Source organism: Peromyscus californicus, unplaced genomic scaffold (assembly GCF_007827085.1).
Source record: "Peromyscus californicus insignis strain IS unplaced genomic scaffold, ASM782708v3 Scaffold_6__1_contigs__length_162567912, whole genome shotgun sequence".
Lineage (NCBI taxonomy): Eukaryota > Metazoa > Chordata > Mammalia > Rodentia > Cricetidae > Peromyscus > Peromyscus californicus.
In genome coordinates this window covers 96650179-96794357 of record NW_026294584.1, presented here as the reverse complement: position 1 = coordinate 96794357, position 144179 = coordinate 96650179, and the positions used below count along the sequence as shown (strand labels likewise).

Sequence of the window (144179 nt, the reverse complement as noted above, 5' to 3'; positions counted from 1 at the left end):
TATGGAAAGATAATGAATACTGGCAGAGAGCCTGCAGTAACTTTTTGGGAGAGATTAGCAACCACTATCCCAAAAGCAAGAGAATAGAATTCATAAAGAAGACCGAATGGGTCCTTCCTCACATTGTACAACAAAAGCCAATTTCTGGAGTCCTCACATTCTATACTGATGCAAATAAATTAGGGAAAGCAGGATATAAATCAGGAGACTTAAGTAAAGTGGTACAAAGTCCATACAGCTCTGTACAAAAGGCAGAACGGTATGCCATTCTTATGGTACTGATGGACTTCACAGAACCCCTCAATATAGTCACTGACTCTCAATATGCAGAGAGAGTTGTTTTACATATTGAAACTGCTGAATTTATTCCTGATAATACAGAATTAACTTCATTATTCATACAATTGCAGGAAATCATCAGAAAAAGGGAACATCCTATATATATAACACATATCAGATCCCATACAGGTCTGCCAGGACCTCTAGCACAAGGTAATGATGAGATTGATCAGTTACTAATAGGTAATGTGCTAGAAGCTTCAGAATTTCATAAGAAATACCATGTAAATAGCAAAGGTTTGAAGAAGGATTTCTCCATCACTTGGCAACAGGCTAAGGATATTGTGAAAAAATGTCCTACTTGTTCCATCTATAACCAACTTCCATTACCTGCAGGGAGCAATCCAAAAGGTATACAAAGAAATGAAATTTGGCAGATGGATGTGTTTCATTTTGCAAAATTTGGAAGATTAAAGTATGTACATCATACCATTGACACCTATTCAGGATTTCAATGGGCAACTCCTATGAGTTCTGAAAAGGCTGATTCTGTGATTACACACCTATTAGAAGTTATGGCTATCATGGGAATACCTGTACAAGTTAAGACAGACAATGCCCCAGCATATGTCTCCAATAAAATGAGACAATTCTTTGCTTATTACAATATAAAGCATGTTACAGGTATACCACACAATCCCACAGGCCAAGCAGTCATAGAAAGATCCAATTGAACTTTAAAGGATATGCTAAATAAACAGCAACAAGTAACAATGACTCCTAGAAATAGATTGCATAGTGCTTTATTAACCTTGAATTTTCTCAATGCTGATGAGAAAGGAACAACAGCTGCAGAGAGACATTGGACGACAGACAAAACTCCTGAGCTAAACCAACCGGTTTATTTCAAGGATGTGCTGACCTCAGAATGGAAACCTGGATATGTTCTACGTTGGGGAAGGGGTTTTGCCTTTGTTTCTGCAGGAGAAGAAAAGCTATGGATACCAACAAAATTAATAAAAATTCGATTCGAACAGGAAAAAACCCTTGATGAGGTGAAGTAAAAGATCATCCACCAATGTGACATCTCTACAAGTTGTAAGAAAAATTTAACAATCAAAGGTTGGGGTAGGGTTCTGTTTTTGTCTTTCCAGGATAATGGAAATACCCATCTTCCAAAAATCATAAGGCCTTGGATATCCGGATGTTTACAGCAGAAAGAATCTATTGGTACCAATCTACACACGGTAAAATCTCACTGTCTAACATCTATCTCTCTATCAATCTAGAAAAGTTGTGGTTCCAATTCAATTATAAGCCAAGCTGGCTTTGGAGATGGAATTGGCTCACTCCTTCTCTAAACCCAAGCACATTGCTAAAAGAAAAGTTTGAGAGATTCTTCAGTCCCATATCAGAAGAGCCCTCTGGTGCAGGACAGAAGGAAACCAATAAAAAGGGACCATTGTCTTCTAGATTCTAATTCTCTCCATGCTTACTCTTGATTTCTCAGAATCCTTTCTTACATGCTGTGTCCTCTTTAAATTCAAATCTTCCATTTTGGTAACAAATAAGTTTTTCTAATAGCAATCTCAGAAGTCTCCAGAAGGAAGATGGGGCCCCAACAACAACTCTACCCAATCCAGAATGATGCCATGGTAATCATCATCATACTACACTTCTTACCAGAATTTCAGACAATCTTACCCATTACTCTAAGACTTGCTGCAGAACCTACAGTTAGTCTAACTGAGATTTAACTATCTGAGATTTCTCACAGTACCCAACAGAGATAACATCACCCCCTAAACAGCAGGAAGCAATTCTAAGAAAACGATGCCCCTTCTCCCTTAGGTTTCATAATTCTCAGGGTTATGGATGATGGTTATAGGGTTGGGGGTGGAAGTAAATATTAAACTCAGTATTCTAAAAAAAAAAGAGAGAAAAAAGGGAAAAGAAGAAATGGAATGGATAGGTATAAGATATTATGGTAGATTATTGTGTATACTAGTAAACAAATTTAGTAAAATAGCAGCCTTAAATAATTTGCACTGTAATTTGCACTGTTATGGATTCTTATATGTTGATACAAATGTAAACTATTTTTATATTCCTGTTTAAGATAATTTGTATATTGATACAAATACAGAACTATATTTGTTATAATGTACATATATTTCTACTCTTATTTGAACTATTTGTATATTGATACAAATGTAAATTTATATCTGTCATACTTTATGTATGTTCTACTTCTGTTTAGGATATTTGGTATATTGATATATATTTAAGATTATTGTCATATTGCATATCACACTACATACTCCTACCTCTGTTATAAATATTGATATATATTTAAGATTATTGTCATATTGCATATCGCACTATATACTCCTACCTCTGTTATAACATCTTGTGTATTGTCACAATTTTGAAGTCATCATTCTTTACCATACATTTGCTTATAGACTTTACCTTGTTTACGTGAAGCCTTAGTCCTTAGGTTATTTCGGTAGATAAGACTTATAGATTTATAGTCACCTATGCTTGTCATCTCTATAGTTACGTTAGTTAGGTTATCCAGATTTACAGATACATAGATCAGATGGGCAGGTAATCTTCAAACACTTCATAGACCTAGAGAAAATGGCATTTAAATAACTTAGAATTCTGTTGACGTGAGACACAATTGCTCCTGGCTGCACCAATTTGATCCCGAGAGAATGTTGGGCTTCTAAGACATTTCTATTTGGAAGTTTGTCTTCTTGGCACAAAATGGCCTACTGGGCAAAGAACTGCCCTTGCCTCAATGGCTGACAGTACAAATGCAATGCTGTCCTTTCTGGACAAGCGGGACACAAGGAAAGTGACCACTGTACTCTGCCAAGACAGGGTAAGATGGTCTTTCAGAATTCTTGCTTCAGAAAATGGTCTGTCAGATACTTTAGGCCTGTAGCCAATTTGAATGCACCAACAATGCTGAGAAACATTATGTGACTGTCCAGGTTGCCAGCTGTCTCGGTCTACTCTTGCAAGATTCCCGAAAGTTGCTTGCATCCATCTACCATTTCTCAGGTACCATTATATTCCTTCTCAGGTCTTTGATGGGATCGAAGACTAGCAGTTATAGTTACAACTTAGTAGATAGAACATATTAAGTATTAGATTCAGGTTCTTTAGGATAGGACACCTTTTGGAATGATCTTTATAACATGCCATTTACATGCTCTATACTTCTCTGGATTTTAGTATATGTTTCTTGCTTGATATTGTTTGCATTGGTTGTAGTTCCATCTTATCTAGGTCATTATCCCTCATTATTCCTGGACAATATTTGATAACCATTCCTTTGTATATAGTCTTGTATTAGGTTAGAACCTTCTTATTTAGACAAAAATGGGGAGATGTAGTGTGTAGCCATTCCAGCTTTGATCTGGAAGTTCCAACCCCCATTGAGACTTCGGCAACTGTCATGCCTACAAGGTGGGGCCAAGGGAGGCACCTGGAGACCTGAGATCTGGATGGGCGGCACACTCACTGGGTTCAGGGACCTTGGACGGTGAAGGTGGGCTAAGCAGAGCTCCAGAGAACACCACTGGACTGTGATACAGGTTCCCCAGACCCCGTGACCTACCTATCCCATAACTTGTAAGTTACGCCATTAAATAAATCTCCTTTTAACTACGTGGAGTGGCCTTAATAATTTCACCAATAGAGCAGATTTGTAAGGGAGGGCTCACTGGAAAGATTATGCTTGAGCAAAGATTCTGGGAGAGCAAGCAAGCTCCTCCACAGGCGTCTGTGTAGAGGACACAATGCAGAGCCCACAGGTGTGAGGTCAGCAGATGTCTGGGATTTTCATGGAGCACAAAGGCGGCTGTTGTGCCTGCAGTGAGGCTGAATTTGAGCAGCAGGTTGAGAACAACTGAGATGAAGTCAAAAAGGTGAGTTAGCTTGTAGAAGGTCATGTTGCTCCATGAAGTGGCTTTATTTTTCATTCTGGATGATATGCACAGCCACTGAGGGATGGGCAGCCACTGAGGGTTGGTGCTTAATCCCCCACCCTACTTACAGATGGAGAGGTTTTATATTGCAGCAGCCATTGCTCTTTGAGATGCGTGTGTTGCTAACACACCAGGAGCTGCCCCAGTGATCTGAAACAAGTGAGCCTAGATGGGTGTGCTTCACAGAACCCTCAGGAGATGAGAGCTTGGCCACAATAATCCCTGCTCCATCCTGGTACATCATGTTCAGGGTCTTTAAAGTCCCTTTGAGACCCTTTGAGGCTTCTTTCTGCTCTGTGAGGATACAGACATCTGAGAGTACACGTGTTCTCTCCGTGCTACGGATGCAGTAATTCTTTTCTTACAAATCATCCTGAAGGCAGTAATCGAAGACGTGATCAAGAGCTCTTCATAAATATGTTTCCCTTTTACCTGAGCTAGTAACAGACTGAGGGAGAACCCAGTGTCCTCAAATTATAATTGAAATGATAGTGTACAATGTAATGTATTACATTTTATATTTTAAAACTTGTAAATAGTTAGTGACATGGAATATGGTTACAACACAATTATAAATGTAAAAAAAAAGCAGGATTGGCCATGACCATATATGCTATAATTTTATGTGTAAGAACTCAAGAAAAAAGAAAAAGTTCTCAGGAAAAGAGAACTAGGCTCAAGTAGATCAACACATTGTCACTTCTGTATTTTCAAAGATATCTAAAGGGCTATGCATTTTTTTCCAAATTAGGAAAATACGTTATGAGATTACAAAATAACTGTCTACTAATATTTATGACAAAAAGACAAATTTGCCATACAAAGTAATGTTGCTGGAGTTTTTCTGGTCCTGCCTGGCCCACGGTCAGGACAAATCTCTCTCACCCACCAGTCCTGCAGCCGCTCAGACCCAACCAAGTAAACACACAGAGACTTATATTGCTTACAAACTGTATGGCTACAGCAGGCTTCTTGTTATCTAGTTCTTATATCTTAAATTAACCCATTTCTATTAGTCTATAAGTTGCCACGTGGCTCGTGGCTTACCAGTAACTTGCTTGTCATGGCGGCGGCTGGCAGTGTCTCTCTGCCTCAGCCTTCCTGTTCCCAGGATTCTTTTCTCTGCTTGTCCTGCCTATACTTCCTGCCTGGCTACTGGCCAATCAACATTTTATTTATACAGAGCGATATTCACAGCAAAGTAACATCATCTAAAACTGAATACATGCATAAAATCCACTCGAAGTGAAAATATAATATCCAGTGTGAAGATCTACAGCTTCAGCAAGGCTGCTCTAACTCTATGGAAGTCCATTGATAGGTATCGACTTTGAGCCTGTTTAATTTCAGTGTACGAAGGTTTTAATTTGCAAGTTTTTATAATAAAGTTTTAAAAAAATTGAAGACCAAGCCGACATCTAAACACTTGCTGCTATGAAGAAGTTCTGCTGTGTTTAACTTTCTTTTCTAAACACTGATTACAGAGATAAGGGAAAGAATAGGAACTGTCAGGTTAGTTTTAAAACTTGGCTTGTAGGCTTATTAAAAAACATCTTTAAAAGAAAATAAGATCACACACAATCTTTTTATAGCAGGGTGACAAATGTGTCATTAGGTAAAGTGCGTGTTGGCATAAAAATGAATGTAATTTATATTTGAATTTTTGGCTAATCAAATGACATATGTTTTATTGTCTTGCAGTTATATTAATGAGCAATATTTAATTAAAAGCTAATTGAATATTCCAGAAGGCAATTATCTTGCAATAGAGATGCCAAATCTGACAGGGGGGAGGCAGGTGAGCAGAAAGCAGACTCGTGTAATTATTCCCCTTGGAGATGGAAAGGAAAGCCTACACCTATCACAGAGAGACTTGTGAAGATTCCAACCCAAACTGCTCTGTATCCTTCCTTGAACTTAATTCAAGCTTTCTCCAGCCAGCCCTGTGCAATGAGAGCCAAGGCAGGCGCTGTTTATTAGTTCACAGATAGGGCTCTCCAGATAGTCTAGGATCCTAACCCAGGAGAGTTAACCTCACTCTGCTTATTTCCACAGACCCTGGCACCAACTGTTTGCTTTACACTTCTCAAGTGTAAGTGTCCAAATGGGGAAGCAAAGGGATTGAGAAATGAAGTCTGTACAGAAATCAGAATTTTGGATATACCTCACCTTTTAGAATTGTTTCAGGACTTTCTTACAACATCAACACAATTACTGTGATTCAAGAGACAGAGGATGAGAGCCCTTTGCGAGGCTCTGGTTTTAGGAGGAGGGCAGTGGAAATACTGATTGGCTTGAACACGGTGTCCTCGAACTGTAGTTTTGCAGCCCTGAGCAGATGCTTGGTGAAGAGACATGGAACGAAAGACCAGCAAGACACAGAGCTGAGCACTCAGGGGCTGACCAATACCATACTAGCCGGTAGTCACAGAGGACAGCCTGCAGAATGGCAAGCTGATTTTGCTTTGATTTTATTTTAATCTGTCATGTAAAAAAAAAAAAAAAACCCATCAAATAAAGAAAACCAAACCTAAAAGGAGAATGCAAGCTCAGTGGGCTTGGGGGAAGAGTCAGTTAGTAAAGCGATTGTCGGGCAAGCATGCTGGGAGACAGAGACACGAAGATCATAGGGGCTTGCTGGGCAGACAGCTCAGCTAAATCAGCAAGCTCTGGGTTCAGTAAGAAGGCCCTGTTCCAAACAACAAGGTGGAGGATTGGTGACATGACTCAATGGACAAAAGACTTGTGACAAGCCTTGATACTTAGGACCCACATGGTGGAAGGAGAGAATGACTCCCACAAGACCATATACATGATGTAGCACATGTGAACATCACACACACACACACACACACACACACACACACACACACACACACACACATACATACACACACACACACACATACATACACACAGAGGCACACCTGCATACATGCACACACAGATGTAACAATAATAAAAACATGAGGTAGAGAGTGATTTGGAATGACACCCAACATTTACCTCTGGTGTGGCTCCATCCCGTCGCAATCTAAGCACACACACGAACATGTACACAGAGACAAAGAACGAGAGTGTGGTGATTTGGCTGCGAATGGCCCTCATAGGTTCATGTGTTTGAATGGTTGGTCCCCAGTTAGTAGAACTGTTTGGGAAGGATTAGGAGGTGTGGCCCTGTTAGAGTGGGAATGACCTTGTTGGAGGAGGTGTGTCACCAGGAGTAGGCTTTGAGGTTTCAAAAGCCCAGTCTCACTCTCTCTCTGCCTGCAGCTTTCGGGTCAGATGTGAGCTCTCAGCTCCTGCTCCAGCACCAAGCCTGCCTGCCTGCCTGCCACCATGCTCTCTACCATCACGATGCTGGACTAATTCTCTGAAACTACAAGCAATCCCCCAGTTAAATGCTGCTTCTGTAAGTTGCCTTGGTCGTGGTGTTTTCTCACGGCAATAGAATAGTAACTGTGACAGACAGCTTAGCTAGCAAGTGCTGTTAACTTCTCAAAGACCAGCAGGCAAGGTGTTAAACAAGTTGGCTTGTTCCTGTGACTATCTAACAAGGGGGAATGATACTAAGAACAGGACCTCAACAGTATCTTGAAAAATTCTTTTACCTTTCTTTCAGCCTATGATTAGAGTTAAGTTTGGAGCTCAGGCAGAGAGACATGGATCTGGATTTAGAGTTAGGAGAAGTAGGAAATGGAACTTGCTTTTAAATAATATGGGGGCACATACCAGGGTTTCATTTAGCAATTCTAATAAACCTATTTATTTACTTATTTTGAGATACAGTCTCAGTGTGTAACCCAGGCTGGCCTTGAAGTGATGGTTTTCATACCCCAGCCTCTTGAATTCTGGGGTTCTAAACTTAGGGTACCCTGCTTCACTGTAGGATCCTTCCTCCCCCTGTGTGTGTGTTTGCACGCACATGAGCATACAGGTGTGTGCACCCATGCCACATGCATGCAGAGGTCAGAGAAGGATGCTGGGTGTCTTCCTTTATTGTTTTCCACCTTAGTCTTAGAGACAGGGTATTTCACTGGACTGAAAGCTTGTCATTAAGACTAGGATGACTGGCCAGTCAGCTATAAGAGCCACCTGCCTCTCTGTCCCCAATGCTGGGATTACAGGTACGGGCAGTCGTACCCAGATTTTCACATGGGTGCTGGGGATTCAAATTAATTTCCTATGACTTGCTTAGCTTTTGCTCATCGAGATATCCTCCCAGTCCCCAGGGCATAACTTTTAATCATCCATTACACTACATTCTTAGGGTCTCTGTTTTCCTTCTTCCAGAGCTACGTGATTGATGTGTGGCAGTGGGGCCTGGATCTTACTTATTTAAAGTCTTGGTAATTTTCCATTTTTAGTTTCCTAAATTCAGTTCTCATTTCTCAGTCTTTATTTCTCATAAGAAACCATAACAACAGACTATTTTAAACCTTAGCATTCTTTCCCGTTTGCATATCATCTACAGAATGAGAAGTATGTGCTAAGCCTGTTTGGTACTGTGGGGACAGAGTGTCATCTGGGGTGGACGGTGACCATCATTGCTATCTTGCCAGCCTCTTCTGGAGTGGACTGTGACTGCAGCTGAGCATTCCCTAGACAACTTGGCCATCTTATTGGCATTGTTTCTGGTTTAGAGGCTTTAGTGATTTATTTCATTAAGTTTAACGTAACAAATTCCCAATCTTAGGGCAAAGGAGATGGCTCCGTCAGTAACGTGCCTGTTGTGCAAGCACGAGAATCTGAGTTTGTATCCCAGTGCTCGGGGAGTGTGTGTGGGGGTGTGCAGAGACAGACTTCCACAGCTCACTGGCTAGCCACTGTAGCCACTGGTAAGCTCTGAGTTCAGTGAGTGACCCTGTCTCAAACAAAACAAAAACTGAGAGCCAAAAAACAAACCAAAGGTAGAGAATGATAGAAATGTCCAACATTGACTTCTGGCCTTCACACACATGGCACGCACATGCACAAATGAAAAATGAAACATCAGCAGCAAAATTAATTTTCAGTCTTTTTGCTTCTTCTTATAATGTAGCTAAGCTATTCATCCATTTACTGCTTAATTTACCATTCCTGAGCCTTGGAAATATCTATGAACATTGGGGAGATTTTAATTAAAAAAATCCCCTATCTAGCACTGTAAACAATACCAGGTACTCATGGCCTTTAAAGTCTCCACTATGAAAAAACACTACCTGTATTTTGCAATACTGTTGGCCTGCCCAAAGAAATTAGACGCTAAAACAGCATTCAGTATTTAATCTTGGGATAAAGCTAAGAATTAGGTAGAAAAGCTTGCAGAGCAGATTAGATTTGCAATCTGAAAGCCCACACAGCCAGCTGGGCAGAGATATATTAATGGTGTACTGAAATGTGATTTCTGACATTTCTTTTAGTCACAGGGATGAGCAATGAAAACATGATCCTCTTTGAGCTCCAGAGGAGCTTATAGTAAACTCCAGATATGAAAAGGGACGCGGTTTTTATTACCACTCTATCATTATCTTGCATTAACAGCCATAATTAGCCTGGGCCAGACTATCATCCGCTATTGAAATATCCCAAACTAATTAGACATGAGCTATGTTACTGGGACAAGATCAGGAGACCAAAAATTTACACAAATGAGGCTTTCTGAGATGATGAACGCAGTCATAATAATATTCCTGGAATAAATCAAAAGCAAGACAAAAGAGAATGAAGTCAGTCAGGGGATAGGCGCTGGAGTCTTAGTACTTCAAAAAGTGCAATCACATCCTGTAAAATTCAGTGGTGGGAAGGACCACCATGGTGTCAACACTACTGCCAGGACACCTAGTGGCAGTACTACTTGCTATGATTTAATGTAAGCCACACACCAGCCACTGCGACAGAGTGCCTGAAATCACATAAAAAGAGAGCTTGCTTCTATTCACAGCTCTGGGATTTTGGTCTATGGCTGGTGGGTTCTGCCATTTTTGAGTCTGTAGTTAAGTGGTCCATCATGACAGAGAGTGGGATTGAGGGAAGCTGCTCACCTCATGGCAGCTGGGAAGGGAAAGAGAGAGAGGAAGGGCTGGGTCTCTTACGTTCCCTTTAAGGGCATCCCTTTGGTGGCTTACCTTCCTCCCCTTGGCTCTACTTTTTTCTTTTAAAGATTTATTATTATTATTATTTTGTGTGTCTGTGTCTGTGTGCACGCGCCTGTAGATGCAGAGGCCAGAGTTATCAGATCCCTTTGAGCTGGCGTTACATATGGCTATGAGTCACCCATTGGGTACCAAACTCAGGTCCTCCACAAGCAGTGCATGTACTCTTGACTGTGGAGCCTTCTCTTTAGCCCCTGGCTCCACCTCTTAAAGGTCCTAATACCTCTTAACAGGTGCACAGACAGTGACCAAGCCTTGAACACATGGACTGTTAGGGGACTATAACAGGAGGTATCCATTAGAGAAGGCTGTCATGGTCCACATTTGACTTTCAAGATTTTTTACAACAGTTCCCAGATAAGTTTAAAGAAATTTTTCATGGGCTGTTATGTTAATTTTGGTCTATAAACACGGTCTAAGCAACACTGAAGAAATGCTTATGTATTTGTGCTTCTGACATGTTACTCCTGCCTACCTTGGGTCTCTGCTCTTCGGGATTCAACTGCTGATCCACTATTGCACATCTTCCTGCCCTCTGACCTTCTATTCCTTCCTCCTTTCTCTTTCCTCACCCTCTTCTCCCTGCTCCTAACATGCCAGTAGTCAAACAAATGAACACACACTAGTCATAAAGTCAAACAAGCAAAAATTAATGTGTAGAGAAACATTTTAATAACAATTTTAAAGAAATACTAGTGATAAGTACTCAAGCATTTTATTAATAGAAGAAGCAGGTTCATCCAAAGTTTAGAACCAACTGCTTTATGGATTTTTACATTCATTGAAGTAATCCTTTGAAAAGTACAGTCAGCTCTCTGCATCTGTTGGGTGTCTATGGATAGTGTGGGATATGAGTCATTTATCGTATGTCAAGAAGTACTTAAACTTTGCATTTCTGACACCCACACTAGGGAAAAGATGCTGCAGGCAGGGAAGGAGACAGAGGGAGTACCTTCAATACTTCCTTCATTGCCACGACGAAATTCATGATAGAAGCAACTTAGAGAAGGCGGGGTTTGGTGTATCTCATAGTTGAAGGGTCCAGGACATCATGACAGGTAAGTCATGACAGCATAGATGTAAAGCAGCTGGCAGTACTGTATCCTGAAGCAGGAAGCAGAGAGACGAATGCTGGTTTTCAGCTTCTTTTCTCTTTTTTGTTGAGCCCTGAATCCAGCCCACAAGAATGGTCCACCATTAGGATGGGTCTTCCTAAATTAGTCAACCTGATTTAGAACCTCTTTCAAAGACACACCCAGACTTGTGATTCTAGGGCCTGTCAATCAATATTAACCATCACAAGGAAGGCTGAAAAGTCAGGAGACCATACATTCTGGAGGGATGGAGGGCTTTCAGAAGAGCAATCAATCAGATATTGCCAGCACCAGGACCCAGTGAGTGATGAAGTCCTGCTCCTTTCATTGTCTACTGAGGACCATAAATCAATAAGAACTTGGGCCACAGATGACCTGATGCTCATCAAAAAACTGATGGAACCTATGAGCCAGAGCTAGCTCTGTACTCCATCCTACCTTCCCTGTAGTCAACTCTCAGCTTTCCAGTGACATTGTACTTCTACAAACCTTCTTCAGGGATTTGTGGTTTTACCATAAGTGTGGAGATGGCACAAAAACCAAAATCAGACCAACCAACCAAACAAATAAAAAAACCCTCTCTCATCTCCCCAGTGTAGGAGTACACAAAGCTAGTTTCATGGTTTTCAGTAAACCAAGAAAAAGATGGATTTTCTCCATGGCGACCATGATTCTAAATTTCATGACTGTAACACGAGCCACCCACTCAGCTTTTATTTTAGTTCTGGGTTCTTCAGATTGCTTTTCAGGCAGGAGAAGCCAGGGAGTGGAAGTTCTCATTCTGTTCTCCTTCAGGCAAGGGGAAATACCAGAAGGACTCCAAGATGAGAGACAGAGTGAGTTAGGTAGGAAGGAGAATGTCTTTCTGTATAGTACTACAGCAAGAAAATAAATGTGTTATCAAAGGAGTGACAGACATGGCCACATAAATATTTTCTGTGTTTTTAAAGCATGAAGCTAAAAGAGAAAGGATGAAATGAGGGGTTGACCTGAAGTGTCCATGATGAACTGGGTGGGATGGTTTCAAAGGCAGAGCACACTCACAATGAAGAAACATTTGGACTAAAAAACGATAGAATACACAAGTTGGTGATTTATAAAACATGTTTCTCAACAAACATGCTATGGAAAATTGATCAAGTTCTGTAACAAAATATTTAGAGGGAAATTTTTGGTTTATAATTGGATCACGGTATCTTGAAGATTAAAAATAGAATTTCAACGGTCTGGAGAAATGGCTCAGTGGTTAGAGCACTGACTATTCTTGCTAAGGACCCAGGTTTGATTCCCAGCACCCAAATGGTGGATTACAACTGTCTGTGACTCCAATTCCAGGGGATCATCTGAGGCCATCTTTTGTCCTTTGTGGGTGTCAGGCACACTGGTGGTACACACTCACACATGCAGGCAAAACACCCCCACACATAAAATAGTAATAAAAGTAGAATGTCTACATTGGAAAGAATGTCATAAAATGGGTTCTGGAACACATAAGTTGATCTCCAGAATTTCTGGAGGAAGATTTAATATCTGGAAAAAGTAATGTATACAGCATCTGAAATCGATATTTGAAAATACTTATTGACGTGTTCAAAGCTGTTTGAGTAAGATGAGCCACATTACACTGTTGCTTGCAATAGCCAAATGTTGGAACCAACGTAAAGTCCTTAAGTGAGTGAAGGCAAGAAATAGTTACATTTGGTGTATTCGTGTGACAAAATACAAAACATTTTTTAAGACAAATACCTGTAATGTTTTGCAAAGTAAAATGAGTTTAAGCGTTTATATAAAATGTTCATTCACTCAAATTTGTATTTCTATACTGGAGAAGTACTAACTGATAACACTTAGAATTAAATTTTTAGGACTCGTTATCATTGAATAGGATCATAATATCTTTATATTTCATCTACTATAGCTATTCAAGGTTTACTTTTTGATTTGCTTTGGCCACACGTAGTGACACATACCTGTAATCCCAGCACTTGGGCGGTAGATACAGGAGAATCAGCAGTTTGAAGCCAGCCTGGGGTACTTGAGAAGCCCAAGAGTGAGGAAAAAAAAGGTTTTTTTTCCCTTTGAATATGTAGAATGGGATTATCATGATCCAGAAAAAAAAGCTGTTTGAAAAAAGACATAAGTGTAAAACACAAAACTATAAAAGAACCAAAGAGAAACACATAGTTTTTAAATATTATTTCTATTTAGCAAAAATATTTAACTGCTTAGAGAAGTTAAGTGTACTTTTAGAAAGATTCCAATATTTGCCATTATAAGAAATACACAGCAGCGGATGCGGGCTCACGCCTGTAATCCCTGCAGTTGGGAGCTGGCAGCAGAAGGGTCAGAAATCCAAGCAAGGCCTGTCTCAGCTACCAAGTGAGGTTGAGGCCAGTGTAGGCTACCTGAGACCCTGTCTTAAAATCCTAAATTAAATCATTATTTCAATTACAAGTAAAACGTGCGAGGCGATATTAACAAATTAAAGAACAAATTCCTAGAGGAGCACTTGGACATTTATGAATCGGCAGGCAGGGGCTGGGTTGTGCTGAAGTAACAACCCCGACTATCAAGGGATTCATGTGGAAGTTTATTTCTTGATCATCTAGTGTGGCCAAAGTGGAGAGATCCGGCAGTCAGAGATGCAGGCTGACAAGATGCATGATGAACAAAAACTGGAGTTCAAGGTGGGTAGACGAGGAGAAAAACCTCAGTTCTCCTATAACATTAGCTGACTGGGAGTTTGGGGGAGACTGAGAACTTCCTGTGAGGAGCATGGGCATGAAACAACCTAGATACACACAAGCGGCTGTGTACTAAACGACAGTGGCATATACCAATGGAAACGCTAACCACGTTGGAGGAGATTGTTTAGAAATGTAGAAATGTTATAGGGCTGGGTATAGCTCAGTGATAATGGGTGCGGTTAGCTTGCACGCAGGCTGGGTTCTAGCCCAACTCCTACCATTAAAATGTTTTTATAGTCTAGACGTATCGTTAAGAATCATAAACAGTTTGCCAAGTGATATCCATACTGAGAGGGTATGAGCCTCAGTTAGGTAAATGTAACCTGCATAGAAAACAATGAGAAAAAAATTACACAATGTATTTACACTCTGGAAAAAGCGAGTGAAACGGAGGCGGACTCCAGGCACAAAGCCTCGCATCCAGTCTCTGTAAGCCACTTCCTCGAGGGAAGTTTTACTTTGCAAAAGTTCTACCACAGCGCCACCAGCTGGTGACCAAGAGTTCAAACATGTGAACCAAGGGGGACAGTGCATATTCCAACCACAACACTGACCTTCATGGGAACAATTACTGTCTGCCTTCAGCTGGAGGCGCTCACCCCATATCCCGGGTGAGCAGGCCAGCTGAAAGAAAATAGCACACTGGCCACTTGCGTTAAGTTTCCTGGGATGGAAACCCGTGTACACAATTTACGAGCTGAATGACTTTGAAAATTCAAAGGACATTTTCAAGCCCCAGCTTATTCATTTGTAAATTAGAGATAATTATATCTTTCCCTCTTGCCGAAGTCGTGAGAAAGAAAAGCATATAGAGGCCAGTGCTGTGTCAGGCCCTGTGGAGGTGGAGCTGTTAATTATTTTAATGAAGTCAGTTTGCTAAAAGCTTAGCTAGCTAATTGCTTTCTTGCTTTCCCTGAGATAGGGTCTTCACAAACCCTCCATGTTTCTCTAAACCTTCTGAGCAGTTGAAACTCTGTAGGTTAAAGCGAAGGAAGACGCAGAAACAATCCCCATATTCCCTTGTGGGATTCTGAACGGTAAAGAAAAGGCAAGAGAAGCTGACGGCAGTATCGACCGAAGTTTGATTCCAGGAATGTCGGGTGATTCCAGAGAACTCTGGACCCAAGTTGAAATTTTTAGATGTAGATTTTGAATACCCATGGACTTGCAATCTATTTAGTCATTATTTTACAATTTCCCCTCTTTTTAGAATGTTCTGCAAAGTCTGGAACCTTCCTGAGCACCCAAAAAGTCTTTCAAACATAAATAGTTGAGCAAAGCTGGTAGCGTTTGGTGCCGTTGCTGCCAGAGAAAACCGCATTATTTTTTCTTAGTTCTGTGTCTTTACTTAATACTTGCTTGTCAAAGCTGATGGGAGTCTACGACCCCGACTCCTGTCTGCTGGCTTAAGAGTGACAGTTCCCATTTCTACAAATCCTTTGGAAGTAATAGAAATAAGAACTCTCTATGGTTTCCACTTAAATTGTTTTCCCCTGTCTTGGAGATGTGCATCTTTAAGTCGTTAAGGGAATAAGGTAAACTTAGTTCTCTTGTGTGCCAGGATGTAGACAGTGACATTGAATGTTGATTTTGCCAGCTTTGACACACATATAACATGAAAATGTGTATTTTTTTTGTTAGCTTTTGTTAATGGGTTTCACCTGAATGTTTTTCTTTTTCTCTTTAAAAATAATATTTAATTTTAATTACGTGTATGCCCGTGTGCTGTGTTGGGGCATATGCGTGTGAATGCAGGTGTCTGTGGAGGCCAGAAAGGATAACAGATCTCCCTGGTGCTGGAGTCACAGGAGTTGTGAGTCACTGGAGCCTAGAGACTGGGAACTGAACTCTGGTCCTCTGCAAGAGCAGGAAGTGCTCTTAACCTGTGAGCCATCTCTCCAGCATCTCATTGTGCATTTTTCATACTTGTGTATAAAATATTTTGGTCATATTCTCCCCTCATTATCCTCTCTTGTCTCCTCCCATTTCTGCTGACCTGTTTTCTCTTCCAACTAGTCTCCCTTCTATTTTGATGTCAGCTTGTTTTGGTGACCCATTGAGTTTTGTTGGGGTTCTTTAAGAGGTCATGGATAGGGGATCACTTGCAGGAACCTAGACTCCCATCCAGTGTCTCCACCACTGAACAAAATCTCTCTCCCTTCCCCACCAACTGTTAACTGCCAACATCTCATCTCCGAGGGGGAGAATAACTCCTTTTCTTTTCCCCCACATGATCCTTCAGTCCCACAGTGGCTGGAAGCCCTCACCGCATTCTGCGAGGCTGTCACGAAGTCCCAGGCATTCAGCAGTAATGACTCTGGAGTCACATTTCTTTTCAATGGATTCATCTCCTGAGATTCATCTTTCTAATTTCTGCTGCTCTGAATCTCAGCAGAGTTACGATGAGCTTAAGTGTTCATCAATGAATGTCAAAACTCAGTGTAACACCTTCAGAGCGGCCTTTGACAACCACTAGCATACAAAATGAAGCCACTAATGATCAGTTCCTGAGCAGAGAGTCTCTGGGATGTGTGATGATGAGACATTTAGGCTCAATTCATAAAATATGCATGGTCCTTAAAAAAGGAAGACTTAAAAAAATATCAAGCACAGAGTAAAATGAGAGTGTGAAGAGCAGTCACGTGACACAGGAGCCCGAAGTTCTATTCTTTGGATTTGGAGCTTTGCACTTCTTTCAGAGAAATAAAGTTAACTCAGGGACTTGGCGAGAAAATTTCAGAGCTCCTCACCCTGAAATTTCAGCTTTTTTTCAAGTTGTATTTTTTTATTTATAATAAAGTCACAAAAGAAAGTGTGTTATTTCTATTACTCGTATGTGCTTCAAAACAGTTGTATATTGATGATTTTTAATGTGATGAGCTATTTTCTTCTAGGGACAAAATAATATTACACATATGTTGCTGTGAACAGTCTCATGTGTTCAGGAATCATTGCATCTTCGTTTGCAGGCATCAGGGCCGTGCAAATGCTGGTTTGGGCTCATTCCACTGTTGAGAGACCTCCAGCACCCTTCTTGCAGAGGTGGCGCTCAGCCCAAGCAGAACTCCCCCTTAGTTCTATGTGTGTGTCTGTGTGTTTACACGGGTGTGAATAAATGTGTGCACATGCATTTGGAGCCCAAGCAGAACTCCCCCATAGTTCTATGTTTGTGTCTCTGTGTTTATATGGGTGTGAATAAATGTGTGCACATGCATTTGGAGGCCACCTTTGGTGTCATTCCTCACTCACCATCCACCTGGTTTTATTTTTAGATTGGCATATAATATTATTACATACCAATTAAACACAACAATGGATTTCATTATGACATTATCATACATGTATATGTAGTATTCCCTCTCACACCTCACCTTAGTTTTTAAAACAAATTCTCTCACTGGCCTGGAATTCCCCAAGCTGACTGGATTGGCCAGCCAGCCAGTCCGAGGTATCCTCCTGTCTCTACTTTCCCAGTGGTGGGAGTCCAAGCAAGCGTCACCACACCTGGCTTTTGTATTGGGTACTGCACGTCAAGATCAGGTGCTCACGTATGTGTGGCAAGCATTTGACTGGCTGATCTGTAGCCCCAGTGTGCTGTGCCAAGGCTAGACTTTGACGTCTGTCGCCACAGCCTATCGCGATCCCTTTTGTTACGATTGGGTTCAGCTCTTCCTTGCACACTCCCCATCAGTTTACACACAAAGTGCTCCCTATATGGAATGCACTGTGCTTTACTGTCCTCTTGAAAGCCTTCTTGTGTTGGACAAAACGACAAAACGGGGCTCTTTTCCCTCAGGGCTGAAGCGTTTGTTTCTCCCTTACATCCTGTTGAGGTTATTTCCATGCCTAACTCTTATTGCTTTATCCTCAGCACCCAGAAAACTAAGGCAGTGCAGAGCAAGTGCCCCGTCCTTGCTTGCTAATGAGTAAATGGGACAATGAACCGATAGATGCCTGGATGCCTGGACTGGCATCACGTGGTCCATGTCCTCCCCACACCCCACTTTATCCTCAGGCTCATCAACACAATTTGGGTTCTCAGCTGATAGGATTTCAGAGTTCTTCTTATTTTTGCCTTTGGATGAGAGTGTTTATTAAGCATATAGCAAGCAAAAGTAAAAGAGTAAATAGCAAGACAGACAGACAGACAGTAAAACATGGCATTGAGCACTTAGAACATCCAGCAGAAATTGGTTGGGGATGTCCCTTTAAGGCAGCCAGGCAGAGTTCCAGATTTTTGGGAAGAATCACTGTCTTATGTCAGAAAGAGGGCTTAGGGCTTCATAGTCTACTCCATGTCTCCACATACTATACTAGTAAACTGTATTCAGCCAGGTGATGTGTTTGCTGGTTAGTGTGTCATTTGAGTTTTGGTTAACCTGAAAACTTTCTTCCCTCATTTATTTCTTCTTCTTTGTTATAAAGGTTTTAAAAATGTGGCTACTGGGTTGATGAGATGGCTCAATGCTAACTTTGGCAAGTTGAGTTAGATCCCCAGAGCCTGTATGGAGAAAGGAGAGGGCTGACTACAGCAGACTGTCCTCTGGATTCCACACACATGCTGTTGCACCCATGTGCACATGCACAGACATACACACGCACTATATAAGTAAAAAAATAAATAAATGATAATAGAAAACTTCCTTGACTTCCTTGGTGAGCTCCAGTTCCATCCATTTTTAGGTATACTGAGCAATGGTCAGGTTCTTGCATTTCCCAGAGTGGAATACAGCCTCACAAGATACTTCTGAGAAAAGGACTCCATGGGTAGCTAACTTTGTGAGCCATACTGGACGGTACCAGTGAAGCTCCTCCAGGAAGCAGATGTCAGAAAGAGATCTATTAGGGAAACATCCCAAGAGGGAGAAGCAGGTGCAAGCAGAAGAGGAGGCAGGAAGAGGGAAGACAGTGAAGAAGAGCCTCAGGCTACAGGGCAATGCTGAACAGTAGCCAGAATGGTGGTCCCAAGGGTGAGGGCATCCATTAGAGGAGCCCTTTGTCCCATGGGAGTAGGTTGGCACTGATGTCCACAAAATACAATGCCACCAACAGCATAACCCCAGGACAAACCCAGTGGTGGGTCCAGGGGTGTCAGAGTTGGGACTGACTTCCTGTGCTTCCTGTTAACAGGAGACCGGAGAGACACATGTTTATGCCAGCCACGCAAGTTGTCTCAAAGATACTTAGTGTCATTTTGTCTGATCTGCATGTCATAGCTATGAGAGAAGTCAGGTCTCCTATTGTCTCTGCTGTACAAAACACGGAGACTTTACGGAACTTGACTAGGATCCTAGACTGATCTGGATTTGACCCCATCCATTTACACCCAGAGATTGAGAGTTTAATGAGCTTATGAGACTGGCCTATGATACCTCCCTTCAGAGCATTTCATTTCCTCTTCCCAGCACCCTACTCTGCCCTGTGGCTACACCAGTTTCTTTTCTACATTGATAATTTTAGTTAATATACAAAGTAGTGGATGTCCTTATGACATTGCCATACAAATATGTGATGATACCTTGCTCATACTGTCCCCACAACCTCCTCGCATCCCTTGTCTCCCTCACTGGTTCCTTTATTCCTCCAAATAATCCCTCTTCTGATTGCATGTCACGTGCACACAAATTGTCAAATATTGTTAAATGGCTAATATATAGTTGAATCTAGATTCTGCATATAGAAAAATCATGTGATATTTTGTCATTCTCTTCAATTAATCTCTCTTCTCCTTCTAGACCTCTTCCCTACTCCCCTATCCTATATTTAAATCTAGATGGGAGAAAACCTGATGTTTTCTGGATTTAGCTTATTTCATTTAACTTGACAATCTCCAGTCCCATCCATTTTTCTGCAAATGATATTAATTTCACTCTTCTCTGTGGTTGAATAAGAAAGACTTCATTGTATATATGTGCCCTATTTAAAATATTTATTTTATTTTTAAATACATGTATGTGTGTGTGTGTCTGTGGGTGAATACGTGCACATGAGTGCATGTATGCATGGGCCCACAGAGGCCAGAAGAGGGAGTCAGATCCCCTGAGTTACAGAGTCATAGGCAGTTGTGAGAGCTGCCTGGTGTAGGTTCTGGGAATTGATCTTTCATCCTCTGCAAGAGAAGTATGTGCTCTTAACTGCTAAAGCATCTTTTCATTCCCTCCCCACCACCACCTGGCATTCACCTGATGTTGGGCTTTGGCTGTTGTGACTAGCACAATAATAAAGATGAATGTTCAAGTATCCTGTGATGATGTGACTAAGATTCCCTTGGGCTGTACTCAGAAATGGTATGGCTCCATAAGTGTCTTTTTTTTTTTTTTTTTTTTTTTTTTTTTTTTTTTTTTTTTTTTTTACAGTGAATGTATTCATAACCAAGTGTTGGAGAAATGTTTCAGGAAGGTGGCCAGCCTTTGTCTTACTAAGGAAAGCAAGGAGAAGATAGAGTAAACATCCTAAGCTGCCTTGTGCCCGAAGGACACCTGACAGTGACCTCTGGCCTCCACATGTACATACATACTTGTGAATCCGATTGCACGCTTGTGTCCATAAACAGAAGCACACACACGTGTTCACTGGAAGTAAGGCAATGCCTGCTTCCTCAGGTTCCTCTTAGTGTCCTTTGTCTTAGAGACGGTCCTTTCCTTGGATATAGGAGAGCACCTCTCACATGAGGTTCTGATGGCCAGTTTCGGACAGGAGAAGGTCAGAGAAACCTTCCCACAATGCTGACTCTCAAATTTCTTCCTCTTAAAATATTAAATAGGACAGGGTGCATATTTGAGGTTAGTATGCCTGAAACCTTTTCATTACTGCATAACCTGGTTTATCCAGTCAAGAGTGGATTTAATTTTCCTCCCTTGCTTCCTATCAGTAGTTCTCAGCGTCCTTTGTATTTGATGGTCAGCCTTTTATTTACCTAATGCACTTTATTCTCATATCCAGGAGGAAGGTGATATTTGTTCATCTTCTTGCTCTATAATGTTATGGGTTGTTTGCTTTTTACTGTTCTCAAAATGGCATCGAGATTTATGGGATGATTCTTCTGGCTCAGTGAACCTCGTGTGTCCTGTCACTGGCTCTGCTCCAAAGCCTGCAGTTTCGGATTGAGTCAAGTCCTCAGGGGAATGGCAACAACGATTTTCCCAGGCATTGTAAGATGCCTGCTTGATGTGGGGAGATTTTTTTCTTCTCTCTCTCTCTCTTTTCCTTCCCTTCCCTTCCCTTTCCTTCATGCCCTCCTTTTTTTTCTGGTACTATTTGCTTTAGTTACTTTGCTGTAGCATACCCCGACAAAAGCAACTTAAAGGGTAGAGGGTTTATTTTGGTTTACAACTTCACAGGAATACACCATGGTGGGGAAGACAGAACTGCAGAGCTGCAGGCAGGAACACTGGTGGCAGGAGCAGGAGGCTGGCTGGGTACACTGCATCTACACTCAGGAATCAGAGAGCAAATAGGAAGTAGGGCCAGGGTATAAAGTTTAGAGTCACTCCCCGCCCTGCCCCAGTGACTCTCTTCTCCCAGTGAGGCTCCACCTCCTAAAGGTTCTACAACCTTCCCAAACAGTGCCACCAGTGCCATCCGCTGGGGACCAAGCGGTCAAACATGTGAGCCAAAACAGGGCACTTCCCATCCAAACACAACACCTTCAGAGGAGAAGCATTCAGCCTGGATCAGGCAGTGATGTAGAGTCCCCAGTGAAGTAACTGAGGATGATTGCCCTACTGTTTCCATGAGGGCCAGCTTGGTAATGTAATGGTGTGTCTTGTCTCTAGCTGCCGGTTCTATTATGGGAAGAAGAGGACCCTTTGGGAGGTGGTGGCTTCGATGCTGGAAATGGTCCTTGAAGGTTATACCCCAGCTCCACTCCTGTCCCCAGGTACTCTCTGTGTCCAGGTTCATGGATATGTGAGGAGGCAGCCTTACACCCCCACCGCCATGACTTCCTGCCATGATGGACTGGGTCCTCCATGTTGCTTCCTGTCAGTTAGCTGGCTACAATAATGGGAAAAGTGGCTAACATACCAATTATCAGCTGTACTTTCTTGGGCAGAGTTCATCTCAGCTTCAGTTTCTCCCTTCTGTTTGAGAGGGAGGAGAGTCCCCACCTTGCTCTTCTGCCTCACTGAAGTGTTCTTCCTCCTACAAGTTGTGTGATGGAAAACACTGAGGTCTCGCCTCAAAGGACACTTTCTCAAGCATTTTCCCTTCTGAGACTTAGAGCTTTATTTTTTCGGATCTCCTTAACATTTTAAAAAATCACACTGTTCACAGTTGGCAATGACATCATATGAGTTTGTTTGTTCACTATCAGCCTCCCCTACTGGGGTGGAGAGTCCCTGAGGGTATAGGTGGTGTGGGTTTCTAATACTCTACGCTGAGTACCTCACACTGTGCCAGGCAAATCATCAGTGCTCAACAACCATTTGTTGAACAAATGAGATATTTAAAATTTACCCTAAATGGGGATGCGCTTCGTAAATGATAGTTGCCATGACTCCTGTACCCAAAGGGAGACATCAAGATATTTAAAAAGCTAGAGATTGAATATAGTCTCTTTTGGAGAATCAGATAAATTAAGAATGTCATTTAGCGTCTTCTATGTGCTACGTATTGTATGTTTTCTGCTACCTATTTAAAGGTGCATTCAGAAGGCTCTGAAATGCTTAGGAATATTCTGCGTGTCTCAGTTTTTTCATATTTTATTTTTTTGTACTATGCATCTTGTTGTTGTCATTATTGTTATGTCTGTATTGTATGTGTATGGGTTATATATGTCCATGCATGTGTGCAGAGGTCAGGGGAAGATATCAAGTATCCTGCTCTATCACTTTATGTCTTATACTCTTGATATGGGGTCTCTCACTGCACCTGGAGTTAGGCTATCAGTTAACGAGCCCCATGGTCCTCCTGTATCCACCCTCACACTCCCAGCACTCGAGTTACAGGCATGGGAAATCATGAGAAGTCATGGGATGCCATGGGATGACATGGGAAGCCATGGTCAGTTTTTTTATATGGGTGCTGGGGATTCGAACATAGGACTTCCTGCTTGTACAGCAAGCCACCTCTCCCACTGAGCCATCTCCTCAACCCCACAGTTGGCATCTTGTGCACTGATAGTATCTCGCTGATCATCCAACTAATTTGTATCAGAAACTGCCAAGGCAAATGAAATTTTATGAGTGACATTTGGAAAACTCCATGCCAAGGTGTGAATAATGTTATAAATGCCCGTTGGTGACAAGAAGGAACAAAAAAAGATTCCGTAGAATGATTCTGCAGTTTCTCCTCTTGCATCCCATCCCTGTTTATTACCTTGTGATGGCACAGGCCATCCAGTGAAAACAGAAATACTAACAGTCTTTCGTTCTTCAAGGTCATCATTTACACTCACACCAAGGATTCTCATAATTTTATCTTCCTCTCTAAGGCAATGTGTAAGTGTTCTCAGGGAGACAATACAATGAGTGTGCTTAAAAATTCCTCCCCAAAGCAAATTTGGTTTGTATGAAAGGTAAGTTTTAACTTCCAGCCTACATCTCCCTTTTGGCCTCACACTGGAGGGCTCTGAAGCCCAGTCATTGATACTCACCTTGATGAGAGCACACGGTTCTGCTAATGTTGGTTGGAACTCTGAATATTTGATAGTGTCGAACTGCAGGTGGAGGCTCAGAACTGAAACTCAAAGCTTGGCTCCTGGCTCTGTCATTGGCAAAACACAGAGGAAACCTCCAAACCTGCCAGGGTCTTCAAAGGACACCCTAAACACTGCTTTCTGTTGCTGTGTCTGCCCAACAAGAGGTTTTTCCAATCAATTACTGTGTCCCAGAGGCCCCACCGTAGAACAGACAGCTTAGAGGTGATCTGTTTGAGTGCCCTCGCTTTGGTCTGTGGACGGTACAGCTCAGAGGAGTTAGTACCCTGTCAGAATCATCTGCCTGCTGTGTGTTGGCAGGACTGCAGCAAGATGTCGAATATGCTGTCTGTCTGTACTTTGTTGTTATAACAGCTACCACAGCCTGAGTAATTTATAAAGAAAAAATGTATTTTTACAGTTATGGAGAGAGGCATCTAGTGTATGCCTCTGTGTTGCTCCGTATCATGGAACGCTGTCCTGAGGGTCACAACCATTGCCATTATAATCAGAGCAGCTGTGATTACCCACAAGAGACATTCAGCAAGTCTGGGCCTATTGTGACCACTCTGAGAAAAAAGTGATATAAGGAAATCAGGGTTCCCTGTCCCCCTTCAAGTTCTTAGTCTCATTAATAAAAGAATTTAAGAGCAGTGTCAAAAGGAAGCATGTGGACAGTTTTGTTAGAGTTTGTAAGAAAAACACTCCAGAACAGGTAAGTTGTGAATCTCAGCTACCATCCAGAGGTAAAGGACAGACACATGGACAAGGAGCCATGTGATGGGGAGGGGGCATTAGAGAAAGAATAAGGAAGCCAAAGCATCAGAAAGAGGTCATATTTAGGTTCTTGTTAACGTCCAAAACAAAGAGACAGAAAAGAAAAGTTAGGCTTTGCTGACTGAGGCCTCAGAACAGCAGACAGAGCCAGCTGACGCTCATGGTGGCTGGGCTTGTAGGGACTCTTCTAGGAAGGGCAATATCTAATTAAAGGACAAACTGTCTTGCCTTTCTTGTTATCATGAGGTGGTAGTTTGAATGAAAATGCCCCCCATAGGCTCATAGGAAGGGAATGGCACTATTAGGAGGTGTGGCCTTGTTGGAGGAATTGTGTCACTGCGGGTGGGCTTTGAGGTTTCAGAAGCTCAAGCCAGGCCCAGTGTCATTCTCTCTTCCTGTTGTGTGTCAGATGTAGAAATATTGGCTCCTTCTCCAGCACCATGTCTGCCTGCATGCTGCCATGCTTCCCGCCATGATGACAATGGACTAAACCTCTAAACTGTAAGCCAGCCCCAATTAAATGTTTTTTTTTAATAAGATTTGCTGTGGTCATGGTGTCTCTTTACAGCAATAGAAACCCTAAGTAAGATAGAAGTTGGTACCAGGGACTGGGGGATTTCTGTGATAAGTCCAACCACACTTTCCTTTGGAGGAATGTGAACTTTGGGATTTTGGATTAGAAAAGCAGTTGAATGCTTTAAGTGCGACTTAATGGGCCGTTGTTATTGGTTGTTTTTCACTCTTTTGCTCTTTGGGGGGCCCACTACCCGGCTCCCAAATAAATCACACATGGAGACTTATTCTTTCTTATGAATGCCCGACCTTAGCTTGGCTTGTTTCTAGCCAGCTTTTCTTAACTTAAATTTCCTGTCTATCTTTTGCCACTGTGATTTTACCTTTCTCTATTTCTGTACACTTTCATTACTTCTTACTCCACTTCTTACGCTTGCTGCGTAGCTGGGTGGCTGGCCCCTGACGTCTTCTTCCTCCTTTTCTCATTTCTGTATCCTTGACCCCCCCTTTTCTCTGTTTTTCTCCTATTTATTCTCTCTGCCTGCCAGCTCCACCTATCCTCTCTCCTGCCTCACTATTGGCTGTTCAGCTCTTTGTTAGACCAATCAGGTGTTTTAGACAGGCAAAGTAACGCAGCTTCACAGAGTTAAACAAATGCAGCATGAAAGAATGCAACACATCTTTGCATCATTAAACAAATGTTTCACAGCATAAACGAATGTAACACATCTTCAAATAATATTCTACAATAGGCTGTCCTAGTAGGAACATGGAAGACAGTGGCACTGAGGGTGGTTTGAACTGTGGGGGATTGGCTCAAGAGGTTTCAGAGGAGAAGAATATTAATATGTAGCCTAGAGACCATTCTGTGATATTTTGGTGAAGAACGTGGCTGCTTTCTGCCTTGTCCAAGAAACCTGCCTGAGGCAAAATTGAAGAGTTATGGATTAACAGCTTTGGCACAGGACGTTTCCAAACAACCTAGCTTTGGCTTTGTTATGTGGTTATTAGTGGCCAGTCTTATGCACATCTATAATGAAAATGAGCAAGCTAAGCAAGGAAAAGTACAAACTGTACAGCTGGAGGAGAAAAGGAGAACCAGGAAGTGTAAACAGATTAAAGAAAAGCCCGATGCTAAGTGGAATGAAGGGAATGGTGACCTCAGAACAAGACTCCACCCATCTAAGCTTCCAACTTGTGAAAAGGAATTAAAGAAAAGCTCAGGGCCAGGCATGGTGTTGCATATCTTTATTCCCAGCACTCAGAAGACAGAGGCTGGTCTGTCTCCATATTAGGCCAGCCTGTTTCACAGAGTTCCAGGACAGCCAAGTTTAGGCAGTGAAGGAAACCATGGAAAACAGAAAGCTGGTGATGATATATTTGAATAAGGGGGTCATGTTCCAGCCTCAGAAAACATCAGAACATTGGCAGCATTTAACACATAGTTCTGGCTTTAGAGTCAAGGATACAAGGAAGGGGTTATGGAATCTCCCTCCCAGACTAAGGAAAGGTGCTGAGGCTAGGCATATATCAGGGGTGTCCCTTCATGTAGGCCTAAAGATGCCATTGTGTAAAGCTGTGAAAGTGAAGCCTGGATTGCCTTGGAGATTCCAAGATGTTGGAGATGCCAGAGTAGTGGGATACCTGCTGAGGAAAGCTGCTAAGAGGGAGAGGAACCAGCCCAAGAGAAAGAAGTATGTTGCAGTCAACAAAGCTGAAAAGAATTGGAGATCTGAAGAACATTTGAACATTAGACATGGAGATGCAGAGTTTGGAGTTTGCCTAGCTGGTTTTTGGTCTTACTTTGGTCCACTATTTCTTCAGTATGCTCTCTTTCCTACATTTTGGAATGGTAATGTATATCTTGTGCATTATATTGGAATGTATGTGTTTTGCTTTTCATGTTGATTTTACAGGGGATTGCAGTTAAGAGACTACATGAATCTCAGAGGAGAATTTGAACTTTGGACATTTAAACATTGTTGGGACTGTGATAGACTATGGGGACTTTTGAAGTTGAACTGAAGGCAGCTTTGCATTATGATATGACTACCAGTCTATGGAGGCCAGGGAGTGGAATATGGTAGTTTGAATAAAAATGCCCCCAACATAGGCTCATAGGGTGGGGGTGGCATTATTAAGAGATGTGGCCTTGTTGGAGGAAATATGTCACTGGGGGTTTCAGAAGCTCAAGCCAGGCCCAGTGTCATTCTCTTTTTATGCTGTGTGCCAATCCAGATGTAGAACTCTTGGCTTCTTCTACAGCACCATGTCTGCCTGCATCCTGCTATGCTTCCCACCATGACAAGGGACTAAACCTCTGAACTGTAAGCCAGCCCCAATTAAATGTTTATATATATATATATATATATATATATATATACACACACACATAAATATCTACAAATAATACATATAATTATATAGTATATAATTATATATAATGCAATAATTTATATATAATATAAATAAATATAATAATTTATATTATAGATAATAATATATTATATAAATATAAATAAATATATATAAAGAATACGGTCATAGTGTTTCCTTAGTAGAAACCCTAACTAAGACACATGGCTAAAGGTAGACTCACTCTTTTAAGGGTGGTCCTAGATTCCTAAGGGGTGATCTTTCAACCACGCCTTCGACCCTGTCCATCTGGAATGTTAGGTATCCACCCAGGCTGGAGATTCTATTCTCTTGACTAGGAGTTTTACTTTAATAGGCCTTTGTTGCTGCTTTAACAAAAGGCTGGAGAGGGTCATTAGAACCTCATTTAAGGTTCCAACCATTCTCTCACAGCTGGATGAAATCCTGCCCACTACACATGGTCTCAGAAAGTGCTAGATTACCCAGGGTAGAAGGTTAACTGAATGGGGAACTCCATCTATATAGCTATGGGGAAGTCATCACCCATATTGGGATGATGGAGCTGTGGCAGGGTTACTCATTTTCCTGTGAGTAACGCCTCACCCATACTCCTGTAAGTAATCCCCAAAACTTATTGGCTCACCAGCTCATTCTTTTGATCTGCTGTCAGTACTTTATTTGGAGGGGGTAAGTATGCATTTCTTCACATCTTTCTAGGAAAAGTTAGCACAACATGTCCTAACATGGCAAAAGACCACCCACAGACACAGAGAAAATCATGCTCAAGTTTTTTGACACAGGATTTCACTAGCTCACTTATATGATAAGTGGCCCACTCTGACGATAATGATGTTGATCTATTCAGGAGTGCAGAGCCTGCAGGATGTGGTCGCCCCGTCTCTGATCACTGCTACAGACATGGTGGGCTTTCTATGCAGTTTTTGGAGGGGAGCATTCACAGCACAGCAGCATCTAATTCCAGGGCAAAGATCTAGAGCACAGGGTAGCTTTTGCCAGTGAAGAGGAAGACTTTGCCTTTGCTTTCCTTTGTTAAGTATCTTTCTTTATGCTTGGAGTTTGGAAACTGCAGGGAGGAATGTCTGTGTTTTACAGCCCTTCACAGTTGTTAATTGTACTTGGCAAGTCAGTCTGTTCCCAAAACAGCTCAACAAAGGTTCTTGCAAAATGACTGAAGCCCTTGTAAAGCCAAAAAGCTGGGGGGAAAAAAAAAGCAGATTTAACATTCTTTTTAATCAGAGGGTGCTCATGTCCATACAAGGATGGCTTTGATCCTCTTCAAAAGCTCTAATGAAAATTGCCAGGGAATTCCTTTAAGTGCTCACATCATTAATACTGCTTAAGTGAGTGAGTAGGAGAATGGTCCAGAATGTCCACAGAGAGCTTATCTACTCTCATTTCTTGGTGAGCTGGATTTTTGTAAATTATGATTATTTTTCTTTCTGTGTGACTAAAATTTCACATTGGACTCTTTTTCTGTCATTATACCCAATTCTGTGTGTGGAATATATAGTTCCTGTGTTCGACAGCCAGCTGCTGCCTTGGGTGAAGCCCTGTTATCTTCCAATTGCACCATTTCCACACACGTTACCTCAAGCAAGCAGGCCTTTAACACACTGCCTATATCTTAGCCCTTTAAGGTAGAAACAAATCCTCCATGTTCTTGCAAAACAGCATGCACTCAGCATGTGGAATGTTGACTTATTTAAAACATCAGCAATGTATGGGAATAGTAGAGAATGCTTTATCTGTGGGCTTCTGGAATGTACTAGGGGGCTGTTTTCTTTTTTTTTTAAAAATCATCAGAGTCTGCTAAATCTGTAGATAATCCTTCAGGTAACTTGTGAGTCTCACACAATGAATTCTGTGAAGCAAATATCTTCATAGAGCCCTTAAAATTTGGTGTTAAAGAGCCAGGGAGCTAGCCCAGTTGGTAAAGCACCAGCACTGCAGGCAGGAGACCTGGATACCAGCTCCCATATAAAAAGCGGGGTGTGGCCATGCACATCTGTAATTCCAGTGCTGGGAGGTCAAGACATGCAGATTCTAATGAGTGAGTTCTAGTTCTGATGAGACAGTGAGAGATGCCGTGTCATAAAGTAAGGTATGGAACAACTGAAGAAGGTACCCGACGTTGACCTTGACCTCTGGCCTCCACATTCATGCACACAAGCTTTCATGAACACCACTATACGCGTGTGCACATATACATCAAAACCTTTTTGTTTTAAAGTTTAGAATTATACTCACCTTCCCAGGTCCTTTGAGAATCATATTTGTCTCTTCTGGTGTTTTGATGTGTAGAACTCTAGCGTTTTAATTTTTTAAAACCCAGGTCTTAAACCCCAAAAGGCTGTATTTCTCTTCATCAGAAGGCATCTTAAATTCTTGCCCATAGCAGTCTTCTAGCAGCCTAGAGGAAGAGAAGGCATTCTACTGCCCAAGCCTGATACAAAGGTTCAATAAGGCTGATCTGGGTATCTGCATCCTATCTTCAGCCATGAAAGGAGTCATCCATCTGTTTCTTCATTCTGCATTGTTAATATTAACACTTAGAACCCCTGTTCATCCGGGATTCCTCCCTAAACACGAGCACTAGGTTACTGTTCGTTCCCTCAACGTTTTTGCAAAGCTTGAATTAATCCACAGCCTCTTTTTCTAACTCTTCTGAGTATGTCCCACCACCTTAATCTAGTGAACAAGATATATATGTATATAGAGCTTAACAAATAATCCGTTCTGCTTGGAGTCACAAGGTTCTGTTCATTCTGTCTCCACCGACAGCTCAGGTATTAAGTACAAACTAATCTTTGGCTTAAAAAATAAATTAGAATAATTTTTTTATCTTTTAATTTTGTCTCTTATCTCTTGCTAGTCTTCTCATGACTTCTAAGTAGGCATATCCAACCTGTAGCCTATGAGCCTCACATGTTCTAAAATAGCTAGGAATGTAGTCCAATACATTTATAAATGACAGGTCCACACAAAGGTCATATGACAGTGTCAAAAGAAAAAAGTCTCTGTATTTAAATAAATATTTAGAAATATGTCTATAAATACTAACAACAAGCAAATTAGACCACATCATTATGTTAAAGCCTGTTTTATAAAAATTAAAAATACCTAAACTCTTCAGTGTATTTTATTTATTTATTTACTTATAATAATTTTTTAAAATTTATTTTGTGTGCATTGGTGTGAAGGTGTCAGATCTGCTGGAACTGAAGTTACAGACAGTTAGTTGTGAGCTGCCACATGGGTGCTGGGAATTGAACCTGGGTCCTCTGGAAGAACAGCCAGTGCTCTTAACCGCTGAGCCATATCTCCAGTCCTTCAATGTGTTTTAAAGTAATTCTCAAATCTGTTTTCTTCCAACCACTTCAACATCATTAAATTCTTTTTCCTTGTCCACTATAGTTTCCTCATCCTGTCCTTCAGACATTTCAGGTTCTTCCTTTTCTTAGGTTTGTTTTTCTACCTCTAATTCCTCTTGATTAGCTACATGCTCTCATAACTTCTCATGTGATGTGACTTTTGTTCTTCAGATTTCTTCTTCAGTGTCTTTTCTTCAGAGAGAATCAGTGACAGAGAAGGCAAAGTTCCCCACCAATACTTATGCTCTTCTTCAACTGTGTATTTATTTCCAGGAAAAGGCTGCCCATAAAACACTATATTTCCCAACTCCTTTGCCCATGGTGAGGGGAGAGGAGGGTTGTTACATGATCTTTCTATTTCTCTCCATTGGCTGAAAACAGGAACTTTGAGCTTCAAGTATATGAGTGAATCACAAGGTGGAAGGAACCTGGGTTCCTGTATCACTCTGTGGAAGGCTGCCTACTGAACAATAATGACTTGGACTATATTTGAGTGGCAGATTGTTCTAATTATGTTACATCACTGACATTATGTAGTTTATGTATGTTATAGAAGGGGCCAATCTTAAACCAGAGGACTAAGATCCTTTCCTAAAGACTCAGCTCACCTAACCAGCCCTTCACTTTTCCATTATTTTCTACCTTATTATAACTTACCCATGTTATTCACAACATGTGTTTGTATATTTGTTCATATAAGTTTTCTTCTGTTTTCCATGAGGATATGTATTCCCTGTGGGCAGTAAAAGTGTATACGGTGTCTAATACTGTGCCTGCCATGTTAACAGATATCTAATAAATATTAGCAGAAGGAACTAAAGATGAACTGTGAAATGCCCTTAAAACAGTAGTGAATTACGGCTGGAGAGATGTCTCGCTGCTTAGGAGCACCCTCAGCTCCTCCAGAGAACCTGAGTTTGGTTCCTATAACACAAATTGGGCAGCTCACAACTCCCTATAATTCCAGCTCCAGGGGATCTGCTACCCTGGCTTCTGTGGGTACTCCCGTACATGCGTAATGCACAGACAGACATATACACATAGTAAAATTAAGTCTTGTTAAAAAACAGTAGTAAAACTTAAAAATCTAAAATGAAAATGGATATTTCTCACTGGCTCAATAGTGGAGGCTTGGGAGTGTCAGGCACAGGCTGTAGAGGTGAAGACGACCCAGTCTGTGGTCAGCAGATCATTCATATTATGTCAACAGCCAGACTGGCTCCCTCGTAGTAACAAACACTTAGCACTTAGGAGCACTTAGCGCTTAGGAGCACTTAGCCAACATTCTCTGCATAATGAACATGGAAGTCTTCACTTCCTGTCACAGAGACAGAAAGTCAAAGGAAAGGAGGGAAGAGTTGTTTTGACTTATGCTTTGGAGATTTCCTCTGAGGTCTGTTGGCCCCATCACTGTTAGGCCACTGGAAAGCAGAAGGATCCCAGTGCGAGGGCGCGGTGAGGAAAGATGTTTACCTTGTGTGATACTTTCTTTTTATCTTTGTGATCAAACAAATGAAGGGAAGAAGTGTTTATTTTGGCTCATGGTTTGAGGGGACAAAGCCCACCCTGCCTGGGAAGGCATGATGGGTGTCTCCCCGATGGTAGGAGCATGGAACACTTGGTGGCTCACATCTCCATAGATCACGAAGTAGAAGGAAATCAGTGCTGACCAGAAGCTGGCTGTCTTAGTTAGGGTTTCTATTGCTGGGAAGAGACACCATGACCACAGCAACTCTTATAAAGGAAAACATTTAATTGGGGCTGGCTTACAGTTCAGAAGCTTAGTCCATTATCATCATGGCGAGGCATGGCAGCATGCAGGCAGATGTGGTGCTGGAGAAGGAGCTGAGAGTTCTTGCATCTTGACTCCCAGGCGACAGGAAGTGGTCTGAGACACCTGGCATGGCTTGAGCATATATATGAAACCTCAAAGCCCACTCCCACAGTGACACATTTCCTCCAACAAGGCCATACTTATACCAACAAAGACACACCTCCTAATAGTGCCGCTCCCGAGCTTATGGGGGCCAATTACATTCAAACTACCACAGTGGTTTTCTCCTTGCATGTTTATTTGGTTTGGGACTCTGGCTTATGGGTTGTGCTGTTCATATTCGGGATGGTCTTCTTCCCCAGCTAATCATTTCTGGAAATACTTTTACTGCCACACCCACTGGTGTAGCTCAAAAATGCCCTGGGTTTTCTTCATTCAATCAAGATGAGAAGAAACATTAACTGTCATACCACATGGTGGGGTAGAGAGGGGAGAGAAAGAACAGGGGAGTCTGGAGGTAAGACTGACCCTACAAAAGCACACCTACATGACCTGTTTCTTCCATCCACTTGCCACCCTGAGAGCACATTCAGGATGAACCAGGGGTAGATTAGCCTGTCACTATATCAGTGACCTCACCAAAGCCTCCAGCACACGATTCCTCCTCTGTGGGGGGTTGTGGACAGGGGCACTTCGTACTCTAACAGGAGCAAAAACTATGCTTTCTCATGAAGCCAACTGACAAGGAAGCCAGGAGCTAGTGAGAAAGCTTAAATTTGCTTTCTTAGCTAGTAGATTTTGAAGGAATCTGCAGGAAGAGAGAGGGGAGGAGGTATTATTTGCTGGGTAGCAAGGAGGTCAACTGTTAGTACTTAGGGACTCATTCAGGTTTGTTTTCTCTGCCAATTAAATAATTATAGGGCATGAAAAAAATCTAGAGCATAACAGGTAGTAACAGATAACAAATCTTATTGATGGTGAAGAAGCACACACACACTCACACACACACATAGAGGTATGCACACAGACACACACAGGCTCACACAGGAGTATACGTGTACACACACACACTCACAAAGGCATATATATATACATACACGTATATACATACATACATGTATATATATATATACACACATACATACACATACATATGTATACGCTCCTTTTTCAGCATCTAATTTCTTTTTCGTGTTTGACACTTGCTACCTTGTCACTGGGCCCTAAATTTCTGTCTAGGATATATTTCTCATTGATCCTTCAGAAAGAATTCCTTCTTGTTTTCAAATATGCCCCGAAGAAAGTATAATTTTTCCTCCTTTCCATCTCAGGCCACAGAGAAGTGCGCAGGTCAGTTCAGTCCCACAAACGTTATCTCTGGCTTACCTGGGAAATAGATCGGGCCTTGTTTTGATCACCATTGCAGAGTAAAATGCAGCTATTTTCTCCTTCCGATAAGAGAAACCCGTTTGAATTAGATTAGTGAAAGACTATAATTAGAAATCATTCATAGAAAAACACCATCTTATTAACTGAAGCTTGCAGAAAGACTGACAGGATCTGTGCAGTCTGTTGTGTCTAGGCAGAGCACCCCAGGAATGCTAAATGTTGAGTTCACACTCTTCAGTCACAACACCAGAGGGTTGCTTGTCTTCAAAGGGCAACTGGGGTGGTTTGAACAGGAACCGTCCTCCACAGACTCACCTGCTGAAGGCTTGGTCGTGAATGAATGGTGCAGTTTTGCAAAGATGTTGGAAACTTTAGGAGTGCGCCCTAGCTGGAGAAAGCAGGCCACTGTGGGTGTGTCTTTGCAGGGCCTGTCTTGCCCTGGCTCTTTCCTGTCTATCATGAGGTGAGGAAGCTTTTCTGTGGCTTGCTCCTGCAGTCATGATGTTTTTTCCGTGTTCCTGGGCCAAGCGAGAGGAGACTGTGTCCTCTGGAAGCATGGACGTAACGAATCCTTTCCCTCTTAGGCCACTTCTGTCGGGTATTTGGTCATAGCAATGAGGAGCCCCAATGTCTACAGTGGTAGCTAAGTATTTTGTGTTTTTAAAAAGATTTATTTGTTTTTAAATTTCACGTGAAAAGCATTTTTCCTTCATGTATCTCTGTATGCCATGTGCATGTAGGTTCCAAGGAAGCCAGAAAGGGCATTAGATCCCCCGGAGCTGGAGTAAAGGTGGTTGCGTGCCACCATGAGGATGCTGGGAACTGAACCTGGGACCTCGGCAAGTGTAGCAAGTGGTCTTAACTGCTGAGCATCTTTCCATCCCTGTTGGTGGTTTCTTGAAAGTTGATTTTTTTCTTTTTTCTTTTTTAGCATACTATGAGATACTGTGGTGTTTGAATGAGAAATGTTCCCCTACAGGGTCAGGGATTTGAAAACCTGGTTCCCAGTTGGTGGTAAAGTTTGTGGAGTTTTAAGAGGTATGGCCCTGCTACAGGAAGTATGTCACTGGGGGTGGGCTTTGGGAGTAGATAGCCTTGCCTTTTATCCAGTTCCTTCTCTTTGCTTCCTGCTTCCTGCTCCTGATGTCACATCTGCTGCTGTGCCTCCATGCCATGACGAACTCTTATCCCTCTGGGATCATAAGCCTAGATAAACTCTACTATGAGTTGACTTGGTCGTAGTGTTTTACCACAGTATCAGAGAAGTAACTAATACAGATACGAAGACAATCTTGAGTTTCAAGGAAAAGAATTGTAAATTTTATCTCAGAAACAGTTTGTAAATTCCATGCCCTTCTCACATATTTGTTACTTATATATTGCTGAATACATAGAAGTCTTACCTTATGCAAAGGACACGCAGACATTGCTTCTAGCTACAGGAGACAGAAAAATGTGCTAATGTTTGAAATATCCATTGAAGTTTTTTAGGAGCAGATGGCTATAAATGTGTGATATTTGAACTTTAAAATTGCTTTGAAGAAACATACTTGTTTCAAGTGTCGGGAAAGTAGGAATTTGTCTTAGAAAATTGGTAGATATGTAACAATTTGAAGTTCAGGAAGTTCTACAGAGATGAGGAATTAACCATAATATTGTTGCTATTTAACACATAAGTTAGACCACTATGGTCATCTCTTCAGACAAGCTTCATAACTTTCCAGAGATATTAGACTCTGAGATCCTAAATGTTCAAGGCAAAGAAAGTAAAATAACTGATATGGTTATAAGGTCTCATAGGGAGCTAAGCAGATTATTAACATTCATAAGAAAAATTTCCAAATTAATGACCCAGAGAGACTAATATTTGGGTTTAATGATTCTAACACAAGGCACGTCTCTCATAATGAGTAAATAATGGCCTTTGACTTTTACCTTGTGGTGGAACTAGGTTCTGCCAGAGATTTGTAAAGCGGTCCAGACCTTTTACAACCTCGGAGAACAGCCGTATGAAGCAGCCTTGTGATAGTTAGCTTCAGTTTCTGCAGTCTCATGGAATCGAATTCGGAACGGTCAGGCTTAGCTTTGCTTCTGCTGCTGGGATAAAATCCTCTGACCAAAGCAAAGGGTCTGTTTTGTCTCACAGTTCCAGAGGATAGAGCCCATCATGGTGGGGAAGGCAGAGCAGTATGCTTTCCATCAGAGGAAGCGGGGGGGGGGGGGGGGGGGTGTGTGTGGTGGGGGTGGGGGTGGGGGTGTGTGGAGGGGGGGATGGGCGGTGTCCTGCTTTCTCACTGCCCTGGAGCTAGGCTGCATGGTGGCCAGAAGGTCTCAGGAATCCTGTCTTCACCTCACATGACCCTGGAGTTATAGGCATGTACAGCCACATGGGTCTTTTCTTTTTTTTCCTCCATAGGTTCTGAGGTCTGAACTCAGTTCTTCATGATTTCATTGCAAGCTCTTTTACCAAGTGAACCATCTTTCCAGTTCCTGTCTGCTGGGCGTCTTCACATGTCTACACCCCAGCAATCAAATGAGCCAAATGTGGTTTTGGTGCTGTTGATAATGCTGTTTGGACTGCGCAGTTTTTGCTCTTAGCCGTTATATTTGACAGGAGCGAGCTGAAACAAAACTGCAAATTATATTTAGTTTAATTTGACATGCTCTCTTTCCAAATGAAAGTTCTTCCTCTCCATCACAATTGAGATGAGTGATGACTTGTTTTTGAACTCAATTATCCCGTAAAAGCTGAACTGTGGCAGATGAAGCTACAGAGATCCAGCAATTCCACTTCACTCATCAGTCCAGGTACAGTGTGACTGGCTCATTGTGTGGTCCATGATTGGTGTGCCCAGTTCTCCATCCATTAGCTCATCAGATTATGTACAGTGTGACTGGCTCATCATGTGGTTGGTTTATGGTTGAGGTACACACTATGGAAGCACAGTTCTCCATCCATTAGCTCATCAGACCAGGTACAGTGTGACTGGCTCATTGTGTGGTTCATGCTTGGTGTACACAGTATGAAGCACAGTTCTCCATACATTGCCATCCATACTCTGGTTTGTCTCGTTTGGATTCTTAACTACATCTTGGCACTTATTGATATTGAAACTCAACCCAGCTAAGTCTTATTGCGTTTAACTTCCAACATGCTTGACCTGCATATAGGTGGACTCGTAGTGTGAGTACATGTGTCCAGCTTTCTCACTTTTCCCACATACTCTTATTAGAGCAGTGTGGAGGGAACAGGGAACTTTGTACTTCATGTCTTGTCTCCGTAATTCTTCCTTACATGCTATGGTTTCCTAGCCAACAATGATGGACAGGTGATATTCTCTGTCTCTCTCTGTCTCTGCCTCTGTCTCTCTGTCTCTGTCTGTCTGTCTGTCTGTCTGTCTCTCTCTCTCTGTGCATGCATGGAGGTACTTTCTCTTTGGGGAGTCTTCCTATGGGGTCTTCCAGGGCTCTTGCAGGAAGGCCTCCAGGATGTACAGTTGTCTCTACTGGCAACTCCTTCACTTCACTTCCCAGCTCCCAGCTCCTGTCTTGCTGGATTCCATTTGTCTTATCAGCTATCCTGTATTTGTGTCCACTGGTTACAGTAGAATTGACCCATTTATGCCATGGGTGAAGAATCTACAGACTTTCCTCCAGGGACCATTTTGTCCTGCAACTAGAGTTCACATCTAGAACTCAAAGAGACACCCAAGAGTTGGCAATAAAGTCTGCTTCACAGATCTGCTTCATTATGAGATAGTGTCCCCACTTCCTACAAGGCCTAGCCTAAGCTGCTTCTCTTTGTGGGTCTCCCAGTGCCTTTCTTGGTAACCAGGGAATTAAGGGGCCAGTAATCGATCTTTAATATGGACTTCTCTTTTCCAGGCTTGTCTATCATAACTGGCATGGATTCTCCCTTCCAGTTTATCTATTATGACTGGTAGTCTTCTTTGATCTCATTCTAGTTATTTCGTAACAGACAGAGGAAGTGAGGATGGTGGAGGGGAGGATGGATGAGGCTAGAGTGGGTACCTCATGCTGTGACTCAATGTGTCTACTCCCAGAGAACACTGTGATGACTCAGGTTTGCTGTGCTGTGTCCACGTGTGGGTTGGCAGTTTTAAGTTGCTCTATTGGATTTGGCTATTGTCACCTGTATGTTGTTAGAACTTCCTTAGACAGTGTTGGGGACAGAGCTGGAGTTTACAGCCAAAGCCACTGATTAGTAAACAAACACTGCGAACGTCCTGCTTTTGAAAGTAACCACACAGGAACAACATGGGAACTTTAGCATGGAAATGTTGTGTTTTTGTTGTTGTTTGACTTGTAATTTAAGGACAAAATTTATCAGTTGTAATGATTTTTGGTACATATTTTAAAACATTTCCACTTTTTTTTGCTTTTTTGACTTTAAATATCAAAATTTTATTTACTACTAGTGTGTATGTTTATGTGTGGGGGTGGTGTGTGTGCATGTGTATGTACACACATGCAAGCGATATTTTTGTGTGCCATGGTATATGTATGGGGGTCAGAGGAAAATTTTGAGGGTTGGTTTTTAATTTTTCTACCATAGGTTCTAGGGATCAAATTCAGGTCATCAGGTTCTGTGGCAAGGAACTTTAACCATGGACAAACCTTGCCAGCTCCATTTTTCCTTTATTAAAGAGAATACAAGGCCTATACATATTATGCAAAAAAGAAGAATGATGTAAGAAGTTGGGAAATCTAATTATAGTTTTAACACCTGTCAATTGTAGAATATCCTATTCAATGAATTCAGTTGTAATGTCTCAGAATCATGATGTCTGTTTCCTCCGTTACTATTGTTATCAGGCAGGGGCTGGCGCTGTAGCTCAGTGGCAGTGCACCTGCTTAGCTGCTTAGCATGCATGAAACCACAGGGAAGCCAGCATCATAAAGGAGACAACAATGACCTACACACACACACACACACACACACACACACACTAAAAAAGAAAGAAAAAGAAGAAAAAACCCAACAAAAACAAAACAAAAACCCTACAAGCCAAAACATAATACTATTGTTTCCAGGTGGCCGTGACCACAGAAACTCTGGTTTGCAGAATGCAAGTATTCTCATGGGCTTGTTAGGGAAATTAAGCAGTTTCATTAGCTCCTTTGTACCCAGATGGAAGAAAGAAGCAAGTATAATTTTAGTGTTGGGCAATTATCAGAGTAACATGTGTGGAAGTGTTGTGTGACACTATTCCTGGGGAGACATGAAGAAATTTCTTCTCATCCTAGATAGGGAACAAATGATAGAACGAAGTATAGATACCACCAAAGCCCAACTTGGTGAATCAATGAACTTGATAGGGGTCACTTACAGGAGCAGGAATGCTGTGAAGGCATGGATGATAGTGTAGGAAAGAAAGTTGGAACCCTGGTGCTCACTGAATGACTTGCTGGCAGCTTGGCAGGTTGGACATTGTCTTCTAGGTGTCTTGGCTGGTCTCTGTCTCCTCAGCAGCCTTTGCTGATTCTACAGCCTTAAGGATGGGGGGACCTTGTGTATCTGGTCAATTTCAGGGACTTCCTGAGACTCCCGGATTGTGTGGTTCCTAATCTCAATGAGTCTCCTTTGGAATAGCCCACGTCTTGCCAAGGCTCCTTTATGAATTGCTGGGTCATGGAGAACTTTGGTGGAAATTGCTCTACAACAGTAAGGAAGTGGAAAGGGATTGCAAAGTGAGACAGAATTTTACACACCTTAATTTAGAAAAGTAGAAGACAGATCAGTTAGCACTTCTCCAAGTTGCTCGAGAGACCAGTGGCTGTATTTGGGCTTGCTTATATCTTGTTGCTTATATCCTTGGATAGATTCTGGGGATGTTCATGAAGCTCTGAAGGACACAAGATCTACACCCTCACATTGCAAGATAAAGAGGTTGAGCCTTTTCATTATACCCTGACACTGTGAAGGAGACTCCCTAAAGAGGAGAGGGTTGGGAAGGTTTGGAAGGCAGCCTCCCTCCTCAAAGAAAATGCCACCATTGGGCCCTTATAAGTTGTGGGCAGGAATGTTAACCAATTGCATACTTCTACTACCAGTTTGTTGCATCATAAAACTTAAACACATTCATGTCCTGTGGTCCAGAAATTCAAGTTCTAGAAGTCAACCTGGAAATATTTATGTCATCTTATTTGTTTGCAAGGAGGCTGATCTCATAATTATTTAGATATAAGCCCAATCATTTAGAAGTCATCTAATGCCTTCCAGTAAGAATCAGTTCACTTAATTACGGTACAGAAATATATTCATAAACTGAGTGGAGTGAGGAGGTACACATATTGGATGAAAAAAGTCAGGTGACCAAACCTGGTGTATTTATGATCCTAACCTTTATCTCTAGTCAAGTACACGGAAAAATATCCAAAGGGTTTTAAGCAGTTGTGTCTATAGGATGGCTGAAGGTGAACTTATGTTTTATTTTATGTTTCTGTCTATGCGTCTATGGTTAACATTTTTGCTCAGAAAATGAATATTATCAAACTCCAAATCCAGTAGGTTGTAGTGAGCTAGGATTTAATGGTAGCTTCTGCTCAAGGCCAGCTAATCATTTTAAATGAAAGCTGTTGCGGAACTCTTCATTAATGCAGTAGAAGGGATGTGTGTTTCAGCACCTCCTGGCAGCATTTCATTTGTACATATTTTCTCAGACTACGTGGAGTCAGCCTTTTAAAGAGCAGTTCTGCCCCGACTTTCCTTTGATCTTGAGGCTGCAGCATCCATCCACAGGCTTTATCTGGAGCTTCTGTCCTTTAGGTTCTGGTGATGTTTTTTTTTTTTTAATATCTTTTCCCTCATCTCTGCTCACCTTGGTATGTCTGCTGTTATACGGATCAAGGACAGAGAGGCTGAAATCATACAGTCATTTAGTCAGCTTCACCCATGTGCAAGTGATGGGGATGTGAGATTCCAACCCAAGAAGGAGTGATACCGGTCTTCTGTGCATGGGTGTGGAGGAAGGAGGACCGGTGTATTTGCCTGCCTCCCATTCTAAGGACTAAGCCACAAACACAATTGTCTCTATGTATCTGTGGGGAGTGGCTCCAGGACAACTCTCTGGTATCCAACTCTAAGGATGCTCAAGTCCTATGTGTAGCCTGGCATGGCATTCTTTCATGCACTTTAATCAAGTCTATAGTGCTTATAATGCCTAATTCAACGTAACTACTATGTAAATGGCTGTACTGAATTGTTTAGAGAATAACGACACAGGAAAGCACATACCTATACAAGTTTAGTTAAAGATGCAATTTTTGGTCCCTAGCTGGTGGACTACACAGCTATGAAACCCGTTTATATGGGGCGCTGACTGTAAAGAGGTCCATCTTCCTTTGGAGTAAAATTCTGAGTCATTGTTCTTCTCTGGAGTGGAAAAAAAAATTGATAGATCTATCAAAGCAAATGGGTGGAAAACACAAGCGCTAAGAATCTTTCAAATGAGAAATACCATGTAGAATGTTGTGTGTCTAACATGCAGTAGAAGAAGTCCTTGTAAAGATTTTTTCACATATTTGATTGAGAAAGTCACCTGGGAGGTTATTAGAAGGTGCTCACATTGTTATTTGGGATTAGTTGAAAAATTGTATTTATAATTTTTAAATATTTGCAATTTGCATACAATTGCTCCATGGTGATTCTCTGGTAATGAGATTAGTTCTTGATTTAGAGACCATACACTCTTCCAATAATCCTTGTTAAGTTAAATTTCAAATAATTTTTGCTATTTGAAGGTCTACCACTAGATGGCACTTAAAATCCATGAGACTTAAGAGAGAACTTACTTGGGAAACTAGAAGACCCAGGACAGGAATCCAACTTGGAGTCTCAGAGCATTATTACATATTTGCAGAAGAAGAAGAAGAAGAAGAAGAAGAAGAAGAAGAAGAAGAAGAAGAAGAAGAAGAAGAAGAAGAAGAAGAAGAAGAAGAAGAAGAAGAAGAAGAAGAAGAAGAAGAAGAAGAAGAAGAAGAAGAAGAAGAAGAAGAAGAAGAAGAAGAAAATCCTCAAGATTATTCCAAACTGTTGGAGGGTAGGATTCTTAAACTGCATCTATACATGATAGGATGTTTGTCTTTAAATATAATTTTCTTTCATCTAAACTGCTAGTGATGAGCAGGATTTTGGTATTAAGACAACGGGCTTCTGGGCTAATGAGGCTCTGGCAAATTGTGAAGGGCCGTGTTCTGTCGGAAAAGATTTGGAACGTTCACAGGGAATCAAAATGGGTTTCAATTCGAGCTCAGTGTATACTCTGTTGGCTGGTGTTCTCTCTCTCCATCTTCCTCTCCCTCTCTCATCTACTTGGTTTCTGTTTCCTCATGTATCAGAGGAGCAAGTCTGGTGTAACAGTTGTTTTCTGGGCCACAGCACCAGCCAACCAATCTGATTGGACATGGCCAATCTGTGGCTGGAGTGGCAGGTAAAGCGGGCCGAATGGAACGGGGCATTTTTAGCCAGGCATTATGTAACAGCATTGTGGAAAAGCACAGCCAAGTAAACAACATCCAGACCTGCAGTGCTGCTTACCAGGCAGACTGCAGCCAGAGCTGAGAGGGGGAGAGATGCTCGATGGGCAGGCAGGGTGAGAGATTTGGTCCAGCCTCTACAGCCAATCAATCATCAGCAAGACCTAGGGCGAGTTAACCCATCTTTAAGCATTTTTCTTGTTTAAACACAAAGAAGTTAGTTGATGTATTTGAAACCCCGATAAAGTCATGTCAGGACATCATTAAAAATTCATTTTTTACTTATTAAGCCTGACGATTTTTGATGTGGGCATAGCTGAGATTTTTGGCGTCCTCCTTGCTTTCCACAGCAGGCCATGGATCCTGAGACAGCTGGTTAGTGTTTTCTCCTCTCTCTCTCTCTCTCTCTCTCTCTCTCTCTCTCTCTCTCTCTCTCTCTCTCTCTCTCTGTGTCTCTCTGTCTCTCTCTCCCCATCCCCCTTCTCTCTCTCTCCCTCTCTCTCTCTCTCTCTCTCTCTCTCTCTCTCTCTCTCTCTCTCTCTCTCTCTGTGTGTGTGTGTGTGTGTGTGTGTGTGTGCAGGTGCACATAGGGGTTATGCATGTGGAAGCTAGAGGTCAACCCTGGGTAGCACTCTTTAGAAGTCATCCACCTTGGTTTTTGAGGTGGTCTTTCTCATCGGCCTGGAGCTCCCCACTCCCCTGGCTGGCTGGTTCTGAGCCCCCGGGGGTCCTCCTGGCTCTGCCTCCTAGCGCTGAGATTACCATCATTCCAACTGGGTGGACTGTGCCGGCTTCATTTGGAACCCAGGTGCACATGCTCTCTAGCTTCTTCCTACTCCCAGTGAATCCAGATCCACATCTTTAGCAAGAACCCTGGGCCACTCGTGTGCTCATTAGTATTAAGTGGCCCAGGCTGGCCACAGAGAGCTAATCTCACAGCGACTGTTGTTCTTTCTTTCCCCTTCTTTCCTATATAAGGATATCAATCGGCTGAGAGCTGAGACTTAATCTATTCTTTGATTTTTTTTTTTGAGACAGAGTTTGTGAACTCACAATCTATCACAGGGTGTCCACGAACTCATGATCTTCGTACTATAGCCTCCCCAGTGCCAAGCTCATATGAACGAACCACCGTGTCCAGTGCTTTGATAAATACTTATTAAGATTCCAGTGGGCCTGTTATATGGCCTGTTATTGCTTCCCTCTGGGCTGAGTGTATATTCGTCTTTTTCCTCACTGCTGGGAGAAAACACCCAACAAAAGGCAGCTAAGGGAGGAGGGGATTGTTGGGCTCACCAGCCCATTGTGGTGGAGAAAGCTCAACCACGGAAGTGCAAGGTGCCTGGTTGCATTGAATCTGCCATCAGGAAGTAAGTAGTGAGCAGGAAGTAGGGATGAGCCACACAACCTCAAGGCCCTCGGGTCCCACTTCTACCAACAAGGCTTTATCTCCTAAATCAGAGCCAGCAGCTAGGGACCAAGTGTTAAAACACAAGAGCCTGGGGGGGGACATTTGTCACTCAAGCCACCACAGATGGGCCCCAGAATGAACCTCTGCCCTATTTGAGAGAGAAAGGAATCCCTTGTAGGCGGCATCCTTTCTCTTTGTGTCTACGCCATAGTAGAATTTTAAGGGATGAAGCCTGAAATCTCCAGCAGTTATTAGTTGAAGATAGTTTCTGAGCTTCTAAAAAGCCTAAGACAGTGTTTCCTCACAGTAGCAATATGTATATGCCTTCTGAGGCAGAGCGTTCTTCATTGTGGGGATCAGCTCATGTTTTTCGGACATCTAGAGGCATCCCTGGGCTCTATCTATGACCTGTCATTGGCACCTTGGGTTTGATGATGGCTGATGTCTATACAGGCATTGCTAACTGTCCCCAGAGTCATTACTAATCTCAGTCGAGAATCACTGAGAAGAGCCCTGGCATATCCAAGCAGGGAGCACCTAGAAGCCCAGGGAAGAAGTGAAGGCCAGCTGGCCTTTCTTGTTCTCAACCTCCATTGTGTACTGAGGAACCACATAGTCAGTTCTGAACAGAAAATCGGCTCAAGATTAATTAGTGTGTATGTACATGTAATTTCCTTAGAATTTGCTCTTATGTGCCTGATGGAGAAGTCTCTCACACATTTGAAGCATTCTAAGGAGAACTGTTTCTCTGGACAGTCACAACCTACTCACTTTTGCTGGTTTTTTGTTTCTTCTTTTAGGTGACGAAACCCAGGTAGAGAAGTATTAGGCTATGTGTGGTGGCGGTCTATGGGCTACAGACTCTAACACATCTTATAGGTCATTGTAGATTCCCAAATAGCCAGATACCTTCTGTCTCAGTTGTAGCCAGTAGGATTTAAAGAACTTGTCCCAAAGACTTGACTCCTTAGCCACTACTAGCCTCTTCCAGTTTCTGGCAAAATTAGCAGGTGGGAGAGGACATCCTTCTGAAGTGATTTCCATGCAGACAAATAGCAGCAGAGTGAAACAAGAACATTTTTCTTGGATGAAAGCCAGAGCAAAACCGAGTCATCCAAATCCTCTGTGCTCCCAAGTCATGAGTGGGGGGAGCAGTAACCTTTCCGCAGTTCTGTGTAAATTTCAGAAGGCGAGTCTATCTTGACGCCATTGCAGCTTGACCTCCATCCTGGAGGGACAAGAATCGACTCCCTGAAATCCCTGCTCAAACTGAAAATGTGCTCTCGTGGCTCATTTGTTTAACCCCTCTGACATATGGTGAGAGTGTGTGAACTTTCCAGTGCTGAAGGTGGGCTGCGGCAGCCAGGGAGAGAGATTTCCAGGTTCACATGCAGCTTCTCCCGGGTTGGCAGTGTGAAGTGCATTATTGAAAAAGGCTGGCAGCTCCCAGCATTGTTTGGCTTTCTACCTTGGCAGCAGCAAGCAGCAAACCGTAGGGAAGTTTTCCCTTCATCTGCGGGCACTGCTACTTTACTGCAGTGCAAGATGTAGTCTGTGGCACACGGATCCCTAAGAAGTGAATAATTTACTTGAACTAATTTCTCTGCTGCCATGTTTTCAGGCATATTGGCCAACCATGCAGAATATAGATATTCTGTTTTGACAATCAACAGTAGCCATTTTCCTTTGAGGGGGGATTAGTAGAAGGCGCTGGGGGGGGGGGTTACCAGGATGGATGTTCCAGGTATCAGTACAGTCCTAAGGCAAATCAATCTCTTTCCTTGCTGTCATTCAGTGAGTGTACTGAGAGCCACAGCACAGGGCAACTGGGAGCCTGTTAGAAATTCAGAAACTTGGGTCACCTTAGTTCTACTGAGTCAGAATCTGGGGCTTGACAAGATGTCAGGGTCATTAAAGTGATCCACGTGCTTCCTTCCATTTGAGAAGCGAGCCTATCAAAATCATCAGGCCTCTACTTTGTTAGTTCTAGAATCGGCTGGTGGGTCTTAAAGTATCCAGGCCAGCCCTGGCTAGACCACTGGTACTCAACTGGGAGTCATCTCCCCCTCCCCTGGTGGACATTTGGTAATATCTGCAAACAACTGGACTGTCATAATTATAAGAGTGCTACAGATCCATGGGACATAGAAACCAGCCTGCCAAGCACCCTGGAACACAATGCACGGCCCTTCATGATGGAGCAACCATGTTCCAGAAAGCTCACACAAGAATTGCTGCAGGTGGGAACCAGGACCCGTGTATTTTTATTAAACTTGCTAAGTGAGTGCAATGTGCAGGGACAACTGGGGACAAGGAGTTGATATTTTTAATGCAGAAAGATGACTTAATTTCTTGTTTGCATGTGACTTGTCTGGAAGAAACTAAGGGAAGTCTTCTCATTCACTTAAAGAGGTCATGCAGACCCTCAAAAGGAGTCTATAAATGACCAGCAAGCCACTGGGATTTTTAGGGGTTACTTATAGGAGAGTGAGCAACTCACAGACTACACCACTCAAGAGTACTATCCCAGCCAGATGTTACTGTTTAGGTAATCTTGAGGACAGGGGTCTATGAGCCTCATGACCTTTCCCTGCCCTGCAAGAAGTAATGTTAAGATAGCCAATTGATGAAGATCTCCTGTGAGTCATCCCAGCTGCTCGACTGCAAAGTGGTGATGGCCATTTCCAAACTCTAGTAAACGCTACATGGCATCTCACAACTCAGTAGCTTAAAAACAACTTCTAATTGTCTGTAACAGTTCTGTGGTTTGACTAGATTCCGCCGGATGGTCCTCACTTAAGGTCTCGCACAGGAGTACTGTCAAATGTTTGAAGCTGCAGTCTACTAATGACCTGTGTGCTGGACATCTGAGATGGCTCACTCACATGGCTGGCACTTGATGGCTATCTAATCTCTGATAGTTTAGCTCAGATCTCAGCAGCCCTGCAGACTGTGAAACATACTCAGGGCTGTGCCATGTGCTTTGGGCTTCTGTCAGTTGGCCAGGGAGTTTCCCACAGAGGGATTATCACAGGAACAAGTACTCCAAGAGGCAGGAGTCAAAGCTTCCAGGCTTCCTCTGAGGGAGACTGTCACTCTGTCTCACTTTCCTTCGCTTTACTGCTGAGAGAAGTCCCAAGCCATGCTGAGATTCAAGGAAGTGGAGAAGCAGTTTCTCTTTGTCTGGCCCTGTCTCTCATGTAGAGGATGGAACCAGGGTCTTGTGTGTGCCGTACAAGTGTTCTACCTCTGAGCAAAATCCTCAGCCCAACTTCCTCCCTTGATGGGAGAGAGATGGAAGAACACATGGGACGGGGTGTGAAGACATCCTTGAGAAACACCATCTGCTATTGCATCCAGAAAATCAAGGACAGGCAAGGGGCGGGTTCCAGCTCCAGCAGGCTGAAGATGGTGGGGACTTCTTCTATGGAACACAGACTTTATTTTTGGTGTGTGTATGCTCACGAATGTGTGCATGTTCACATGTATGTAAGTTTGTGAGTGTGTTCATGTATCATGCCTCTATATTCATGTGTGTGTGCATGTTCCTGTGTATGTATGTTAATGTGGAGGAACATGTGCACACACACACACAAAGGTGCTGGGGATAGGTCTTAGATCTTTGCTGCAAGGTGAGCACTCTCTTGACTGAGCCATCTCCTCTGAGCTATGGAATGTAGATCTTAGGCCTCTCCACCACAGGTGGGGTTCTGATACTGGAGGACACTGCTGTGCAGATGGTGATTTCTTTCTTGCTTCTGGATGATAGGGAAACCAGGGCACCAAACAAGGACTTTCATCAAGGCCAAGAGACTTGGTCATTTATAAAGTTCCCCAAATCGAGCTCCGGGCCCAATGAGACTGGGAAGCATAACTACAGTGTGCGGTGCACATCAGGACAGTGAGAATGGTATGGTGGGCCCAAGTCTCTATGCACACTGCCAGCACTCATATCATCCCAGCATGCTGCTACAGAGTCGGGCACATATGTGTAAATACTGGCGGCTCTTTGATATGGGTCCCCATCCAAATTCACTGGGAGCTCCATAAAGGACAAATATCTGGGTACACCCAGGAGTTACAAAATCACCACCTTGAGGTTATGGGGGGTCAACTGTATATTTTTCAAAATGTTCCAGAGTCACTTCATCTGGTCCAAAATACGGGGCCAGTGTTTAGCGCTGCTGACGAATGGGAGGAGAGAATAAAGAGATCTCAGGAAGGGCTATGGCCTTAAAAGGAGCCAAAGGTTTTAAGCTGCCGTGTGGGTGCTGGGAATCAAACCCGGGTCCTCTGAAGGCAGCAAGTGTTGAGCCATCTAATCAAAGGTGTTGGGAATAATTAAAAAGTAAAAGAGGTTAGACACCATATGAAAATTTGGTATTTTTAATTGATGATAATTGTATATACATGTGATCCACAATCTGATTTTATTTTATTTTTTTATTTTTTCAAGACAGAGTTTCTTTGTATAGCCCTGACTGTCCTGGAACTCTCTCTGTAGACCAGGCTGGCCTTGAAACCATAGAGATGTGCCTGCTTCTGCCTCCCAAGTGCTGGAGTTAAAGGTGTGTGTCACCACTGCGTGGCAACAATCTCATGTTTTGATATATGTATACAAGGAGTAAAAAGTATTTCCTTACAAGTATTTCCTTACTCCTTCTGGGCTTTTCTTTTTAAAAAATGATTTATTTTTATTTTTATATGTGGTGTGTGTATGTGTGTGTGTGTGTGTGTGTGTGTGTGTGTGTGTGTGTGTGTGTATGTGTGTGTGTGTGCGTGCCCCCGATATATGTACATGAGTACAGGTTCCTGCAGAGGCCAGGGACATTGGATTTCCTGGAGCTGAAATTACAGGCGGTTGGGAGCCACTCAGCATAGGTTCTGGGGACTGACTGAACATCAGGAAGTGCTCTTCCCCACTGAACCATCTGACCAGCTCTCAGTTGTTCTTAGGAACACATTTTCTGCTCTTTGTTATTTATTATGCTACCCTCAAAGAAATGTAATTCAAGTACTGGTGAATGAAGTAATAGGGCATCTTTAATAGAAAAGAATTCACAAATCTGAGATTATTGGCCAACAAGCTTGGGTGGAAGAGGAAAGGACATGGTCAAAGGCTCAGTGGACAAGGATTGGAAAGGTGAGGAATTTAAGTTCACCCTGTCACATTATTGATGAAATCTAGGACAGGAATTTGACTTTAGAGATCACACCTTATTACTCTCATACTTAGAGCTAGGCCTGATGGGAGTGACCGAGCTCTGAGTCACACTACTGTGAGTGAGGCACCAGCTACAGGTCCGAGAAGGTGAATCAGTGCCTTGCAGTACAAGCATTACACCTTGATGTTGGTCTTTGCTCGGGTGTTTGATAATCTGGCCCTTGAACTGATGGGTTCAGCAGCACTCCTTTGAAATAAATAGAACTCATCATTCATGTAATTCTGCCAAAAAGGCTCTCAAGCAAATCCCAAGTCTGTGTGCTCCTGAACAGAAATATGTAGAACCCCTGATTGTGTAAGGCCTCGACTGATAATCTTGCAGACCCTTACTCCATGCATGTCTTCTTTGTTTAGACTTGAGACTTGTTCTGTTTGGGATACAGTGAGAACATCTTTCACCCATGAAATGGTAACCACAGAAGAGGACTGAGAAGACAGGACCCCTGACCTCTGACTGTTAACACAGATATGTAGTGTGACCCTACTGAATAGAATAATCTTGTCAACAAGTTAGGAGACAAACGAATGAGATAACACTGTAGCAGATGATGTAATATCATAGTGGCTACTGGAAAGTAAGGAGATAGTAAGCTATCCATAGTGGGAAAGGCTTGGAACTTTTTATTTTCTGAATTTTCATCCTTAAACAAAGACTCTTGCTCTGTACCACTCACTCAGGCTGACTTTGCATCCAAGGGAAACATACTTAGAAAGCCATTATTTGTTAAGCATTCTTACTCTTGTTTGACCTGACCTTGCTAGAGTCTTGCCAAGGCCACCGTTGCCATATTTCATTCCGCTTCTCCTGTAGAGAGAAGTGGAGCCCAATGAATCCAACTGATTGTCGTGTGACAGCAACGGCAGGATTTGAATGTTGATCTAACCGCAACTCTTTGAGCTTCTTTTGTAATCCCTAGTTCATCTCTGTGCTTTCATCTTCTAAGGATCACATGCCTACTAATTCCATAGTCAACATCTCTGCCAAAAAAACCCCACAAAAAACAAAAACAAAAAAAACCACCTCCACTTGTATAGTCATCATGTTTACATTGGTCTACATCGCAAACACATATCTAGTTAACAAATCATTACTAAAATATTCAGTATCTTAATTTGTTATGGGGTCTTGTTACATTTTAGCTTCAGATACATATCTGATTAACACAGCTATAACTATCAATTCAAATGATTGTGGGGACCAACAGATCCCATAAAAACCAGGTGCATGATAAATTCTGAGTTTGAAGGTCAAAGAAACAGGAACTCTCTGAGGGCAAGAGAAGATGGATATATGGAGAAAATTTGCCTCTCTTCTGTTCATTTGTTATTTTTCACATCTTCAACAGGTTGAATAATGCCCATACAACTTGGGGAGGTCTGTCTCCTTCACCCAGTTCTTCAGTTCAAGTGCCAGTCTCTTCTGGCATTGTCTTCATGGCACACCCAGGGTCTTAACCCAGGGTATCAGGTACTTTCTTCTTTGCTTTTATGAAACCCCTAAAAGCAGCAACTTGAAGAAGGATTTATTTTGGCTCACGTTATCGGAGGACAGAGTCCATCATGGTGGGAAAAGTGAGGCACTGCAGCTTGGTACGTGGTGGGGACATGTGATGGTGGATGGTGGCAGTTTGTTTACCTGGTAGTGGATCAGGAAGCGGAGAAAGCATACTGGAGCCAGAAGGAAGTATCAATTCAAAGACCTGGCTCTCGTGACTTCTGTCAGTCAGACCCCATCTTTTAAAGGCTCCACAGGCTTCAAAATAATACTGCAAGGGTGGAGGGAGCAAATACTCAAAACCTGAGCTTGTGGGGGACATTTAGGATTGAAACTATAACCTCCGGAAACAGTGCTTTATCAGGTACTGGGCATTATTTACACCAATCACACTGATATATAAAAGTAACTTAACTATCATCTGTATTTAGGGAAGATATTTTTACAGGTTTTATTTTAGTGTGTGTGTGTGTGTGTGTGTGTGTGTGTGTGTGTGTGTGTGTGTGTGTGTGTGTGTGTGTGTGTTTTATTGTGTTTGTAGGTCAGAGAGTGACTTGGAGGAATCTGTTCTTACTTTCCCCCATGTAGGTCCTTAGGACTGAACTCAGGTCATCAGGCCTGGTGGCAAGGACCTTTACTTGCTGAACCATCTCACCAGCTCCCAGGGTTAGAGATTCTTTAGTTAGGAAAAGCTTTGCAGCATGACCTACAACACACCTTCCCATTTCACGTCTTCTGGCTCTAGGTACGCCAGTTCTTCCCGTCACTAGAATTCTACAGGGAGTTGTTGGCTGCTCCTTAATTTTGTTTTTTTGTTGACCCAATATGCTTTCGACATTCGGTATCAAAACCTTCCGTTTATTTTATGGGAGGTTGTAAATGTTATGCATCTAAGGAGGCACACTTGCATAAAAAATAGAGCCGTCACTCTGCTGTGTACCCGGAAAGAAGAAATGGCTGCAAGCTGCAGGAGAGATGGTTTATCTTGCACACCCGAGACTCAGAGGCAGCAGAGGACTGAGCTGTAAGGGGAGGGTCATTATAGCATATGCTCATGAATAATGAATCTGACATTATGCCTATGCAAATAGGACACAGCCAGCTCTAAGCTAAAACTTGGTCTCATCATTTATTCAATGCCTCTGTGCTCAGCACCTGGATTGTGTGCTGGCAAGGGATGGGGCAGGCACAGAGCCATCTGTTTGCTGTACTGGGGTAGGGAAGGCCTGCATGAAGAAGCCAGATACCTGGGACGGTGCGTGCCATTCCCATTGTAAACTTTGACGGCAAACAAAGGTGACTGAAATTCTACAGGGAACACTGTAGTTTGGTCACTGAAAGGGTGGACAAATGGGGCCAACGAGACGGCGCAGCAGGTGAAAACACTTCCATCGCGAGCCTAATGCCATAAGTTTGATTCCTGCCGCCCGTAGGAAAAGCTGGATATTGTGCTGTGCATATGGAATCCAAGAGGGAGTTGGGAGGCAGAGGAGCAGAAATAGCAAGGGAGATTTCAATAAAAAATAAGCTGGAAGAAAAGAACCAACTTCCAAAAGTTGCTCTCTGGCCTCCACATGGACCATGGCAAATGTTTCTGCACACACACACACACACACACACACACACACACACACACACACACACACACACATGAGAGGTCTCATTATAGCAGAGTGACAATAGCTGCTGACATCAAGATCGTGAACAAAGGTAACTTGGAGACGGAAAATACTTGAACGCATTTTGTGATCTTTGCATGCTAAAATTTTCAGGAATGGGCATTGCAATCAGTTTTAATTCTCTGGGAAAAGTTTCACATTTCCTCATAGTCTTGAATCTACCTTTTAGAATAAATAACGTATTTTTCAAATTAAAAAAAATCAATAAGGTATTTCAGGTCTGGAGGGATGGCAGGATTTGGATCACAAAGATGTCTGGATTTATTTACTTATTGTTCACAGGGCTAGCCTTTCATTTCTGCCACTTTGCTAAGACAGTATTGCCCACAGAGAATGTTTAATGATGAAAAACTCTTTCATGATTGATTAGGATTCTAGTGTCAACCCGCAGCATTAAACAGGCCGGGGCACAGGCTCTGTCCACGTAAACAGCTGCAGAAAACAAGACGGCTTTGGCTTGTTTTTACAAGCTCCAAGGAGAAAGATTTCATATTTCCCTTCAGTTAGACAGTTATTTCCTAACACTGACAGTTGGAAGAGTCTTCCTTGCATTGCAGACAAATGTGAATTGATCTCAATATAATAATATGAAAAACCCGCTCATGTCAGCACTGAAAAATGGGAAACATTGTCACCCACATGCCAAAGGCTAAGAGGGGTTTCTGCAACATGACATTGAAATTGAACCAAGAGTGGAATTGCCTGTGTCACCCTGGCTGCACATTGAAATTGCCTGGAGAATAAAGTGAAAACTGATGTCTTAGCCCTGCACCCCAGTTGTCTTCGTGGTATCTAGTTCTGGGTGAAAGCCTAGTCCTGGTGTTTAAAAGTTCCTCAGGGCTCGTGAGGTGGCTCAGAGGGGAAGGGCACTTGCCACCAATTCCTGAAGATCTGTGTTTGGTATATGGAATCGACGTGAGTGGAAGGAGAGAACTGACTTCCCCAAGCTGTCCTCTGACCTCCATGTGCACACTGTGGCATGTGCACTCCTCAATAAAATAAATAAATATAAAAAAATGTACCCTTACCCCCTCCATCTGATGTGCAACCAGACAGACCTGGGATCCAATGATCAAAGACAACTCATTAGTGGCCATCCGAGCTACTTGTCTTTTGCTATGATAAACTATTTCGGCAAAAGCAGCTGAAAGAAGGGAGGTTTTGATTGTGGCTCCGGGTTTGAGAGTCTGGTCCATTGTGACAAGGGCCTGAAGCAGCTGGTCACACTGCATCTTCCATCTGGAAGCAGGGGAAGATTAATCCTGGTGCTCATCCTACTTCCTCTTTTGGACATAGTCCAGGGTACTGGAGACTGTCTCCTGGGTGATTCTAGACCCTGTCAAGCTTACAATCAAGTCAAGCATCACCGTGGCTTTAACTCAGAGCAGGAGGAATTGGGATGGACAGAAGAGTGGGCTGAGGCACTTGGTCAAGGGAGTGCACAAAAGAAGTTGAAATCAGTCACCTTGAGTGGGGATTCCACAGTGCCGTGCAGTCTCAACAGCTAAAAGTCTGTGGACAGCCACACAATTCCATCCAGATTTTTGTGACAGAGTTAGCGGAAAGCTCTCGCTGAGGTGATGGATGGCAGGCATCACTTCCTCAGCCAGTGGATTCTTGGGAGTCAGTGATGGATGATAGACAGTTTGGTTTGGCAGCTAGAGAGGTATGGTGGAAAGCAGGGAACGTCTTCTGAGTTGCCAAGTGGACGTCTCCCTCAGCTTGGCATCATCCTTGAAGATACCCCAGACTGAGGAGTATATGACATTTTATCCCTCCTTCTCTCCTTGAAGCTGGACCACAAAACAGTCAGTGGTGAACAAGATAAAGACCCAATAGGGATCTTCAATCCAGTAAACAAGGGGTGTCTGAGAGGACCCACAAATCCTGCACTGCTGTGACCGGCACTGCTTGGGTCCCTGAATTCAGACTCGGGCACTGAGGGAATGAAGAAATGACAGGCACACGTACAGAAAAGCTGGACTCAGGTGGGCTGTGTGCACTCTGCTGGAGCGGCATCAACTACCACAGCAACCTGGATCCTCAGTGCTTTTGTTAGGGACAGCACGGAGGGAGGGGTTAGCTAGTCTTGAGGTGGTATCTCTGTGGGCTGCTATCTCAGTCTGCAAACATCCGGGAGGAGGAAGAGGCAGTTGCTGGATTTTTTTTAGACACTGGCCAATTGTTCACATACATGCACTTGGGCCAGAGGATGGCTTTCCTATCCTCAGCCTGACTGTATGAGGAAGTCTTTGTCATCTCTGTTCCTGTGGGGATCTGAGGCATTGGCCCTTGACATGACCCTGCCTGTGCCAAATAGTACACATTCACTCGGGACTTCATCTGCTCTTTACACACTCTCTCAGAGCTTTCTTGACACCCTACACTGTACGTTTAACAAGCAGATATTGGTGAGGCCCAGGGACGAAGCAACTGTGTTCAAGCTCAGGGTGTCATTCTTCCTCTTGGCAGATGGGGAAAGCCTGGCCAGTGTAACTACTCTCAAATACAAGTACTGTCAAGAGCTTGGGATGCTTTCCGAGACATGCATTGTTAGGTGATGTCATTACTGTGCAAACAGGCTGTAATTACAGCCCATAGACCGTCTTGCCCATTTCATATCAAGGCTATATGGTCTAGCATGCTGCTTGTAGGTCACATACATGTGCATCACTTCATTGTGCTGCCATGGCTGGCAGTTGTAACACAACATTGACTATTTATGTGTGTTAACAGAAAATGTAGAGTAAAAATAGCCAACTATGCAGGGTGCTTCCTGTTGCAGAAGCCTGCAGGGGTGGATGTTGCTCTGGTGACCTCACCAGTGAATGCGGAGTGACTATGAAGATCACACACTACACACTGCTCTGAACTTCGTAAACATTGTATGCTTAGGAGATGCTACTACAACAGTGTTTTGCTTTCTTCCACAAAAGTAAACCTTAGCTTACCTCAACTTTTTCCATTTTCATGTGTGCCTGTGGTGTGCATGTGTGCATATGCACATTTGTACGCATGTAGGCTCATGTGTGTGCATGAGGAGGCCAGAAGCTGAGAATCACCCTTGACTGCTCTTCTACCTTCTTCATTGAGGCAGCTCAATCAAACTCAGCGCTCACTGATATGTCTAGTCCGGCTAGCTAGCCATCTGGCACCGGGGAAATCTCCTGCCTCTGCCTCCCGAGGCTAGAACGACAGGCAGGCCACCACTCCTACTTGGCATTTGTACTGGTTTCTGGGATTCAGACTCTGGAGCTCCTGCTTATACAGCAAGTGCTCCCCTACTGAGATATCTCTCCAACTCTTATCGGAACATTTGAATAAACTTAATTAGTCAACCTTTTGACTCTTATCATAATGCTTAGCTTAACACACACACTGAACAGATGCACAGAAACCCTGTATCCATAACCGCACTCTGATGAGGCTGTGGAGATTTCAAGTTTGGTTTTTAGAGTTATTTTGTTAACAACTAAAGCACAAACACAGTTGACGGCGCCTCTGTGAAGTCAAGGTCATCGGTTTCACTGTAGCTTGTCTCTAGCCCTTGCCTCACTGAAAAGTGTCTGGGCTGAGAAAACGCACAGAGCTGTGACCTTCTGTGACAACAGCACTTGGCAGGACTCTCTTCTCAAGATGCTGTTGAGGATCTTCTTGAGGAAATCATTCTTTTCAGAAATGTGTGCTTGGTGGTTCATTTACGTCTCTCCTCCGCTCTCCCTCCCTTCCTGTCTCCACTGCTCTCTCCCTTCACATTTCTTCCTTCTAACGTTTAATGTACCATGAGCAACCTTCTCTATTCATATAAATATTTGGTGTTGGGGTTCTTGATTTCAAACATTCTGAGTAAAACAACAACAGCAAAAGCTGCTAAACTCTGCGCTGTCGATTGTTTCAAGGGCCCTTCACTTTCTTTTTAAATCTTAATTTATTCGTGTGTGTGTGTGTATGTGTGTGTGTGTGTGTGTGTGTGTGTGTGTGTGTGTGTGTGTGTGTGTGTTTGCAAGAGTGCATGCATGCATGTGCACATGCCACAGTCACGTGTGGCAGTCAGTTCTTTCTGATGGAACTCAGTTCCTCAGGCTTGGAGGCAAGCAGCTCTACCCACTGAACCATCCCTCCAGCCTGGCTCTGATTTTTCTTTTCCTTCATTTTCTTCTTCTGTCACCTCTTCCTCAGCTCAGTGTTTCTCTATAATCTTCCAGTTCCGTATGACCCTGGGCACCCTTTTGATTTGATAGGCATCTGATTCCGTAGGGGTTCTTTCCAGGGGTACTTTAGCACATCTCAGGAATATCTCTCTGGGAGCACTCACCTGGGTGTCTCTGAATGGGAATGGGCTGCCCCTTCACTGCCTGCTTACGGCTCCTCCCTGAATCCATGTCCTCTTAGGAGACGGCTATAATAACAGCTCCAGAAAATCTGCCTGAGTTCCAGTCTCTGGCCTCCCCTTTCATCATCTCATACGTCTCATACCTCTAGGTGAGTGTTGTGAAACATCCTCTCAAACACACATTCCAAACCATCGTTTCCCAGATGGTGGTACTGCATTGAAGCTCTGGGGCCTTTAGGAGGTGAGGCCTGGTGGGGGAAGCCAGCCACTGAGGAGGGCCTTTGAAGGTCATTCCTGCTTCCTGCTCTGCTTGCAGTCAGAATCTTCTCAGAGTCTTCCCGTCAGGATGGACCGAGTCCTCAGGGAGCCTGTGAGCCAACATATACTCTTCTGGATGTGGGTTGTTTCTGTCGGGTGTTTTCATCTGGATAGGATAAAATAGATTAATACAGTGCCAGAAGCGCAAGATTAAAACTGTCCTATACCTACACCCACAAATGTCTTATATCTACATCCTGCTTTAGGGTCAGCCTCCTGCTGTGGGTGGTGGGGCTCATTTCCCCAATTTCTGGACATACTGGGGACATGCTGTGTTTGCATGTCCACAGGACTCCACAGTCAGAAGGGAGTCCTTCTCAGAGAGTATTAACACTCTCCTGTCTCCATCTTGGACTGTAAAAAAGTTTGGAACAAGTGGATGGCCCTGCATTTTTTACTCTGGCCTCAGTCCATGTAGGTGTCCTGGTTGTCCTTATTAAACTGGGGGCGTTTGGCAAAGCCAAGAACAGCATCATTTTAGCTTCTCATTATACCTGTTTCTTGGCGGGGTTTTCAGGCCGATGTAGAATTCTCATTTTTGAAGATGAGCAGCTGTAGGAAAAAATCCACGCACATCAGTGTGGGGCCCATGGAAAGGTTCTGAAGCCTGAAAGGAGAACAGAGCTGGTGTGAGGTGGGGGAGAGGCACACTCCAGGGAGGACTGACCGCCGGAAGCACGAGGAACTTAACACAGTGTCTGCCTGTCCTAGCAGTAAAACTCAATTAAGCCTGGATTCTAGGAAACATGAGATTAAAGATGGGATAAGACAATAAGCAGCAAGAGGAAGCTTGCTCACAGGAAGGCGAACATCAAAGAAAGAAGCCGCTTGGAAACTAGCACGATAGCTTTGAAATAAAAGAAATGAATTGGTAATGTCTGAAATGTATTAGGAGTAAGAAGCCCAGCAGAATCTGTAAGGAATTGCATCAGTCATGTGGAGAAGGAGCTTGGGAGAGTCTCTGAATTCAGAGCGAGGGCGATGGGATGGAAACAGAAGTAGTAGGAGGAGTCCAAGAGAGGCTACGAGGTAGGGGTGGGCAGGCAGGCCTGTGCATGTGCATGCCTCAGAAAGCACCAACAGCCTCTGACTAGCAGATCATCATCTGGGGTACAGGCACATGGACGAGGGGGCACAGAGAGAGTGGGGAGACAGAGGAAGTGGGGGAGGGGGCAAAGGTTTCACATTAAATGAAATTCTCCTGAAAAAAGAAAATACTTGTCACTGGTATGGTGGATATTAATGGGAAGCTCACTGGCTCACTGCCTTGGGAATTTGGAAGTTTTTTGGTTTTTGCTGTTGTGCAGTGATGGGATACACAGGGACAGTTTCACTCGACTCATTTTCATGACACCACATCTGGTACTTTGACCATGTCTGGTCCCCGTGCTCCCCTTTTCTCCTTCTTCTCCGTAGTCCCCTACCTTCCCTCAGATAACCTTGCTTGCCCTTCCATGCTGTAGATGGAATAACTAGATGTAGATGTATAACTTACACAAAATAACTTATCGCATCAGGATCCACATGTGGAGTTGTTTGAATGAGAATGGCTCCCATGGGCACATACGTTTGAATACTTGGTCCCCATTTGGTGGAACTGTTCCGGAAGGATTAGGAGGTGTGGCCTTGTTGGAGGAGGTGTGTCACTGGGGCTAGGCTTCTAGGTTTCAAAAGCCCATGCCATTCCCAGTTAGCTCTCTCTGCCTTCTGTTTACGAATAAGGATGTAAGCTCTCAGCTAGGACTCCGGCACCATGCCTTCCTGTCTGCTGCTGTACTCCCTGACATGGTCATGGATTCCCACCTGCACCCACTGAAACTATAAGCCCCCCAAAACTCTTTCTTCTATCAGTTGCTTTGGTCATTGTGTCTTCACAACAATAAAAAAGTGACTAAGAAAGCATCTGATATTCATCTTTCTTTGTGTGCATGTATGACTGTGCTGTCTCTATGCTGTATATATGAGCATGTGCCCTGGGTGAAAACACCTGTGTGCAACATTCAGAGGCCAGAGGAGGATGCTCTGTGTCCTACTCTGTCACTCTACCTTACTTCCCTCAGACAGGGTCTTTAATTGAACCCAGAGCTAGGTGGGCATCCAGAAAGCCCCAACAATTCTGCCTGTACCGTCCCTCCACGGTGCTGAGGGCTCCTGGTTATCTTTGCGCCAACTTGACATAGGCTAGTGTCATTTGAGAAGAGGGAACCGCCATTGAGAAAATGCCCCCACTGGGCCTGAAGAGCATTTTCTTGATTGATGATTGATATAGGAGGGCCTGTGTAGCCATAAGGAACAAACCAGTAAGGAGCACTCCTCCATGGCTTCTGTTCCTGACTTCAGATTTCTGCCTTGAGACCCTGCGCTGATGTCTCTCAGCGATGTTTATGTGCAACTTGAGGGTTATAAGCTAGAATAAACCCTTTTCTCCCCAAGTTGCCTTTAGTCATGGCGTTTTATCACAGCAATAGACATGGAACTAAGACAAGGGGTTATAGGCACATGTGTACCCATGCCCAGCTTTTTTACGTGAGTGCTGGGAACCACAAATGCAGGCCCTCGTGTTCATGCAGAAAATGCTCCTACCCACTAAGCCATCTACCTGGCCCTGATTTTTATGAGTTAGACTGAAGGTGTTTTCCTTAAAGTCTCATGGAGTCCCTTTCTGGTCATTTAACCTTGTGTTAGTCTCACATGTGGTCATAAAACAGCCTCATCTTCATCTATTTCGGGCCTTTACACTAGTTGAGGAGATTAAAAATAGCCATAGTACCATTTATAGGCACACCGATGAGGCCTTCACAAAGTACGTTCCGTTGCGTTTTGTTTGAGGTTCTGAACAGCGCTATGGGCTTTCATCAAAGCCACAGGCCCGCAGGTAGAAACACCATGTGTTAAGGTCAGGGTCAGAGTGCACAGCCCTGTATTTATGGAAACCACCTAGAACAAGAGCCTTTGGGACTGTGGAGGTGCTCAAGATGCTGGGTTTGGAGCTGCTTGTCGTGCGGTCCTATGGTTGAGCCTGGATGACAATAGATACCGACTAAAGGACGGGTCTTGGGGGCTAGAGAGGCTGTAAATATGGACTTTAGTCCAGCCCAAACCACCCACATACACGGGTTTAAAAATGAGTCCAAGGGAGTAGAGCCAGAGGTTGAGGAGCACCAGAGCGAGTGTCCCCCGGCCATGACAGGATGCTTGCACACATGAACATGAGCAGCTGTGGTTGCCTGCACAAAGACTTGCACAAAACAAGCCAGTCAGTATTCCAGCATCGAGCGGGGAGGGGATCCAGAGGGCCCACTCCTAGCGGAGGTACTCCTGACAGTTGGCGGCTGCTGGAGCAAGGAGAGACAATTTTACTTAAAGGTGTGACCCCTTAGGTGACCCATGCTCCGGTGGATGGCCCACATCCATATGTGTATGGGCAGTACAAATTGGACTTGGTAGGGTCCTGAAAAAATAAGACAAAGTTGGGAGGGAGTTGGATCTGGGAGGAGTTAAGGGAAGAAATAAGGGCGAGTATGCTCAAGATATAGTGTACGTATATATGAAATTCTCAAGGAATTAATAAACACATTATATTAAAAGACTAAACAAGCCTTTCCCTAGTTTAAAATGTTGTGGGCAGTTTAATCCAGGTGCAGCCATTAAATAAGGCATTTCTAAATATATGAAGGTGGCTTTTACAACCAATGATTTATATCCGTGTATGTTATGGCTCATCTGGAACCCTATTAGAGAAGTAAACAGAGATGGATAGCCTTGTGTTTGAAAAGAAAACCACAGAAATAGTGATACCAGATCCCATTTCCATAGTTAAAAGGTAATGGGGTTTCGACTCGGTAAGGAGTCAGCATGGATATAGAGTATTTTACTGGGTTAAAGTCATGATGTGTGGCAGGAAGATAATTTACTTATTGAGTCAGGGAATGTTCTAGCTCAGGAGATCAGAAATGGTAAGTGATTAACATTCCTACTTTCCTGCCTGTGGCATACATTGCCAATTTAGTGCAAGCCTTTCTTGCTAATCTTAGACCCAGCCTTGGAGACTTTTTCAACATAGTATGCAAAGCAACCTCAGTACCCTGATGTAATTCAGCTCTCTATTTCTTTGGTTCAGCTTATTGAGTCTCAGAAGGGCAAGGTAACTCCAAGATCCCATCATCTTTTAGAAAAAGAGGCAAGACTTTGGGCTGGGTCTTTGATTCCATAGGTCATCATTCTATATGGGAAGTCAAATTCGGAGTAGATATTTCAATATTTCAGTCTTACACTCATTTTGTGGGTATATGTGTATGAGTTGAGTTTGTTGTATGTAATGTATTTGTGCATGTGTGTAGTGCATAATTTTGTGTGTATGTATGTGTGTTTATGAGTGATGGGTGTGTACCTAATCTTTATACACAGCATCTTCATCTACATGCGTGCAAAAGCAGAGAATTAAGACCAGACTCCTCCCTCTGTCTGAACTTCCCTTCTTTCAGTCTCTAGGATCTGTTTGTTATGTGAGCATTTTCTCATAAAACTTCTCCCTTCTCCTTCCCTCCCTTCCTCTTCCCTCCCCTCTTTCCTTTGTGAGATAGTATTGAACTTGTCATGTAGCAGAGTGTCCTTGACTTTTGGTTTTCCGAAAGACTTTTTGAAGCACTCTCAGTTCAGGGCATTACCAGCTGCGGTCTAAACGATCTAGTGTGTGCTTTCTGGTCCCACATCTAGTACTGCTGACCATAAGCCCTCCTTCATATGAATGATGGACAGTTCTTTTCAGATCAATTACTGTCTCACTAATTTGTAAATCAGAACTTTCTTCCAAGTGCCCTGGTCCTCAGAACAAAGTTCAAACTGCTCCACATGCCATGGCATCATTTTTTCTTCACCATATTTTCATGGTATGGGCTTGCTGTGACATCTGTAGCTCATCCATGCCACACAAATTCCCTCTCTTACCATAGTCTCCATCCAATAACTTTTTCTCCAGTATCTTTCTTTCCTTTTTTGTTCTCTGCTGAGTCTCAAATACGTTATATGTGACAATGGGACCATCCACACCTGCCTGACACCCAGAAACACTCCCCAGGGAGACAGCCTACATGAATTCCCCAGGTTTCCCCAGGTGTTCTCGAATAAGAAACCTCAGTCTTAGTATGGATAGGGAAACAGGTGATTCCAGGTAGAAATTTTGAGACACTATGGAAAAAGATACTAAATGTCACATTCTAGGAAGTCCAGAGTCCAGAGGGTTGGTCTGCAGGGAACAGGATGCACCGACGAACTACCAGAACTGGCGTTCTGGTGCTGGAGTCGGCGGCTTCGTTTGGCTAATTCTCCCTCAGCATTGCTGCTCGGCAATGGCTTAGTCAATTATACATCATATGAATCCTCCAAATTATTTCTCTGCAGTTTGCTTCCTCCAGGCATTCACCACAGGAGCAGTGGCCTCTGGCTGTTGGGTGTCCTTAGAATGTGATGTGAGTAGCTGAGGGAGCAGATCTTCCTCTGGTTGGCGGAGGCACACTGGAACAGCTTGGAGTAAGGCTGTGTATTGCTTTTCTGTTACTGTGATAAAGCACTCTAGGAAAAGCAGCTAAGGAAGGAAACGCTTATTTTGGCTGACAGTTCCAGAGGGACAGAGACCATCATAGAGGAGCAGGCCTGGTAGTGGGGCCTAAGCAGGCCTGGCGGTCCAGTCAGAAAGCAGAGAGATCACATACACACACACACACACACACACACACACACACACACACACACACGCGCACACACACACGCACACACACATCCCCCCTGTGGTGATACAGCTGTGGGGGCATAAGCAGGCCTGGCGGTCCAGTCAGAAAGCAGAGAGATCACACACACACACACACACACACACACACACACACACACACACATCCCCCCTGTGGTGATACAGCTGTGGGGGCATAAGCAGGCCTGGCGGTCCAGTCAGAAAGCAGAGAGATCACACACACACACACACACACACACACACACACACGCACACACACGCACATCCCCCCTGTGGTGATACAGCTGTGGGGGCATAAGCAGGCCTGGCGGTCCAGTCAGAAAGCAGAGAGATCACACACACACCCACACACACACACACACACACACACACACACACACACATCCCCCCTGTGGTGATACAGCTGTGGGGGCATAAGCAGGCCTGGCGGTCCAGTCAGAAAGCAGAGAGATCACACACACACACACACACACACACACACACACACACACACACACACACATCCCCCCTGTGGTGATACAGCTGTGGGGGCATAAGCAGGCCTGGCGGTCCAGTCAGAAAGCAGAGAGATCACATTCACACACACACACACACACACACACACACACACACATCCCCCCTGTGGTGATACAGCTGTGGGGGCATAAGCAGGCCTGGCGGTCCAGTCAGAAAGCAGAGAGATCACATTTCACACACACACACACACACACACACACACACACACACACACACGCACACACATGCACACACACACACATCCCCCCTGTGGTGATACAGCTGTGGGGGCATAAGCAGGCCTGGCAGTCCAGTCAGAAAGCAGAGAGATCACATACACACACACACACACACACACACACACACACACACACACACACGCACGCACACACACACATCCCCCCTGTGGTGATACAGCTCCTCTACAAAGCTCCAACCCTTCAAGGTTGCAGAACCTTCTCAAACAACACCACCCACTGGGGACCTAGTGTTCAAGTACATGTCCCCTTGGGGGACATTTTATACTCTAACGTGTTTTTATCATTAGATTGCCTGGAATGCCACACACACTCACTGCATTTAGTCATGCAACCATTTATTTATTTCAAATGTGAAATGCTGGACTTAGCATGTACGTTCTGTGCTTGCGTACCATGAATGAAGTCTTGGGTTTGATTTGCAGCATCCCATAAATTGAGTGTGGGACTGCATGCCAGTGACTCTAGCCAACAGAATGGAGGCAGAAGGATCTGGAGTTTAAGGCCATCCTTGGCTGTAAAGTGACTTCCAGTTCAGCCTGGGTTTGTCTTCAGAAAGCACAGTTCTTGGTACTGGTGATACAAAGCTAAAATATTTGTCATTATGAAATGTAAAGTCTGTGTTAAGAAACAAATCGAGGGGTCGGGAATTTAGCTCAGAGTAGAGCGCTTGCCTAGCAAATGCAACCCTGGGTTCAGCCCTCAGCTCCAGGAAATAAAAAAAAGAAAGAAAAAAATTGACACATAGACACCTCAGGCACCGGGTAGCACCTTGAGGAGGTGACATTGGAGGAGAGATTCAAGTGGAACAAGGGCTGAGAGAACGGAGGCCTGGGGCCTGGGGCCTGGTTAAGCTGGAGTCTACTGATCATGGTCATGATTTGGGGTTTTGTGCTATTTGGACAGGAATCCACTGTAGTGTGGAATGAGCTGGTGCAGGCATAGACAGGACCATCCTGTTCCTGGTGGAGGGTGGACTGTCGGGGGCCAGGGACGAAGCAGAACACCTGAGTGTAAAACTGGATGTGGCTCAGATGTAGGAGTCACTCCTTTCCTCTAGGAACAACCACTGCTTTCTCGGGGATTCCTGGGGGAGCTTGCTTAGGAGAGAACAGCTTCCTGGGATGCCCTTACAAAGCCCAGCCACTCCCTGCCCCGGCATTGAATCTGAGAAAGGCAGCCCTGACAGATGTTTACTTTGTCCCCAGACTTCCCTTGTCTCATTGTTGTGCTTGCTGAATGACATGCCATACTAGATAATGATAATTTATGCTTGGGTGAGCCCAACTGCCATGCATTTTTCATCCCTTAAACACACACACACACACACACACACACACACACACACACACACACACACTGTCAAGTTTATGTGTGTGTGTTTGTATTCCATGTTATTTTATGGGACTTTCTTCCTCAGCAAAGTGTCAAGTTTGACAACCCCAGTGTTTCTCCCAGTACCGGAAGCCTGAGTGGTTTCAGGAGGACCCCCTTGGGGCTGATTAAAATCTCTGCTCATGTCATCTGCCTGAAACAGAAGCTCAGTGCCTTCTGCCACCGGGTGAAACCCTTCCAACACACAACATGAGGCAGTGTGTTTCCACCTTTGCAGTGGAGTTTAAGGCTGCGTCCGCTGTAAGGTGTTTGGAATGGAGCCTGGTTGTCAAGTCAGACCTAATTGCAATCACGGAGAGATTATAGAATCAGTAATGTTTGTGTTTGATGCCCCTGGATCGCATCTAGTACTGATGTTCTGTGTACCCACAATAAAAAAATAACCGGGAGCTGAGGAGACAGCTTGGCTGGTACAGCACTTGCTGCACAATCGTGAGGGCCCGAGTTTGATCCCTTGACCTACATTGGTGGCTGGGGAGTAAAGAGAAAGCACAAGGCTGGGGTCCTAGTATCCCAGCAAGGACACATCCCTGCTTGCTTTCCCTCACTAGGCTCCACCTCTTGAGGTTCCACACTTTTATTCATTCATCAGCTGAGAGACATTTGAATTATTTATATTTCATGTGCTGTTGTGAAAAATGTCGCTAGGACATTCACAGGAGAGGCCAAGCCTGAGTGTTTGTGCCCAATCCAGTTGGGTATACACCTGGGCTGGAGTTCAGGAGCGAATATTAAACAAACACAACTTGTGGAGGAATTGCTAAGGTGCCTTGCACAGTATCGTAACTATTTCACACCTGAAAGCAATGTATGTGCCCTCTGAGGTCACCACACCCTTGCTGGCACTCCCACTCTGTATCTTTTCTTTTGTGGTGTGTGTGTGTGTGTGTGTGTGCGTGCGTGTGTGTGTGTGCGTGCGTGTGTGTGTGTGCGTGCGTGTGTGTGTGTGTGTGTGTGTGTGTGTGTGTGTGTGTGTATGCATTATTCCTGTGTGTCCATGCACATGTGTGTGGAGGGCAGAGACCAACATACATGACTTCTTACCTTTCTCAACACCTTGTTTGTTGAGGTAGGCCTCTCATGGAACCTGGAGCTCATCAGTTCAGTTAGTGTGTTTGGTTAGAGAGCCCTTGGGATGTTCCCATCTCTGCCTCCCCAACTTTGGGACCGCAGGTACCTTTACATTGGTGCTGGGGGCCTGAACTCAGGGCTTTAAGCTTGTATAGCAAGGAGTTATGACTGAGACATGTTTCCAGTCTATATCTTTTTTTTTAAATGTGCGTCCTGTGGGTGTGAAGCTGCTTCTCATTGTGTTTCCCCCCTATTTTTAAAATTAATTTTCACACATATATACATATATAATATATTATGTTCATTTTCTTTCTCCACCCCCAACTCTTCCCAGATTCTCCCCACCTCCCTACCCACTCAATTTCATGTTCTCTTTCTCTCAAAAAAACCAAAACAACAAAACAAAACACCAAACCAGAAAAACAACAAAAACCCCAAAACCAAAAAATAAAGACAGTGAAACAAAATGAAAGCAAGACAGAAAGAAAGTAAGACAAAAATATCACCCCCCTCCCCACAACCTACCATGGAGTCTATTTGTGCTGGCCAACTACTCCGGGCACGGCACCTGCCCTGCAATGTGGATGATAACCACTGGAGAAAACTGATTTTCCGTTTGCTAGCTTGTATCAAATACAGATAACTTACTGGCTAGAGACAGGACTTTGTGTCCACCTCCCCTTCTCAGTCCTGGGGTCTTGTATGGTTTGAGGCTGTGCAGGTCTTCTGCAGGCTGCCACAGTCTCCAAGAGCTCATACATGCATCACTCTTGGGTTTGGATGGAGTCATCCATCCTTTCTGGTTCTTACAGTCCTTTTGCCTCCTTTTCTGTATGACTCCCTGAGCCTTGTGTGTGTAGGGGGGATTCATTAAAGTCATCCCATGTAGAACTGAGTGCTCCGAAGCCTCTCACTCTCCGCACATGTTCACCACTGTAGTTGATTTTCAGTTCCAATTAATTGGAACTAGATGGTAAACTTCTTGTGTGTTTATTAACTGTTTTTAAAGATTTATTTTACTTTAATTATGTGTACATGTGTGTGACTGGGTCAAATATGAGGGTGTGTAAATGCAGGTGCCCACAGAGGGCATAGGATCCTCCAGAGCTGAAGTTAAAGGCAATTTTTAGCTGCCCCACATGGGTGCTAGGAACTGATCCTCTACAACAGCAGTACATGCAGTACACTCAGTCTCTCTAGACTTCCATTAACCATTTTTTTTTATATCTTGTTTGGAGAAGAACATATCTACACACTTTGCCAATTTTTTGTTATTTTATTTATATTGTTGAGTTGCAATGGTTCTAATATTGCTTATTCTAGACCCTAGGCAAGACAAGATTTATGTGTTTTCTCCTGCTCTGTGAATTTTTTCACTTTCTCGGTCATATCATTGGAAGCACATACCTTTGATAAAATTCAACTTAATTTTCTTTGGTTGTTTGTGGTTTGAGTATCATATCTAAAAATACTATGGCCTAGTCCAAGGTCACAAAGATTTCTACTTGTGTTTGCTGAGAGTATTGAGGTTTTAGCTCTTACATTCAGGTCTTTGTTGTGGATTCCCCTTCGTTGCTATGCTAAAATACTCTGTCCAAAAAGAGTTTATTTGGCTTATGATCAGATCACAGTCCATAATTGAAGGAAATCAGGGCAGGAACTCAAGCAGGAACTTGAAGTAGAAACCAGGGAGGAACACTGCTTGCTGATCACTCATAGCCTTAGGCTTAGCTAGCTTTTTTGTTATGCCCAGGACCACCTGTCCAGGGAATTGTGCCACCCACAGTGGGCTGTGTCTTCCTATATTAATGAACAATCAAGACAACTTCACACAAACATGACCACAGACCAACCTGATAAAGACAGTTATTTAATCAGGAGTCCCCTTTTGGGTGATTCTCAGCTGTGTCAATCAACAGTTAAAGCTAAGTAGGACAGTCTTTGGTCCATTTGGGGTTCATTTGTGTATGTGCTGCAAGGTTATGAACTAGCATGCTTTTGCTTACCGATACCTTGGCCTTTCTTGTTTCCAACAGCAGCTCCTCTGATTCTACCATCTTCCTGCCTGGATTATAGATACAGTGGATGGGGGCACAGAATCCAGTGTATGATGATGAAAAGGAAGATTTTTGAGATTCTGGCATTGAATTGCTGACTAAGTTATTCCCATTTGACTTCTCCAAACTGCACATATATGTCCCCTCTTCTAGACGTCTGTTATTTTTCAGGCCAAAGCATGATGATTTGATATACTGCTCTGTTTTTGGTTCCAGACTAAACATTTCATAGTGTTTCATGGTCTACCTAGTGGTAACTCTGCCTTGATTGAAAAATTCCCCAGAATACAAGAGTAGAGTGATTGCCACAGGCGACCCATGACACTTCCTGCTGTTTGTTCCAGTTGATTCTCTTTTTTTTTATGATGAAACACTGGAGAGGGAAACAACTTGGAGAGGAAAGGGTTTATTTACTTCATCATGTACAAAATAAATATGTATTTATTATACATATCTTTTTATATAGAGTTCATCATAAAGAGAAGTCAGAGTAGGAACTCAAGGCAGGAACCTGGAAGCAGGAACTGAAGTAGAAGATACTGAAGAATGCTGCTTAATGGCTTGCTCCTATGAATTTCTCTGTCTGCAGATCCCACCCAGGACTTCATGTCTAGGGGTGGCATTCCACATCAGTCGTTAATTAATCAAGAAAATTCTCCACATGGACTTTGGCTACAGGCCATTTCTGATCAGTTGAGGGTCCCTCTTCCCAGGAGACTACTTTGTGTCAAGTTAAAGAACAACTAACCAGAATATTGTCAGCTGAATGTAGCCATTCTGAGGCTGAACTCACTGTAACTAGATCAGACAGGTCCTTCCTTCTGAAATACTCTGAGTGTAGACTGGCAGGAGCCTTTGGGGAGGAAGCCTTTGGGGAGGGGACACTGATTCCACTTGCTGAAGCTAAATTCTTTGAAACCAAGGTGACTTTGCTCTCCCCCTGGACTTTCTTTTCTTTCTTTCTCTTTATTTTTTTGGGAGTGACAGAGTCATCATTAAAAAAAAATATTTTGGGGTGGTTTGCTCCTCTTTTAGAGGTAGACTGAGTTTCTGTTACATAGGACTAAGAATGTATAATAATAACAATAATAAAAATATATATTATAATATAATATGAATATATGTAATATATTTGGTGTGGCCTCTTTTTTATTTTTTTTGAACCTACCAGACAGTTTTTTATTTTTTTTTGGTTTTATATCTGTCTAGTGTGTGTGTTTGTGTGTGTGTGTGTGTGTGTGTGTGTGTGTGTGTGTGTGTGTGTGTATGTGTGTTGGGGGGTCAAAGGACCATTTGTAGGAGCCAAATCTCTTTGACCACCATGGGGGTTCCAGGGATCAAACTCAACTTCTGAGGCTTGGCAGCAGGTACCTTTCCTAGAGAAGTGCCTTGCTGTCCCAGACAGCTTTCCATAGAGCCAGCAAGGTGCTCTATTTTCCAAGCTGAGTTTTGTGCGTGCAGTGTTAACCACCAAACAATCTCCTAGCCCACATAATTTTTTAAATGCCAATTTGGAAGTTGCTGTACCCAGAGATTACATTCCACATTCAGAATAGAGATGCATTTTGTTTTATAAATATAGTGACTGGATTTGCTGTATTTAGCAGAAAATTCATTGCTTACACTTCCAAGCTGAAACCCGTTGGAGGCGTTTTGTATATACAGGGCTGTGAATTATGATTTTTTTCCCCTTTACAAGACATTTGCAAGTCAGAAAGGCAAAAAATCATTGCCGTCTCCTTCCCCCTCCTCCTGTGAGAAGGAAGCCGTGAATCTTGCCTTTTGTCAGGTCAGAGACACTTGTGCTCAAGCAAGTTTGTGCAGACACCCCAAATTAGTACTAGAACCAGACTGAATATTAATGAGGAGTGAAACAGGAAATGGGCTCATGAGTTATGGGAGCTCCTCTGACGTCTTCTCTCCCCACTTCATTTTCAGAGTAGCTGTCCACAAGGTGGTTAAGAGAGACTTGGGGTCCTGTTATATTTTCCAGGATAACTGCAAACTCTTGAAAACAATAATTTGTTCCATATTGCCAATTTTTTAAGGAATAAAATTGCTTATCCTCCCCCCCCCCCCCCAAAAAAAAGCCTTTTTGGGACTTGAGGGTAATTTCTGCCTGGTGTGTTCAGGGCTTTTTACCCACATCTTTTGGCTCTTAGACTCTAGCCGAGCTAATGCTCTAATTCCTTGGCACTTTTCTCTTGTAGCTGCTGACAGGGTGAACTTTTCCTTAGGCCTGTGGTGTCTGGCTGTCAGGTGGACTGTAACTGCTTTCACATTTTTATTCATGAAAGCAAGCAAAGTGGGAATACTTCGGTGTCTCCTGTGGCTTCCGTTGATTCTTTGAGGTGATGCAAACCTGATCTCATCAAAATTAATGGCTTATGGTCATTCACACTATTACTGTTAATGGGGTTGAGTAGGCATTATCCCCTGCAGAAACAATGCTTCCTGGGGACTTAGAGTGCAGTATGGTCTAGGAGAACAGTTGACTAAGACTCTGACCACCTTGTACAGAAGGAAGTCGGCGGACTTGGGAAAGATCATTTATAAAGTTAATATTGCAGGCATGGGCTGCCAATTGCTATTGTTGTTTAAGTAGGCTACAATAAAGCAGAACAATGGCTTGCAAATGTGATTGAGTTAATGAGGCAAAAGCCAGTCAGTAAACTGTGTGATGATGGGGTGGACACGTTGTCTTCTAATCTGGATCCTGGCAAGGCTGGCCACTCAGGTGTTCCAGCCTTTGACACTCTCTCCTCTCTCTGCTCTACCTTCCAGAAGAGTAGAGGGGCCAACACTCTAGACCAGTGGTTCTTCTTCTCCTTCCTCCTCCTCCTCCTCCTCCCTCCTCCTCTTTCTCCTCTTTCCTGAGACAGGGTTTCTCTCTGTAGCCTTGACTGTCCTAAAATTAGCTATGTATACCAGGTTAGCCTCGAACTCACAGAGATCCTCCTGCTTCTGCTTCCTGAGTGCTGGGATTAAAGGCACGCACTACCACCATCACCACCGGGCTATGCCAGTGGTTCTTAACCTGTGGGTTGCCACCCCTTTGGTGTTGAATGACCCTTTCACAAGAGTCACCAAAGACCTTCAGAAAACACTGACTTCTATACTACAATTCATAACAGTAGCAAAATCAGTTAGAAAGTAGAAACAAAAATAATTTTGTAGCTGGGGTGGGGGCTCCCCCACAACATGAGGAGCTGTATTAAAGGGCTGCAGCATTAGGAAGGTTGAGAACCGCTGCTCTAGACCTAACTTTGCTTACATCTCCTTCAGCTCCTCTTTGCTGAAGGCCACAGAGCTTTGTTATCAAGGCTGCCATGGCCTTGGGGTAGATTGTGGCAGATTAGAGGAGCTACTGTGGAGTAGAGGACAAGACAGCAGTGGTTTGGGGTGAAGGAGTTAGAGCAAAGCAAAGCAAAAGTTTAAAAAAATTGTTTTGGAGATGAATGATTGGGGTATGGTGGCTGATGGGAGAGCTGATAGGCAGCTCTTGACTGTTTTTGGCTCAGCAGTTGGGTAGATGTTCAGCGTACGCTCGTGTGTGCGTGCGTGCATGTGTGTGTGTGTGTGTGTGTGTGTGTGTGTGTGTGTGTGTGTGTGTGTGTACCTTATTGTCTGCATGTGCACCATGTGTATGCAGTGAAAGTGGAGACCAGAAGAAGGTATTGGAACCCTGAAAGTGGAATTACAGAGGGTTGTGAGCCTCCAGATGTGGATGCAGAGGGTTGTGAACCTCCAGATGTAAATGCTGGGAACAAAATTCAGGTCCTCTGCAAGGGTATCAAATACTCTTAACTGCTGAAGTGTCTTCCCAGTGCCTCTGCATTTTTAAAGCCTTTAGAGATGCCCAATTGCTTTTAATGAACTATCACAGATTGTACCCTCATGGGCAATGAGCAAGAAGAGCCATTTCTGAACATCTTTAACAACAGGAGGCAATGTATTTTAGAATTATTTCATTTTACTAGACAATAGAGATAGCTCATTTTTATTTCATTAACTACATTGGCTTTGAATGATAAGTTGGGTATTTTGAAAAGCTTGCTGATAAAACTTAAATTTTTACTTAAATAAATTATTTTTGTGCCGTGCCTGTTTTCTAGCTTGAGCTTTTTTCCCCTTTGCTTTTTATTAGTTTTTTTTTTTTTGAGAATTTCACACAACGTATTTTGGTCGTATTCACTCCTCACCCAACTCTCCTCAGTCTTACCCCACTTCCCTATCCACCCAGCTTTGTGTCCTTATTTTATAACAAAACAAAACAAAACAAAACAAAAAACTCAACAAACAAACCACATTGAGTCCAATTTGTGTTTCCCGTAGAATCTTCTGGGGTTACTAAATTTGAAGATTGATACATTCTAAAGTTGTTACCAAACCATTCTGGTAGGGCCTTGATAAAATATGAATTACCCAGATGAAATAATTATGGTTGTGAAGGACAATTTCATCACATTACTTCTATGGCCGGCAAGTGTTGGGTGGGGAAGTTCTGAGGTATCGCGCCTAGGATTAGGTGGCTGATCACTTGAGGCCATCAGAAGATGATTGATTGTCCATGTGGGCTGGACATAATCATGGAGCACTTCCTTTTCTTTTCTTTCTTATAAAGCACGTAGCTGTGCAGGCTCCTTGCCTTTCCCTGACAAACCCATGGGACATTTTATAGCAGAATGAGGATCTGAGAGAGTGACTCAGCTAACAAAGGTGGAAGTATAGCCAGGAAAATCCAAGGGTGACAGTATAGGAGTCAGCATGTAGATCAACCACACATGGAATGTCAGAAGGATTGCCCATCTGTGGCAACGTAGACCCAAACTGACTTTCCAGTTAATCTGGAGACAGTGACAGAGTTATTTATAAATGTCCAGTTTTCTGACGTATAGAGGATGGATGAAATGTCCTGGAGGAAGTAACACTGAAGAAAAATTATTTCCCATGAAAGGAATGATCAGAGAGATTCTACCACATGAAAGTGCAGATGGGAGCTGATGGAAGGCACTGTCCATGTGCATATGGGCTGCACTCATGGAACATGGGGTCGTAATAACAAAATCAGATTCTGTAGAGACAGCTCAGCAGAAGACCCAGGCTAGGCTTCCAAACCACATGGGGGCTTACAGCTGGCTGTAACCCGAGTTCCATGGGATCTGATGCTTTCTTCTGGGCTTCTTGAGCACTGCACATATATACTGTACACACACACACGTGGGCAGACTTCCGTAAACATAAAATAAAAATAACTTTAAAAACATCCTAAAAAATGAAAAAGTAAAAAGAGAACATGAAGTTGGAAGGGAAATAAGGTACAGGCACTAGGGAAAGTTGAAAGGAGGTAGGAGTGTTATATCAAATTTGTATACATGTACATTGATCATATGTACATGTATGAAACTTAAAAATATAAAAGTATTAAAAATAACATGATTATACTTCAGAAAAAAAAAGAGTATGAGTGACCAAAGAACAGAGAAGATTCCTGCTTACATATTAAGTTATATCATGAAGGGAGGACAAGTGCCTTTAAACACTCTTGATACTTTTTTTTTTTTCCCAGAGCTGAGGACCCAACCCAGGACCTTGCGCTTTCTAGGCAAGCGCTCTACCACTGAGCTAAATCCCCAACCCCAATAATTCAAGCCGGGTGATGGTGGTGGTGGTGGTGGTGCGGTGCAGGCCTTTAACCCCAGCACTTCTTTTTTTTTTTTTTTAATATACTTTTTAAACAAAGAAAAATGTCAAGAAATAAAACATTTTAATTCTTAGTACTTCCATTTTGTTATACCAAATAAAATGTCCATTACCACATAAATTTGGGACTGACAGTTTCCGAGTCTTTCACGTCCTGACAAAACATTTTGTGTCCCCCTTCCTTGAAAGGATGACTCCAAGGGTTTAGTGTTCTCTAGACACACCAGAGCAGTTGTACATATACACTCACGGTGGCTGTGCCTGTGCACACAAGATCTGTCAAAGATCAAGGTAGAAAAAAAACAACTCTGCATGGACGGGGGAGGAGCTTATGAAGCCCCGTCTCCCCGCCTCGATCTGAGAAGCTATTGACTCTTGTTGGATGCTGCGGGAGGGAGAGTCTGTTTCCATTGGATGCAGGACAGGCTGTAGATCCTCCAATGGGGAGTTCTATTCCAATGCTCTTGCAGGTGGTGGTTTTTTTTTTTTTTTTTTTTTTTTTTTTTTTTTTTTTTTTGGTTTTTTTGAGACAGGGTTTCTCTGTGTAGCTTTGCGCCTTTCCTGGAACTCACTTGGTAGTCCAGGCTGGCCTCGAACTCACAGAGATCCGCCTGCCTCTGCCTCCCGAGTGCTGGGATTAAAGGCTTGCGCCACCACCGCCCGGCCGGATTCAGAGTGTTTTAATAAAACAGAGTACGTTAAGTTGGGAGGGAAAAGGGTGGTGGGAGCTATGGGAGGAAATGTGGTGGAGAAAACTGGGGCAGATTTGATCAAAAAACATTATATGCTTGCATGAAACTCTCAATAAAAAGGAGAAAAATATAAAGATCATGTAACTAAGAGAGAACTGCCCAATTTCAGCTTCTAAGGACATTTTACAGGTGTGTGGTGTGTGAAACAGAGCACAGGCAGCTGCAGCCTTCAGGAGAAAGTGAGGGGTATCAGCGAGAGGAGCCATTGCTTACAGAATGGCTAGGCTAGAGGGACGGTATTTTCTGAAAAAATCTGTAGCCGTTATATTCTGGATTGCAGCACTTCTCTGGGAGGAGTGTTCTGGACTGGCCTCCTGTTCTTTCCTTTTATGGGTTTTTATTTTCCGTTTCATATTTGCATAGGCTCTGTAGGAGGGTTTGTGAGCTTTGAGAGATTTGGTCCTCTTTTGTCCCGTGGCTCGTTGTTACCTCAGAGCTTGAGTGTTCAAATTAAGGATGCTTGTGGGAGTATGCTGCTAGAATCATTCCTAATGAGAGAAGATGGTGAGGTGCGGATGCTGTCTCAGGATGGAGATCGTGAAGTATTTTCACTGTGGGCTGAATTCCTCCTTTATGACAGCGCTAATTTAGGGAGGTTTCTGACTCAATAAGGGATGTATTTCTCTGTGTCTCAGTAAGCTTTTTAGAAGGAATCTGGGTAGAACAGTCGTGACCAAGCTACCATTTTCCCCAGCAATTCTAGGTTTTGTTTTTTTTGTTTATTTGTTTTAAATTCCCCTCCAAATTCTCTGCTATCCTGAAGTGTTTAATTTTCAGCACACACATAGGAGGAGTCTGTTACTCATTATGTTTTGACTGAACATTTTCATGTCTGACTTCACCTTGGAGAGAGGGAACTAGAAGTACAAAGTTCAACATTTGGGGACTGGGGATCTGAGTCAGTCAGTAAGGTGCTCCCCATGCAAGTGTGAGGGCGCGGGTTTGGTCCCATGAAGCACAGGGAGAGATGGGTGTGCCTACTCCAGCTGTGTCTTTGTCAGCCCAGGGCTAGAGAGGTGGAGACAGGAGTACGTCACTGCTCACTAGACAGTCTGGTCCGGTCCAGTGAGCTACGTCGGTGAGAGACCTGGTTTCGAAACAGGAGGTGACACCCCCTGAGGCTGCCCTCTGGCTTCCATGTGCTCACATTCACACACACATGAATGCATGCACGCACACACATGCGCGTGCACACACACACACACACACACACACACACACACACACACACACACACACCACACACACACACGAATGCTTAGATAACGCCTGTGATGGCTACTGTAATTACACTGGCTGTGCTAACATGATGGATCCGCTCTGCTTCTCTCTTCCCACAGAAATGCCCTTCCATGCAGATCTATCCACATTTAAGTTTCATGGAGACAGAATTTCATCATGTAAGTTGTCCAACTTGCAGTATTCCAGCGTTTGAAATAATTTTCAGTGTGTTCGGCTCTACAGTCATTTATGTTTTATTGAAAAATGATCTTACAAGTTAAACAGAGACTGTGTGTAGCTGAAGGAAAGGCATCCAGCTAGAAGCTAATTTTAAACACATACCCAGCCTTATGACAACCATTTAATATTTTAGTTATAAAAATGGCATAAGTGAGCAGTGAACAAATGTCCATATGAACCTGTAAATTACAGTGATAATAAAGCACTGGATAGGGTAACTCATATGCAGAAATTTAACTTATAGTTCTGGAGGCAGAGGAGGCCAGGGCCCTGGTGTCAGAAGTAGGATGATGAGCGGTGAGGCTGTTCTTGGCTCGTAGATGGTAACTTACTCCAGCTTCACATAGCAGAGTAAGCAAACGCTCTTTCTCCTTTTATTCCAGCTTGCTTTTTACTGCTGTGGTAAACCCCACAAACAAAAGCAGCTTGTGAAGGAAAGGGTCGGTTTCATCTTGTAGCTCATAGTCCGTCACTGAGTCAAGGCAAGAACTCAAGTAGGAATCTGGAGACAAGAGCTGAAGTGGAGGCCGTGGGAAATGCTGCTTGCTGCCTTGTTTCCTGTGGCTTACTCAGTTTGCAATATTATGGCACCCAGGCCTCTCTGTCCAGAGGTGACACCACCCCTAGTGGGTTGGGCTCTCTGACATCAGTCATCAGTTTAGAAAATGGCCCACAGACTTGCTTCCAGGCCAAGCTAATGGAGGCAGTTCCTCAGTCCTCAGCTGATGTTCCCTCTTCCCAGATAACCCAGTTTATACCGAGTTGAAAACAAACAAACCCAACCAAACCAGCACACACCCATTTTTAAAGCAAGCTTGACATTTATTTATTTATTTATTTATTTATTTGTGTGTGTGTGTGTGTGTGTGTGTGTGTGTGTGTGTGTGTGTGTGTGTGTGTGTTTGTGTGTACTTAAGTACATGTGGGCAGGTATGTGCATACCACTACCCATATGTGTGGAGGTCAGAGGACAAATTTTTAGATTTGGTTCTTGCCTTCCTCTTTGTGGAGGCAGGGTCTTTCTTGTTTCTGCTCTCCAGTGTATTCCAGGCTAGACCTATGGTTAAATAAACCATGTGGGAGAGAATCCATTGCCCCAAGTCGGCTACTGTGTGTCTAGCTGACTCCATGCTGAGGGATCCACATTGTCCTCTGGTGTCAGTAGGTAGAGTGTTCAGCAGTGGTCACTTGGTGAGCCTCAGAGAAGGGGGAGGTCTGTGTCTCTGACTTTGCTTTTCTTGATATAAGGTCCAGTTTACATGTCAAACAAACCCTGTAATGTACAAGCAAAGGAACTGGCTGGTATTCCAGCATGTTTTATCATATTCAGAGTGTAACACTGTCCTCTAGGCATTCACAGCTATTGCCCTTTGAACTGCCAGGAGCTGTGATTACCCACAGGGGACCTGCACAAGATGGGGCTCATCTTTATTTCCATCTCAAAAAAGGCACATGGAGGAGGGGAGGTGGGAGGGGAGAGGGGACAGGGGAAGAGGGGAGAGGGGAGAAGGGAGAGGGGAGAGGGGAGAGGGGAGAAGGGAGAGGAGAGAGGGGAGAGAGGAAAAGAAGAGCCTCATGAAGCATGCCCCTCCAAGACACTGTCTTCAGTGGTGTAGCTGCTCTCTGTTGCCCATGTTCGTGTAAACAACCAGTTACACTCATTTATTCACAAGCTACACTTGGGTGCATGTGTTTCGTCTGGGTGCCATTAGCGCCCTCTCTGGGGTGAGAGTACATCTTGGCTGTTCTGGACAAGTTCACACAGCAGTGTCCTTCTGCTCAGGAAGAGGTGGCTCTGTGGGGAGGCCCCTTTGGTGAGAGTGAGCAGGAGGAACACGTTTCATTTTGTTCCATGCCCATTCTGAACCACACTTCTCATCACCTGATTTTCACCAGCCAGATTAGCTCATGTCTTCAAAACCTCTGACCGCCCATTCAGCCGATAGAGAGTCACTGGTCCAGGGGTCAGTCAAGCTCCACACGGCAGGCCTCTCTCTCTGTCTGTTCAACGGACATCCCTATATACCTTTTGAAGTTCTTCCCTTTTAGGAGCATTTCACGCCCCCACTGTCTTTGAAAAACCACCATATAGTAGCACTCCACTTCCTGTATGTGCCAGCATGTCACATAGCTCCATCTGTGAACCAGACCTAAGATATTTCCTGCAGAGCCAACTGGTAGCATGGAACACCCCAGAAGGCAGTGTTTGTGGGCTGGGAGAGGCAGCAGCGCAGAAGGTGCTTGGGAAAGCTTAATTGTGGCTTAATTGTGCCATGGGAACTGCTCGCTTTCAGTCCTCCTCCCATTTGGGGCTGGAATATGTTGCGCATGTCAAACTTGGTGATTGCTGTGGCTAAGACAGCACTGGATCTACTACGTGAACCCAGAGTAGCTTTTGCTCAGGCATTCTGTCTGCAGCAGGGTTCCAAGCCAGCCAGGAGCTCAGCAGGTTATGTGAGAGAGAAAACAATGTCTCACTCCAAAATCCAAGAGACTTTTGTCTTCCTCTCATCTCAGTTTTCCAGAACCTTCTTAAGGCATTCATAATTTGCCGCAGAATCTTCAAACATCTTGCTCGGTTTTCTAGGTTATGAGGTTCCCCTGCACACAGGAGATTTGTGTCTCAGCTGTGTCCATGCCTTGATCCCCAGAAGCAGTGACGACATTACTTCCCATGGTAAATGAGAATGGAGGTAGCAGAGGCAACGAGGTTAAACTTTAAAGAAATGATACTCATGAATTATCTGAGCATGCCCAGTGGGTTCTCATGTATTATTATGGTGTGATTTTTGTAGCGCTTTAAGTGTGGAAGATGGAGGCAGAAGAGTTGGTGTTTGAATGGTCTCAGATGGAACTCAGCCAAGCACAGTAGACCTTTGTGATCTGAGAAATGTCCAATTGCTCAAGGTCAAGCAGTCCTAGATTATGGTAGAAATCAGTGAAGTTAACATCACCCACAGGGGTGCCAAGAATGTGTGCGATTGTTCCTGCTGTGGAAACCAAGTCTGGTAACTGGTGTAGATAGCTATGTATATGCTGTGCCAATTTTCTCCAGCAAATAGATCACATATTTATTATTTAGCACCTGAAAGTGGAGTTGCTATTTGATCATGTTAGGATAATGTGCAAGAATCTGGATTGATCAAATAGAGGAGTTAAGGAAGGAGGCAATCGATGTGTGTATGTGTGTGTGTGCACACGTGCACATGTGTGTGCATGTGCAGGGTATGGTGCATGTGTGGAAGTCAGAAGGCAATCTGTAGGAGTTGATTTTCTCCTTCCACGTGTGGATCCTGGGGATTGAACTCAAGTTGTTAGGCTTGGCAGCAAGCACCTTTACCTGTTGAGCCATATTGCTGGCCTGATTTTCAGTTATGACAGGTTTCAGTGGATGCCCAGTCTCCCATAGGTCTTTATTATAATGCTCAATATTCTGCTGATCAAGGAGAAATGGTAGATTTTTGTCATTTGCTTAACATGATTGTTGAGATCCAGAACTGGGAAAGTCAACATGAGGTAGTCTAAAGACCCAACATGCTGACCTAGGGATAGGCCAAGGCCAAAGCTCTGTCTCTAGTCTGGGGTCCCTGGGTACCCTTCTGATCAGGTGGGTGATAGGAATGTGTTGAATATCAGGGGTGGGCATTGACTCTAAGTTGGATCTAGTTTGGGATGGTCAAGTTATTTCTCCCTCTCCAGCGAGCATTCACTGTGGAAAATGGCTACAGAAATGTGGGGGAGAATGATTCATAGAATACACTTAGTAGCAGTCAAACAGGGCCCTTCTCAAATAGGACTCATCCTTTTTGAAAAAGATTTATCTATCATTGTTTTTTTCGTATGAGCGTTTTGCCTCCTGTATGTATGTATGTATGTATGTATGTATGTATGTATGTATGTATGTGTACCACAGGCATGCATGACACCCTCAGACATCAGAGTGTGGCATAGGTTCCCCTGAAACTGGAGCTACAGATGGTTGTGAGCTGCCAATGTCGGTACTGGGAACTGAACCCAAGTCAGAGCAAGAGTGGAAGGTCTCTTAACTACTGAGCCATCTCTCCAGCCCTGAAAGGCCAGTCTTTTACTCTAATCAAGAGGCTCTGGAGTTTCGAATGAGATTAAGCTAGAACAGAGTATGATGCCTTAACTTCTCAAAACTCCAGAGGCAGAGTTTTAAAAGCTTGTATAGATCAAGTAATATTTACATAGACTGCCAAGCTATTAGTATCTAGCTCATAGGAACATCTTGGCTAATTAATAACCCTCTAAGTTTGTTGTGTAACAGAGAATTCTGATTGATTCTCAGTCTTTTCTGTTTCATTTGAATAATTGTCCCTTTATACTTGTGTGCACATGTAAGTGAGCACGCACATGTGTCGCGTCCGCCTCGACCAGCAAGGAAGACGCAACACCAGGCTCTTCCCCAAGCAGTTTATTCAGGAACCTTGAACAATCTTCTGACCCCGGGGAAAGCCATCTTCAGACTCCAGGGAAAGCCAGCCCACGCCCTTTATAGCCACTGGGCAACCAACCCCATAGTGCCACGTGGACAATGCCGATAGGGTCAGACATACGCAAGCAAGCCAGATTCCACGCCCAAGCCAAATAAGGAGTTGTTTATCCCAGAGAACACCTGCCATCGGGAAGGCGGAAGCCGGACGCGGTGCCATCTTCGAGGCGTGGCCGTGCACGGTTCTCTACACACATGTGTACACCTGCACGTGACTGCCAGAGGACAATCAGGCATCATTCCTCAGGTGCCATCCACCATTTTGTTTTTAATTAATTAAGGCTGTTAATATTAATTAAGGCTGGCAATGGAAACTTTCTGTGGATTGTCTTTGATTTCTTCATACTGTTCAGCCAGCTATGAGTCTTCGCTCTGAAGCCAGCTCATCATTCTGTGTGTCTTTAGTAGACCACATCATTTGGGTAGTGTACTCAGACTCTTTCCTGGTTGAACCAGAACTCTCTTTTGTTCTTACTGTCATACTTTTAAGTCTTTTTTGTAGATGTGTGGTATGTATACACATGTGTACATGCATACTTGTATGTGGACACACATTGTTGGCAGAAGTGTGTGTACATGCGTGTGCATGCATGTGTGAAGAGGTTGACATTGGATGACTCCTTCAATTATTCCCCACTTTATTTCTTATTTTAGACAGGGTCTCACTGTACGGGCCTAGCTGGCCTGGAAGTCACTATATACACCAGGCCTGCTAAACTCATAGAGATCCACCTACTTTTGCCTCCCAGTTGCTGGGATTGAAGATGTGTCCCATCACTCTTGTCTATTTGCTTATTTTTTAAAATAGAATGTCTTCTAGTTATATTTTTGACAATTTCATTACTAAATAATGTATCTCGATCATATCTATCTACCCCCACACCTTCCTTCCCACTTCCCCCAGATGTCCCAAATATGTCTGTCCTCCCTTTATATCCTCTCTTTTTTTTATTAATTAACTCATCTCATCCAATTGGTGCTGTCTGCTACAGTGTTGACTGCTCTTGCTGACTTAATCTTGTTTGGGCAAGCATGGCTGCAGTGATTTTATGGTAGCAATGGCCATGCCATGTTCCCAGGGCAGCTTTGAAAGCTCTTCTTCTCATCCAATGGCTCTGACTTTCTTTCCACCCCCGTCTTCCATGATGCTGCCTGAGTCTTGACAGTGGCAGGGGCGGGGTGGGGCATGATATAAAAGTCCCAGTTAGAGCTGATCTCTTAATAAACACTTCTTCTGGGCATGTTGACCAGTTATGTTTCTGCATTAACTGCTGACCACTGGAGAGGAAAGCTTCTCTGGTGAAGGGTGAGGGTCGCGCTGATCTTTGTTTGGAGTATATATGTTTAGAGTAGCAATGTCCTCTTGATGGATCACTCCCTTAATTGACCATTGTTCTCTTTCATCACTAGTTTTGGTTTGATGTCTATCCTATCATATATTACAAAACCCAACACATGATTGATTCCTATTTCCTCTCTCTTGGAAAAGTATTAACACTTTTGTGTTCTACCTGAATGTAGTTTCTGCCTTTTGTGGTGAGGTGCATTGATTGGAGGCAGCATAAAGGTCCCTGCCTTTTGTTCCTGTCTGCGACTCTGTCTTTTGGTAGAATTGAGCCCATTAACATGCTGAGTCATCACTGAGAGCTGTGCATGAATCCCTGACATCAGTTGCTTTTGCAGTACTACCTGCAGTGTTTTCTTCCATCCTCCTCTCTGACTGAGTATTGTTCTAGAGTGCTTTGTTCCTTCCTGTGGCCTGGCCAGTAGATTTTTTCTTTTCAGCCTGCTTGTGTTAGGTCTTCTGTAGAGCTGTCTTGGTGGCCATACATTCCTTCTGTGTCTTTTTTTCACAGAAATCTCTACTGTTTCCTTCAATGATGGCTGAGAACTTTGTTGGGTAGGGCATTCTGAGTTGACAGAGATCAGAACTTGAAATACCTCATCTCAGTAGAGTAATTTGGTATTCTTCTAGTGTGCCTGCCTTTATATGTAGGTGTTTCTATGTCATCTTCTATATTTAATGCTTTAATTGCCATTTGAGGATGAGGGCTCTTTTCTGGACTTGTCTGTTTGGTGTCTTAAATCCTGTATCTGGATTTATATGTTGTTTCCTAACTGGAATTTTTTTTTGCCATGATTCTCTTGAAAATGTATTCTATGCTTTCAGAACAAGATTCCTTTCCTTCTATGCCTATGACCCATAAAGTTTGTCTTTACAGAATGTTCTATTATCTTGGCATTCCCATGGGTACCCTAGCTATTATATATTTGGCTTTGTTGGGTTGTCCAGTTCCTCTACCTGGTCTTCAGGCTCAGCTATCTGTCCTCTCCTGATCTGCTCTATTGCTGAGACTTTCCACAGAGTCCTTTATTTGACTTACTCTTTTTATTTCCAGCATTTCAGATGGTTTTCTCTTCAGTCTTCCTATCTCTGTTGGATTCCTATTTTATATAAAACATTGCCTTCTTTAATTCATTCAGGTGTTTGTATCTTTGAACATATAATCATTATTTTTAGTTCTCTGTGTGGGGTTTCATCCAACTCTCTCTCACTAGATGCCAATAGTATGGGATTGATATTGTTTGAAGAAGTTATACTGTTTATGTCATTTTTTTTTTTTTTTTTTGGTTTTTCGAGACAGGGTTTCTCTGTGTAGCTTTGCGCCTTTCCTGGAACTCGCTTATGGAGACCAGGCTGGCCTCGAACTCACAGAGATCCGCCTGGCTCTGCCTCCCGAGTGCTGGGATTAAAGGCGTGCGCCACCACTGCCCGGCTGTTTATGTCATTTTGCTATTGCTACTTACGATACTGCATTGGGATTTATGCATCTGGTACTAATTCTTTGCTTGGTTTCACTACTATGAGCTATAACCCTTCAATTGACATATTGTTCAGGTGGGACTTGAGTGTGTCAGTACTGTGGAATTTAGAAAATAATTTGTCACAGCAGAAGCTCAGAGTGCCTGGTATCCTACCTTTCTTTTTGAGACAGTCTTTTGCTGGCCTAGAACTAGCCTAGAACTATATTGGCTGTCCAGTGAGCCCCGGGAATCTTTCTGTCTCAGCCTCCCCAGCCTTGTGATTACAAGTCCGCACCATCATGCTGGGCTTTCTAAAACATGAGTTCTGGGGATCAAAGGCAGGTCCTCAGGCTTGTGTGGTAAGCACTGTACTGACTGAATGGTCTCCCCATGTCTGGACTGGACTTGAGGACCGAATAGGACTTTTCAGATGTTTTCCACATGTAGGAAAACATCTTCAAGACTCAATTCCCAGGCACAAGGATTCCAAGATCAAGGTCTGCCTGGACTAATGAATTCAATATAAGATTCTGTCTCAAGACAAAAAAGTAAAAAGCCATCTGGATGTACAGCCCAGTGGTAAAACACTTGTCTGCAATGTGCAAAACTCCAGATTCAATCCCTCCCACCACAAAACAAGGAAACAGCAAAGGATAACAAAAACTTCCAAATGCCATTTTCCTCCATATAGTACAAATAGCCTTTGGAAACAAGGAGAACACATCTTGGTGGTTTATTTAAAGACCATATTCAACATTCATTGTGGAGAGTCCCAGAGGTGAAAAAAGTTTACACATCCCCTGGTGGAACCCTGGCCATTCCTTTGTTTAGTGAGGACGCAAGGCGATTCTTACACATGGTAAAGTTTGGGAGAGTTAAACTTCTTAGGGACGTTAGTAAATTATTCTGTCATCTAATTATGACTCAAGAGAGGAAGAAACTGTAAGTGTTTCCACCCACACATGCATTTGGCCTTGGCTTAATATATCTGTGCTTGTGTGTGGTTAGAGGACACACTGGGAGCTCACTGCATGTATCCATCTCGAGGCCATGCTCATGCATATGCAAATGTGGGGGCTACTTTTCTGTAGAATTAAAAAAGTAATGAGAACCTCTCTATGATTCTGGAAGATGGAAGCATCGAAGCATCCTGGGAAACAGAGCCAGAACATCTTTAAAAGTACCACAAACTAGCTTAGTTCCCAACTACTTTATTCTATGGGTAAAGGGAAAAAATGTCCAGAACCTGAGACATAAATGGTTCTTCATTAAAGAGAAAGAACGGCTAATTATAACATTTTCATTTTAAACTCATTTAAAAGTGAGGATACACAGACATGATCAGTTGCTTGTTAGTCTCATCAGAAGTTGGGAAGGTTCTCTTTGAGGATTTCAGGACGAAAAGACATGTAAGGTTGCCTGCTTTGTTCTGGAAGAGGTATTGGACAAGAGAGTTCTGAAAGAGAGAAAGTTTGTACGTGTAATTTTAATTGATCAGAAAAATTAATATGGAATCAGAAAAGCTGAGTTTCAGTCTACTGGTGAGGGGAACACCAATCTGAAGGCTGTGGACTTTGCCTGAGAGATGACAGCCTGTCACAGATGTGTGTCTTTTGTGTGTGTGTGTGTGTGTGTGTGTGTGTATAAGTATGTGTAGAGGCAGTATGTGCACACGTGGACATGCATGTGGAGGCCAGAGGATAACTTTATCATCATTCTTTAGGTACTATCCACCTCTGTTTTGAGACCTGGTTTCCCCCTGACATGGAAGTCATCAAGTAAGCTAGACTAGCTGACCATCGAGTCTCAACGATCCACCTGTCTCTGCCTTGTGTATGTGTTTGTTTCTGTATGGTGCGGACACAGGCATGCTTGTGGATAGTTTTGGTGTTGTGTATGTGTGTGTTTGTGTATGGTGGGGACACATGTATGCTTGTGGACAGTTTTGGTGCTGTGTATGTGTTTATTTGTGTATGGTGGGGACACATACATGTTTGTGGACAGTTTTGGTGCTGTGTATGTGTGTTTGTGTATGGTGGGGACACATGCATGCTTGTGTACAGTTTTGGTGGTATTTCTCAGGCACCATCTATCTTTTTTTTTTTAGATAGTGGGTCTCTACTGGTTTAGGACTTACCAAATTGGTTGGACTGGTGTCTGGCCAAGAGGCTTCAGGGATCCACCAGTCTCTGCATCCCCACCATTGGGAGTATGTTCAAATATATGTATGTACATGTGTATACACATATATGTGTGAATGTATGTTAAGACCAGAGGACAGTCTTAGGTGTTGTTCCTTATGTGCTATGCATACTTAAAAATTATTATTTTATTTTATATATCTGAGTGTTTGCTTGCATGCATATATGTGCACCATGTGTGTGCCTGGTGCCCTCAGAGACCCAAAGATGGTGTCTGATTCCATGGAACTACAGTTACAAGCAGATGTGAGCTGCTGTGTGAGTGTTGGGAATTGATCCCAGAGCATTTTCAAGAGCAGGAAGTAAGTGCTCTTAACCATTGAGCCATCTCTCTAGCCCTGTCCACATGATTTCTTGAGACAGGTTGTCTTACTCAACGGAACTTTATGTGGAAGGATCTAAAACTTCAGGCTAAGGGTTCAGGAGGGAGAAGTTCTTATGGCCTTCTCATCTTGACTGGAGTCCTGTCCTCATTTCCCTGTTCCTGTATCTGTTCATTAAAAGTCACACTGAACAAAAGATTTTAACTGAACAGTTTACAGAAGCTTTTTTTTTCAGGTTTAGTTATCAGGTCACAGTTTCTACTGGGTCTAAACACTTATCATCAGGTAGGTGTACCAAACACGCTGAATTAAGGCTTGCTGCTGGAGAGGAGGAATGAAATTGCCCCCTTTTTCCCTTTTCAATTTGTTCTACCTGTAAAGTGCACTGATTTCCTTAATCTCACTCTGTCAGTTTCAAAAGCATGGTTATAATTGCAAATCCTAAAGTATTAGCTGTACAAATGACAAGATTGTTGTGAAAGATGAAAGTGGAGAAAGCCCATGACATTTAGGGAAACATACAACTCTATTTATGGTTGTGACTCATTTTGCGTCCTTCAGAGGTACTGGACAATTTTGTATAGATCAAAGCAAATTAAAAATACATAAGTCTGCTTGAAATGCCAGGCTGTCAAAAGTTTGAAAGAAAAAAAAATAGTTTGTAAGTTAAACAAAAGAGATATTGAATTAAATCTAAAACACTAATTAAGAAGAGCGGGAGAGAATCAGGTACCCAGGATGACCCCTGTCTTATGGGAGTCCCTGGAAGGCTGAAGCCTTTTGAATGAGACACAGTGCTCGCTGATGCTTTTTGGAAACACATCTGCCTTGTTGAGGGGATGGAGCTTGCTGCTGATGTAAAACTCCCAGCACCAGCATATGAGCAGGCTCAGTCAGGGAGCGCAAACAGGTACTGGGGGTGCAGGTGTGGGAGGGTTCCTGTTGATGTTTTCAGTAGGATTTCTGGCAAGATAGCTTCGCTGGTCAAGTGTTTAGGTGGAGTTGAGTTATAGCCATACCTCCAACCCAAGTTAAAAAAACAAAACAGCCATGTATGGTGTTCTGAGCCTGTCACCCCCCATGCTGGTGAGGAGGTAGCAGAATCTTTGGGGCTTCATGGCCTTCCAGATTAGCCTGCTTGAACTCCAGGCCAATGAAAGACCTTATTTTAAAAAAGAAGGTGGACAACGTCTGAGGCATAGCATCAGAGACTGACTTCTGGCCTCCACATGCACACACATAAACAGGCACCCCCTTCACAAACACACATATGCAGATACCACACACACACACACACACACACACACACAGAGGCACCCCTCACACATACATACACACATATACAGGCACTCCCATACATGCACACACACAAACACACATATGCAGGCACCACACACACACAGAGGGACCTCTCTCACACATACACACACATATACATGCAACACACACACACAGGAACCCCTCACACACACATACACACACATATACATGCAACATTCACACACACACACACACACACACACACACACACACCGCACTTCAACTATATAGCACACAAGGGCCCTCCATCTGTGACTGTGTTGGTTTTAAGAGCAAGGCTGTTTGTCATATATGCTCTCAGTCTCACTGAGCCGAGGATATTTTTGCTCTATTCATTTCAAGGAAGGAGACCTCTCTACACGCCAGCTTCTAGTAGAAGATAGAAGACTCAGTGGGGACTTGAAACAGTAAATGAAAATACAGGTATGTTTCATTTTGTTGCTGCTTGGGGCGAACTAGGAGAACTGTTAGCTCCCTCGTCTTGAGGTTGCTATGAGAATTAAATAGTAACACATGTAGCAATAGTAGCTCCATGCTTGAAAAATGGCAAATACTTGCTTTCATTGTTCAAATATGCAAGGAGTTAAATAGAGTTGTGCTGGGTCATGACAGAGAGTTTTGTTGTAGAGGGAAAAGCTCAACAAAGATTATGAATGGGAACTGGGGAGATGGCTCAAATGGCCACGTGCTCACGTTGCAATCACGAAGACCTGAGGTCTATCCCTATAACCCACCTAAAAAATATCAGGTACAATGGCTCACTGCAGTAATCCCACCACTGGGGAGGAGGGAACAGATGGATTGCTGCGGCTCACGGGCCAGACAATGTAGGGTACTTGGAGAAAGAGTGTCAGAAAAGAAGAAGATGATGACATTATGAAATGGCCCTGAGGTTCTCCTCAGTACTATAAGGTGTGTACAAGCACACACATACATGTGCACATGCACATACACCTCTGCATGGGCACATCTGTACCCACACACCATCTTGGGGGTCACAGACCTCCATCAGAACTTCAGCTGTGCCGTGTGACCTTGGTTGAGATGGTTGCTCTTTCTCGGCCTTAGCCTTTCATCTGAGAAGTACAGATTTTATGGACATGAGACCTGCAAACTTTGGAGCATTCCAGCCACATGGAAGGTGCTCAACACGGGTGTGTGTGTGTGTGTGTGTGTGTGTGTGTGTGTGTGTGTGTGTCCTCTGCTTCAATGTTTGCTCTCAGTATAATTATCTCCAAAAGACACTTTTTTTGTGTGTGCAGGAAAAACACAAATGTTGGTTTGCTCAGTTCCATGGCAGGTGCGGCTGAGGCTGCCCCTTAGAAGGGGGAAGTTTTAAGGGTAAGTTAGCTTCTTTTGTGTCCTTGCTATCGTCTCTCCCCTTGAACTCAGTTTTAACACAATATACGCCATTTCAGAATGCCTGAAAAAAAAAAATCTGTTGCACAGTGTGTTTCCAGCCGTGTTTAGTGTTCTTGGTTTTCAAAATGTAATTCTCTTTCACAGGTAATAAGTGATGAAATCCAAGACTCATGAGATGCCCTTCCCCCTTTGGCTATGCAACGAAAAAGAAAACTCAAGAGGAAGCTCCAGGTCCTTTGTTTTAGCAAGAGAAGCTACACCTTGCTTGGGTGTCTCTGGCTTGGGCTGACCTCCTTTTGGTACCTCTGTCAGAGTTCTCTGGGCTTTTGAAAGATTAATAACAGGTGTCTAGACTGAGGCTCTCTGTATATTCTTTCACCTTCGGCAGTGTTGGTACAGAAACTCTTTGATCACATACCTTGCCAGAGAAAAAGAAAAGAAAAGAAAATTGATGTTTTTCACTTATCTGTGTGTGGGAGTCCCTCCTTGTCTGTGGGTGGTGGATCTGTTGTAAGACTTGGCGTGGATGACTGAAACCGTGGGTGATACTGAGCCCTGGATACTCTGTCTATGTTCCAGTACTTCTCAGTGGTTGCCACATGCCACCACACTGCATCTGTCCTTCCATGTTTCTTGCTCTGGTTCCTTGTTTGTATCACTTGCCTTCCACTTCCGGGTTGGGCATAAGCAAGGTGGCTCCTTGATTCCAAGCATCTGATGCTAGGATAGCTGAACTAATGCCCAAGATGGCTGGTAGCAAGGACCAGAGGGGGGCGGGGGCTCGTGCACAGGGCATGCACATGCTGGATAAAGGGAGGATCGGTGTCCCTGTGGGACTGAGTGGGGAAGCACAATTTCGTGTAACTCTAATTTGAAGGAAGTATATTCTAAAAAGTGTGAGTTGTTATTTTGAAACGTTTCCTTTGACTATTTCAGACTGCCAGGTGACTCAAACCTTGAAAAGTGAAACAGTAGATAAAGGGGGGAAATCCAAGGAACTGGTTTGCTTTCATAGTCTGTGTTTGGTTGGTGCATACCATTCTATTTATTATGTACGTTATATGACCCAAAACAGAAGGAAAAGACTGAGGAAAATGAAACAAGCTATTATATCTTAAAATGTTTTGGTAAGCATACATGATGGCTTCAGACTATAATAATTTTCTAGCTTTTTGTGGCACACTCTACATGCGGTGACTTTTATTAGAAATGACTGAAGATGCAAATTTGTATTCTAAATAGGCTCTTTAGGATTTTTGACTGATCTGAGCTGACTTTTTGTCAAACCCGTTTAGATGACCATTGTTTCATTTAGTAGCACACTGCAGGAGCTCTTTCTTTAGAGGCGGGAAGTGTCAACTCCACTGTGTCCTTCTCAGTCACTTGTACTTCGTGATTAGAATTTCGTTTGTAGTTTCTTTGTAGAGATCTTTCAAAGTGGCTTGTCTTTTTTGTAAGAGTTGATTTGGATACATAATAAGATTCTTAAATCTACTTAATTAGTCCACATAAAATGTAATGTGTCAACAAGTTTGAAGAGGGAACAGGGGAGGTGACACTGTCCAGCCTCTCCAGCTGCAGACCCTCATTTTTTTCCCTTTGGACACCTCACTCAGTATGCCAAGACAATTGTCACACTTATGGACAAATAACAAATATCTTGGTAAATGCATGTGTTGGATAATCATAAAATAGATTTTTTTTTCTGGGGCTGGAGGGTTATAAGTAGAAATAGAATGGCCAGAATTTCCCAAGCTGGATTGCCTCTTCAGCTCCAACACTGGATTTAAGATACTACTTTCTTTTCCTTTTCATATGTGTGTGAGCTTGTGAGCCCATGTGTGTTTGCACATATGACTGCAAATGTGTGGAGTTCAGAGGTCAACCTTGAGCACTGTTAGTTGTTCAAGAGGTGTTCATCTTGTTCTATGAGACAGGCTCTCCAACTTCCCTGGCCTGGAACTCACTGATTTGGCTGGGCTGTCTGTCCAGTAAGTCTCAGGTATCCAGCAGTCTGTCTCTCCAGCATTGGGGTTATAAGCATGCACAAATCAAATTCAGGTCCTTCTGCTTCTATAGCACTTTCTGTTGAAGTCCCCAGCCTGGCTTTCGAGCTTTTAAATAAGACCACAGGGGGATCACACAGGTGGCTTTTTTAATGGACCTGTGACTTTTGTAGTGAGTAGCCATTCCAGCTTTGATCTGGAAGTTCCAACCCCCATTGAGGCTTTGGTAACTGTCATGCCTACAAGATGGGGCCAAGGGAGGACCCTGAAGACCCGAGATCCGGATGGGCGAGCTCTCTCGGTTCCTGGACCCTGGACGGTGGAGGTTGACCGAGCAGAGCTCCAGAGAACACTGTGATACACCTTCCCCAGACCCTGCGACCTACCTATCCCTTCATTTGTAAGTTACGCCACTAATAAACTTTCCTTTTAACTACGTGGAGTGGCCTTAATAATTTCACCAATAGACTTTCCTTGGCAGTCTCTACTCCTGGTCATTTGACTGTGACAATATCAAAGTGAATCATGATAGGAACATGGGTCTGTACACATTCTTCACGAAGAGTCAGAGCATATGTATTTTTAGCTTTATGAGCTAGATAGTCTTTTTCTTTCTTTCTAGAACTGGGGATTGAATTCTGAGCCTTGCACATGCTAGGCAAGCACTCTACTAGTGAGCTATATCCCTATCAGGTCATATAGTCAAGTCTGTCTACCATTACTATGCTGCAAAACTTTTATGTGCAACACATAAACAAATATTTGGCCATGTTCTAATAAAACTTTATTTATGAAAGTAGGTAGGCACTAGGCTTGATTTTGGAATGAAGGCCATAATTTTCCTGTCTGAGATAATTCCACACTTGCTCAATGCTAATAAAATGCTGAATCCAATATTCATAAGGAAGTCATAAGGAATGATGTTTTTCTGTGAAGTGAGTAGATTAGCTTAAGTGTACAGTCCTTTACAAATCACACTGAAGTGCAGGATGATCTGCTGCTAATTGACAGGTGAATATGGCCTTCTCTCCACCGCTGGTTCTTTGTTTATAGAGATTGCACAAAGCATACATGCCCACTGACAGCCACACACAGGGATGTCCTCACTGCTGTGCTTCTAACATGACAAGGTGGAGAGATGTTGCTAGGCTATGCTTGTTGTAGCTTTGTGATGTGAAGGAAACAAAAAGGAACTTCCCCGATGGCAGGACAGCTTTCTGTAACCACTGCTCAAAGTTTTTTAGCAAATCACAAGAGCTTGTAGGAAAGATGAGCATCCTTGAGTGAAGATGATTAAACACTTGAAGAAGCAAGCTGCAGTGATCATCAATGGACGCACACATGGGCTTATCAGGTTTGGAATGCAGCTCAGTGGCAAAGTTATTCTTAGCGTATGCAAGGCTCTGAAGTGGATGAAAAACAGGTTTACCACATGTTGATGTAGGAGGGGGTTATGTATCTTAGTTACGTGTCTTGTTGCTGGGATAAAATACTGTCAAAAGCAACTTAAGGAAGGGCTGCTTTTTGTTTTTTGTTTTTTTTTTTGCTTTTCTCTTTCTTTCTTTCTTTCTTTCTTTCTTTCTTTCTTTCCTTCCTTCCTCCCTCCCTCCCTCCCTTCCTCCTCCTCTCTCTCTCTCTCTCTCTCTCTCTCTCCTCTCTCTCTCTCTCTCTCTCGCTCACACACACACACACACACACACACACACACACACACACACACACACACACACACAATTCAAGGATACAGTATGTCATGGTGGTGAAGACATGGCCGTGGCAGGAGTCTGAGGCAGCTGGTCATGTGGGTTCTGAACCCGGGAATTAGAGAGTGATGAATGCTGTTGCTCAGTTTGCTTTCAATTTTTATTTTATTTTTCACTTTAGGACTACAGCCCAAGGGATGCTGCTGTCTGCAAAGGTGGGGTTCCTACCTCAATCTATCCAATCTAAATCCTCATAGCCATATCCAGAGGCTAACCTAATCTCGGCCCTTCATAGACATGCCTAGAAGTGAGTCTCCTAGGGGACTCTAGAGCCTGCCAAGTTGACCATCAACATTTACTATCTCAAGGAGCTTTTGCCAACAGACTTCCAGAATCTTCTAGGCCCTTTCCTGGTTTCGGTGCTTCTAAGATATTCAGAGTGCCTAACAAAGGACCCTCCATTGAGTAACTTTGCCTACACTGTCCCTTCTCCTCACTGTTCTCTTCCCTAATAGAACAGTAAGCACAGGCGATTGCAGCTGTGTTCATTAGTGGGTCCTCAAAAGTATAGCAGAGGAGATATGATGCTGGGCTAATAAAAATATCCTGAAAATTTGGAGCTACAGATACATAAGAACATAACAGAAGTCATTGTGTCTGCAGCCTTGCAGATTCAGTCAACTTTCCAAAAACGTGAGGCACGCATAATAAAGGGGCTGAATCACCTCATCATTTTGAACTGTTTTTGGTTAATTGAATATTTTATATGAACAGGTCATCTCAGAGGGATGCCCTTCCTAGGTCTCTGAAGCTGATCCTTTTAAGGGAAGTGAAGAGAGCCCCATTACCAGGCCTGGTATTAGGGCTGTAATTAGCCCCGACTTATTTGGTCCTTTATTAGCTGTAGGAACCAACTATTGATATGCTAATTTAAGCTGACAGAGAAAAGACTAGAGCTCAGAGGGGTACTTAACTTGTCCCAAGTCACTAGAGGGCTGAACAGAAACTTGACTCAAACCCAAGACTTCCTCCATTGTCATAAGACAGTTTTCTCACTTTGTACAGTGTTTCAAGGTCCTATTTATCCGCATTGTCATATACTCCCATGTTAACAAAACATTAAATATTTTTCAAGCTGTTCTTGATAAGCTAGGCTGTCACATGAATCAGAGCCCTACAGGGACTCTGCAGGAATGAGGGGTGTTTGTCCCGGGGCCCCATCTGGAGTGTTCTTTTGAGCTCTTCTGTCTATTTTTTGATCAGTTTTCAGTCCTCATGCTCGTCACCGCTCTTTCAGCTGTCACTTCTTATTTTTCTTTCTGTTGCTGCCCTTCTCGGCTGGATGCTGCCACCGACTTCTAAGTTATTCTCTCAAGTCCTGGGACCCGCCAAGTCAGACAAACAAGTGTGGTGGAGTCGCATCTTAGAGGTGTGTTTGGAGGGCACAATAAAGGCCAGAGACACATGACTGATGAGAGGGTTTTTCCCCCCTCCGACTGTGCACTGACATTTTTGCTTCCTTGCCCTTTCCTTGAGTGTATTCTATAAAATTGAGGTTCTTGGTAGAGGTGAGCTGCCCTCAACGGGGACTACACTGTCTTTACTTATGTGTGTGTTTAGGGAAAATGCTCATAATCTTGTTTTTTTTCCTTGTGTTCTCCCCCCCCCCCCCCCAATTCTAACCCACTAAACTTGTTTCTTTTTCTATTCTCTGCCTGTCCTTCCTCTACTGCACAATTATGAGTTAGAGAAATGGTATTCCTCAGACTCAAGAGACATAGAAACAGGCCAGAGAAAGTTGAGCGGGGAAAGGGCTTGTTTATGAGGGAGGCTAAAGCTCAGAGTTCATGTCCCCAGACCCCATCATAAAATAAGTCCGGCTGTCCTGTGAATCAGAGCCCTGTGGGGATTCTGCAAGAAGGAAGGGTGTTTGTCCTGGGGTCCCATCTGGACTGTTTTTTTGAGCTCTTCTCCATACTTTTGATCAGTTTCAGTTTCATCCCTCAGCCTCTTCCTTCTGTCTCTTCTTATCTTTTTATTTCTCTCTGCTGCTGCTCTTTTTAAAAATTTTAACATTTCTTCTTCTCTCATATATTACATCCCAACCGCAGTTCCCCTCTCTCCTAAACCCCTAGTCCCTCTCCTGTCTCCCCCTTCCACTTTCCCCCCCATTTCCTTTCAGAAAAGGGCAGGCCTCCTAGAGATATCAACCAAACATGGCATACCAAGATTTCTTCTCTTTTTTTTTTCCTTTGGTTTTTCGAGACAGGGTTTCTCTGTGTAGCTTTGCGCCTTTCCTGGAACTCACTCTGTAGACCAGGCTGGCCTTGAACTCACAGAGATCCGCCTGCCTCTGCCTCCTGAGTGCTGGGATTAAAGGCGTGCGCCACCACCGCCCGGCCAACATACCAAGATTTCAGTAAGACTAGACACCTCCCCTCATATCAAGGCTGGATGAGGAACCCAGCAGGAGGAAAAGGGTCCCAGAAGCAGGTGAAAGAGTCAGAGACAGCTCCTGCTCCCACTGTTAGGAGGCCCACGAGAAGACCAAGCTACACAACCATAACATGCATGCAGAGGGCCAAGGTCAGACCCATGCAGGCTCCCTAATTGTCAGTTCAGTCTCTATGAGCCCCTATGAGCCCAGGTTAGTTGTTTCTGTGGGTTTTCTTTGCTGTCCTTGACAGCTCTGGCTCCTATAATCCTTCTTCTCCCTCTTCTGCAGGATTCCCTGAGCTTTGCCTCATGTTTGGCTGTGGATCTCTGCATCTGTTCCATCAGTTGCTGGAAGCCTCTCTGATGACGATTATACTATGCTCCTGTCTATGAGTATAGCAGAATATCATTAGGAACCATTTCATTGACTTTTTTTTTTTCTGGTTGTGTTTGGTTCTACCCTAGATCTCTGGACCTGGTTCCTGGTCATCCAGGCAGTGTCAGGGGTGGACTTCTTCTCTTGGCATGGGTCTCAAGCTTGACCAGTCGTTGGTTGGCCACCCCCATTTTTTCTGTGCTACCTTTACCCCAGCACATCTTGCAGGCAGGACAAATTGTAGGTTGAAGGATTTGTGGCTGAGTTGGTGTTCAAATCCTTCTACTGGAAATTTTGCCTGATTACAGGAGATGACTGGTTCAGGCTCCACATCTCCCATTACTAGGAGTCTTAGCTATGGTCAACATTGTAGACTCCTGGGAGTTTCCATTGCACTAGGTTTCTAGCTCATCCCAGAGATGTTCCTAACTCCAGTTGTCTTTCCCAGTCCTCTCTCCCTCCATCCTCCTCAACCTGATCCCTCCTGTTCCTGTTCCCACCTCCCCCAGGCCACCTACCTCCTACTGCTCTTAATCCCAACCCTTGGGAGACAAAGACAGGGGACTCCAAGAGAAAATTGGCTAGATAGATTAGGTAATGGGTGAGCCCCTAGGTTCAACTGAGAGATTCTGCCTCAGTAAACAAAGTGTTGAGCTACCAAGAAAGACATCTAATGTCATCTTTGGTCCTCTGTATAAATGAGTATACACATGTATTTTAGCATACACACATGTGCATCAACACATGCAAACACCCATACACACGCACATACATCACACACAGATACACAGGGAAAAATACAAAATATAAAATAAATAAATACCAAAGTAAATAAATGAGTGAGTGAATCAGTCAGTCAGTCATTGAGACAGAATGCTAACTGTGAGGGAGATGAGAAGAATCCTCCTTTCAGGAGAATTGATTAATTGATTCATTAGCTATTGTTTATGTCAGAGTGAGGTGGGTGACCTCATATTTATTTATAGTTTGTTTTAAACAGAATGCTTTAATGAAATATTTTGACTAGAATTATTACTAGAGGAAGTAGGTAGGAAAATCCAAGACTTGATAGAATGATAGCTGAGTAGCATTGAGTACCACGTAGGAATATATTATGAACTTATTTTTTTTAAATAAAAAAACCCTGGATCTTATGTGAATGAATATTTTGCTTGTGTGCACGTCTGTGTACTGTACATGTGTTCACTGTCTACAGAGACGAGTGTGTTAGATCCCCTGGAACTGGAACTGCAGGTGCCTGTGAGCCACCATGTGGGTACTAGGAACCAAACTCAAGTACCCTCTAAGAGCAGCCGGCACTCCTGACCTCTGAGCCATGTGTCCAGCCTTTATCAAGGCCTTCTTGGAAAGTTAGACCTTCCTCAGAGAGGTAGGGCGGAATTCTTCCTGGAAAGCCATCATGTCTGGAGATAATTATCTGTGGAGTGAGTCACATGTCTGTTGTCCCATCAGTCTTGAACATGACTTTTCTCTGTGTCTCACGTCCAGTACTAAACTGCTGCTCAGTGGTTACATGGGAGGTGCTTTCTGCATAAGGAAATGGATGTATTTGTGAATGGACAGAATGAAGAAATTTGTTGTTCTGAAGCTATGGGTGCTCAAGAGAACTTGGATGTAATGAGCCCTCCTGTGGGTCAGACGTGTCAGGACTAGCAAAAGTGAATGTTCCAGGCAGGACTCGTGCACAGCCACACACTCAGCTCTGCTTCTGGAACTGTGACAGGATTCCCCCCCCCCCACACACACACCTTTTTTTCATTCTACTTTTGAAATTTATTTTCATTTCTTTCTAGACATTATTTTAAAATCAAAATGGAATAAAGGACTGTTATAAAGCAGACTCTTGTTATTTAGATTGAGATACAGGGCTGCCTCACTCCAGCCCCTGAGATATAACAACTACGTGCAGTAACAGGCCCTCAGAACTCCCAGGAACCAATGTTAGCTCCATTCCTTGACTCTGAACTGGGAAAAATATTTTTTTCTAGGATTCCCTGTAAAAATTCCCAGTAGCAGAGTTTAAACACAGGTGTAAAAGGACCAGTGCTAGTTGTGATAGTAACACTACTCTTCTCATTATAAATGAGAAATATTTTATTGCTTCCCTGAGATGCAGCATTTTATTAAATATCACCCACCTCTGCCTCTTGATGCAAGCTTGTAAATTCACACGCTAATGCAAAATGGAAGTCATTAAGACTGCTTCCTAAGTTTTAAGACCAATATGTATTTTCGTTGTTACTGACTCTGACGACATTGAGAAGAATGCCACAGTTCAAGATGATGGCTATTTAGAAGGACACTGTGCTGTGGGAAGGATTTAGGGGTTCCAAGATTACTTACTGTCCCATCTCAGAAACTTTAACTTTTTTGTTTTTAAAACATTCTAATTTTTGTTGTTGTCTCCCGTGTATTTTAGACAAGGTCTCAAGCATTTCAGGTTGACTCCAAACTTGCTATGGAGATGAGGATGACCTTGACTTCTGATCCTTCTGCCTCTACCTCCTGAATGCTGGGACTATGGGTGTGTACCACCAGGCCAAGCTTCTGGGGTTCTGTGCATGCTGGACAATTACTCTTCCAACTCGACCACCTCTCAGCCCTTCAGTCTTGCAAACTTTTAGGATATTATAATTATAATCAGTGTCAGAAGCATAAGGAACTCCTTGAACTGGTAAATAAGTTGACTTGGGCAAGGGTACACATATTGCTCCCTAACTATCCAGTAGTGTTTCTCTTTCTTATTTCCTCGCTAGTATGCCCCTTATATTGCTAATATAGCCATGTTCCATTAACTACCTCCCTGTCTTTCCCTGTGGGGTCACAGGGACCAGTTCTTGTTATTGAGATGATGCTGAATTCCACCCCTTGTTTCTGGGTTGCTTTTTCCTTTCTGACCAAGGAAGGGATGATTGTCTGTGCCATCTGCCGTGTCCGTGTGCTGCACCTCCAGCCCCAAGAGTGGTAGTCTGGAAGTGAGACTTTGGAAAGGTAATTGGGCATAGACGAGGTCACAAGGTGAAGCTCTCATGATGGAACTGGTGCTCTTATAAGAACTGGAGAGAGAGAGAGGGATTTATTGATTCATCCACAAACGTGCCCCACGTCCTGGAGAGAGACCAGAGACCGTGTGCCTGCATAGTGAAAGGAGGAAAGGCAGCTGGCTATCAGGCTTGAAATGAGTGCTCCTTAATCCTGGCTTCCGGACATCTGAAAGGCCTGTTCTGTTGGTGGAGTCAGCCATTATGCAGCATTCATTGTGTTACAGCGCTGAGACAATGAAGATGTTTCTCAGAAGAGGGTACCTGGGGCTATTTCTTTTTCTTTTTAATAAATTTATTTATTTATTTATTTATTTATTTTACATCCGGGCTGCAGTTTCCCCTCCCTTCTCTCCTCCCAGCCCCTCATCCCTCTCCTCCCAGCCCTTTCCCCCACTCCCTCTGTTCCCACCCCTCAACCCACTTCTCCTCTGGTTCTGTTTAGGAAAGGGCAGGTCTGCCATGAGTATCAACAAAACATGGCATATCAAGTTTCAGTAAGACTAAACACCGCCCTTTCACCCCCATGTATTAAGGCTGGGCAAGGTGACCTGAGGCTCTTTCTTTCTCTCTTTTCATCGTTACTAAGCTTTGTATTCACCAAAGCCCATGTACTAAGGATAATCACGTCCTCCATGGCATCTCCCAGCAGCTGGCACATTGCCCTGTACTTTGAGACTTCTTGTTCTCCTGAAAGAGGAGACATTTACTTCAATGATTATACATTAGGCTTCCTGTATTGGCAGTTCGTAGCAGCCATAAAGGGAAGATATTACTCAGCAGTCATCCTTTCTGCTCCAGGTATCCACTCTGTGTTTGCTTCTTAGCTGTTTCTCACAATAGCAGGTGTACTATCATATCCAACAGGAGCATCTTGGGTAACTGAATCTTGCCCACAAAATATTTAAAAACATACAACATGGCAAGATCTCTCCAGATTATTTGAACTTTATTGGGGCTGTAGTATGCATCTAGGGCCTGGGCCTGCTAAGCAAACATTCTGTCACTGGGCTCCACCTCACCTCTAGGTTAAAGAAAAGTCGCATCGTCCGCAGCTGTCTTCCCGTGAATGTTCTTAGAAACCCTTCTGACCCGGATAAATCATGAACGCGCGGCCACCTTTGAGTCAGGGTTTTGTTTTACTGCTCTCCTGAAAATGCCAGTTTATGAAATATGCCTTTGCCAGGCCTGCACGACCATATTTTCAGACGTCTTCAAACATGGTGAGGACCGTTGCCGTCTGCTTTGACCCAACACTCACTTCTCACTTGGGTATCTGAGGACACAGTTCAGACCCGACATTGGCTTACACCGTATTGGCAGCAGTTACAGCCGGACTGTTTTCCACTGTGTTCTCACCTCTAACTTCACCTACCTGTGCAGCCACAGTGCTGACTGTCCCCTGAATATGCTGTGTGCATGCTCAGAGGTGCCTTCCTTTTACTAGAGACACCCGATGCTCACGGTGAAGGCTTGGGCTGTGGAGATCCCATCAACAAATACCAACTAATTAAGCAACTGAGCAAACAGAATTCTTTGCATTACATAGAGACTCAGGCCAAGGCAAACTGTGAAATCAAGCACGTTTCTTGTTGGTGTTCTCCCTGGGGTGTATTCTACTCCCTCTCCTGTACCATCAAAACCAGATGCTCAGCTTGCTTATGGAGTTGGGGGTCTTACGTTCTACAGCTTTCTATGTATCTGTTCCCATTCAAGAGATCATTCCCCCAGCTTCCCCAAGGAGTTCTAGTCACACTTGACTTTGTCCTGCTTCTCGTGACTCTGCTTTGAGAAACTCAAACTCTTGCTCTCGGGTGTGTCTTGCCTTCTTCTGAGTGCCTTTATCTTAACCCTTGTGCTTAAGCCTATATTAATATTATGATAAATAGTTATATTAAAATATCTTTATTAACCCCAGTTCTGCCTCACAAGAGAGAAAGACACTCCCTGTTTATTTCCCTCATCATTTTTTCTTGAGTAGTTGTCATTTCAAAAAGAAACTACATGTAATATTCTTAAATAATATGTTTATTTTCCCAATTTATTATTATTAAAGTACAACTCTTTATTTTAGAGAATTTATAGCTACCGAAAGTACAGTACAAGGTATTAGGAGCATCACAAGCCATGACAATCTTTGGGGAATGAGGGACATTCTTACAAATGTTAGATGGAAAGGTTGTTTTCTGAATCGCTTTAAAAATGGTTGACCTCACACCTTAATGGTTTCACGTAGCTCCTGATCAATAGGAGAAATAAAATAACAGAAACAGTTTTTCAGATGTGAAATTGAGTTACAGAGAAATTTCACTACCCTCCCCCTTTCCAGGCATCACACAGTGACTAATGTTGGTATACAAGAAGCTGAGTTTATCTCATTATCAACTTCACATGTTTTCCATGATTTTATGATTCCGTTTTCATGTCATGACCAATATTTACTGTGAAACAGCGCAAGTCAGAATTTCAGTTCTTATTACTGTATTGGCTAAAAGGTGAGCTACCAGCATGAGTGTGCCCATTTTGCTATAAACTCCCAGTAAACACACCTCAGTGTTGCTCAAATAGCATTCCACATGAGTACTACACCACTCTGACAGTGACTCCTATTGGACTGTTAACTAAGAGACTGGACACTCTGGATAATAAGACCATCAGAGGCCTTGTTACAGGGTTTGATGTGCAAACAACCACTGTGAATTCATGTATGTGATGGGTAATGATTGTGGAACTTGATAGCACCCAGAATCATCTAAGAGACAAACCTCTGAGCATGTCTCTATGGGAGGTACTAGACTGGGTTCACTGGGGTGGGAAGACCTACTCCATGTGAGTGTGGCACCATCCTCTGGTCTGGGTTCCTGAACTGAAAACAAAAGAGAAAGTGAGTTGAGAGTTAGCATTCTTCTCTTTCTGCTTCCTAACTCTGGATGCCGGGTGGCCAGCAGCCTCAAGTCCTTGCTGACATGCCTTCCCTGTCACGAAGGAGGGCACCTTCAAATTGTGAGCTCAAGCAAACCCTTCTTTCCTAACGTTGCTTTTGTTGGTATTTGTGATAGCAATGAGAAAAATAACCACAGCACCATATCTTCAACACAGCCCCCAACTTCTAACTGAAATACAGACCACGAGAAGATGATTTTAAGCTACAGTTTCCAGATGGCAGAATGGGAATGGGTGGACAGGACAAGAGAGCCCCATGGAGCCTGAGGAGGTGGTGGGATGCTGGCACTCAGATACAGATGTTTCCATGTCGGACACATCTGAGGATAGAAGATCAACAGGACCATTTGTCAACACCCAGAGAAAACTTGGAAGGCGCGATGATGCAGCGTCTAAAAGGATGTTCTCAGCAACCCTCTGTTAGAGGAAACATTACCCAGCTGGAGAAAAGGCACTGTCAAATGGACAAACTAAATTGCTTTGAAGGTTAAAAAACCTGGTCAGTTAGATTTTCCAAAATAAAACTCCATAATTCTTCTCTTCAAATATTTCCCTCTTGGAGTTAGATTTATTAGGAAAATCTTTGGGTTATCGAGGTCCCTATCAGCAGTGATGTTCACGTCAGAATGGCTGAATCACTCTTTTGAATTTGGAGTATCATTTTGAAGCTGATATTCACGGGCAGAAGAAAGGCTCTGAGACTCTCTGTATTTAACTTTCAGGGCCGAAGACACCGGAGAATGCACATCTGAATTATCGGCGGCGGCATGCTCCGTCTTCTCTATGGTTGGCAGGTCTGGCGGAAGACCTGTTTTTCACATTCCTGTTGCTTTTAGACTTCAGAAATCAGCAGCAAATGGTCTTTATTTTCTTTTCTCACTGCTGAAGAAACTGGAAGATACTTCGAAGAGCACTTTTCATCAAAGCAGGTTCCCCCACCCCATCTGTACTCCAGATGAATGCTGTTTGTCTTACACAATAGGATTTGAGTATATTATGTGTTTTCTGATTAGTGGTTCTGATTAGCACACAGATAATCATTGGAAATAACTGCTGCTGGGTATTTTTGGACTCCACATAAATATACATGAATGTGGATGGCAGGGAAGTAGTAAATAACAAAGCCACAATGCATGATTAGTGTCCGAGCTGCATCATCAGGGAAGAAATGTAGGCTCCATTTCCAGTGATGCCACTAAGGAGTAACCGCATACCTGGGATCTGGCCTCCATGGGAAGCTGTGATTTGCTGTTTTGCCCTCAAACCAAGAAAGGAGTCAGATTTCTAATTCCAGAATTATCCTTTCCCTTTAATGTTCCTTTGGGTTTTGAAGTGTGTGATCAATAACAAAGGTGTGCTTCTGGACCATTGGACATGGTTATAAGTCTTTCTCCGAAGGAAGGAAGATGGAAAAATAATATACAGATCGATAAAAAGTGTGCTGTGTCTATCAGACCGAGGAGTTAATCATGACAGAAGTTTGAAGACAAGAGAACATTTAAAATTTTCACTTCTTCATGCCAGGCGCCAAGCTGTCTTTGTGCCAGGTGGTAGGTAGGCTCTTGCGTACTCACGGAGGCATACCATGCTGCATGCAAGAGGCCTTTGCTGACAAGCACCCAGGCTACTCCATAGATTCCCCCTTACATGGATGCGTGCCAGAAGATGTTCTCTGCAACTGGACTGAGCGTTTTCCTGTGTGTAGATACGAAGCTGAAATGCAGAGATGAAGACATCAGCCTTGAGTTACGGCCCCACACAGTGCTAAAGACAGGAATTCAACTTTTCTAATTCCCGGTTCTGTGAAACACCAACTTTTATATTCTCTCCATCTCAGCTTCATAGCCTCGTCAGTAAATCAGGCCTGGTGGCCACACCACAAACGCTGACTGGCAAACAACTGCACTTAACACCCTGTAAATGGGCTGTCAGGATTCACAGGACAAGAGTCTAAAATAAATGTTCAGAAGCCCGATTCAAGAAAGTGGACTGACCCCACGCTTTTCATTCCTGCTCCCATCCTAAATTTCCCCACCATGGTCAAGAGACTATAAAAATAGGAAAGAATTCTGTATAAGTTGCAGAGGAGTGCCCTCCGTAGGCCAGAGGTGTCTCAGTGAGAAGCAGTACAAAGACAGCTGCAGAAGGAACTCCAGCCAGCTGGGGAATCCATGCAGAGGAGCCAAAGCTGGTGTGAGTAGTGGAGAGTGCAACCCTGAACACAGCCTCACACTGCATTCTGTGCAGACACAGCCTCACACTGCAAGCTGTGCTGGGCAGACTTGAGCAAGCTCCTGAGAAGTCAAGGTGGAGAGCTGACCTCAGTCCTTCCAGAAGTCGTGGGAGATGCAGTATCAACAAGCACTGGTGGGCACCTACATGCATTCTCACTGTGTGTGTGTTTGTGTGTGTGTGTGTGTGTGTGTGTGTGTGTGTGTGTGTGAGAGAGAGAGAGAGAGAGAGACAGAGACAGAGACAGAGACAGAGACAGAGACAGAGAGACAGAGAGAGACAGAGAGAGACTCTGTTACTCTAGAGAACCCTGACTAGTACAGTGGGAGTATTCATACACTGCTTTCTCAGTGTCCCGTGCAATAACAGACCCAACTTGCATTGGGTCAACACATTTAAATCAAAAGAAAAATATATTACATAAAGAAATTACATATATCTTTCCATGAGGCAAGAAGATCACTCCTTGGAGGGCACCATGGAGAAAGTGTTACACCTTCTGATATTTTCTGGATGATACTCCAAGAGTGAATGAAGTTGGCTCATTGCCCTGCCCAGGACATGCTCCTTATAGGACAAATGGAGCTGGAGAGGAAGGGAGGACAGTTCTTTACTAGTTTTGTGACTCAAGGGAGGGCTTGGGAAAGAAACTCTGCCACAGATGGAGTCTGAGCCTCTCCCTCTGAGTGCATTTTCCTTGTCTCTTCTAACTTACAGTTCAGTGCTTCTGTTCTGTGGAAAGAGACCACAGCAATGCCTGATGCTGCCTCCTTTCTCTTGTACATACACAAAGATTTGACAAAGAGGCTAAGGTAATCTTTTAAAAACATCCTTTTTCCTAATTCCAGACAATGCATGTTCCCCACCCACCCCCAGCCACCAACAGTCACTTACACTTTAAGGCTGAACAAACAGAGAAGAATCAACAGACAGATGAAAACATCTCAGTCCTTCATCAGAAAGGGATTTAAAGTATGGGAGCAAACTCTCCCTAGGAAGCCAACTTACTATGTGGAGCCAGAGAACTTCAGAAACTTTATTTTGTATTTTTGCAAACACATAAAAAGATATTGCACCTCAGAAGAGGAAACACATTCAGATAAAGAAAAGAGTACTAAAAAGTACAGATTTGTGCTTTAAAATATAAAAATACCATAATGGATCTCTTCTATACTTTGAATTTTAACAAAATAACAATATTTTCTTCCCCACCTATGAGGCTGTGCATTTGTAGAAACTGTTTCCTATGGAAGAATGGTAAAGGTGAGCCCCAGGATTCAGAGAAGGGAGTGAACAATGATGTGGAAATGATAGCCAGATATTGAAAAGAATCATAATGAACATACGTAGGAGGTCAAATATAAGAGAAATCCTGAGCATGAAATGAATATGGGCAAAGGAGAAAAATTACAGAATTTCCTGAAGGGTGATGTTAATGGACGCGATCTGTATTTGGATATGTTGAGGTTTCTTTCTCAAGACAGAAAGTTTTCAAAGACAATCAAACTTCCCCTCGAAACCAATCAGACTGCAACCCACAGAACCAGGGAGGCTACATAGCAGGGGGGACCCTAGGATGACTGTGGCTTATAATAAGTTTTGGTTTTACTCAATTACTGGGCAAGCCTCACTGAAACATTTCATTATTAGGATAAGAATTTGTACTGTATAAAGCTGATAATAGAGAAATAAATAAATAAATAAAATGAAAAAAAAAAAGAAACCTTACAGTTTCGGCAAACAATGAAGCATTGCAGCAAGAATGACTGTGACCCCAGCACTGTGTCCCTGACAAAGATAATTCGTGTGACAGAGCAGTGGAAAGGCATTTTCAGACATGGAAGAAATCAGGAAGTAAATTACCAAAGTGCCGTACCTGAAAATATAAATCAAGGAGATATCTGGAACTCTCTGAGAAATTGAAATGAAGACTTCTGGATGAGAAAGATGAAACAAAATATCCATAAGAAACAGCCAGCAAAACACAGTAAAAAAAAAAACCAAATATCGTTGCTATGATTGGAGTTATTAAAAACAGAGGCACAATGGAGGAAATAGTAATGTATTTCAGAATGTTAGACATCATTCCTATAAAAGCTGTGAGGCATGTGTGGCATCACTTGGTGCCCACTACAGCTTATTTGATATATCGTAGAGATGGAGTTGAGGCTGTGTTCACGGGGACCTGGAAAGGCTAACCTCAGCAGATACTGATGTGTGTGGGCATGAGACTGTTTTCTCAGGCAGAATGAGAACAGAATCATAGTTTCCACTCTGACATCAGACAAGCCCTTTTGGACACAACACAACTCAGTTTAACTCTAGGATGTGACCATGCCCAGATGGATGGGAGACAATGCCTTGGAAGAAACTTGGCTCCGATTAGTGAGGAGCATGACTGTGGTGCTGACCCAGATCATTTGCCCTAGACTATTTCTTCTTAAGTCACGGTGCCACTCTTTTTGTTGTTTATTTGTTTTTTTTTATTATAACAGAGTAGCTTTGCTCTGACACATGTTAGTGGTACAGAGGAAGAAATAGTTCATTATACTATGTCACACAGGGTGAGACATTCAAGTTTATAAAAAGCGCAACCTAAACATATTACATGTTGGGTTGGGGAGATAGCTCAATAGGATAAGTGTTTGCTGTGCAACTATGAGGACCTGAGTTCAGATCTCCAGCACCAACATGAAAGGCAGACATGGTGATGCATACTTGTAATCTCAGTGCCAGTGTGTTGGAGACAAGGGGATCCCTGGAGTTCACTAGCCAGTTAGGCAGCTCTAGATTCAGGAAGAGATTCTGCCTCAAAAAATAAGATGAAGAGCAATAGACAAAGATACCTGATGTTGACCTTTAACCTCATCCCCCACACTCACCCAAATCGTGCATACAAAACACACATAAACTTTTTTTAATTAAAAAAATACATTTTTTGCAGCAATCGAATTGTTTTGTGTATAATAATTGATATTCATGGATGCCCTTGGTGGCATTATCTTGATTGGTAATCGATGTGGGGGAGACCCAGTGCATAATGGGTGGCACCATTCCCTAGGTAGGTGGTCCTGTACTGTGTAAGAAAGCCAGCTGAGCACGAGTTAGTAAGTAAAATATTCAGAAAGTGACAAACCTTCCTGGTTTGTGCTTCATGCTCCGGCCATGATTTCCTGTCCTGACTTCCCTCAGTTATGGATTATGACCTGGAAGTATAATCCAAATAAGCCCTTTCTCACCAATATCATGTTATTTATCTAATGGTATTTATTACATCAACAGAAAGAAAACGATGTCTGAGCTCCTCAGATTTCATTGACCAAAAGTCCCTGTATGAGTGCTGCCTCTTCCAGGAGTTTAATGGGGAGGTTTCTCCCTAGCTTCTGTTGCAGTAAATTTCATGTTGTGGTAAATCTCATGATTAATAACTTAGTGTCCACCACCTGGAAGTTGAAAGTGGGTTGAAAACACTAATTCTTCAGCTAGTTAGGTGACCAACTGGTTGTGAGATTACACCCTGGGTAGGATAGGAAAGTACTGTGGGATGCTCCTTCTAGATTTTGAAATAGGCACCAACGACACTCTTGATTTTATGGTTGTTCCCCAACAGTACACTGTGTCTTTTCCTTTCTGTGCTAAAGCTCAACAGAAAATGTACCCACCCATCTGGCTATTTGTCCTCTGTGCTTCACTGTTGTTTGTAAATATTATCAACTTGATATGATCTAGAATCATGAATCACACCTCTGAGCATGCCTGTGATGAATTATCTAGATTTAGTTAACTGGGGTAAGAAGACCCACTATGGAAGGCACTGTCCCATAGATTATGATTCTACATTGAATCAAAGGAGAAAGCAAATTGAACACATCAGCAATCATTTCCCTCTGCGTCCTGACTGTATTCTGGCTAGTTTTATGTCAACTTGAAGGAAGCCATAGATATCTAAGAGGAGGAAACCTTAACTGAAAAAGTGCTTTCATAAGATTGGGTTATAGGCAAGCTTGTAGAATATTTTTGTAGGGATTGATGTGGGAGAGCCCAGTAAACTGTGGATGGAGCCATCCCCTGGACTGATGGTTCTGGTTCTATAAGAAAGTAGGCTGGTGGTGGCGCACACCTTTAATCTCAGCACTTGGAGGCAGAGCCAAGCGAATCTCTGTGAGTTTGAGGCCAGTCTGGTCTATAGAGCAAAATCTAGGACAGGCACCAAAACTATACAGAGAAACTCTGTCTCAAAAAAACCAAAAAAAAAAAAAAAAAAAAAAACCCAAAAAAAGAAAAAAAAAAGAAAGAAAGTAGGTTGAGCAAGTCATGAGGAGCAAGTCAATAAGCAGCACTTTTCTTGCTTCCTGCCTGCATCAACTCCTGCCTCCAGGTTCCTGCCTTGTTGGAGTTCCTTTCTTGACTTCTTTCAGTGATGAGCAGTGATATTAAACTATAAGTAAAATAAACACTTTTCTCCCTGTCTTAGTTAGGGTTACTATTGCTGTGAAGAGATACCATGACCACAGGAAGTCTTAAAAAGAAAACATTTAATTGGGATGGCTTACTTACAGTTTCAGAGGTTCAGTTCATTATCATCATGGTAGAAGCACGGCAAAAGGCAGGCAGACATGGTGCTGGAGCTAAGAGTCCTTTCATCTTGATAGGCAGGCAACAGAAAGTTGACTGACAGTCACACTAAATGAGGCTTGAGAAAAAGACCTGAAGGCCCACCCGTACAGTGATGTACTTCCTCCAATAAGTTCACCCCTACTCCAACAAGGCCATACCTCCGTATAGTGCCACTCCCTTTGGGGGCCATTTTCTTTCAAACCACCACATTCCACTCCCTGGCCCCCAAAGGCTTATAGCTGTATCATAATGCAAAAATGCATTCAGTCCAACTTCAAAAGTCTCCATAGTCTATAATAGCCCCAAACTTACTTCAAAGTCCAAAGTCCAAAGTCTCTTCTGAGATGCATGACAATCTCTTAACTGTAATCACCTGTAAAAATCAAAATAAAAAATCAGATCACATACTCCAACATATAATGTCACAGGATATACATCACTGTTGCTGGGTCCTAATGGCCCCCTCAGGATAGGGGGTGAGAAGGTGCAGCGTCAATGACACAGACACCAAAAGTCAGATGAAGGGCAAACAGCAGACTTGTTTATTCAATAATGGGGAAAGCATTATATGCCCTCCTCCCAGCACCCAGGCTGTGTCCCAATCTGGTGACATTGTGTGGTCATCCCTCATTGGTTGGGCATAATCAGAAACTCTGATGGCACCTGTTGCTAGGTCCTCAGGCAGACTCTAGGTTGGCTTATGAAGAAGTACATTATGTACATGCCTTGGCGACTGGTTTGAGCCAATTTCCTCGACCCTATGGGCCTGTCCTACTACACATTACCATTCCATAACACAAGGAAGGGAGCATAGTAAGGAAATACTGGACCAGAGCAAGACCAAAAACCAGCTGAGCAAACTCCAAACTCTTCATCTCCACATCTGGTGTCAAAACGCTCTTCAGGTCTCCAATTTGGTTCAGATTTGTTCACTGGTTCTACTCCCTGTTAGCAGCTTTCCTCAGTAGGTATCTCATGACTCTGGCATCTCTAACATCTTGGGTTCTCCAAGGCAATCTAGGCTTCAGCTTCACAGCTTCGTGCAAAGGCCTCTCTACTAGGCCTCCATTCAGGGACACCCCTGACACATGCCTGCCCTCAGCAGCTTTCTTTAGGCATGGGGGCAAATGGGTTATGGAACCCATTTCTTCTATCCTTAACTCTAAATCTAGAACCATGGGGCTGAAGCTGCCAAGTTCTGTTGCTTACTGGAGCTGGAACATGGCCCCCTTATTTAATTATAGCTTTACCAGCTTTATGTTTTTCTTCACTGCCAAAGCTTGGCTGTCCTTGAACTTGCTTTTTAGAGGTGGCCTCAATCCCAGAGATCCACCAGCCTCTTTCTCCCCAGTGCTTAAAGGTGTGTCACACCACACCTGGCTCTAAACTTTTCTTTAGTTCCTTTTCACAAGTTGGAAACTTAGCTAGGTGGGATCTTGCCCTGAGGTCACCACTCCCTTTATTCCATTTCTTAATCTGTTTATCTCCTTGAACAAAGAATTTAGCTCCATTCCACTTTCTGGTGCTCTTTTTCTTCTCAAATATTTTTCCTTGCTCAGTTTGCTCCTTTTCATTATATATCTTCATTAGAGTTAAAACTTAGTAACCACACAACAGAATCTATACTAGGCTGTTTTGAGATTTTTCTCTGCCAACTGAATTAATCCAAAACTCTTCACTTTAGCCTCAGGCAGACTCTTCAGACAAGGGCAAAAGCAGCCACATTCTTCACCCAAAGATCACAACATACTAAAATTCTCCCCTGAAACCTCTTGAGTGAGACCTCTAGTCTTAGCACCACTGTCTTCCATGCTCCTACTAGTATGGCCCATTCAGCAGTTCTTAAAGCATTCCACTGCTTTCTAAACCCAAAGTACCAAAGTCCATATTCCTCCGAATAAAATCATGGTCAGGCCTATCACAGCAATACCTCAGTCCTTGGTACCAATTTCTGTCTGTTCTTACTATTGTTGTGAAGAGATACCATGACCACAGCAACTCTTACAAAGAAAACATTTAAATGTTTAGACATTTAATTAAGAACTTACAGTTTCAGAGGTTCAATCCATTATCCTCATGGCGGAAGCATGGCAGCAGGTAGGCAGATGTGCTGGAGCTGAAAGTCCTTATATCCTGATAGTCAGGCAACCCGAAGTTGACTGTCATACTGAATGAAACTTGAGAAAAAGACTTGAAAACCTGCCCCCACAGTGACACACTTCTCCAACAAGGCCATACCTAATAGTGGCGCTCCCTTTGGGGGCCATCTTCTTTTAAACCACCACATTCCCCAATTGGCTTTTAGTCATGGTGTTTCATTAAGCAATAGTAACCCTATTACACTGGGGATACAATGTAACTAGTTAGCTCACTTTGTGGCTGCTCTGACTTCCCTGTTTTGACTGACTAGTAGCTTTGGAACCGCAAGATGATGCAAACTCTCCTGTGGTAGTTTGAATACAAAAATGCCCCCATAGGCTTGTGCATTTCAACACTTGGTCTCTGGTTGGTGGTGTTCTTAGGGGAAGTTGTGGTGCCTTTAGGTGATACAGCCTGGTAGGAGGAAGAACATCACTGGCCAGGGTTGAGAACTTACAGCCTTGCCTCACTTCCAGTTTGTTCCCTCTGCTTTGAGTTTGTGGTTGAAGATGTGCTCTTTCAGCTCCCGGCTCCAGTCATCTCTTGTTCTGCCTCCAATACCATTAGGGACTCCCCACCTGCATCCATAAACTAAAACTTCATTCTTCGTATAAGTTGCTCCTGGTTGTGGTGTTTTTATCATGGCATCAGACATGTCACTAATACACTGTCCTTAAGCGGCCTTGTTGGGGATTTGTTACGGCAAAGAGAAGGGTAACTAACCCTTCTTCCCTAGAGAACCTTCCCTGCTCAGGTCTCTATACTTTCTCCCTAGCCTCTAGTTTGCACCTCTCATCACTAGAAAAACTGTGACTCCTTCCCTGTCTATTTGCTGCTGATTTTTGACTTCTGTTTGCATGTTCTTTTGTCTTGTATTACTGGGTCATTTCATGTTTCCTACAGATTTAAATTTCCTATCAATAATGTGAGTCACAATCACACCTTATGCTAAATACATCAGATGCCTGCTATATAGCAACCACTTTATATTGGTTGTGTTGGAGAAAGAAAATTAGAAACAAAAGCTTTTCCCAGCCCAGAAATACTCTCTGTAAAGGTAGAAGAGACGAAGGAAACAGTTTTCCTGCTGAATAAGCATTAAACCCGAGGTGATGCATGCCACAGGCAATCGACTAAGAGACTGCAAAGTCAGAGAGACATTTTAACATTTTGTGTAGGCAAACAGATGCAACCCATTGCATACATATATTCAAGCTGAACAATAGCTAGCCTTCAAGAAATAAGATCTAAAGGTACCATTTGTCATATCAAATTCAACCAGATCCATTGGGCAAATTGAGGTGTTCATCTGTGCTGGTTGTATCCAAAGGGAAAACAAATACAGCTTCACAAGAAGACAGTTTTAAAACTTGAGCAAGATGCCTAACAGTTAAACTTGTAGCTGTCTGTGGAAACGGGGCTTCTATCTCCCTTGATGATTACATTGCAAAAGGATGGCTTCCAGGTCCTTGAGAAAGATGTGCCCGGGACATAAACTTGACAAAAGAGCTATCTAGTTTTCAGAAGGATTTATATACACTTCAAAAAGGGGAGAAAGGACCTTTCCACTGCAAGAATTCTAAAGAAAATTCTCAGAGAAAAAGAAAGAGGGAAAATACCTTCCCTTATTTTTCCCTGGGAAAAATAAAGTGTCTTAGGGTTAATCAATATTTTCTTCACAGTCGCTTATAATATTGTTTTTATTCCTGCTCTACACATCAGGAATATGATATTTTAGCTTATCATATATTCAGTAAAATCATAGTGAAATAAAACAGAAGCCAAAGTAACAAAACCCAACACTGGCCTTTTCAGGTTCACTCATCTCTCTGTTTCCTGTTAACTCTTAGATCTTTTCTGTGTGACAGGTCTTTTTCTGTGGACACACTACACACAAGTCTATTCACCCCACATAGGGAGACCACAACAGACCAAAGTGCAGATATCACCAAAATCCAATTCGGTGAACTAATGAATTTTATTATTACTAATAGGCATATGAGTGAGGAGTTACCTACAGAAGTAGAAATGACTCAAAGATGGCTTCATTACCAAGGCCCACCTCAACATGGCTAATAGCTCACAAAAACTGGAAACCTGGACCACACTGAGCAGCCTGCAGGCAGCTCAACAGGTTGGAGAGTTCCTATCCAAGTGCCTCTGTTGGTCCAAGCCTCTCCTAGGCAGCTCAGCTAGTTTCTGCTCCTTTCAGGCAGCTAGTCTGGTCTCAGAGTCTTCTTTGCAGCTTGGCTTGTCTGAAAGTGACTCTCAGCTTTTATTGTTTGCCTTTGGAGGGAGGGACCTGGTGAACCTGATCAGTTTTAGGGACTTCCTGAAGTGATTCTGAGTTGTTTACCTTGCTGTTTAAGGAGCTTCCCTGCAGGATGGAATGTTTCAATTTCAGAGAAACCTATTACACAACAATATTATGTCAGACTTGACATCACTGTGAAAAATACTGGAGAAAATAGTTTTAAAGGGGGTGAGATTTGTTTCTGCTCATGCTTTTAGAGATTAGAAATTTCAGTCCGCTGTCAGTTATTGCCATTGTTGTGGGCCTGTGGTGAGGTGAACTTGATGGTGAGAGCACTTGGTAGAGCGTGTCTCACCTCATGTGGGCAGACAGAAGAATAGAGGAAGGGGCCAGGGATGAGATACGCACTTCAAAAGGTCTCTCAGGGATGGAGAGATGGTGAAGCAGTTAGGAGCATTTGCTGATCTTCCAGAGGACCCAAGTGCAGTTTCTACCACCCATGTTGAACTGGACAGCATTGCCTGTAAGTCTAGCCTTGAAGGATCTGATGCCCTCTTCTGGCCTCTGTGGGCACTGCACTCATAAGCACATACACACAAGCAAACACACATACATATAAATAGTAAAAACATTTAAATTGTTGTTGTTGTTTTTTTTAAAGTACAGTCTTCCAGGAACCTAGTTCCTAGAGGCCCTACCTATTGAAGTTTCCACAATCCCCCAAAATAGCATTGCACAATGTGTTCTAAACCCTCAACACATGAGCCTGCAAGGATGACTCATATTCAAACCATGACAGGTTTCAAGTGGGAAGGAACTTCCCACTTCATCATACCTTGTTTTGTCTATGTTAGCCACATAAGCACAGGCTTTGTGTCTGAAACACTGTCCACACCCTGACACATGTGAGCAACCTTCTTCCTTCTTATCTCTCAGCTTCGTTTACTTCCATTACCATCCTGTTCTTTGGTAAAAATCAGCAATCTAATTTTCTATAGGTCTCCATGAACTAGCATTCTGTCACTTTCTCCCTAGCTACATAAATCTGTTTGCCTACTGTCCACAGGAACTACTCAAACTCACTGTTGCTAAGAATGTGCTCCAGAAATTATGATCATGTTTTGGCCACCAATATTACACATTAGGAAACATACTTTTAATCACAATATCTACTATGTTACTTTTCAATACAAGGAAGGAATGGACATATAATTTCATTTATAGAGCAGTGATAAAGGATGTGTTTAGCCTAAAAGTCTGGAACCCTGGCAGCAGGGTAGATTCACCACCTGTTCTGATATGCCAATAAAATGCATAAATAATTACAAAAAGCAGAAAGAAGACAAAGTTACACCGGAAAAAGGAACAGATATATGAATATGTATGTATGTATGTATGTATGGTGTGTGTGTATGTGTGTGTGTGTGTGTGTATGTGTGTGTGTGTGTGTGTGTGTGTGTGTGGTGTTTGACTCCATCACTGAGATACTAACATGAACTTTGGGTTTAAATAGAGGAAGGAGTAGGACATGGGGCGAGAGGTGTTCATACGCACGTTTTCCTGGTTGATGACTTTTATGGGCTTGTCACTACACATAAATAAGTTTCCAGATAGAAAAAGGATTATATACCCAAATCTCAGTGTTTATAGTGTCTGAGTAAAGCATTTCAACATCTTAAGATTTCCCATCATACAAAACACAGGGGCAGCCGTGGAAAAACTGATAAAAATCCAAATAAAATCTCCTCATTAGTTAGTGATATACCAACATTTCATTAATTTGCTTGTACCATAACGTACAACATTAATAATAAAGAAAACTGGATGAAGGTTTGACAGGCTTCCCTCTCTATGTCTGTCTTCTCTCTTTGCTTCCCTCTCTCTCTCTCTCTCTCTCTCTCTCTCTCTCTCTCTATATATATATATATATATATATATATATACACACACACACACACACACACACACGCACACACACGCACACACACGTGTGCGTGTGTGTGTGTGTATGAAACATTTTTTTGTAAATCTAAAATGATCTTGAAGCTACAAGTCTATTTGAAATCTGTCCTGTCCTTCGTTGTTGTTTATAGTTTGGATTTCCATTTTCCACTGCAGTTCTCACTGGTATTGATGTGTTTGTCGTTACACTTGTAGAAGAAGGAAGACACTTGTCTCCTTGCGGATAGTGTTCTGATTTAAAAGACTCTTGTCATAATATATATTTAGTAGGGTAGAGCATTCTGTTTTATGGAAATATTTAGGCTCTAACTATGTATTTATTCTTCCAGATTAATTTTACAGTTAGGCTCTTAACTTCCATAGACATCTCTATCAAGCTTTTGATTGAAATTATAAGTTTAGTGAGTAGTTTGCAAAGTCATACTTAATATCATTAGGATACGCAAAGTTGTCACCATGAATAAATAAAAGAGCAAGCAAAGTATGTGAGCAGGTCAGCTGAGGAGCAAGCACAAGAATAAAGCAGGGTGTCAAGACAGCTTAGGAGTCAAAGTGTTGTGCAAGCCTGATGATTTGAGTTCGATCCCTTGACCCCATGTTTGGAAGAGAGAAGCAACTGCCAAAAATTGTTCTCTGAATACAATATGCTCTCTGTGATGAGAGTGCTCACACTCACACAGGTGTGTATTTCTCTCTCACACACACATACATGCACATTGACACAGACACACCAATAACAAAAATAAAAAGACTGATGGCATCCAAAATTTATATTGAATTTCATACTAATGAACAATAATTAGAACAGAAATTGTAGAAAAAGTCAGTCATTATTCCTTTCTTCAAGGGTCAAAAATTAAAATGAATAACTCCTGGTTCTAGTAGTTGTCTTGTATTGTTGGCAGGAAGATAATTGGCAAAATTTTTCTGGAAAACACGTGTGTCTCCTTTTAAATTCTTAGCAATTGGATGTTGTATATCAAGCCTGTCTACTCTCAGAAGAAAGATGTATAATTGTAAAAAGATTCCTGTAATATTGCTTTTAAATAGTGAGGGTATCTTAGTGTTACATTAGTGCATGGTAACTACAATTTATGCATGATAAAGGTACAGTGAAAACTACATATACTGGTCTGTGTTTGTGTATGTATAACCAACGAGACTGTCTGCTTCTTTGGCCTTTCTGGATGGGAAGGAGCAATGTACTTCAGAGCATGGAGTTTTGTTTGTGAATTCCTATCCAGAATGTAATATGGAATCTCTAACACCTCAGGCCCTTCCCACTGAATTAATGTGCTGGGATTTTAGAGAAAGATGAACAACAGGAGTGGGTGGTGATACGGTTTCAACTATATGTGCAAGAGAGGGACTCTGGTGTTCACACCTGTTGTTCATGACAACAGGGCCAGCTGCTCTGTGGTTTCATTGGTCTCATTATGGAGGACAAACATCTTAGAAGTAATGAAAGACATTACGTCTTGATCCCTAAATAAGTCCCAGCAAATAAATAAACTCAATTCATTCTTATCCCTGGTGTTTTATAAAGTTCTTCTGTGGCATCTGGGAGATGCCATTAATTGTGGGATCCTAAGGTTCACTTTGGGTGTGTTAGTGTTTTGTGACTTTGCCATGTGAGATGTGAACAAATGTCTTTTCACCCCACATAGGGCACCAAGAAGAGACCAGAGAAACAGGTCTACCCAAGTGCAGTGTAATGAACCTGTTGTTCGAATCTTAGATGGTCTTTTAATAAAAACTCAGAGCCAGATATCAGGGTGAAAGTTGAAAGATCAGAGAAGAACAGCCAGCTACCACTTCTTACCTCTACAAAATCCTCAGCCTCAAGAGAGTGAGTTCCTGTTTCCTCACGCCTTATGCACCTTTCTCTGCCCTACCATATTACTTCCTAGGATTAAAGGTGTGTGTGCTTCCCAAACAAAGGCATGAGATCTCAGGTGCTGGGATTAAAGATAGATGTATGCCACCACTGCCTGGCTGTTTCTCTCCTATAATGGATCAATCTCTTGTAGCCCAGTGTGGCTTTGAACTCACAGAGATCCAGAAAGATCTCTGCCTCCCAAATGATAGGATTAAAGATGTGGGTCACCACTGCCTGACCTCTATGTCTAATCTAGTGGCTGGCTTTGTCCTCTGATCCTCAGGCAAGTTTTTTAAGGTACACAACATATCACCACATGAACCAATAAGTGTATTCAGATTGCTGAGGATGGGTGAGGAGCGACTTACATAACATGAGCCATTCAAAGGCAGCTACGTCACTGAATGGCCCACCCAGCATGGATGATGATGACTCACAAAAGCTGCCCAGCTTTCAGACAACTCCAAAGAAGAGCACATTGTCCTATCATGTGTTTACTGCTGGCATGACCTTGGGAAAAGCGCTGTGGATCTCCTGAGTTTCAAGAGCTTCCTGGCTCTTGTGAACACTTCCTCTCCCCATAAGGGAATGTTTCAATTTGAAGGACATAGCCTCACATAAATCAGAGCTAATGATCATCCTTTTCTCACTTAAGCAGGGCATGTGATGCTGACTTAAGTCATTGGTCATTTGGATTTTCCATGCAGTTGAAGGACACCAAACAGGGAGACCTGAAACCATATGACAAATTTAGCAGTTGCAAAAGTTGGCAGACAGTTGAATTGAGAAAGGTGAATGAGGAAGCTCTGAGAGTATAATGTAAAAAGACAAGACAGTGGAAAGACAGGGGAGGGGAGACATAACAAACTTATCTTGAGCTGAAATAAAGGAAGGAGGCGGGTAGTACAAGAATGAAACAGGCAAATGCAAAGCCTCTGTAAGGATGTCTTGTGATTTAACAGTCACTGGAAGACGCTCTTTCCCACTCACCTCTGTACCACCACTTGCTTTTCTTTCCTGATTCAGTTCATGAGCCCTTTTGTTTGACCTCCAGAGAAACAGTGTGCAAGATTCTGAGCAGAACTCACATCAAGAAGTGGTAATGCAATTTTAGACCCTGACTGTAAGAGCAGGATTTGTGTATAAGCAGCTGAATGGTTCCTTTAAGTAGGCTTCTGTCTACTTCTTCAACATATCATCTTCTTCATGGCTATCATGCACAGCACAGACATGTCTGGTGACTTCTGGATGTGCAGCATGTCCCTCTTGGCCATATGCCTATGATACTAAGTTTCATTAGAGCCTTGAAAGCTTAGAATTTGGCAAGGCAGGAAGTCTGAGTCAGGCCCAGTCTCAGAGGGTCTCATCTGAGATCATACATATGGTGAGAAGACAGCTGCATTTTGTTGAGGATAGCATGGCTTCCATAGAACTTTTGACCAAGAGAGATTAAGTTCTTTTGAAAACTTTGACAGTTTTATTTTTAAAGCTGGTACACAGTATAATTGATTTCTTTTCTTGTGTGTCACTGTGTGCTCTGTGACATATAAATAGATCCCTGTAACCATCAGCAAAACCAGGACACAGAATCATTAATTCTGCCACCCCAGGAAACTCCTCTAGGGCATTCCTTCATAGTCAGATACTTCTGCACCTTAACCACTGACAACCAAGATCATTTTGTATTCTTTCTAAAATATCACTCTTTGAAAATTTCTTGCATGTATACAATGGATTTTTTGTCTCTTTCCCTCCTTATGACTCTCTCTCAGTCCCCATTACCCTCTCTCACTCCCTGATACCCTCACCCCCACTCCTGCTGAACCCCAATAAGCTCTCCTTCTGTTTCATATCTTTGTAAACACTGAGTTTAATCAAGGTTGCTTGTAGGAGCCTGAGGTAGTGGTCATTTACTAGATCATAGGCAGCTTAGTCACCACTACACCACTGAAAAAAATAACCCCTTCCTCAGCAATCCACGACCAACAGCTCCCCAGGTCAAGGCAAGGCCTCATGAGTTCCTCCTCCATCCATCATGGAATAGTGACAGGCTTCATCTTGTGCAGGTCCTGTGTCCATGGTCACAGTGCCTGTGAGTTCCAGAATCACTTTGTATTTTGTCTCATGTAAATAAAATCTCCCCTTTTTAATGCCCTTGAACTTCATTAATATGGCTGTCCATCAACAGTCCATTCCTTGCTATTGATGAGCAGCATCCTGTGGTGTGGATGCAACCAGTTTGTTTGGCTATTCAGCTGCTGAAAGACACTTGGAGTGTGTCCAGGTATTAGTAGTTATGCATGAGGTTGCTAGGAGTTTTATATACAGATTTTTGCTGTTTGAAACTCCAGGTAAAGTTTGTTATAAAGAAGTGGCAAAGAACTTGGTCAAATTGTGTATATATGTATGTATGTATGTATGTATGTATGTATGTGTGTGTGTATGTATGTATGTATATATATATATGTGTGTGTGTGTGTGTGTGTGTGTATAGACACACATATATTAAACTTGTGAAGGATGAGCTATATTTACCTGAGTAGTCCTTTCTCCTCCCTCTCCTTTCTCTTTCTTTCCTCTCTCTGTCTCTGTCTTGGTCTCTCTGTCTCTGTCTCTGTCTCTCTCACACACACACACATACACACACACCTCACTCATGCATATGGTGATAATTTTTTTAAAATTCTTTTTTAAGTTTATTTATTTATTTTACATCCCAGCAGCAGTTTCCTCTCCCTTATCTCCTCCCAGTCCCCACACCTCACCCAACCCGTTCCTACCCCTCCAATCCACTCCTCCTTCACTTCTATTCAGGAAAGGGCAGATCTCCCATGGATATCAACAAAACATGTCATATCAAGTTGCCTTAAGACTAAACACCTCTCCATGTATTAAGGATTGGCAAGATGATCCAGTGTGAGGAGTAGGGTACCAAAAGCTAGTAAAAGAGTCAGAGATAGCCCCTGTTTCCACTGTTAGGAGTCCCACAAGAGGACCAAGATACACAACTGTAACATACATACAGAGTACCTAGGTTAGTCCCATATAAGCTCCTTAGTTGTCAGTTTAGTCTCTGTGAGTCCCTATGATCCCAGGTTAGTTGATCTTGTGGGGTTTTTTTTTTTGAGTGTGTGTGTGTGTGTGTGTGTGTGTGTGTGTGTGGTGTCCTTGACCCCTGTGTCTCCCATGATCTTTTCTCCTCTTCTTCTGCAGGATTTCTGAGCTCCACTTAAAGCTCCACCTATGGATCTGCATCTGTTTTTATCAGTTGCTAGATAAAGCCTCTCTGATCACAATTGGGCTAGATACCAATCATGTTTGTCCTTCTGGATTTGGGTTACTTAACTCAGGATGTTTTTTTTCTAGTTCCATCCATTTGCCTTCAAACAGTTGGGCAATACTCCTGTGTAAATGTACCACATTTTCTTTATCCATTCTTCAGTTGAGGGGCATCTAGGTTGTTTCCAGGTCCTGGCTATTACAAATTAAGATGATATGAACATAGCTGAGCAAGTGTCCTTGTGGTATGATTGAGCATTCTTTGGGTGTATGCCCAACAGTGGTGTAGCTGGATCTTGTGGTAGATTAATTCCAAGGTTTCTAAGAAACCGCCATACTGATTTCTATAATGGCTGTACAAGTTTGTACTTCCACCAGCAATGGAGGAGTGTTCCCCTTACTCCATATCCTCTCCAACATAAGCTGTCACTTGTGTTTTTGATCTTAGCCATTCTGACAGGTATAAGATGGAATCTCAGAGTTGTTTTGACTTGTATTTCCTTGATGGCTAAGGATGTTGAACATTTCTCTAAGTGTTTCTTGACCATTTGAGATTCCTCTGTTGATAATTCTCTCTTTAGATCTATGCCTCATTTTCTAAAATTGTATTATTTGATTTGTTGATGTCTAGTTTCTTGAGTTCTTTATATATTTTGGAAATAAGCCCTCTGTCAGATGTGGATTTGGTGAAGATCTTTTCCTATTCTGTAGACTGTCATTTTGTTCTATTGATGGTGTCCTTTGCCTTACAGAAGCTTTTTCAGTTTTATGAGGTTCCATTTATTAATTATTGATCTAGTGTTTACACTATTGGTGTCCTGTTCAGGAGGCTGTCCTCTGTACAATGAGTGGGTGGGACCAGGAGTGCCACCTGCTTGTCTTCTTTCTCCCCAGCTCTGGTTTTCTGCCTTCTGGAGCCATTCCTGAAGTCTTCTGCACTGGATTGCTTTTGTTTTTTTGACAGTCTCAGGTATTTAGGCGGGCTTCTCACTTGCTGTGTAGCATAGATTAACCTTGAGTTTCTGATCTTCCAGCCTCCACCCCTTGAGTGCTGTGATTACAGGTGTGTACCCCTACATTGAGTTTATGAATACATAAGCTCACTTTCTCTTCTAGGTGATGGATTTCTTTATGGAATTTTCATAATACTTTATTTTTATTGGTCCTCCTTCTCATCCTCCCCTTAACTTGTTTTAAATTATATTTTTCTTTATTTTTGAGTATTTCATACATGTATACAATGAAATATGATTATATATATCTCCTCTTACCATCTTCCAGTTCCTCCCATATTTCCTAACATGTCTTTCTTCCAGTTCCTCCTCTTCCTCCTTCTCCTCCTCTTCTTTTATTCTTCTTCCTCTCCTCCTTCTTCTCGTTTTCTTTCTTCAATAATAACCAGTTAAACTCAATTAGTACTGCCCATATGTTCATGAGTATAAGGTCATTTACTGAAGCATGGGCTGTCTACCAGTGGGGACATGCTAAAATATAAACAATTCTCCTTCCCCAAACAGCAAGCAGCTACCAAAAGCTCCCCAGAAAGGTGTGGAGTCTGGAAAAGATCAACCCCATCTATACTGTAAGTTTGGCTGGCTTGACCTTATTCATGTGTTATGCAGATAACCACAGCTGATGTGTATTCTTAACTATAGAAGTCCTGTCATGTCCAGAGAACACCACTTCAGAACACTTTCCCCAATCCTCCGGCTCTTACATTCTTTCTATCGCCACTTCTGAAATGTTCCCCAAGACTTGGCACATGGTAATGAAGGTGATAAGGATGTCTGATTTAGAGCTGGGGGTTATAAGGAAGTCCAATTTAGAACTGAGAGCTTGGTCTCTCATTCTCAGCATTGTGACCAGCCATGTTTTTCTCCACTGACCGCTGCACACTGCAAAAAGATGCTTCTCTGACCAAGGTGGAGAGCAGCCCGGGTCTATTTGTACAAACATAAATATTTAGAGGTCAGCTTGCCAGCATAACTGGTAAGCAAAGTAACAACAGTGGGTTCTTCCCTGTGCCTGCCTTTCACCTGCTGACACTCTGCCCCCAGCTGGGTTTCCTTCTGCTTTCATGTCACCTGTGTTTCATTACCCTACTGCTCTCCCTTCCCTTTCCTCCTTTTATGTTCTCATTTCTTGTTTCACACCTTTACACACACACACACACACACACACACACACACACACACACACACACACACGATGATTCTGAAAAACTGTTTTCCAGAGAGGATACACAACTTTACACTCCTATTAGCAGTGGGTGAGCGCTTCAGTTGCTCTGTTTCATTCTTAGCATTTGGTGGTTTTGATATTTGGAAGTTAACCACTAGTTGGGTTGTGGTTTCTAATTATTTGAACCACCCTTATGACTAATGATGCTGAACATTTTTTAATGTATAAATTCATTTTTTGCCAATTTCTTAATTGATATGCATTTATTTTGGTGTTGTTGAGCTTTGTGATTTGTGTACTCTAGAGTTGAAAGAACGCACATAAATATAATATTTGCAAGGACTTATTTCAAACTGTTATTTGTGTCCCACTGCCATTAGTTTTTTTTGTAGTGCAAAAATATTTAATATTGATAAAGTCAAACTTACTAATCTTATCTTCTTTAGATTGTGCTGTTTGTGGCTTGTAAAAATTCTTTGCCTCATTCTAAGTAAAAGTGATATATCCCCTGTGTTTTTTCTACTTCATTTTTAGATCTATAATTTATTTTGAGTTCATTCTTTGTAAAGTTTGAGCACACACAATTTCTAGTTGTTCATGTGTTATTCTATGTCCCTTTGTGGGAAATTTTTGCTGATGTCATTAAAGTCCACACTCAATAGATGCTGAATTAGTGAAAATGAAGAAATATCTTGGATCTCTCCTTCTCCCCCTCCTTCATCTATTGGTGTGTGTTTTCTCAGTCATGGCTCTACTTCATGTTTTTTAAAGATTAAAAAAAATGAATTATGTGCATTATATGTGAGGGTCCATGTTTATGGATGCAGTGCCTGTGGAGGCCAGAAGAGGGCATCAAATCCCCTGGAGCTGGAGTTATAGGAGTTGTGAGCTGTCCAGTGTAGGTGCTGGTAACTGAACTTGAGTTCATTGTAAGACTATCAGTTGCACCTAACTGCTAAGACACTTCTCCAGCCTCATTTAAATTTGTTTTACTTTGATACAAGGTGTCTCATTGAATTTACAGCTTGCTGTTTCAGATAGACTAGTTAGCCACTGAGCCTGTGGGATCCACCTATGTCTACCTCCCAGCATTGGAGTTACAGGTGTACATTACTGTGTCTAGCTTCTAAGTGGATCCCAGGGAGCACAGCCCAGGTCCTTACGTGAGTGTAGCAAGAACATTACCCACTGAGTCATCTCCCCTGTCCAAATGGAACCTCTTGAAGAGGGACTAAAACTTTTAGACAAGATTCAAGAGCTCCACAATTCAGGTAGAAAGGAAACTACAGTCTTTGCCCATTCTAGCATTCCAACATTATCATTTGACACTGACCTACTGATCTATCTTTTGGCATCAGACAGGAGTTGAGCTGGCAATTGAATTGGTTTCTTCCAATTTCTCCTGACATGGGAGTCAGGCATGTTTGCTTAGCTTCATGATGAAGGTGCCAGGTATTCATTGCCGATGTCAGATTCAACAAGGCTGGGCCCTGGGCTCAATTTATTTTTTTTAGGGTTCTGAGTCACGCTTATAGAGTTCCAGGCTACATGGCTGCTTTCCTGCATGCCTGTTGACTTCAGGGTTTCTTACCTGGACCCCATAGTTATAAAAGAAAGTTGCTTGTAATAAATTCTGCAAGGAAGGGCAGGAAATGGAGAGAGAGAGAGAGAGAGAGAGAGAGAGAGAGAGAGAGAGAGAGAGAGAGAAAGAGAGAGAGAGAGAGAAAGAGAGAGAGAGAGAGAAATGAATTCCTACTTGTTGGGATAATCTTTTTGTATACTGAGAGAAGATGTATCTCTGCTTAACCTCACCTGCCTAAGGCACCTTCTTATTGGCTTAGTAAAGAGCTGAATGGCCAATAGCTAGGTAGGAGAGGATAGGCAGGGCTTATGGAGAGAGATAGGAACTCTGGAAAAGAATTGGAGGCATGAGAGATTTACCAGTCAGCCGTGGAGGAAGTCGGGTGTACAGTACTGAGGAGAGGTAATGAACCACGTGGCAGAACACAGATTAATACAAATGAGTTAATTTAAGTTTTTTTTTTTTTGGTTTTTCGAGACAGGGTTTCTCTGTGCAGCTTTGCGCCTTTCCTGGGACTCACTTGGTAGCCCAGGCTGGCCTCGAACTCACAGAGATCTGCCTGGCTCTGCCTCCCCAGTGCTGGGATTAAAGGTGTGCGCCACCACCGCCCGGCCTAATTTAAGTTTTAAGAGCTAGTTGGGAACAAGCCTAAGCTAAGGCCAAGCTTTCACAATTAATAAAAAGTCTCCATGTCATTATTTGGGAGCTGGAGGTCCAAAGAAAGACCTGCTACAACTTGTTATATTGACTAATACAGTTACATCTTCCCCACTAAATTGCTTTTGCCCTGTTGTCAAAAATTAGACCAACAAACATTCTTGAGTCAATGTTTTTGGTTGGTAGGCTCTCTAAGACCACCCCTCCCCCCATAACTTTAGCTTGGAACCACATGACACACAAATCTAGGAACTGACCCTGGTTTTCCCATTGGCTCCTTCCCTTTAGATCATGTCTATGCTATTTCTCATGCTAAAAATCTCAATATTACTAATGAAAATAAATATTTAGAAGATACTGCCATTAACATAATTCTATTTAGAGTTTTATTTTTCTATAGGTTAAAAAGGAGACTTGGAAAAAAGTAGCAGAGTGTTGATGATAGTCCTCTGTGGGAACTAAGATAAAGATTTTTTTTATAGTCATCTGCCTATTCATGATTTCTATATTTTCTAAAATGAGCACAATGCTGGAAGCCGACATGTTGCATGTCATGCCTCAATTTCTATTTTTGAAATGCTAACCCACAATGTTACTATCTTCCAAGAAGAAAATAATTAAGCTTAACTGAGGCCATAAGGATGGAACCCTGACCCAATAAGATTAGTGCCCTTATAAGAAGAGGCCTTGGGGCACTCAATCCCTCCCTCACATGTGTATAGACAGAGTGTGAAGGCAGCTATCAGCAAGTCAGGAAGACAGACATTACTTAACCCTGCTAGGGCCTTGAACTTTGACGGCCTTAGCCTTCAGACTATGAGAAATTAAACTTGTGTTGGTTAAGCCTTCTACTTTTTAATAGCAGTTGGGGCAGACTAAAACTTATGAATTATTTTTATAACAAAAAGATAATAACATTTATTTAAAGGAAAAAATGAAAGCTTGGCTTAAGAGGCACTAAAAACAAAAGTGTAAGATCTTTGTAAGTTTCCAGGCATTGCTAATTTTATCTTCAGTTACTCAACAGGAACACATAAGAGAAACGCTAAGTGGAGATGATGGGAAATGTGTTATTTTCTTCTTTTCTTTTTATTTTCCCCATGTGTTTCTTGGAGAGAGCTATTACAGTTTCTTCTTGTTGGAATGTACAGGGAGTAAATCTTAGGACATCTAATTTTACATTTGATTAGAGCTCAGATGAAAGAGTTTTGCTTGCCCACACAATCCCTTTCTCTTTAACACACTCACAGTTGTTTAGCTGTGTTAATATTTCCCACTGGGTTGGTACCACAATGTAACATAGTATATGACCAAAACCCTATTATCTAGATAATGTACAGTATATTGCAATCAAATTAAGTCCATGAACCCTGTTGTTCTTCCATGTGTTTGGCTGCATATCTGATTGTTTTTCATATAATATACAACATTTTTAAAAAGACAGTCTCATCTGTGTGTACATCTCTTTCCTCATCTGCCATGCCTTTTCAATTTTCTTTTCTTTTGTTTTTTTTTTCCAAGACAGGGTTTCTCTGGATAGCTTTGCAGCCTCTCCTGGAACTTGCTCTGTAGACCAGACTGGCCTCAAACTCGCAGAGATCCCCTCCCCTGCCTTCTGAGTGCTGGGATTAAAGATGTGTGCCACCACCACCTGGTGTCTTTTCAATTTTCCATTTACTCTTTGAAGTAAATCAGATAGTTAAGGTGTGGTGTTGGGAGGAGTACACTTTCTTTTCTTCTTCCCATAGAGATGATTTTGCTTCTGAATTTAATGTGCTTCCATGGAGTTCCATGTCCACACATTTGGTGTTAAGGGTGTCATAGTGTGAGTTCACACTCATTTTCTTTTTCTTTAGCCTGCTTCCTGCTCCTTAACCTCATTTAGATATTGTTGTTGACAGTGACCAGAATTTTCTTTTAAAAATTTATAGTTTTTTATGAAAAATTTATTTGTATTTATTTTTTCTATTTTTTTAGTTCATTGAGGATTTTGTGCAATGTTTCTTTTTAATCCTATCTCCCCCTCCTCCAACTACTTCAACTACTCTCAGATCTTAGCTCTACCTCCTTTGCTACCTACCTAAATTCACCTCCTCTCCCATTTAAACACACAAGGTTCCATTTGTGTTGCCTATATATTCTTGGATGTGTGGTGTCTTTAATTACATTTCTATTGCTGTTATAAACCACCATGACCAAGACAAGCTATAAAAAAAGTGCTCATTTGACTTATGGTTTTAGAGGGTTAGAGTCCATGACAGAGTGAAGGAACAGCTAAGCATTCACACCTTGATCCACAACTATGATGCAGAGAAAGAGAGAGGGTGAAAGAACTGAGAATAACAGGAGTCCTTTGAACCCTCAAAACCCACCCCCAATGACACATTTCCTTCAACAAGGCCATATTTCCCAATCCTTCCCAAACAGTTCCACCAACAAAGGACCAAGCATTAAAACGTATGAGCCTATGAGGACCATTTTCATTCAAACCATCATATGTGGCCTTCCACTGGAGCATGTCAGACTTCTGGGGGCCAGAAAATTTATTCCCCTTCTCCCAGAAGCTGTCAGTTGTCAATAGCATCTGAGTTAGGGGTGGGACTTGGTGCTCACTTCACCATCTCCATGCTGGGATTTTGTCTTGATTGAACTTGAACGAGTCTTGTGCATGCTGCCTCAACTGCCATGAGTTTGTGTTCAACTGCTTTGATATGTCCAGAAAACTCTGTTTATTTATAGTCATCTGTCACCTATGGCTCTTACCTTCTTTCTACCCCCTCTTCTGAAATGATGCCTGAGCCTAGGTGTGTGTGTGTGTGTGTGTGTGTGTGTGTGTGTGTGTGTGTGTATGTGTGTGTGTATGTGTGTGTGTGTGTGTGTGTGTGTGTGTGTGTGTGTGTGTGTGATATAGATATATTATTTAGGGATGAATATTTCCTATTCTCTAATTCTCTGCACCTTGACTAGCTGTGGGTCTCTGAATTAAAGACTACTACAAAAAGAAGCTTCTCTAGTGAGGGCTGAGAGAGGTACTAATGTATGTGTTTAATGATGTTATTAATGACTGATTCAGTAGTTTGTCCACTTAGTAGAGTGATAGTACTCGATTCTCCCCCAGGGATTATGACCTGTTTAGATACAGGTTCTTGGTCCTCATAACAGTGCCAAATATGTGTCTCAATATGTGGAGTGGGCCTTTAATCCAATCAAGAAAGTGGTTGGCTACTTCCATGAGTTTTCTGCTATAATTCTATCAAACAGATTCTCTGTGCTCTAGTTTTTAGATAAGTCCCTTCTATCTTTTAGCATCTTTGATTTAGACTCTTAATCACATTGTAACATTCTTGGGCATTATGGTCATGCTCATTATCTATGTTTTTCTCTACAGACGTTTGAATGTAGCATTTCCTTGACATTGTCCTCCATTTCTTCTGCAAAACTGGAGACTGTTGGTGATGCTTTCACTGTGTGTGTGTGTGTGTGTGTGTGTGTGTGTGTGTGTGTGTGTGTGTTTAACCTCTGATTTGCTCACTAAGTTTTTCATTTATATCACTGCTATTTTTTTCCAGAATCTTGACTTTCTCGCTGACTTTTTTCTTACATGCTGTTGATTTCCCCTTCCATTTTTCCTCTTGCTGCCAGCTTTCCTCTCCAGATCCTGCACTGAACTCATCAGCTTGCTCGTATTCTCTTTGAGGTCATTGATTATTTTTACCAAGTGAATTTTGAAGTCCCCACCTGTCAGCACTCTGAAGTTCTCTAGTTGAGGAGTTGAACTCTTTTGGAGGAGTCATGTTGCTGTGACTTTTCATGTTCATTGAGCTTCTGTGTTGAAACGTATTCACTTACGAGTTTGTGTATCTATTGGCAACGTGGTTGAACTGTCGTTTCTTGAGAGTTCAGTCCTGGTACTATTCTGAGAGATGAAAACAAATGTCTGTAACTACAGCAACATCAAACTACACACACATAGAAATACACTTACACTGATCAGAGTTTACTAAGAAATCATCAGTGAGTAAGAAGCAGAAAACAGCAAAACCAATACAAAGCATTGCATGAGAATAAAAATTATGTAGGGTAAATGAGGAAATATTTAGTGAATGAGGTGAGGAGAACATAGGGGCAAAGCAAGGCTAAAAAATGAAAGAAAGGAGAGGGAAAGAGAGAATATCAGCTTTTTTTTGAGATTTGAAGTAAGATTTATTCAGTGATGGCTGGATTTGGGGGTGGATTCCAATCCATCCTTGCCTGGTACATGTCAGTTACTAATAAAGGTCAAATATAATGCCAAACCTAAAGCCACAGGAGGGGGTATTATGCTCAATTCCAAAGAGAACAATTTGACAATGTGGAACTTAACTAGAGTTTAGCATATTAAATTAGTAGCAATGAAACAATACACTGAGGATTTAAAGTAACACCTGGTAGTTCCTTCCAACATATACATAAATAGCATCAGAGAAGCCTTTTAATTTCACCTATCTGTGTTATGGCCTTAGAGGTTGAATGAGCCAATGAAAACAATCTCCATCCTACATACCATCTTTATCTCTACATAAAACCTATGCTTGATTTCAAGTTACAGTTCTAAATGTCCATGTTTCTTAAGTCACATTCAAGGAAATCATGTCAACTTCAGATGTTATCACATCTTAAACATAAAACTCCAGCAGATTCAATATTGGCATTCACCATCTGTCACATCCTTCACATGAATTCTCAAGGTTTTCTGTTGAGGGGTGGTAATAGCAGATTTGATGTGGACCTGTTTCTTCCAGGTCACACTGAACTTGTGGTTACCATTGGGGTGGGTCTAGAAGATGGGGAAGTAGAGACATTACTTGGCCCGAGTCTCTAACAGTAGAGATGTAGAAGAGAAAGTGAGACCACAAGGAGACCCGCCGTTGACTGCAGGGCACTGCCACCTGCTTTTGGTGGTGGCATTAGTTGGATTTGGGGCAGTAGAGATAGTCTGGTTACTTGAAAATGGTGCAACAGATATTTGGTTGCAATAGATCTGTGTGGGCAGGAGCAGTGCCAGAAGCAGCAACCCCAGCCCCAGTCTGGCCATCATCGCTGTGCCCATGTCTGCTTGGTTGGTGCGCAGCACGACTCTCTGGATGTTCGGTGCGTGGAGATCTGCTCGGTTCATGTGGGCACAGGCAAGGTGGGGCAGCATTTTTTTTTTAAACAAAGAGAAAACCTGGTTATCATCAGGAAATGAAACCATATATGTTGATCCCAACTTAGAGTATATGAAAATGATTCACTCTTGTCATTTGCATAGAACCCATTCTGAGATTTGCTCTTTCTCTATGCCCTTGGGGTAGAGGTTACTACAGAGACCAAATGCCTCTCTATCTTCCTAATGGACAAAGTGTGGTAAGCAAGCTGCTTAATTTAGATATCTACATAATTAAATCATTAGGCAGCATATTAATACTGATTTGGAGCTTAGACTCTATGCACACTATAAATAACGGCATTCTTCTCATATGCAAACGAGCATCCACCTATCTTGTAAAATGCTTCATGAAGATGGCACTTCACTGACTTGAGTGCTTATGAGATTCTGCGGATGCTGGAACTGATTACTTCCTTAGAGACCCCTTTGTTCTACTGCCTCATTTTTGCTAATTTTTATAGATAGTAGATGTAGGTGGGGTTTTTCATTGGGACTGCCAGCTCCCCAATAATTGACACAGAGACTTAGTATTAATTATAAATGCTTGATCAATAGCTTAGACTTGTTACCCACTAGCTCTTACAACTTAAATTAACCCATAATTCTTACCTATGATCTACCATGTGGTAGTACCTTTTTTCAGCATGGCATGTTCATCTCTGTGTCTCACTGGTGACTTTGCTCTCCTCTATCCCATGCTCTCTTTTTGTCCATAAGTTCCCCTTAACCTCTACATGCCTAGCTATTGGCCATTTAGCCCTTTATTAAAATCAATGAGAGTAACAAATATTCATAGTGTACAAAAAGATTGTTCCACAGCAAACAGACACTGTGGTCAGTGGTAAGTCCTTGACCAGGTCCTGCAGCTTGTTTTCTGGACCTGGAAATAGAACTAGGCTCCCCTGCTTCCCAGGCTGAGTGTGCACAACCATATCCTTGAGTTTTTCTTTTAAATCTCTTCTTTCTGCTTTTATTTTCTGAAGTTCAAAGCTCAATTTATTAGAGTTTGAGAGAAAAGCAACAGGGCAGGCAAGCTGTAAATCCTGGCAGCTACTTGGAGGAGGGAGAAGGAGAAAAGTCTACGCCTTTTCAGGTAGGCATGGAGGTGGGCAAGCAGCCACACAGTTCAAGGGGTCAAGACTTCAGAGAAATATGAGAAAGCAAAGCGTCAGAGAAAGCATGCTTGGCTTTGACCACTACCCCAAGGACAAAGCTAGAGAGAAGAAAGGGAAAAGAAGAACTAGAAAAAGCACAAAGGTGGAAGGTGGATTTGGAATTTCTACCCTAAGACACTTCCGGTTAAAGGAGGAGAAACCCACTGATTTTTCAAATGACGTCATCTCAACTGGTCTCTTTAGTGCCACAGGGCACGCACTTGTTTCTTTAGTCCACAAGTGTTTCCTGGGCTCTCAGTGTGTGCTCCGCACAACAGAAACTGAGATGAAGATGACTGGGGCTGGCTGGGCTACCTGACATTCAGAAAGGAGAAAGGGCTGAACAAATCAATGTCATGAAAAAGTGGAGTAGTTCCATGGACTGCACTGTAATGGTGGCAGGTAAGAATGTCATAGCATTGGTACCTGGTTTCAGTAATCATGACAAGATCAGGACTTAAATGTGATGTTGTTTAGAATATGTATTTTGGGGTGGGAATAAAAGAAATCAAGAATGTTTAAAATGTCATTTCCTGGAGAAGATTTCATTTTCTGATATTAGCAAGTGGATCTTAGCACTCCTGGATCTCTCTCTCTCTCTCTCTCTCTCTCTCTCTCTCTCTCTCGGATGTTGGGTGCCTTGATGTGTCACTCTCTGCCTTATTTCTTTGAGACAGCGTCTCTCACTGAAACTGGAGCTAGGTTGGTGGCAAGCAAAGCTCCAGTCATGCTATCTCCATCCCACAGTATTCGGGTTACACATATGCTTGGTCACATTTAGCTTTGTATGTGGTTTTAGGCCCTAAACTGCACTCCACAGTGCTCTTACCCATTGGGCCATATATCTAGACTCCTCTTGGATTTCTTCTTTCAATGGATTCCATAGGAAAACCAATTGGTTCTATTAGCAAAAAGAGACTGGATTCTCCAGTTCTGCCATGGGTTGGGGAGGAGCTCCTTGTGGAGAGGACTATTCTACTACCCTCCACAGGCATTGCTCTGCTCCCCCAAGCCCCCGGTATTGCTCTCCATGATACTGGTGTCATGGGCACTAATTACTTTCCCCCAATTATTGAAAGAATGAGGCAGACATACTTTTACTAGTTTACATTTTAAAGAAACGAGAAGGCCATAGTTTAACATTTAATAAAGGTGTTTTTTTTTCCTCTTAGAGAACTTAAGGGACTCAATGCAAAAATATCACACAATAAAACGTCATTCCTCTGGTGTACTGAGCCTTGACTCCTTTGTGCCCTGTCCCTGAACATGCTGCTTGCTTGCCTAGCTGGAAAGTCCTTCCCTCAGTGATTTCAGAGCTCATCAGTGGCCTTGCAGGAACTCTTTCCCTTGCTTTCTGGGAGTGTCTTCAAATGACTTAACCACACGAAGTACTAGGCCAAGACAGCAGCAGCAAGTACACAGACAAATGGGAGCTGTGTCTCCTTCTGACCAAGGTTTGCTGACTGATGCTAGTCTTGTTTCCTCTTAAAGCAGTGGTTCTCAATCTGTGGGTCCTGACCCCTTTGGCAAACCTCTATCTCCAGATATATTTGCATTATGATTCATAACAGTAGCAAAATTACAGTTATGAAGTAGCAGCAAAAATAATTTTGTGATTGGGGGTCACCACGAAGTGAGGAACTGTATTAAAGGGCTGGAACATTAGGAAAGTTGAGAACCACTGACTTAAAGCATTGACCCTAATACCTACAACTCAAATGTAGACCCACCATCTCCCCTGCTGTTTGTAGAAGTCTTGCATCATGGTTTCCACAGCAGATTCATGTGAGGACTACTATATTTTAAGATTTTCACAAGAGGTGCTTAAAAAAATATGGTGGTTTTACATTCTCCACCGCCCCCCTCCACTCCTCCACGCCCCCCGTTATTTTTTCGGTCAGGGTTTCCCGTATCCTAGGCTGGCCTTGGACTTGCTATGTAACCAAGAATAGCCTTAAACTCCTGATCCTCCTGCCTCCATCTCACAGGCATGTGCTGCCACTCTGGGTTCCCTTTACTCTTGGATGATGAAGAAAGAGGTCTCCATCTCACTTTTTCCGATGTGTGATTCCATGTGGAATTTCCTGGGCCAGGGAAGGTTGAGGTCTGTGAAGTTCAGCCTCTCTTTATGTCTCCTCCTCTAAAGCAAGCAGATTATTATGTAAATTTCTTTCCGAACTGCTCTGCAGCTCCCTAGAGGAACATTTAGAATAAGGACACACATCTGCTCAAGGGACAGCATGTGGCATAGAAAATCTACACACATATTATAAAAACAAACCCAAACTACCCCAACCAAAATTCAAGCCTATAACAATGACCGAAAAATACTGCGGATGCTCAATTTTTATTCTATTTTATTTTAGCTAAGACATGATTCATAGGATAGCATTTGTGTGCAATCAATATTTTTTCACATGTTAAAATGGTTGTGCAAATACCACTGCCTTCTAATTCCAGAACATTCCTTTGTCCTCAAAGGAAGCTACTTTCCCCATTAAACTATGATGACCCTTAGTATACTCTCTGCCTCTATGGGTTTACTATCAGGCACTTTGCATATAAAAGAATACATACATTGTGTATCCTTTTTGCTGTCTTCAGACTGCAACCCACAGAACCAGGGAGGCTACATAGCAGGGGGGACCCTAGGATGACTGTGGCTTATAATAAGTTTTGGTTTTACTCAATCACTGGGCAAGTCTCAGTGAAACATTTCACTGTTAGGATAAGAATTTGTACTGTATCAAGCTGACAATAGAAAAATAAATAAATAAATAAAATGAAAAAAAAATAAAGCTTTCCAGGTTCATCTATGGTGTAGTCTGGTCCAATGACTTTTTATGGCTGAATATTATTCTACTGTATATGAACACACAGCTATCAGCCCATTGTCTCATTGACTGACTGATGACCATTGAATCATTCAACCTTTTTTATATTTTATGCTGCTATGAATATATTTTTGTACATATATATATATATATATATATATATATATATATATATATCCCATATTGTCTATGGGTGTAAGTGCTGGATCCTATACTCAGCTTGCAATCAACTTTTTAAAGTAGTGCCTCGGTTTTTGCAAGACAACCATTACCGTTTTATATCCTCTCTAGTAGAGAATGACGATTCCAATTTCCCCACACTGCCCGTTTCTGTGATTAGAGGCACCTTGGTAGGTTTGAAGTGGTAGCTCACTGCAGTTTTGATTCACACTTTCCATTAAGAACGGGATATTATGCCTCTTCTTATGAACTTGTTTGGCCCTTTTTATATCTTCCTATATAAATGTCTGTTTAGTTCTTTTACTCATTTTTGTATTCAGATAATTTCGTTTCCTACTGTTGAGTGGCGATACTTCTTTGTATAATAATCTAGATGTTAGGCTTATCAACTCTACAATTTGCACGTGTTCTCTCCCATTCTGTGGATTATTGTTTCACTTTCTTTTTCCCCATTGAGGTGCTTTATCTACACATAGTTGTACATCCTCAGAAAAGGAATCCCAAGATTTTCCCTCCTGTATGTTTTTGTCTTGCTTCTTTGTGGTCCATGATACTGGCTGAGGTTGTCAGAACAATGAAAAAAAAATACATGTGACAGCAGCAGGTCACGGTGGCATTTTTCTAGGTCTTTGGGTTGGGACTCATCACCTCACACTTGTTTAAGCTGCCTGTGAGGCTTGTGATGATTTTCTCAACTGTGTGATCACCAGTGAGTTAAAATTCACCAGTGCTCCATCATCACAGTTAAAAACGAGAAGCTGACTTTGAAGTGTGGCTGGATAAGAACCTGGCATTTACCTCCTTCTCAGCTTTGGTGGTGCTCCAGAGAACACCTATCAGGGCATTTGTGCTCACCATTATGCTGTCATGGAAAGATGGCAAGAAGAGCTACTTCCTTCATAGTGTCTTCTGAAGCACAAAAATTTTAATGTTCAATAACTTTATTTTCTTTGTAAATTTATCTATGCTTTTCTTTGTATTTATCTTTTTTTGAGTAAATTTGTCTATGTTTTCCTCAATGGTAATGAACCAGAAGTCATTTTCTAACCCGAAGTCACAAGAATTTCTTTATACTTTCATTTTCTTCTAAGACCTTTATAATTGCAGATCTTTTAATTATGTTTTTGATCCATTTTGAGCTAGTTTTTTTTATATAGTGTGTGACCAGATACCATCGTTATTCTTTTGAGTGCGTGTATCCATTTATTCCGGTACTGTTTGTTGAAAAGTCTATTTTGTCCTCCAAGGAAATTTCGAGGCATCCTTATCAGAAGTCAATCGTCAGTGCTGATTACACTGGAGATCCCGAGTCCACGGCAACTTGCTTTTCTCTTGCTATTTTCAACACTCTCCCTTTGCTTTGGGCTATTAATAGCTCATGATGTGCCAAAGCTCCAGTCTCTGAATTTAATCTACCTCCAGTTCATTAAGCTTCTTAGTTGTCTATGAAAGCTTTTCCTAACGTTTGAAACATTTTTAGGCATAATTTCTTCAAATATGACTGTATTTTCTGTCTCTGTTTTGTTACTGGTATCTCCTGGGTCTTATGTCCTCTTCAACAAGAACTCAGTAAGATACAAAGAAAGGGGGAACAAGTAAGGTTTGTCAAAGAGAGAGTGGGCACTAAGTATGGCTACCTCCAGAGCTATAGAGTGCACACAGAGTACGACCCTGTATCAGAGTTCCTGTCCATCACCATGGGATGCGTGCAATCTAAGACACTTGACTTACATGAAAGGGAAGGGGAACTCTTGTTAGATAAAGACCAAGTGACAGTTCTCCTTGGGAATCAAGTGACTCCTCCCATCATTGTTGATGTGAGAAATTCATTTTCCCCAAAGACAGCTGTGTGTTGAAAATCAGTTTAGGAAACATCTACTATAATCTACTTAGTGTCTGATGTTACTTTGACATATCATATATTAGTATTTATTACGAAAGAGTTTGACTTTTCTAACAATGAGGAGATTCATAAAAAAGAAAGTATGCTAGCAGAGGCAGGATTAGTCAGTGCAGGTGGAGAAAGGCCTGAGGGCTCAGATTTGCTATCTTGTTTCTTGTTTACTCCTTCTACATCATCATCTCTCTGTGTCCCGATTGGTGGTCTTAAAATCTGTCCTTCTCTCCATGTCTGCTTTGAAAACATTTGAACTAGAAGTCACTCACCCTTTTGTGAGATGCCTTACGATTGAGTCATGGTGTTATTTTAAAATCGAGGCTTTATCATGGAAGCAGGGGCCGGGGGGTTGCCATAGCTTGCCTGGCTGCACAAACGGGAACAGTATCTAGGCTCCTGAATAGGACCCCATCCCCCAGCTCCACACAGCTCATGTCAATCTTCTACTGAACGCCTGTCTGGGATTGCTACGGTGCATGCCGGTACTGTTGAGTCATAACTAATTTTTCTTAATTCTGTCTTCTTCCTGTTCTTTAGACTGATAGTCTCCATTGACGTTTGCTCAAGTTGGTTGAAGTTCCTTCTGGATGTTCACCTTGCTGCTGAGCAACTCTAGTGAATTGTTCATTTCAGTTATAATTTCAACACCAGGATTTTCCAATGGTTCTCTAGAGAAACATTTGCCATCTCTATACTGATACTCCTATTTGATGGGATACCGTTTTCATGCTTACCTTCAGTTGTTTGGACAGAATGAGTTTAGAAATTTTCACTCATTTAAAGTGACTTACTTAAGCTCATTGGCTCAGTTTCCCCGGCTTCTAATGCCCTGTTTCTCGTGGGTCTATTACGGCTCTTCTTCTCTCCCTTCCTGCCTTCTTCCTCTGCTCCCTTCTTTCTTCCTTAATTTTTGAACAGATCTTGCTCAGGTTGGCTTTGAACTCATGATCTTTCTGCCTCATCCTCCAGAGTGCCAGGATTACAGGTGTGTGCCACCATTCCAGGGTCATTCTTTTTTGATTCTTTTCATGCCTTGTAATCTTTTACTGGTAACTGACCCAGCAAATGATGTTGTGAGGACATGAGAGTCTTTCTTTTCACCGGGTGGTGGGGTAGGGGATGGTATTACTGTTGCTTTTTGCTTAGGGACTTTTCTGAACTCATTACATTCAGTTTGTAGTCTTCCTCATGTGTGGCCATGGAGGTGTGTAGTGGTTAGAAATGATAAGAGATTATTTTGGTTTCTTTTTAAAAGGATTTATTTTATTTTATTTATTTATTTTTTTTTTCGAGACAGGGTTTCTCTGTGTAGCTTTGCGCCTTTCCTGGAACTCGCTTTGGAGACCAGGCTGGCCTCGAACTCACAGAGATCTGCCTGGCTCTGCCTCCCGAGTGCTGGGATTAAAGGCATGCGCCACCACCGCCCAGCAAGGATTTATTTTTTAATTATGCATACGTGTGCATAGTCTATGCCGTGTGACTGCAGCTGCCTGAGGAGGCCAGAAGAGGGCTATGGATCCTCCAGAGCTGCAGCTGCGGTCAGTTGTGATGTGCATGATGTGGGTGCTGGAATCTGAACTTAGGCCTCTGCAAGAGCACTGCACGTTCTTGACCATGAGCATCTCTACGGCCTTCACCATGTGCATCTACCTGAAGGTCAGCACAAATGGCGTTTGAAGTCTTCTCATATCCTTCCCCACACACTCATAACCTGGGGCATCACTACAGTGCTCCTGGAATTCCTTAGAGTTAGGTTTTTCAAAGCTTCCTTGAGCACCACTTCCCTCAGCTTTTTCTTTTTTCAACGTTTGCATTGGTTTATTTTTGCCACAATGTTATTCACCACCACAGGCTGCCATGAAGTTAAACAATTAACAGAATTCTTCCCTGCAAATGCCTCCAGGGGAAAGCCATTTCACACTGGGTGAGCTCCCAGCCCAGGCAGATAAAGAGTCTCCTACATATGGCATCTTCTGGAGGCCTTGCGTGAACTCCAGCTTCATTCTGCACACTAAGGAAACAGCCAGACTGTTGGCTTTCAAGGCTATTTCCGAATTAGGGAAGTAGAGACTTGAGTAGGGAAATTAAAATGCCTCGATCCAGCCGTGATTTTATGGAGGAAGTGCTCTCTAGAATGCTGCATACCTTGCATAGATTCCCACTTCTGAGCCAGCCAGCGGAGGAGGCCGACCTTTGCCTGTTGTCTGCTCGTTGTGGATAAGAGAAGCTTTGAGGGTCTTTCATCTTAATCCTTTGTTCACATGCTCCCTCTCAGTTTGTAATTACTGCTCCAGCCATGTTGGACTTATTAGCTTAAAAATATTTAGAGAGCAAGTTTTCCCCAAATGCTATTTAGTGCTTCAAAAAGTCAGATATAAAGAAGCAAAGAAGTGTTCAAGTACAATTTGAAGCTTTCATATTCAGATTGGAATACTTGAAACGACCTTTTATTTGCTTATCTTTATTCTGTAAAGCAAGAAGGGTTGATGGTTCCTTGGAGAGGGAGAGCTACTTTTCTTCTGGGGAAGGGGCCCAGGAGCATAAGTCCCAAGGGCGGACAGAAACCAGCATGCTTTCCCTTCCCAGCAAGAGTTAAAGTGTCTAAGAAAGAACAGAAAGGGAATGACCAGGGAGGCGAACATCTCCACATCATGTAAAAGGTTATGAAAGGGCTCGCAGAGATTGTGGCATTTCAATCAGATTTGAAGAGATAAGAAGCGGTTTCTTGGGCAAAGACAGAGAAAATAAAGAGAAAGGACGGAGGTGAAAAGCTTTCGTGCTGTGAGAGGCTTTGGAGATTTTATAAGACAGAGGTAACTGGCACATCACATACAGATTTTGTCCTCTCTTTCTCCTTTCTCTTTCTTTCTCGTTCTCATGCCCCCTCCCTCTCTTTCTCTCTGTCTGTAAAGATTGAAATAATTAATTCCTATCAGCAACATATGTATTTGTATTTCATAATAAAATTTAAAATTTTATTATTTTAAATGGTATGTGCTGTGTTTGTGGGTTTGTGTACATGCATGCAGTTCCTGAGGAGGCCAGAATAGGGTGCAGAATCCCCTGGAACTAGAGTAGCAGGAAGTTGTGAGTCACCCCATTTGGGTGCTGGAAACTGAACTCGGATCCTCTGAGAGAGCAGTTCTTGTTCTTAACCTCTGAGCCATCTCTCCAGCCCCCATAACACATTTTAAAAGGGTCAGACAGACTGCTTTTTCTAGACACAAAGCGCTGTCTTCCAGTTCAGGATTGTCTACACTCTGGTTTGTCCCCCGGGTGATGCTGCCAGCAACAGTGGCTGAGGATCCTTCACAAAGGAAAGAGTTCATTTAATTTTTATCAATTATTTTATACCTTAAGAATATCATCCAGGGTGGACAAATGGCTCAGTCTGGGAGGTGCTTGCGTGAGTTTGGTCCTCAGCACCTTTGTTAAAAAGGTGACTGTATTGGCCAGTGCTTGTCTTCTCTGCGCTGGGGAGATGGAGAAAGAGGAACAGTGGTGCACTCTGGCCAGCCAGCCCAGTCTAAATCGGTAGCCCCAGGCCAATGAGACGCCATCTCAAAATAAGGCATCTGAAGTTATTATCAGGTCTCCACACATGTGTGTACCCACACCTGTGCATACTTACACACACACACACACACACACACACACACACACACACACACACACGTCATCAAGTAGAGTGAACCTGAACTCGACATCTTACTTGGGTGACAAAGCATTAATCAGTATAGCATATAAACCACTGTTTGTCTTTTCTTGGCCTGTTGCTTAAATGCTATTGTCAAACCAAACCAAACCAAAACCAAAACCCAAACAAAAATGTGACGGCTGAAGGATAGTGGTTACTCACTGGCTGACCTGCTGAAGCATCTGGAGAGATGTCAGCCTCCCGCATCACAGAGTCACAAACATTCCATCCTCCTGTCTCACAGGGTAGAGTTTTATTTGTTTTGTACATATATAGCGATTTTCATAATTAGTGGGGTTGGGGTCAGTTGCCTTAGATTTGTTTTGTTCAGTGTGGCAGTGTGAATGAGATGACTCCGTAGTCTCAGACATTTAAAGACTTGGTCCCCAGTTGATGACACTATTTGAGCAGTTTAAGAGGTGTGGCCTTGCTGAATGATGTATGTCATCGAGGGTGTATTTTGAGAGTAAAAGCCTCCCACCATTCCCAGTTGGCTCTCTTTGCCTGCTTGTAATTTATGATATGAGCTCTCCAGCACGCTGCCACGTTTTCCTGATGTGATGGTGACAGACTCATCCCCCTGGAACAGTATGAACAATCAGCTCTCATTCTGTAACTTTGCCTTGTTTATGGTGTTTTATAACAGCAACAAAAAAGTAATGAATACACTCAGGAAACATCGTGGATGGGGAAGAAAGAATGGAAGACCTGGGGGATAGGAAGATGTTTTGCAAAAGGGCATCTTCTGAATGTGTGATGACTGTTGCACTCATAAAATCACCGGAGCTCTGCTTACCTGTACAAGACCAGCACAGGACTGGGTCCATCAGCATTTCATCATGGGTGGAGGAGGGGCTAATGAAACCCCACCCTTTCCTGAGGTTAGTGGCTGTTGGGGAAGGAGGTGATTTTTTTCTTCAGTGGTATAGCCACCTATAAACTGTCCATGCTCTAGTCAATAACCTCTTACCCATGGCCATGTAAACAATACCTGCTGAGCTCAGTGGCTCATACACACCCAGAAGACATGAGGGTAAGAGAGAGGGAGTTTGAGAAGTAGGGTTTCAGCAAAATGGGGGGAGGTGAGAATGACTAAATTCAGGCTGCTTTTAACATATTTGTGTGTGTGTGTGTGTGTGTGTGTGCTGTCTTGTTTGTGTGTGTGTTGCATGCATGTGAATGCGCAAGTGTTCATGGCCATGTACACTCATTCAGAGGCCAGAGTAGGACATCATATGTCATCCTCTGTTGCTTCTACCCGATGACCTTGAAACAGGGTCTTTTGTTGAACTAGAAACTCGTTACTTTGTCTAGTCTTGCTGGCCAGGGAGCTGTCAGGATATGGCTGCCTCAGACCCCTCCAATGCTTGGGTTACTGGCACATACAATCATGCCTGGCTTTTCACATGGGTGGTGGGATTTGAACTCAATTTCTCATGCTTGCACAACAAGTGCCGTCACCCACTGAGTCATCTTCCTGCCATAAATCCAGTGAAGGAATAGTCAGGTCCTAAATCCAGTGAAGGAATAGTCAGGTCCTAAATCCAGTGAAGGAATAGTCAGGTCCTAAATCCAGTGAAGGAATAGTCAGGTCCTAAATCCAGTGAAGGAACAGTCAGGTCCTAAATCCAGTGAAGGAATAGTCAGGGGAAGTTCTTTTTTTTTTTTTCCTCTCTTCCATTACTGCCTTCATGTTTTGATAAATTTCCCTCCTCTGTGAGATCTGGGGCTCCTGCTCAGAACAAAGGCTTCCAAGTGTTCTTTGGAGATGAGGTCAGGTGTCGAAATGTCCTCTGAACTCTCATGGCAGAGACCAGGAAGGAAAGAGGAAACCGACATGATGCCCTGTTGTGATACCAACCATCTTTCAGGAAACCTCAAGGTTTTTCGGTTCTCTTCTTGTATCAGGTGTCCACACTGTTGAGGGGAGAGAAATGGGAGCAGTCAAACCTGAAATACCGAGCATTTTCCTAAGTATAAAACTGGACCTCACCTCAGATCAGAATCATGAAAACAGCTGTGTGCTCAGGGTTGAGGGAGAGGTGAGAGGTAGAGGCATAAAGGAAAGGTCTACCCTTAAAAAAAAACTTTCTCCTCTGGGGATAAGGAAAAAGGGAAGACACGCTGGTGGTACTCATTTACTTTTTTTTTTTTCCATTAAACATGTCAATCTTGTAACATCACTAGAGACAATTTGAAAGACACAAGCTGATACACCGCTTACCAGATTCACCTCCCGAGCTCTGGCCAATGAAGATCTAACTGTGTCTGCTCTGTTTTCAGCGTTGAGTAATTTTACTATAACATGTCAAGCTGTCTTTCAAAATTAATCTGTACTGCTGGGGATTCGCAGGGCCTCTTGAAAAAGTGTGTTGATTTTGTGGCTTGTATAAACCAAAGGATGCATACACTCCCAGGAAGATTGATTTCAGACCAAGTGGAAGCAGCAGGGTCAGGGGAGCCACAGTCAACAGGATGCTCACTTTCTCACATAAGGATCTGGGAGTCCTGCTTCAGTCATAAGGTTGGGCTTCATCTCAACCTCTAAGACAAATGATTTCGGAGAAGCCACAGTCTCATGTGAGTCTCCGTTGGCTCACAGACCATAAAGAAAAGGCTATGTGATCAGGTTCAAAACCAGGCCTTGTTCTTGAGAACATTACAGAAAACAGCTGCAGTCTGGTAATTCATACATTGAAATCTATTTATATGATATGTATGTGTGCCGTGCCATGACACGTGTGTAGAGATCAGAGGAAAACTTTGTGGAACTTATTATGGCTTCTCTCTTTGTGTGTTTTCATTAGCTACACTGACACGAAACTCTGTTAATTCACATGTAGTTCCTTCTATTCTTGCTTGATCAAGGATTAGCACCATGACTTCAAGTGTCCCTGGAAACACATGTAGGATTTCAGTAAAGAGTTAATCATGAATTCCTGTTTTTAATCAGGTTAGGAAAACTTTAAATAGTGGTCTATCTTTTTAAAGGTTTATTTTATTTTTAAGTTGTGTGTATGTGCGAATGTCTGTGTGGGGGTGTGTACACATGAGTGTATTACATGAGTGTAATGCTCAGGAAGACCAGCAGAGGGCATCAGATCTCCTGTAGCTGGAGTTACAGGAGGTTGTGAGCCACCAGCTGTGTAAGCCGGGGAGTCCACCACATGAGAAGTATTTGCTCTTCACCTCTCTCCATCCCCCTCCGCATCTTTTATAAATCGCTTCCTGCTTTCTCTTTGCTGATACTCCCAATTTGAGGGTTGACTGTCTCACTGTATTCTTCTCTGTATTTTCTTCTCTAAAATTTAGTGGAGACATTTTACGGCTAACCTTGCTTACCAAACGGTGGCGACTCATCCTGAGAATTGCACTATGAGGTGGGTTTGTCATTGTGCTGACATTTCAACGTGTACTTAAGCTCAGAGGCTACACAGCATTACAGTGTGATGTGCTGCTGCAGGTGTGTGTTCGCCATGGGTGAGAAAAACATCAGTTTTGGTGCGTGGATGATCCAAATGATTACTCAATGACCATCTCCTCAGTTCGTGCCTTCTTGGTCTTTGTCTTTTTCTGTGGTGGATGTGATCTGTTCTGTCGGTTGGGATCCTTATCTAACCAATTTTTCCCCTCCGTTATTGATCATATTACTCACAGTTGCTTATTTATTTATTTATTTTCATTTTGAGGCAGGATTTCATGCATCCCAGGTTGGTCTGAAATTCACTAGAGACTTAAGGGTCATCTTTATATTTGTTTTCTCTCATTCATCAGCATGAGGTTAGGACTCAGTTGGAAGAAATAGGAAACTTTCGCTAGGTTTAACTTAGACTGAATGAAAAAAAAAATCCTCATTCCCTTGTCTCAAACTGTCATTTGAATTTATATGCACTAAGAATTATCATGCAGGAGGTGTGCAGAGATGACTTAGCAGTTAAGAGCACTTGTTGCTTTTGCAGAGGACCTGGATTCATTTCCCAGCACCCACATGGTAGCTCACAAACCTTATACCCTTCTGACCTCCATAGACACCAGCCACACACAGGGCACACATAAATACATGTAAGCAGCACACGCATGCACAGAAAATAAAACAAATAAATCTCAAAAGAAAGAAAAACCTGTCACAGAGGGCTGGAGAGATGGCTCAGTCATTAAGAGGTCTTCCTGCTTATAGAGACCTGATTCAGTTTCCAGCAGCACCCATGCCAGGTGACTTGCAACCACTAGTAACTCTAGCTCTGGGGGAACTGATGCCCTGTTCTGGACTCCCTGGGCACCAATGCATGTGACATACACTCACGCAGTCACACACACACACACACACACAAAAACATTAATCTTAAAAAAATTTATGATCTTGTGTGCAATTTTTTTGTAATAAAAACTATTCATACTATGTGAAGATTTGATGGTATATAAATTTTAAAGAAGAAAACCTATCTCCCAGAGCAGTGGTACTCACTATTGCTAACAATTATCTGTCCGTTTTGTCTGCTTTACATGTGATCCTCCGATGATTGAAATGATGGCCTACCTACTTTTTAAATGCATGTGTGACATAGACACATGAGTGAATTGTCAATGGAAAACAATGGAATGCTGATGGGTGAGTATAAATAATTTTCCAGTGAAAATGATCTGGGATGAATCAGGACACTGATTAATGACTTAAAACAGGAACAGACACTGAGGTGAGGGTTTCTGTTGTGAAACCTGTCCTCATTTTGTAGCTTTTATTCTATGGAGAAAGAGAAAAAGCCCCATAAAGTTGCACTCAGTGATTCTTCTAGCACTGTAGCTTAGTGGCGGGGATTTCAGCAACTGTCAGCAAGTGCTCAGCAGGGACTCGTGGCACATCTGTGGGGCGATGACTGGGGCTAAACAGCATTTTATATGGTAGTTGTGAAACCGAAATGCACAACTACCTAAGAGAAAAATGGAATAATTTTTTTTTTTTTTTTTTTTTTTTTTTTTTTTTTTTTTTTTTTTTTTTTACCAAAGTTAAGTAATTGAATCAAGGCTTAAAAGTGACTTTAAGCAATCAATAGAGTCTTAGGAGGAAACAGTATTCTGAGGCAGGAGAAATGGCTCAGTAATTTAGAGCACTCACCTTTCTTGCAGAAGATCAGAATTCCATCCCTAGCACCAATGTAGGATGGCTTGCAATCACCTGTCATTTCATCTCCAAGGGACCAGATGGCCTCTTCTAGACTCACATATGCATATGCGCATAATTTAAATGAATGGACAATATTAAAGTTCAGTATTAGTTAAGTGAATATTAAATACCTGTATCAGAAGAAAAAATGAAAAGGATTGAAATAAAGCGACACCGCAAAGATACATTAAGATGCAAAAGCTGAAATCATTTTGCTTAAAATCACC

General features: G+C 42.7%; 1 long non-coding RNA gene and 1 pseudogene across 2 annotated transcripts; one reads left to right on the top strand and one right to left on the bottom strand.

The window, feature by feature from the left end:
- Positions 1-42093: 42093 nt before the first annotated feature.
- On the top strand, positions 42094-90975 carry LOC128098853 (uncharacterized). Of its 2 annotated transcripts, none has more exons than XR_008214358.1 (4): positions 42094-42176; positions 87514-87594; positions 88434-88512; positions 88678-90975. It is a non-coding gene; the product is annotated as an uncharacterized LOC128098853 (long non-coding RNA). The 2 variants fall into 2 exon arrangements; XR_008214359.1 differs by lacking the exon at positions 42094-42176 and adding an exon at positions 75888-75948.
- A 37723-nt stretch (positions 90976-128698) lies between these two features.
- LOC128098547 (signal transducer CD24-like) lies at positions 128699-128930 on the bottom strand (annotated as a pseudogene).
- Positions 128931-144179: the final 15249 nt, after the last annotated feature.